The sequence below is a fragment of the Acanthochromis polyacanthus genome, chromosome 2, assembly GCF_021347895.1.
Source record: "Acanthochromis polyacanthus isolate Apoly-LR-REF ecotype Palm Island chromosome 2, KAUST_Apoly_ChrSc, whole genome shotgun sequence".
In the NCBI taxonomy this organism is placed as follows: Eukaryota; Metazoa; Chordata; class Actinopteri; family Pomacentridae; genus Acanthochromis; species Acanthochromis polyacanthus.
The window spans coordinates 11,879,046-12,023,224 of record NC_067114.1 but is presented as its reverse complement, the minus strand read 5'-3'; the positions used below and the strand labels follow the sequence as shown (position 1 = coordinate 12,023,224).

General features: G+C 40.6%; 1 long non-coding RNA gene across 33 annotated transcripts; it reads left to right on the top strand.

Moving 5' to 3' along the window:
• Window positions 1-30,522: 30,522 nt before the first annotated feature.
• Window positions 30,523-142,931, top strand: LOC110957374 (uncharacterized). 33 transcript variants are annotated; one of them, XR_007938107.1, is made up of 16 exons: window positions 31,288-31,580; window positions 82,485-82,597; window positions 83,624-83,703; window positions 84,666-84,807; window positions 87,965-88,131; window positions 88,226-88,294; window positions 92,943-93,004; window positions 110,300-110,393; window positions 115,561-115,645; window positions 124,126-124,182; window positions 124,606-124,800; window positions 125,776-125,926; window positions 126,972-127,057; window positions 133,456-133,564; window positions 135,541-135,647; window positions 141,638-142,931. It is a non-coding gene; the product is annotated as an uncharacterized LOC110957374 (long non-coding RNA). The 33 variants fall into 33 exon arrangements; XR_007938112.1 differs by having other exon boundaries at window positions 124,123-124,182; XR_002596097.2 differs by lacking the exon at window positions 115,561-115,645 and adding an exon at window positions 30,523-30,761 and having other exon boundaries at window positions 31,511-31,580; window positions 124,123-124,800.
• The last annotated feature ends 1,248 nt before the right edge of the window (window positions 142,932-144,179 follow it).

Genomic DNA, 144,179 nt, shown 5'->3' with positions numbered 1-144,179 from the left:
AGATGAAACTTGAACGGCTTGGATGGAAAATGTATTGTTGTTTGATCTGCAAACATAAAAAAAAATAACATTTGTAAAAATGAATAAGTGAAAGAATGGCCAGATGCTATCTACACTGGAAATTCTTGCTAAATATTGTGAATCATAAAGGTGAAGTGATGGACGTATAGACAGCAAAGGAAACTGTGAGTGCTTTTAATTTTGTTGGGGATGCTCTGTTTGTCCACAGGGCTCTTTAAAGTCAGTGTGACACTTTGTTGCAGTTGTTTTTTGCCAGCATAACTGCACTGGCTTTTAATTTTTTTTCCAGGGTTTTGATGCCTACCCACACAAGAGCATGAGTGAAGAGGAAAATGCAGCCTATTAGACATGAAACTTTATTAACTTAGCACACGGTTACTAAAAGGGAGTGTGTCTTGAAAGCATGACAGTTTCATCAGTGTTGTTTTACGAATTAGCATTGCTACATCAAAAAGCTTTTTGCCATTAAGGACAATTCATTAATTATTTTCAACTGTAAGGAAAATGTCCATTTTACCAAGTGCTTATCTGACAGAACTGGAAATATTAAATATTAGTGATGGCCTAAAAAGTATTTTCATTTTCGTGTGTGTGTGTGCTCTTAGTCGCTCTAAGTTTATTACTTATTCATTTTTTTCTCCTCAGCCTTTCACAATATGATGTTTTATCATAATCATCTCCCCTAGAGAATAGCAAAAATTATGTGGATGAGCAGATCTGCAGCCTTTCCAAGTCTGCATATCATATCAGTGCCTTGAGGCTTACGTATTGCATTCACTGTGACCTCATGCACAGTTGCTATAGCCTTCTCCTGATTAGTGCTTTTAAGTAAAGTTGCCACAGAGTTGCTTGGAAAATCCTTTTGTCCTCTTTTTTTTTTTTTTTTTTTGAAGAAATGGACTCGCACTCGGCTTGACCTGCCAAACACATTCATATTTATTCTAAAATCACTTGTCACATATCACACCATTGTACCATTTAACTCACAGTGGTTCTTCTGAAAACAGCTGGTTGCATCAGTGATTAATTGCCATAGTGACGGGATCAACTACATTAATAATTGTTTACTTTGTGTTACAAATCAGCTCAGAAATGTGTTTTCATTTTAAAATTAAGAATATTTCTAATCAATCAACCAAGTGGGCAACTCCTTTAATAGGCTTCACTCATGACAATGCATTCCTGTTAGAACAGATAAATAGGATGTGCTGACATGAACATAACTAATCACTTTATTTGTGTCATGCTGTCTCCTCCAATAATGTTTCACTTTGAATTTGTTTGAAAGCTTTGAAATTTAATGGTGGATCACCACAAGTGCTTTGGGCTGAATCCTAATTCTCGTAAACCTTTGTGCATCAATTGACAGTTTGCCTTTTGTGTTTCAGATCAAAAATGGTTCTGTTTTTTATTTTCTCCGGCTCAGTATCTCAGTGGAATAAAGAACAAAGACAAATGTATGAGTTTGACTGTATCTTTTTCCCTATATCATACATGGTCATCTATACGTTCATCTGCAGTATACAAATATTGAAGCTTGTCCATTTTTTTCTTTTTTTTTGGAGTATTTTCTCAGCATAGTACAAAATTTTGTGCTTGGTTGGCAAAAAAGCAAAACATTGCTTAGGTGTATTAGCCTGTTTGCATTTAGGCTTCAAACAGTCAGTTTATGCAACCGTTAGGTAATTTATTTGTTTAAAGACACATGGAAAAAACACAGAAAAATGTGGAAACGAAATCCACATTCTTGTCAGTGGTTTGAGACAAGTCCACTGGTCTAAAGGTGGCGGCAGTGTGCTAACAAAAACAACAATGCACCAAACAAAAGGCGAGGGAAGAAGACTGCAGCCTCTGTTTTGTTGTATTTCACTGTAAACAATGCGAGATATATGTTGCTTCAGTAATCTGGTATGCAAATGATTAAGGGAATGCATTCAGCATGTTTGTTAGACCTGAATGATGCATACAGTTTGCTTTGGGGGTTATAAATATCTGCTAATTTATACTAAAACAACGAACATCTTTAATTTGGTAGACCTTAGCAATTATTATACGAAGCAATGTAGGCTGCCAGATGAGTTAAGAGGTGTCCTAGACATGTTGTTCTTTATCACCAGTCTCTTACTGACTAAATAGATGAATTAATAGTACCCTTTCTCCTGAAGATACAAATTTTTACGTCATCCTAAATGTAGCTTCTTTAAATGTTTTCAGTCTTCAGGCAGGATGTCAGAAATCTTTGCATCCACAGAAAAGAGCAATGATTAGCTCTTAGATTATCCGTACGGCTTTGTGTGTGAATGTGAGTTTGTATATTTTGAGAACAGCCAGTCAGAGGAGATGGAACGGATGAGGAGGAGATGGCTAAGATGAGAAGCTGTCTGTTTGTGGTCAGAGGATGTGGTAGACTGCTTGTGTTGTGTGATACTTGATCTGATGTTAATGTGCTGCTGTGTGTGTGGGAGGGAGTGAGTTGAAAGAGGCAGAGGGGAAGATGGGCAGATAATCCCGTCTGCCTGATGAGATTGAATGCTGGGATTGATTGATCGCCTAATCATAGGAGGAAATGGGCCTGAAAATGAATGGGACTCTGCCCCTGGCTTGCTGTGGAGCTGGGTAGTTGGGTTGCAGGGGATGTTAGCTGCAGAAAGACATGGCCTTAATGTGCATGAGACCTGATTTCATTTGTGTCTGATATACAGTTATATGATCCTGGCTAAATGATCAAATAAAAAAGGAAGAGAGAGAACAGTGAAGGGGATGTAAATCAAGCTTTATTGCCGGAATATTACTTTTTCATCTCATCTGAAATGGATGCTTTGAGAAAAGAGCAAGAATAAAAATTCATCATGAATGTAGAATTGATGGAAGTATGTGTAGGTAGAGAAGCCCACTGGATCTGGCCCTGGATCTAGTTGACTGGCTAGTAATAGACATTGGTGTGTGATTATTTTATGTAACATTATTGGATATGCAGTATTTTTAGCTTGGCTTAGATATTTTTTGGTCAAATTATTTACAGCCATATTGGAGGTTTTTAAAAGGTCTGACAGATGACATGCTTCTGCTGTCACATTGTCTGTCTCCTCATTGCCACATGCTTGCTCAAATGACGGCAAAGCTGTTTAAAAATGGAACTGGCTGCGTTGTCTCTCCAATATGTACTATCTTATGGACACAAAGAGGACAGCCGCCTCTCTATTAGAAAGGGTAAATTAGCTCTGTATTTGAGGGCCCTTGCATGCTATGTCGGTTCCACAGTTCAGAGTGAATGCTGCCAGAATATATCACCCTGTACAATGATTGATGTGTTGGACTAGGCCTAACATCAAGGCAGAATCAAACCAGCAGGTTTGCCTTGTTGTTTAAGTTAGCTTTGCCAACTGTCACTTTGAGTTTGTCTCTATTTCCATGCCACTAAAAGACGCTTTGAAAAGCAAATACCTCAGTGTTGGAGCGTTTATCACAATTTTCTACCTTATTATTGACAGAGCAGCAATATTTTTATGACACTAAATGAAACTTAATGTAAGTCAGTAGGATGAACATATGCTGCGGTTAAGTCAGTCCTACACAATTAGCCAGCAGTACATTATCAGTATTTTCTGTATTTTTAGCATGAGTGGAATACATGGGTGGAATATGATTACAGTTTTTACATCGGTAGTGCTATAAACAATTATTTTTTGTTTTATTTTTGAGTTACGATAAGTCACTACCAATTTCACATATAGTTCTCTTTTATAGCTTACAGGAGAACAGTATATTACCCTTTATCCGCTGTGTGTATCTGTTGAACTGGAGTTATGCACGGCTGTATACAGTAGCTCTATAGGGATAAATGGAGTTGTATTGAATTAAATAAGAGTTGTCGTACAATACTGTGTATCCATGGCATTTACACACGTGGACAAAATTGTTGGTACCCCTCAGTTAAAGAAGGAAAAACCCACAATTCTCACTGAAATCACTTGAAACTCACAAAAGTAACAATAAATAAAAATTTATTGAAAATTAAATAATCAAAAACAGCCATCACTTTTGAATTGTTGATTAACATAATTATTTAAAAAAACAAACTAATGAAACAGGCCTGGACAAAAATGATGGTACCTCTATAAAAGATTGAAAACTATTTGACCAGAGTGACATGATTAACTCAGGTGTGTCATTTAATTGACATCACAGGTGTTTCCAAACTCATAATCAGTCAGTCTGCCTATTTAAAGGGAGACAAGTAGTCACCCTGCTGTTTGGTGAAAAGGTGTGTACCACACTGAACATGGACAACAGAAAGCGAAGGAGAGAATTGTCCCAGGACATCCGAAAAAAAATTATAGACAAACATCTTAAAGGTAAAGGCTATAAGACCATCTCTAAACAGCTTGAAGTTCCTGTGACAACAGTGGCTCATATTATTCAGAAGTTCAAGACCCACGGGACAGTAGCCAACCTCCCTGGACGTGGCCGCAAGAGGAAAATTGATGACAAATTGAAGAGACGGATCGTTGGAATTGTATCCAAAGAGCCCAGAGCAACCTCCAAAGAAATTAAAGGTGAACTCCAAGGCCAAGGTACATCAGTGTCAGATCGCACCATTCGTCGTTGTTTGAGCCAAAGTGGACTTCATGGGAGACGACCAAGGAGGACACCACTGCTGAAAAAAACTCATAAAAAAGCGAGACTGGAATTTGCAAAAATGCATGTTGACAAGCCACAAAGCTTCTGGGAGAATGTCCTTTGGACAGATGAGACCAAACTGGAGCTTTTTGGTGAGGCACATCAACTCTATGTTCATAGACTCAAAAACCAAGCATACGAAGAAAAGAACACTGTCCCTACGGTGAAACATGGAGGAGGCTCAGTAATGTTTTGGGGCTGCTTTGCTGCATCTGGCACAGGGTGTCTTGAAAGTGTGCAAGGTACGATGAAATCTGAAGACTATCAAGGTATTCTGGAGAGAAATGTGCTGCCTAGTGTCAGAAAGCTTGGTCTCAGTCGCAGGTCATGGGTCTTCCAACAGGACAACGATCCAAAACACACAGCCAAAAACACCCAAGAATGGCTGAGAGAAAAGCCTTGGACTATTCTAAAGTGGCCTTCTATGAGCCCAGATCTGAATCCCATTGAACATATGTGGAAGGAGCTGAAACATGCCATTTGGAGAAGACATCCATCAAACCTGAGACAACTGGAGCTGTTTGCTCATGAGGAGTGGGCCAAAATACCTGTTGACAGCTGCAGAACGCTCATTGACAAATACAGAAATCGTTTAATTGCAGTGATTGCCTCAAAAGGTTGTGCAACAAAATATTAAGTTATGGGTACCATCATTTTTGTCCAGCCCTATTTCATTAGTTTGTTTTTTTAAATAATTATGTTAATCAACAATTCAAAAGTGATGGCTGATTTTGATTATTTAATTTTCAATAAATTTTTATTTATTGTTACTTTTGTGAGTTTCAAGTGATTTCAGTGAGAATTGTGGGTTTTTCCTTCTTTAACTGAGGGGTACCAACAATTTTGTCCACGTGTGTAACTATCAGAATACAACACCAGTGTAAAGGCCTTATCAGCTAATAAGAATTAAATCTTATTGTCAAGACATGAGACACAGTGAGATAGTAATATAGATGATTCTCTATGAAGGAATATATGTACAGTTTTTCATGCCAAACCAGCATGATTGGTTATCCAGACTACTGTATACTTCATGGACCTACTACACTTACCACTAAAGGAACAAGCTGAAAACAAGTTCATATACATGTGACCCTTTTTAGCTCCATTTTGGTCTCCACCAACTCCTGAAAAATATATATTACTCTTTATTTAATGCAAAAATAGCGATTGGTATAGCTTTAAACATCATAAATAAATTTTCTCATTGAAAGAAGTGACAGTGGTGACTATCTGCAAGTGTCAATATAACCACAAATTTAAAAAAGAAAATCAAACTTTTAAACATGCAAGGAATTGATACAGGCAATATACAAGCTGTGTGTACGTACATGTGTATGTATGCGTCTGCAAGTGTGTATTTGCATAATGCTCTTTGGTCATGTATCTTTGTCAGGCTCCATTAATCAGACTTGATGTCAGTTAGGACCGTCCTCTCTGTCTCCCTCTAGTGTGCAGGTTGAATTTGGTGACTGAGTAGAAGGTTGTTTTGATCCACAACTTGAAGCCTGAGAGTGGAATGACAGAGTGGAAAATGAGCAGCCCATACAAAGAAGTGGAGGTAATGTGGGCTAAGTGATCAATGGCATTGATCAACCAGTCAATCCTGGAGTCTATATTCTTCTCTGTTTACACTCTCCCACTGCCGCTGTGTTAAACTGAGCGTGCTCTAAGCAGCCACCTTAGGGACTCTCTAAAAGCTGGCCTCACACCCATCATTGATTGACATGTCGATTATCTAGGGAGCTGTTGACAGCACAGTTGTTAGCCATCTTAAACATTAATGATGATAAGGAGTGGTTACTCTTACTAAGAGAGACAGATGTTCATTTTCATGTGTCATAACCCTTTTAGTGGAATGAAAGATATTAAGCATAACTTTAAACACAAAACAACCAAATAGTTGTATGTGATCGACCAGTACTGCTACCTATAATAGCTAACTTGTGCATGTGCCACCTCTTGTTGCCTTGTGTGTTTTCTTTGATCAAGAACACTCAATCTGAATATACACCACCGTTCAAAAGTTTGGAGTCACTTAGAAATGGTCCTATTTTTGAAAGACAATCTTTTTTTTTTTTAATGAAGCTAACATAAAATTAATCATAAGTCCACTGTAGACGTTGTTAATGTGGTAAATAACTATTCTAGCTAGAAACAGCTGATTATTAATGGAATATCTGCATAGGGATACAGAGGAACATTTCCAACAACCATGACTTCTATGTTCTTATGCTACACTGTGTTAGCTAATCATGTTGAAAGGCTAATTGATGATTAAAAAGCCCTTGTGCACTTTTGCTAGCACATGAATGAAAATGTGAGTTTTCATAGAAAACATGAAATTGCTTGGGTGACTCCAAACTTTTGAACGGTAGTGAATATTCACACTTTTAGCAAAGGACAGATAGCATAAAAACACATTCAAGTCCCTTCAGTATTTTAAGAACTTACTTGCTTGAAACGTTGATAAAAAAGAAACTCCATGACTTTCTATCAATTTTCGTAAGCATTAGGGTTTTACAATTTCTTTGGCTGATGTTGTTGGCACATTTGTCTTTTTCTCTGTCGATTAAATGGAAAATCAAGACCTCAGAGATTTCATTTTCCTTTAAACTTAATCGTGCAGAAATTTTTTATTCAGATTTTATTTTGAAATTCAAAATAACAGACACATGAATTCCACCTCTTTGAGGCACAGCCATACAAATATAATATTGAATAAATGACTGGTTTGAATTTGCTAAATTTTTACATTGTTTGAAGTTCTTATACAGATGATTGCACTTTTTTTCCAAACAGAATAACTCCGATTCTGTTGTGATCTTGCATAGATACCTAGTCATTTCTTTGCTTAGTCTAATAAGTACCAGATCGGATTGTGTGCGTATGTTTGTCTGTGTAAAAACAATTGTATTAATGATGCAGCCTTCGCCACGTGCACTAAGCTCCCAGCATAACCTCAAACCTGTTTCTTCCTTTGTGTGTCATTTACTGCCTATAAAGAGTTTGTGTAAAGCAGTTTATAGATCATTTCTACATTTCCTGGAGCTCTTCTAAATATCTACTTATATGTTTAAGTTATAAAACGATTCACTTTAATAGAGCCCCAGTAACAGGCTGACGTGGACTGGCTGCAGGGACCAGAAAAGCTCTGAAAATGATTACACCACAGTAATACTAATGATCAACCTTCTGCACGATGTTCACAGCACAGAGAAAGTAGTAGCCTCAACATGACATGAAGTCTTTGTCTGGGTCGCTGTTTTCATCACTTGTTCTACCTTAAGCTGCTTCTCACTGCTGCCAGCTTCCCCAGGCCTGTTTTGGTTGGTCAGTGCATTGAAAATTGTTCTGCCTCTTTACAAGATTGTCTTTAATCTTTTGCCTTCCATGTCACCTCGAAACGTGTGAAGGCTGATATGATAATGATGTGGACCTGTCCAGGGTATTAGAGTTAAGCTTCCTGATTAGGCTGCACATCGATTGCTCTATCATTCAGCGCTGGCCATGTGTGGACATCTGGGAGGGAGGAGAGTTGGGTGTTGGTGTTAGAGGATTGACAGCCATCCTACAAAATGACTGCACTTGGAGTGAATCATAAATGCACATGAAACAAAACATTTAAACATTAATAGGAAGTGCACAATAACTTTTTTCTGTCACTGAATGACTCTTTTTATACAAGTTTTGTTTTCGAACTTTCATTTCATTAAAATGTAAATTGTACTACCGTTACATACTCTCTTTAACAACTTGCTATCAAACAATACATTACTTACGTTATATTCAATGTTGAACATGGCTTACACTGGGTTTGTCTTGCAGCTGTATTGAAAGTATATATGACTGTACCTTTATATTTAGTGATGCAGTGATGACTAAGGAGGAGTGATGATGAAAGACAATGTAGAACAGATCTGTGTAGGGGAATAGTATGAGAAAATGACATTTTTACAATAAAATCTATGTACTGTTGCAACTGCCATGCAATAGTAGCAGTGCCAAACGTGTTTGCATTCTAGTTTGCATTGCAGCAAATACATCTGGCACAGTTGATGTGTGAGAAGCCAGAAGTGCGTTTTGTGTCGTAGACAGTCACACACCTTATTTTCAACTGTCAGTGATGAGCTGCATAATGGCCATATTGCTCATTAAGCCTTCCTAAAGGGACAGTTCACTTTCTTTTAAATGGAGTTGTATGAGGTACTTATCCATAGTTGATGTATTACCTACAGTAGATCAGTCGCCATGCACCCCAGTTTGGAAAAGACAAGGGGGACCAGTGGTAAGCATACGATGTACTGCTGGCAGTCACAAGACATGTTTTAGCCACCTAACAAAATGTCCACCTACAAATGCTAGTTAGTTTCAGCTATATATTTTATTTTTGCCAATTTACCTTGCCATCAGATAGCTTTCCATCAGCGAACTGCAGCATTTGTGTCGCTAGTCTGTTTTTTAGCTGGTTCATTGGTAAGGCACATTTCATCTAAGTATAGAGCACACTTAAACCATTATTGTTTTGTTTTGTTTTGTTGTCTTTAAGCTGGACCTATTTCAAACAGCTAAAATAAGTTTTGTTGCTGAACTCGTACACATCAGTTCACTGCTTAGCTTCCGTGCTGGTCCTGTTGACTGCTTTTCCAAACCAGACCATGATCTACTGTAGGTAATACACTGACTCTGGATAAGTACCTCATAAAATCCCACTTCAAAGAAACCAAACTATCTCTTTAAAAGCACAGAATTAGAGTTAGCAGTGACAAGTGCCGTAGTGTGGAGGAATCAGGCATTCCAACTTGAGGTCTATAAATAGAGGAAAATAAAAATAAATAATACAAAAATAATCACAAATGCAATTTAAATACCGGTACTTGACTTTAACTTTAGCTGGATAAATGTCTCAGTAGCTTCCCACAAAAATATGTGATGTCAAGGGTAATTTGGAGGTCAGACGTCCTGTAGTATATTTGTGTAACAGCACATTGATGTAAAAAGGTTGATTAAAAAATGGAAGAGACATGGTTGCAATATAGAAAAATATAGGAGTAAGAGTAATATTGGGAAAGGGAGGGTTGTTGCAGGGTAGACAGTGCAACCAAGGAAAGGTTAGGACCCTTGCCTTGCCTGAACACTCTGAGGCTTTTAATCCCGGAACAAAGTCATTAAGGTTCGCAGCTACAGAAGAGGCCAATTAAAAGCAGAGCGTAGGCATAAGTCTGGAGAAAGGCATCATTTGCTGCAGAAACCCAGGCCTTTTATCCGACCAGTGGGAGCCTTCCCTTATTCACCCAGGGAATCAGAAGGCCTGTCAGACATCTCTTGGAGATGTTTTTACTTCAAATAATTCACTTTCTCTTAGAAATAGGCCAGTGGTAAAGAGCAAGGAGATAGTTTAGATGGTCTAAAGCCCAGTAAAAATCATATAATTTTTTTTCCACCTCTGACAATATTTATGTCTCATATAGTACTTATATATATATATATATATAGTGTATCTTGGAAAAGGTTGTAGTAAAATCAAAAGCATCAACAAAACATTCACCAGAAGAGCATAGTTAGGCTTAACTGAGACATATGTCTTTTTCAGAAATGTTCATGGCTAGTTTTAAACAATATTACATTACTGGTAACCGTTATATTACACTGTAGTTCATGTGTCTTCATGAACAGCCATCTTCCTTCATTAGCTGTTACTCACATATCCTACTCATCTTGTAAATACATGATGTACTTTCCCTTACAGACACAGCTACGCACTGTAAAGAAATCCTCAATTATCCCTCACAAAGCTCCATTTTACTCCAATTAGCTGCTAAATCCATCTGTGTGATGATTTAATGCAGGGATTGAATGGAGGGCGAGAGCTTGATCTACACTTCCTTGTTTACTGAAATAATTGATATTATCAGATTCTTGGTGATTAATGGGCTTACTAACATATACCAGGGCTAAGCAGCTTTGTCTGAATGCAAAGCTTTAGAAGAATATTACCTTTGTCCCTGGAGTCAACTAATTACTGTGTTGAGTTAGGCTTGCTGTGGAGTGGAGACTAAATAGAGATGGGAAAACATAAGTGTTAATCTTCTACAGTAGGAAAGTAGAATGTTGCTTAACTATTGTGGTTCCCTCAGCATGCTGTAGACTTTTATCATTTTGCACAGTCTGCGAATCTGTGATTATAATTCATCAAAGCCACCAAAAGGCTCTGGTTATAGCATGTCATCACTGCGTATGTGCCAAAGTGTCTGCAAATCAGACATTATGACGTAAATAATCATATGAATATATACAAACACATTTCATCTCTTTATTTTTACAATAGCAGAGGTATTGCACATCCAGCAGTGGTTCAGAATGTAATTTATTTATTTATTTTTTTAAACACAATCTGCTTTTATTTCACAGTGCTGGTTCACCCAGTACAGAGGGTTAGATATGTACAACAGCTGACTGATCCTTGATATTCGGTCTATTTCACTGAACTGCATGTATTCTGCTAATGTGCTACCTTTGGCCTCAGTATAACAATATGTACTATAGACACTCGATAGCAATAGGAAAATTATTCGATAGAATGTGTAATAGTTTAACTTAAATGCATGAGATGCAAACAAAAAGTCTGGTTGCATGAGCAAACTTCAGACATTGTCCCTGCCTGGCTTAAAAACAGCCTGTTATACCATGAGATTGGAGCTCCTTCACAATCTGCCGCTCACTTCAAGGCTGCCATGCAAAGGCTGCAGGCTGCAGGGCCGACTTCTCTGAGGGCTGACAGACTTGTAGATGCATATTAAAGACATCAAAACTGTGAGGCAAGATATATGGAATTATGTAGCGAACAAACAATTGTAAAATAACTCTAAATATATTTTAGATTCTTCAAAGTAGCCACCTTTTGATTCCTGCTTTGCACACTCTTGCCATTCTCTCAATGAGCTTCATGAGGTAGTCACCTAAAATGGTTTTCACGTGACAGGTGGGCCTTGTCAAGGTTAAGTTGTGGAAATTCTTGCTTTCTTAATGGGGTTGGGACCATAAGTTGTGTTGTGCAGAAGTCAGGTTGATACACAGTTGACAGCCCTGTTTGACAACTGTTAGAATCCCTATTATGGCAAGAACCAATCAGCTAAGTAAGGAGAAACAACTGTCCATTACTTTAAGAACTGAAGATCAGTCAGTCCAAAACATTGCAAAAAAAGTCGCAAAAACCATCAAGCTCAACAATGAAACTGCCTCACGAGGACCACCCCAGGAAAGGAAGACCAAGAGTCAACTCTGCTGCTGAGGATCAGCTCATACGAGTCTCCAGCCTCAGAAATCGCAAAGTATCAGCACCTCACATTCGAGCCCAGATAAATGCTATACAGAGTTCTAGTAACAGACACATCTCTACATCAACTGTTCAGAGGAGACTGTGTCAATCAGGCCTTAACAGTCAAGTGGCTGCTAAGAAACCACTACAAAGGAAAAGCAACAAGCAGTGATTTGTTTGGGCCAAGAACCACAAGGAATGGAAATTAGACTAGTGAAAATCTGTGCTTTGGTCCAATGAGTACAAATTTGAGATCTTTGGTTCCACCTACCATGTCTTTGTGCAATGCAGAAAAGGTGAACGCATGGTCTCTACATGCATGGTTCCCACCGTGAAGCATGGAGGAGGAGGTGTGATGGTCCAGGGGTGCTTTGCTGGTGACACTGTTGGGGATTTATTCAAATTGAACGCACACTGAACCAGCATCGGTGCCACAGCATCCTGCAGTGACGTGCCATTTTTTTGCCATCCAGTTTACGTTTAGTTTGACCATCATTTATTTTTCAACAGGACAATGACTCCAAACACACCTCCAGGCTGTGTAAGGGCTAGGAAGGAGAATGATGGAGTGCTGCATCAGATTACCTGGCCTCCACAGTCACCTGACCTAAATCCAGTCCAGATGGTGTTTGGATGAGATGGATTGCAGAGTGAAGGCAGAAGGGCCAACAAATGCTCAGCATCTCTAAGAACTCCTTCAAGACTGTTGGAAAACCATTTCAGGTGACTACCTCATGAAGCTCATGTAGAGAATGCTAAGAGTGTTCAAAGCAAAGGGTGCTATTTTGAAAAATCTCAAATCTAAAACCTGTTTTGACATATTTCACACTTTTTTTTGTTTGGTACATCATTCAGTATGTCTTCATTCATAGTTTTGATGCCTTCAGTGAAAATCTACAATGTAAATTGTCATGAAAATAAAGAAAACCATTAAATGAGAAGGTGTCTCCAAACTTTTGACTGGTAGTGTATATAAGTGTATTCATGTTTGTGTTTTTCATTGTTGTCAACATTAGAATTATTATTGTAATTATTTATTTGAAATACACCATTACAAATTTGCAGTAATGATAGGCTATGATAAAAAGTGTGTCATGATAGACTTTCAGCTTTAATGCTCAGCCTTAGTCTAGCTCCCACATGCTCACTGAAGAAGTCTTGGGCAATTTGAAATTGGAATGATCGCACAGACAGCATAAAAAAAATGTACAACACGTCACCACCGTCTGCCGCCATGCAAAAAGGCAAGCCAGAATATTGCAAATATTGGAGATGTTCCCACCACTTGACAGCCATACCGCTGCTAAGAGCTGCTATGAACAGATAAACCAGCTGAAACTAGTCGATACCAAGCTAACTGGTATTTTTACATTCACACTGTTTACATTAACAAAATGGTTTCATTACACTTAGACACTCCGCTAACTGCTGCTAATGTTTAGCATGGCTTTATTTAGGTTTAGCTTTATTTAGCAATTGGATATTGCTTAAACGTTCTTTGTTTCTGTTTGTACAGTCAGTGTACTTTAATAATGTGGTTTGACAGCTTGATTACCCCTAATATTGTTAAACATCCATTTGCATTAAAATGTATTTATATGAGAAAGGTAAAAACTTAATTTTTAAATGCTTTTGAAGGCAGTTATGATTTTCTGCACATTTTTCTATCCACATCCATTATTGAGAAAAAAATTAGTACAGTTCTCAAAAAACAGTATTCAGCACTTAAATGTTTGGCCTTGATTTACCACTTGATTATCAGTAATATGGCTGAGCCATACAAATTTCCCATTAAACTACAGCAATACTGTCAGATTTACTCATGAATGAATACCCTGTCTTTATGAAATGTTTATTATTTAAGCTATATAGAATTTTGAGACTACTTGTATATGTCAATCAGTAGGCACCATGTGTTTGTCCACCTAGAGATCGGGTAATGGCAAGGCAAGGCAAATTTATTTATATAGCACATTTCAACAACGAGGCGATTCAAAGTGCTTTACAAAGACATGGTCACCTTGCTGCTGTGTACACATCATATGTGACGTGTGCACATCAGCATTGGTGCTCTTAGTTGTTTCAGGTCTGCTGTGTCTGCCGTACACCCGTGTAAGACTTCAGTTTTTTAAAATATGATTTGGTGTTCTGATTATTTATTTTATCTTTAATTAGTTTTTTCAAAAATCCTTGCAGTAAAATGTTTTCAATGTGTCACATAGATGTTAAGGATAGGAGTACAGATTTGGATTAACACATTCTGTACAATTATAGGTGTCACTTCACAATACACTTCAGAAAATTAAGGAACATCGATATCCTGAACTTTCAAACACAAAGTGTTATTGCACTAAACATTTGACCATGTGGATTTTTTTCAACCCTATAAGCTTCCATCAATGTTTGCCTGAAATTTCTACTGAAGATGTACGGAAAGTAAATTGAATGCTGTTCTTGAACTGTTTGGAGTACAGGCATGGTTGGGGTCTGACAACCTGAATTTTCACCCAGTGCAGTCAGAATTACTCTAGGTGCTACTGGCACAGAGTATTTTATATTGGAACACACTGAGTTAGGATGACTTTTATTCTCGCCTAAAATTTTTTCCCTAATAAAACACCTGAAAATAAGTGTGGCAGCACTGTGAGAGCTTGAAAACACAAAAAGGCAACAGCCTGGGGTTTTACATAGTTCAGGTCAAAATTTCAGAGCAATACTACAAGAAATGAGTGTTTCACACTTGCATTTGTACTGCTATGGCCCGGCGCTGTCAATTTTGGACACCCTCTGTACACCCTGGGCAAAAATGGTATATGTTCGTTTTACAGCCCGTTTTCACATTATTTTCACTCCAAAAACTCAAAGAACTCAAAAAAGGCGCTTCAGTGTGGATCAGACGCAGAGACTGGGAGGGAGTCAGAAAGGCTCCTGCTGCAGCCGGAGCCAAGGTGTGAAATGTCATACAACCCTGCTGGCAGAGGCTGTATTTATATCGTGCTATTCAGCAGGCTCATTGGCTGTCAGCCCTGTCAGTCAAACGTTTCCTCCGACGTGATTTGCTCTGAATTTACTGACGAAATGAGGTAGGTCCAGATCGGTCAGTCTCGGCTACGGTTGGCCGTTTAGGGCTCGGAGGCAGGCCAGAGTCACTTGATTGGTTGAAACGCGGTGTACACTTAAAGAATAGACTTCAGTCGCCATTTTGAGTCCCGTAAAGACCGCATGGATCTCTGTATGCTGAATAAAAATATGGGCATAAATACAGTGAATATGAAACCCGCAGCGCCGCCATGCGCCGCGTGTGCGCGCATGGAGCAGAGCTATTTGTGGATTATTTACTTATTTCAAGACATGTTTTGGACAAAATATTATACTTGCTAGTATTGTCTGGATGCCGAAGCTTGGATTCTGGCCGTTTTTTGTGGATTATTTTCATCTTTGACCAGTAAAAGAGCGTCCAAAGGTGAGTTGTGCCCTTTAAATTTTTGTTGTTTGTTGGAGAAATGTGTTTATATTACCCGCTGTGGTAGTCACATCTGAAAGTGGTTTATACCGGCGGATTCATGAGAATCTAAGCTTTACATGGGTGTATAGTGTTTGTATAATCGCATTTGCAGCTTCAGACATTTAAGGAAATGCTTATGCAGATCTCAAAGTGTCCCGCGGGCGGGACACTGAAGCGCAACGGGTTTGAATTTAAAGAATTTAAAGAGAGATTGTCACTGTAAAAAAAAAAAAAAACTTTACTATGCTCAGTATCCAAATTTAAAATTTGTATGTTTGAATTTTGAGATTACTGGTGACATAGTTGAAAATAAATAATTTTTACCTGACTGCTTGAATTGAAGTCTCTAGATTCAAGCTAAAGAAAATGTTGATTTCAATTTAGTTGTATTTTGACACTGTACTGTATTCAGTTACTTGACAATTATGTTGCATTATTAACGGGCCATTCATATTGTAATTAATCCCTCCTTTTTCTGTCCAAACATGTTTGGAGTAAAATCAAACATGCTGCTTCTGACAGAGGCTGAAAATGCCACATAGCATCCAATAAAATGCATATGTTGGTTGTTTGATGCTTTGGATATGGTCTGGGCTGCTTAAAATTAAACAAGCATAGACAAGAAGCATATCAAATTACCCTGCTTGTCTAACTTGAGTTACCACATTAAAGAATACCAGCTTACTGAACAAAATGCAAATAGCCTATTTAACACTGCAGCAATGTGGTTTGAATAGATTTGCAATTAACTTTTCTTGTGAAAATAAGCAGAATAAGATGCTGTTTGTCCTGAGCTAAATAATTGAAAATAATGGGCAGAATTCCAAAAATGTGTTTATTTCAAGATATAATTTTTTAATTCTAATCTTATTTCTGTTATTTATTTCATTGTCATTATTTGTTCAGCTCTTTAACACTCTTTGCTCTTGTGCTGACTGCAGCAAAAGATGGTAGATTGCTTTTGAACCACATGTTGACCTTTTTACTGATGATCAGTATAATTTTCCTGACAACGAGGTGAGCAACAAGACAGAGCTGAACTATGACCAGGATTCATACTGTATGTCATAACTGACAAGAATCGTATGTGTTGAACAAAAAGATCAGTTATATTAACGGTATTTATAAAAACTAAAAGGTGTCTAAAGCAGGACCAACAAGCACATGATAAAATCAAACACACATATTCCTGATTGATATTTTGTTTTTGATACAGAGACGTCAGTACATCTTAAAGAGACCTGGCCTATTCTATATGTCTGATAAAGTAAATACACTTGCTTTTACCATGTAAAAAGTTCTGATTCAGCTCTTTGGAAATCTTCTTCGCAATTGGTATTGACAAAAATATTAATGCTAATGTATTTGGAATCCTTGGTCTGTTTAAAAGTGCCTTGGAAACATCTATGAACCTCCGTCTGCATACATGCGTGTATACATTTACTACAATACATACATGAACACCCTTTATGTGGACGAAAGACTATAGCAAGTTATAGGAGTGGAATGAATAGATAAAAACTGTAAGTTGCACCAGGTTCAGACCACCATGGGAGATGCAGTATAAGCGTGGATGAGATGAGCCAACAGTCTTTCTCAACAACTTTTCCTCCTGAGAACTATTAATAGTGAAACAATATGCTAGGTTATTCAGATTCACATATCATGAAAATGTTTTCTTAGTTGGTTTTCCAGATCTTTTATCTGTCAGCTCATTTTACACTTTTGCAGGATTTTGTGAAAGGTACAGTAAGGGGGACGCTTTGCCCTCATGGAGAGCTTTTTAGTTTCTGGTGGAAGCTGGTGTTTGGTGTGTGGAGTGCAGTATGTGTGGGGCTTTAGAGGTGATCTGTTAGAAGTTTTACCACAGCCAGAGTGCCACTCCAGTGCTCAGCTTGCTCACTTGTGGCACAGAGATGGCAGGCTTTTTCCCCCCTTTGTGTAGATGGACTGTTGTAGAATCTTAACATTCACTTTTGGTGTTGGTTTGGTGTGGCACCTGTCTGCCCTTTTTTTGTCACCGTGTCAGAATATCTGAAATTTAATGAGGTAAGATGGAATAAGTAGGGAACCATATTGCAAGTTTGAGAAGAAAGAAATGGCTAAATAATTTATCAGAGGACTGTGGAATGATAGAGGTGAGAATGTTTTTACTTCTTTTCGAAATACAACAGGTACCCCTGTGTCAATATCAAGCTAACCTTCGGAGGAAACTGAACCATCATCCACTGCCTGCCTGCCCGTCTTCCATTATTTGCAATGCTGATTGATAGAGCTTTCTGTAACCCCTCCATCCCACACTGCAACTGTGGTCTGCTGCCTCTTTATTTACGTCTCCTTTCGGTTCCTTTTCCTCTTCTGCTCAGCTTCTATCGCTTTCTTTGTGTCTCTCTGTAGACTGTGAGCTGATATCATCCTTTGAAAAGGTAATGATCCCACTGTGTTGAGATTATGTATGTGTGCTGCACAGTGTAATGGCCTGGCTTTTTATTGCCTGCCGCATACTAATCCCACAACTGAAGGAATGAGATGACACCTGCAGGGAGCTGTGTGTGAGCGGCAGCCTCACATGAAAGAATGGCCATTAAAAATGATCAAAGAAATTACTGCACTCGGCTGCACAACACTGCTCTCACGCCTGGCTAGGTGTACATCCCTCTGCCCCAACACGCACATGCACAGGCATGCACTCACATACATATACATACATGGGCTCGCTCTAATTAGTATCTCCCTCTGATGGATATTTTCCAAGTGATCCTCTGTGGAAATGTCCTGGGCATAGTTGCCTTAGGCTCTCTGCAGTTGATGCATTCACGCTTGTAGATAGGAAATGCAGGACATGCGTGAGCTCAAAATGATAGTCTGTTCTCCGTACCCCTACCACAAATTATTCATGGACACATTACCACAAGTGTTTTCCAACCGGATTTTTATCAGACATTTTCTGATCTTTTCTTGTATTTAGTTTAAAACAGCAAACATGTAAAAAGAAACACAGTGATTAATGATGGAAAAAGGAGGGAGTTTGCTTTTAGGAATGCAATCATTGATTCTTTTTTGAAAGTACATTTTCAAAATTTGCACAGTGGGGAACATTTGCAGTGGAATCATTGTTGACTCAGTTTCCTATTAGCAGGCTTTGTGATGCCCGTTACATTGCAACACTGCATCCAAATATGCTGAACTGACTGACTCTTATACTCGACTTTGCTTCTGTTCACTGTTCATTTGCTCCTAGTTCCTGTTTGTGTGTTATTTCTCTTTATTTTACATCTGTCTACTTCTGCCTTCTTCACTGGATGCAGGACTTCTGCTTGTATGTCCAGTCTGGGATATGACACACTGTGAGCTGGGTGATACTCTTATCAGTTGGCCTTCTTTGCGAGTAGCAGAGGACATTTTTCTGTCAGAAGTGCCCCACCTCTCATGACAGTCTCACTCTTTGCACTGAGACACACTGATAAATGTAATTTATTTCCTGTCGACCCTAAAATAATAACTCTTTTTTTGTTAAATGCCTAGTCTTAAATGGAAACCACTACTTAATGTGCTATTAGAATCAACACCTTCAGAAATGATAGGATGGTGAAGGGAGGACAGGAATTTGGAAATAGCCCCTGGAGACATCCAGAAGGAGCCACATTTCCATCATAATTGTAAATGGTTATTGCACAAGATCTTATTTTTTTCCTGCATTGAACACAGGCTCGCGAGTGCAAAGTGTGGGTATCATAGGGATCCACTTTAGTAGGAGATTCCTTTTCGCAGTACTCCTCCTTTCTCCCTATTAGCCCCTCCCTTTCCCTCCCTCAGCGTTCCATTTTAGAACCATGCAGCTGCATGGTTTGGTGGGTAATTTCACTGCCTTTTCATGTGTCGGAGGGCGAGGATTCCTCCTCCATTAGGTAGTGTCATCTTGTGATGTATGATGTATGCACAGAAAGGCAAGCCAATGTTTATTCATGACTTTCAAGGCAATGCCTCAGCTAAGCCCTCTGATTTCCTTTTAAGGAACAAAACTACGTGAGATTGAGACTTCAGTTTAAAGGCATACAGACCATCCTGCAGCTTCTTCTGTGTTTCCCTCTTCCTCTCTCTCTCCCCCTAACTCACTCATAGTCTCTCTCATCTCTTGCCCATAGCTCTTTTTTTTTTATCTCTTTTAAATTCTCCCTCGATATTTTTCTGTCAGATTTAATTTATTTGACCCTTAGAAAAAAGATCACATGCAGTTATTTCCTTCTGATTTTACCAGGCTGTCTCCCCATCTTGCCTCTGTGCTTAACTAAGGACTTTGATGAAAAGAAGAATTTAGATCATTTTTATAGGAGGCTGGAATGTTAATGAGACTAAAAGGCCTTCTGATCACATGTGACACACACACGATATGCATAAACATATATGTGAAACATCTATGACTTTTGCCCACTTACAAGAAAAGAATGAATTCTGCAGCAAACAGCGAAAGTCACAACTGCAAATCAAAAGCATGTTTGCAACGTTAACTCCAGATTCAGTGTGTTATAAAGTAACAATAATTCAAAAATCTTGTCCCACATTTGTCTTGTAAATTACTTTTTAATGGTAATAAAGCCACATCTATCGATCATAGTAGCACAAGTCTATGCAGGCCTCTGATGGGACTCCTCCTATGAGCAAATGATGTCTATTAATATTCTCAATGACCAACGTTTCAACAACACATGCATCATAATGTATGTGGGTCCTTGTGTTTGAGTGGTATCAGACATGTACATTCATTCACACAGTTTAGTTTTGTGTTTGACTGAAATCCTGTCGAGTTTTGAGAAGTTACTGACAACTGTGAAGTGCAGTATGTCTGCTACTTGCATTATTTTAGTAAGTTGATGACCTGGGTACCTGGATGCTCAGTATCAGGAAGGAGAAGGAAGGAGTGCAATTTGTAAAGCAGGAAATTTGTAGAACTTGGACCTCCTTTATTATTCTTTGTTTGATTTGAAAAGTGAAAATGCAGTATGATCCTATTATATTTTGGGGATGTAGTCAAGCATGAGTGAGGCAAATGACTGCATTTTGTATTTAACATTTATTGTATGGCAGTAATAACCATACACCCTTGCTTTGAGTGATGCATTTTCTAACCTTGTATGATAAATAATGCAAATGTAGCAACCTCTGCAAATGCCAGAGAAAATGAGGTAGAAGGGAGAGAGAGGGCAAGGGAGTGGAGAAGTACAGAGTGGAGAATGAGAGAGCAAGAGCTAGCATAACTAACTGATTGTTGTGCCGTCAAATTGATTTGCATGAAAAAGGCTGGCCTAATTGCAACACTTAGCTGCAACGTACTGATAATACAGAGCAGGATTACAAAAGGACACGGAGGCGCTTTTATTAAGAAGGATTTCCAGGGTGTCTTTGAGAGATGCACCACCACCTTCTGCTTCTGTGGGGGCCATTCAAAGCAGTGTCTCCCTAACCTTGTCCTGTCTGACATGACATATCCATCATGCAGATGCATACATATTGCTGTCTCAGCATCCATTACCATATAAATCATCTCTATTTTTTACTCTAACTTATCATTTGAATCTGATAAGTTTGGACAAAAAAATAAAATGAATTTTCCTTTAAAGACAGTTTTTTTTTCCTGTGCAATATACAATGTCCTTGCAAGGATAAAAATATGCTGGCTTTTGGCATTCTTATACACACTGATGAGGCAAAATAGTATGACCACCTGTCTAATTAGTTGTGCGGCACCAAAACAGCTCCATCCTGACCTCTGAGGATTTGATGTGTAATGTCTGTCACCAAAACATCAGATCCTCTAAGTCAGTTTGATTACCGTGGCTGAGACTAGTTCCAGCACTTCACCCAGCACACGCTGTAACCAATTCATGGTTTGTTTTCCCATGGATTACTGCCAATGGGAAAAACCCCTGCTTACTTCTACCTGTATTTGGCCAGCACAAGGACCGACCGATTCCAGATCTGTACAAGAACTGTTATGAAACAGCTGTCAAATCATTAAACATAATAGTCTGTACGTGGTCATGATGTTTTGGCTAATCTGGTTGTGGACTAAAAGTAAAAAGAGGTTCAATTTTACAAGACAGTTTTATACAGAATATACCCAAAACATGGTAAAGTTGTTATAACTTGTTTAATTCTTTTTGTTATTGTTTTTGTGTGTTTTTCGGTTTCCTTTTCTTTCTGTTTTTCTTTTTCAAAGTTCGATTAGCATTGAAATCATGATGAGCATTTAAAGCCAATAAAATCGCCTGAGATATATTATAAAAGTGAAAAGAACAAAAGATAGCTGACCTGCCATCTTATCGACCTGTTCTGAGAGAGTCTAAAAGGTTACTTGCTGTGAAAGGATGAGGGTATGGAGAAGCAAAAAAAATGTGGGTGGCGTCTTGCACAGGTCTTTCTGATGCTGCCAAAAGCAATGCTTCCCTTTCTTCTTTTGATTCCCTTCTTTAATAATAAATGATGATGGAAATTACAAAACAGTGGTGAGAAATTGTTTGAGTGGTCTTCTAAACACTGCAAGTATGATCAGAACTGAATACAACTGTACATTCTGTTGCTGTTGTACACCATTTTTTGAGTGTTATATGGAATAAAGGCCATGAGAAGTGACATGTTTTTCTGCAAACAAAAAGTTTCACTTTTTGCTAGAATACTATTACTATGGCAGATTTTTTTGAGGACACCACTCCCTTTCATGTCAATTCTTTACATGTGGTCAGTTCTACAAATAATGATAAACCAAGATGTAACTGTGAGGAGGTAAGTGGAGCAACTGGGACGCCTTTGTGTTCTTTGATTATTTTTTTTCTGCTCATTTTTTGTCCACCCTGGTAGCATAAATGAGGTGGGCTAAATATTAGGAACATTTGCAACACAGTCCACTACACTCCCATCACCTACTATAACCTCAGTGAAAAAGTAAAATTATCACCAAAACTTAAGGGCATCATAATGACAAAGTCTGTGGAAAGACTGTTGGATTAGATTGCATTAAATTCCACAGGTATCCCAAATAAAGTGGCAGCTGAGTGTATATATGTCTTAGTTATACATTCAAGCACAAATATGTGTTCCACAATTAAGTAACCACAGTTTTTGGCCTTTACAGATATCAATGTTTCCTATCAATGCTGTACACCTGAAAGCTCTGTCTCCCAACTAGAAGGTGGCTAGTTTACTTCGAGTGTTTAGATTTATCTGTTTACTCTCTCTTATCTCAGTTCCTCGTCTCAGTCTTCCGGATGTTTGTCGTATTACGTTCTCTCATTCTCTCCTCACCACAACTTCAATTACAGTAGATCCTTGTACATATGTCTCTGAAGAGTCCCCATCTACATCACTTTTATGCGACGCTGTTTGTAACGCTTGTCTCTACTGCCCAAAGTCCACCCTCAACACTGTCTCTGCCACACCTCCTTTGTATTCTGCCACTCAGCGTCGTCAGAGTAGAAAAATATATGCCTACATCATACTAATGACACAAATGAAAAATAATGTAAAACATATCCAAAGTGGTGCCCCTGCCAGTTTTTTCTAGTCCCTTGCAGTTTCTTAAATCTCACGATAAAAAGCAAGCATATCCTGATGTAAAGAGTCTGATCAATTGTAAACTTTTTCTTGACACATTTGGTTTGTCCTAATTCTGTCCCCCCTGTTGTTACCCCAGTACTGAAGTCAGGGCCTTTGTCTATGTTGGCAAAATGCTGCTTATGTAATCACTAGTTTTATAGTCTAACCAGTCTTTATGTTTTCCCTGTCTCCTTCTGTATGGCCCCATCTCACTTTCTCCAAACCTTTCAATTTTATTTACTTCTTAACCTTGCCCATCATCTCTGTCCATCTTTTGCCTCGTTCATATTCTTGACTCAGTTCTGTTTGATTCTGCACATCTTCAATGTGACTGCTATAATAAGCGTAGAGCAAAGCAGATATAACAAATAAGCTTTGCCAGAGAGTAAGTCTGTTTTTTGTAGTTCCTGCACAGATTGACTAATATTCCTGTCTACCACATCGAGAAATTTAAGGAGAAATAAGAAATTCGTCTTAATGAACCTTTTTCTCTGAGCCGACACACAAGAAGGCAAACCTATGAAAGTTCTGAGAAGTAAAAGGCATAAAAGGCTGTTAGCTCTAAAAGGTGTATTTCCTCCCTTTGTTCTGGCCCTGATTGAGGCAATTCTGCAGATTTGCAGTGAAAACACTGCTTAATGTCCTTGGCTTGTGGGAATAAGAATGAAAATGGGACCTCAAGGTCCTTATTACAAGCCTCTTGTGTCAGTTATTTTTGAACAAGGCCCTCATCTACAGTTTTTCTGTTCCCTCCATTCGTCTTTGGAACCTTATACAATCTAAGACTGTGTCTTTGTGAGAAGCAGCCATTGTGAAGAAGTCCTCTGACCTATCTATGACTGACATTAACAGTATTTTTTTTTTTGTCTATTCAGTATGCAACAAACAGAAACCTTGCAATGCTTGTGCCAACCTGTTAACAAAATAACTGTACGTATGTTGACCTCATCAATAAATGACTGCACGAGACACTGTAGGAGAGCCATGCAAATATAAGTAAAGATACAGAAGCAGAATGTTTAAATGCACATCTAGTATGACCATAACCACAATTGTGAGAAGTGCGTTTATTCACAGTTTTTGTATTTTGCTTCTCTCTACAAAATTTCTTTGTGTGCATGTCATTTTCCTTTTTTTAATTTAATTTAAATGACATGCTTTGGTTCATTTGTCAGACAGCAGACAACTCCGTTCAGAAATAGTTTGCTTTATTTATACCAGTATGTATCAATAAGTTGATCAATGCCTTCAGTACTTCAACAGCTATAGATGCATGCTGTCTTGCTTCAAAAATCAACTTGTTTTAAGTTGGCTCCTCTTTTTGAGGAGTTTTCATAACCTTGGCAGTAAGATTTGCCAAAAAGTCTTAAAGAAATGTCTTTTTCAGTCCAATTAAGTCTTTCATTGCCCTTTAGTGGTAAAGTGTGGAGGCAGCACATTTTTTTTCCCACAGCCAGCAGAGGTCATGTTCATGTGTGCTTGCCTAGTTCTATTCTTATACATGCTTCTTGCCTTTTTTCTCATCACATTCACAACCTCAGCTGATATTGAGTGGGTGGGACAGGGGAGATTTCAACCAGACAGGTTGTCTCTTGACAGTATAGTAGATTGTGAGTAACATGTAATTTATAGAGGTTCTCAGTGTCACAGGCTTATAGTGTTTCTGCTGGACTTTAGTATTATTAAATGAGTATGGCATATGGGACAGCGAACATCCCGTTCTAGTATAACTGTAACTGTCTATCCAACATGCTGAGCAATGGGAGATCAACTTGGCAGCCATAAGGAATCTGGATGATGCTATTGGAGTATTAGGAATCAGGGGAGGGATTGGGGAGGGATTTTCCTAAATAGATGGGAGGGAAACAACCATTACCCCCCATGTATGCACTTTTTGTGACCAAAGTGCAACATTTGGCTTATTGTACACACATACACATAAAATACACAGGATGGGCAGGCAAACATGTCAAAGTTTTCTGACACATGCTGTCCCATTTGCTGTACCTCCTGTGGCTGCTACATCTGCTAAACCTTCATAAATGTATAAGGATAACTGGACACTTGGTTCATAGATGCAGCTGCAGTTGATTCGATGAGGCACGAATGTCTACCATGTTTAAGAAAACTTTCTTACGCCTCTGTGTTTTTGGGTCCAAAATGTATAATTTATTTAGCCTCTTCCTGTCAAATACTTGTGTATGGAAAAGTCTTTTTTGGCCATATCATGGTGGAAGTTGTAGTCGTGCACTTAGCCAAAATCACCACACAGCTTAGTGTAGTTCCTAATGGCTTGGTATCATTTAAGATACTGTACGTGATTTGATTTTCCTGTTGTATCACATAACTCTCCATCCATCTATCCATTATCTTTTCACTGCTTAATCCTCATTAGGGTCGTGGGGGCGCCTATCCCAGCTGACTTAGGGTGAAGGCAGGGGACACCCTGGAGAGGTTGCTAATCTATCGCAGATGCAAACAAGCACATTCACATTCACACCTACGGACAATTTAGAATTACCAATTAATGTGAGCATGTTTTTGGATTGTGGGAGCAAGCCAGAGCACCCGATGAAAACCCATATGTTGGGAGGGAGAACATGCAAACTCCATGCAGAAAGATCCCAGAGGATGTGAACCAGGGATCTTCTAGCTGTGAGGTGACAGTGCCATCCACTGAACCATTGTGCAGCCCTCTCCTAACTGAACTTTGCAAACTCCTCTACTAGTATGTGGCTTGGTTGTCAATGGCTTTCTTTATGTAGCAGCAGTTTAGCAAATGGACACCCCAAATGTTTTTACTTGAGGTTGTTGTAAAGCTTTCTGTTTTGCTTTATAAACTTCCTTTTTTACTATACAATGTTACTAGTATATCCTGATGTTTTTTGAAGCTGAACACCATTAACTCTATTTATTTTACTTATGTGTTTGCATTCTTTAAAGTGTCATTAATGTGGCAATATGTGCAAATTTTGATCAACAAAATCTGTCTTCGCTAACAAGCTTATTTTCTTTACTCAAATCATTTAACATCCGTAGTGCGAACCATGAGCTGAGCTAACTTAGTTTATCTGTCTGAGGATGCCATCAGCTAACTTTACTTTTCACTTCCAGGCAAAGTCATAGACAGTGGTCTAGGATATAAGTGGTTTGGCAGAGCTCAAATGTAAAGTAACGTGCTTTATAAGTAGCCCGTTAGTGCACAGTATATCAAAGCAGCCACTAAAACTATTAAAGTGTGTGTGGTGGGTGATGATATAGTCTGCATTACAAAGCTGGGGTGTAAGAGTGGTGGTGTTAACTGTCTGCTGGCGTAATGAGAGAGTGAGCTGTCAGAGACACGCATGTAATGGCTCCCTTGCCAGCCGCCCAGTTCAGGCCCTGTGGGACATAGCACAGACAAACCATTTCTTTCACACCGTCTCATCTGCTGCACTGGCTTTCACTCTCCCTCTCTCCCTTGCTCATCCTCTCTTTCTCGCTCTCCCTGTCTTACTCTCGCTGTCTCTGTCTCGTCTTCCTCCTCCCTCACTTCCTTTCTCTTTCTCCTTTGTTAAACTCTGACCTGGACAGGGACCAAGCCAGACCTCTGAATTCTTTTCTCTTTTTATTGCACAGACAGTAAATTGTACACTTGCTAACAATCACATACACACATACAGAATCTCACGGAGCATGCAGGACTCATGAGGGGCATTTAGTGACTATATCCCATAGGATGGTCTACTCTACTCGGTATACAGTGGATTTCTCATGGGCAGTCAAGTCTGCCCTCACTGAAACAGGCAGCTTCTCAGCAGACCAAGCAGAATAGTTACACTCTGATGGTACATCTTTATCTCTCTGACAGCCGTAGTATGCTGTAAGAACTGCTCTGTTAGTGCAGTGAGTTCCCAGTCTACTTCCTGCTGGACATGTCCTTCAAGTACAAGGTCATTTTACTCTTTAGTGTAACTGAAAGAAAGCAGCTTTGACATTAAAATAGGCATTTTGATAAAAACAGAAAGAGGCTACTAGGTATTGTCTAACAAGTTGCATCGTAGCGAGTTGTTGGTGCTGCTAATACGCAGTGTCGCACTTATATCTGCTGTCTCAAACTGAGAATTTCAGACGTTCACTATAGCTGAGCTTCCTTCCTCTCCTCGTTCCCTCCTCTCTCAGCCAATAAGCATTCATCCCTGGAGGCTTGCCGTTATGACAGTTCTTTCATCAGCCATTACTGCTGGTGTTAATGGCATCCTCATGCTGACTTTAAAGACTGATTATCATATTGTGAAGGTTGATTGACAGTTGACCTTCACACCACTTTAGGAAGAGATGGCTAGATACTGAGTCACCTCGATTGACTCCATGACAGCGTATTAATAATAATCTGATAGAATTACCGGGAACCAATTAATCTGCAGACCCCGGAAAAGACAGTGGTTAAAGAGACAGTGCTATTTCTCAGCCTGATCGAGCTATTCATGCACATAGGTGCGTGGAGTTCACTGCAGAAGCTGTTCATTCCTACCTCTGAGGGATATGCCAGAAGGTGACGCATCATAGCTGTGAAAATGCGTAGGTGAGGTTGTACTAAACTCGTGAGGTATGCAGCTGGCTTATTAATGCAGTAAATGTGGTGGGGTAGAAAAACAATTAAGATGATTTATCCTATAGCTTCAATGTACTGTACAATGAGACATCTGCAAGCATTTTCTGAAGGAGAATGTGAATTAATTCTGGGTATCAGAATCATATGGTTTCAATGTCTTTTAGGTAAAATTTAATTAGATTGCCCAATACATTTCTAATAATAATTAAGAACAACTTCCTCTGATGATATTGTACATTGGAGGGAAAGTATTTTGTCCCTGTAAAAGCCATTTTTTTGCTAAATGTATATATTTGTGTTGACTCTTTCAACTACGAAGCTAAAAAGAGAAAATGGAAGTCAAGATTGATCAGTTCCAGCTCGAGACACTCGCATACACATATGTTGTATCTGTAATACTATTTGAGACCCTAAATCTTCAGACTGTTATGCTGAATTTTGAATAAAATTACTATGCATAAAATGATGGAGAAAAATCCTGTCTAGAATATTTATTTTTACTTTGTGAAACTGTGAAGATACAGTACTGTATACTGTTTCTGGTTTGACACACTACTCAACTTTGATTCACTCTTAGAACTAACAGATTCAGCATTAATATATGTGATATTAGTTCAGTTGTATCCAAAAATAGAAAACAAATGCATCTGCCACACCTGCTGTAAAATATCTGGACTGATGATGCTAAAAGTAGTCATGAATTCATTCATTCATTCATTCATAATGCATGTACCCTAACATCTGATGTGTTTACCATAGGCATTTTTTTTTCTTCTGTCAATGGTGGAGCTTGTCACATGAGATTCTGTGTTTCCTTCTGTAAAGTTGACCTCTATGGATACGATCGGTAATTAAACATTTTGATAGGAGGGTGAGTAAATGAGCACTGTGTTTGTTCAGAGAGAGATAACATTCTCACAAAGTAACCAAAGCGTGGCAGAACAGCCCTGCGATATTACCTCATGCTGAGCTGCATAATAAAGAGGGTCTGCATGCATATTAATATCGGCACTCTGCATAATGTCTGCATCTTATGACAGGCTCAGAAATACACTGACATCTCACTGGTATTGCTTAACCTTTCGTGCTTCGTTATTTGCATCCACATTCCCTCATACTGGGAGGGATCTCCCTGAAGTCTGGTCTCGCCCATGTCAGCTCCTCTGGCCCTCGCTGCCAGCCTCTTTCCCACCCACCACCAGTTTTCACTCTTTAGAAACGCACGGTGGAGGTATGCGATGCCAAACGAGTTCCTCGTTACCTCCCTCTCACTCGGTTGGTCAAAGCTTTTGGAAGAACTACAGCGACATCTGCATGTGCCACGGTTACAAAGCGCCAGGCTTATACCCACCCACTTCACTGGGCTTCCCCTGCCAGCCTGCTTCCCGTCTGTGCTGCCCCTCCCCCTTGCCCCTGCGGCACTCATTTCTCAAATTACTAAACATGGCTAATTGTGTAAGGCGTGAGGCGCACCTCATTTGAATATTCTGGCTTCGGGGGGGGGGGGGGGGGGGGGGGTTGATTCACGTTGCGTAGGGCAAGAGCTAAGCAAGGATGTCTGGAAAGGGAGGATCCGCAATTACATCCACGAGTCTCTGAGGAACATTTTTGCCAATCAATTGTTGTTTTCCATGCTGTTAGTATTGTGCGTCACTGGTGTACTGTTTGGTAGTGGAAAAGATTTCATTCAAATGTGAACGAAACTTTAAATTGGGTTACTCATTTTAATTTTTAGCAAACTTTCAGTAAATACATCTTCATTATTTGCTTTTTCCTTTAACACATGTAATTTTTAATCTTGAATTTAGAATGGCGAGTCTTAAAGTGCTGAGTATGTTACTAGTATGTTTCTTGATTAGCTGCATTCTGGTATGCTGTTGTTTTTTTTTCTCGTTTATAAAAATGCAAAAACCTCACTCTGTGTGTGTGTGTGTGTGGGTGTCTGTATATGTGTGTGTGTGTGTGTGTTGGAGGAGGCGGTGGTTCATTAATCACAAATTATTCTAAATATAATAGGCCTGATTTCAAAGTGGGACTTAGGTTCGGGTTTAATTGTGGGTCATATTTTGGGGCGTATTTTAGCAAGGAGTTGATTCAAGTTGTTTTTGTTGTGTTGTGTAAGAAGATCATGGGAAAGGCATGCAACAGATTAGCCTCAATTAATTCCCTTATAATAAGAAGGTGTTTTTAGTTCTCATTCTCCCAGGCGTTTAACCTGCATCCAACTTACACCTGCTTTCAGATGCAGTGCTTTCCTTATTCGTTTAATATCTTAGGACTTTATATGAGCTTTTGCAAAATTAACGGTTAATTGTTCATTCAAACAAGTTTCTTGTATTTAAGGCTTAACTAGTCACAAGTCTGTAATCGCAATAATAATATCATTTCTGTTCCATTCACAAATCCACAAACATCCATTCGTTCTCCATGAACAGACATTCACTGTGTCTGCGATGGCTTCTTACACACAAAATGTAAGGTGCTCAATTAATCCGTATTGGAGAGGCTGCGCACACTGGCTTTTTTTAATTAATGTTGAATTAAACGAATTGGCAGGTTGCCAGAAATCGGGCGCACAGCTTTGAAGATTGTCATCGCATAATGAGTTTCTTTTTTTCTTCTTTATATTTTATGCTTTTCTGTTTCCACTCCCTCGCTCTGCGCTGCCATTTGCCCGTATGCCTTTGCGGTTTAATGATATGCAAATGAAATATGCATAAAACCATTCTGCTGTAGGATGATTAAGCTCTGAAGACATTAGCCAGTGCCCGCCACAGTGTCTGTTGTCTCTTCTGCATTCCGCTTCGGCCAGGCACCAACACCACTCCTACAAAGATTAATGCCGCTAATGCACTAATCATTTAAATAGCACGAATAATATCCAATTTGACAGAAATTAGATTCCAGAAAGGTTTCTTCTCACTCCAGTTTTGTAAGATCCAGCAGCAGGAAAGGCAGATGTCTTCATATGTGAGAGTTCGTGCTCTACAGAGCAGGCAGAGAGCAACGAGACCAGGTTTTCCAAGAAGGAGCACTTGAACATCACTGGCAATGTAGGAGCTTTTCTCTGCTTGTTTGTGAGTACTGTGGCATTATTTGACTACTGGCATATAACGAAGGAAGAAAAATATCTCCGTTCTTGCTTTCCCTCTCTCTCTCTTTCTCACACACACACACACACACACACACACACTCCACCCCCCATTCCATTCTGCTCTCTTGTGCAAGCCCTCTTTTTTTTTTTTTTTGTAATCCATTTGTGTAATGAAGACGCTGCACAATTAACATCCCCCATGGAATTAAATAAAGGGGTGATTATCCAAAGTTCATTAGCTCCGAAAGATTAGAATATCCACGTGTTTCCCCGTGATGAATATGGAAGAAATACGCCACCAATTACAAATTAAATTGTTAATCGTATTTGTTGCGATCACGATTAGCGCATTTGAAATGCCCAAAAAGATGCCATCTTCAAGCGGTCCTTCCTCAGTGGTGGTGCTACCAGATTCAGACATCTTGGTAGTGCCAATGTTGGGTAGCAAGCACAAAGATGTTATAATCCCTCCCTTTGGATGACTTCCTTAATTATTCATATTGCACAACCATGCCTCTTGTCCAAAGAAATCCAGGAGGAAAAGAAAGGAACAATAATTGTTGGATGCCAGTGGATGAATATCCATGCGTTGCTAATTACTGTTTTAATTCCGAATGTGCATATTAACATTGAAAACGAACTTAATGAAATCCTCCGTTGTGTCTTTGCCGCGATGCCCATCCTTGGCTCCGTGCCCGATGCCAGCAGACCTTGCTGGAACCACGGAAACGTTCCTCCCGACCCAGAGAGTACCCCGAACTGTGACTCAAGCCAGTTGGTAAGTCTGTGCTGCATCTGTTTATGATAGTTTAGCGCAGGAGGGAAAATCCTCAAAGGGTGGAGTTTGTTCATTTCTTTTGGGTGGTTGGCAAGAAGGGGGCAAAAAAGTCGTGTAGATGTGGGGTGTGGGTGTGGAGGATGTAATGAGTTCCCACGGCCTCACTACCCCCAGTGTGGTTGCAGGCAGGCCAGCACCTCCCCCTCAGTGTGTCTTGAACTCAGGTTGCCTCCTTGTTCCTGTGCCTTCTGTACCCATTCCACTAAGTTCCACTTGTTTCTGTGCCAGCTCTCTCACTTGGCTCTCATGCTGCTGGATGCTATTTTGAGCCTATAGGAATTGAAGTCCATTGCTGCGAATATGGACGATGGATCACACAAAATGCCTGCATTCCTTTCTGCCATTGATTGACTTGCCACAGATGTACAAATTCCAGACTTTTTCGTTCTCTCTTAGAAGTTGACTCTTGCGCGGTGGAAACAAAAAAAGTGTTTTGAGAAACACTGGATGTGTGATTCATTTTGATCGGCACAAGTTAAATCAAGAAAAAAAAGGATAATTAATTCCTGTCTGTCCGCTGATTATAATTTGTTCTGGCGGTTCATTAGTATGCATCCTCATGTTTGCTTTTTTTGTCTCTCTTTTGTGTCTGTGACATTGTAAACAGCTGCTATTGAGCTTCAGGCACAGTCCCTCAGGTCCATTCTTCCCCCCTCCTCCTCTTGTAGGCAAGCACACAAGCGATTGGCAGATTGGTAGCGTCTGTTGCAGCAGTGGTAGACATTCAATGTGGCTGCCAACCAGTTCAATAGGAAATTGCAGTTTACACTTGGGAAAATGTGGCGTAAAGGGGGAAGGGAGTTGGCACAAAAAGAGGCACTCACTTCACACCCTCTACTGATTGTTGTTCGCTGCTTTTGTCTTGCTTCGTCTTGTTTTGTGTTGTTGTTTGATCTCCATTATGCATTCTTTTGTTGATAATTCAAGTCGTTCCTTTGATTGAGTGTGCCACCCTAATTAACGAAGCAAATTTCACTCTAATTAGTCATATCTGTTGCTTGTTTATTCTTTTGTCTTTTGTTTTTGGTAGCCGATACGTGAAGGGGTATCCGATTGTCTCGATTTGCCTCAATCGTGATATTTCTCCCTCGTCCTTCGCCAGTTTTCGTGCCAGATGCCATCACATTCCCGCTGGCACACCACTTGAGACCCGCAAGTGCCAAATTATTGCTCCTTGGCCATCCTCCAAACCAGTGAGTTTTACCCAAGTCTACAAGTGCCAACTGTGAGATTGGTTTCTCATCTTCCAAGGGTACGTCCTTTACTGCTAACGAATGAGTTGGCATGGCGTCTCCTGCCCAGATGGCTGGCTGGCTGCCTGGCACAGAGAGCTGTGCCTCAGATAGTTGGAGAGAGAGTGAGAAGGAGCGAGTGGGAGGAGCATTTCCTTGTGCCACCGCCACACCCCCAGTTATCAGTAGAACAACAAAACAGCATCAAGTTTCTGTTGTTTGTTTCAGAATTCCCATCTTCTCCGTTAATCCTATGTGACGTCGTCTCCTTTTCCCATTCGTCCCACTCCCATCCATCACTGGAGATGCACTTCCTGTCTTGCATCTTCTGTAATAAACAATATTGCTGTATTTTACATAGCTGGATATCCACTGTTGTACCACCTTTGTGGTGCCACGCAGCAACAGCTAATCCATTTGAATGGCGGCTCCCAAAATTCTTCCAGGTTTAGCGTTTACATCTTCAAGTCTTCATCAGCAGATGTTCACTAGTTCTCCATAGCAGTATGGAAGTGAGAATGAATGTGCATCTGGAGACCTGTGTCTTCTCGTCAACTTGTAGTATTTATAACAAAAAAAAACAAGATTAAATAAATACGTAAAGCCTGTGACGCTACGAAAATGACGGCAGTACCCTTCTGTCTCCCAGGCTACATCTAACTACCTACCCTAGAGAGCGAACAGAAGTCCGCCTTGGTGCTACCACTGAATGGATGGCACTGTGCCAACTTCTCTCTGCCATCAACCGCATTCGCTCCTTGTTTCCCTTATTTGCCCATCCCCTTTCTATCTCAGTCCCTCTCTTACTCACCCTCCTCCTCTCCCTAGCTTTTCTTTCACATGCCCATTACACCCACCTTCCCTCGCCCTCTTTTCTTCTATATGCTTGACATTAATTAACATTTGGGTTAATTGATTTTAAAAGCTGATGATTTCTTGTAACCGTTTCATACGCCGGGTGGCTAGCTGTTTTGTGTCCCGCCGTGTAACCTTGGCGCCTGGCTTCAGTGTGCCTCTTGCTTTGCCTTTTCTCTACATTGGTCCTGAATGTCGAAAAAGAGAGCCTCAACCTACAATCAGCAGCCCTGGTGTAGTGCAGTGAAGCCAGGTTGAGCTGTGCCTGCTTTCTGCCACAGTCCACAGTGCAGAATCTCAAGCTGCATGTATGACTGTAGCTAATTGAAATTGACTTTATGCTGGCTGATCTCACTGCACAATGTTGTCCTGGCATTTTGTAAATAATCAAAGTCCTCCCTCTACCACCTTTTTTTTTCCAGTCTACATTTGTCCAAGTGTAGTTTTCTTGCCTCTCTTCCCGCTGTACACACTTCTCTCTCTCTCTCTCCGTCGCTGTCTTCCTTTGTAATTGTCTTTAATTGTTTCAGAATCACTTATCCTGTTCTTCTAAGCCGCACCTCACCATCTACTTTGTTGTTATTTTTTTGTGGGACGTGGACAAGACGCGGAACGAACAGGTTGTAAACAAATGAGCGTGTATTCTGACATTTTTGATAAGATGTGCTAATGATCTTTTCTCTCTTTTGTCATTAGTGTTTTCATCAGCAGCGCATATTTAATGTAATAATTATCTCGGCCACATTTGCAATCGCTTTCTAGCTTTTTGTTCTGGTCGTTTGGTGCAGAGCTGATGAGGTTCAAAGCGGGAGACAGAAATAGTTTAATTATTTAATAAAATGCCCCCCCGCCCATCCTAAGAGGGTAGCTCGCAGTTCTTAATTAGCAGTGCAGTGGCTTGCTTTAAGAGTCGAGACAAAATATACTAATTAAGAGAGAAGTTTACGGAGGCTGGAAACTACCATGTGACTTCAAGCGAATGCTGTATAAATTCTTACATATTCTCTCTGTCTTACGCTTGTACGAGGAATGTGCACAATTCAATTGTTCGACAGTTGTTTGGCTGTTTAATTAAAGATTATCTGAGCACATAAATGTTCCCCCTTTTCGAAGTCTGGCGTTTCAGAGAAGCAATGGCAAAGGGCTTCATCGGGCTCAAACATGCTTTATTCGTTATTGTTTTATAGTCTTCTTTCATGATTAAATAAAAAGCAGCAACTGGGCAATTGAGGCAACAAGAGGAATTCATTATGCAAATTGCCCAGTATTTGCATAATGTCTTATGCCAAGAATATGCAAATGAACTGTATAATTTATGAGCGCCTGCGTCTGTCTCATAGTGTTCCCATAACTTACAAAGAGTTTTTGTTTTTTCACCTCGTCTCCCCTCCTATCCAAGCTGGCACGACATGCACCACGTTCGCAGACCAGACCCACACTAAACAAGCACACCCACAAAAGGGGTTGCTGGCTGGGTACTGTGACTGGGTGGGAAAAAAACTTGTCTGGCAGACTGATGGGGGATAAGGAGGCAAGGGGAGGGGATGGGTGGTATGGGAGAAATGTGTAGGGGGGCACATAAATCCCTCTACAAAGGCTCAGTAGCAGATGCTAATTCTGTAAAACAACTGCGAAACTAAATAAAATGAGAGACAAAAAACAAAGGCGGAAGATTTCGACTGGGCGGAGCGACAGCGATTTCTGACTTTTCTTTTTGTATTGTTGCGAGAGCGTTTGTTGTGCGCTCTTTCTCTTTTCTTTGATGCCCGCTTTTGAGATTTTTTTTTCCCTGCCATCGGAGCTGGTAGCTTTTTCCTCTCGTGGAGGATTTCCTCATGAGTGTGTTGGATGAAGGCAGCTGAGTGCTGGGTGGGATGGAGAGGAGAGAGAAACACAGAAGGAGAGAGAGGCTGTATCTCAAGGCATGCGTGTGTGGGCTCCAGTCAGTCTCCACTAGTACCCTGGGATGCCACCACTCAGCCCAGCCAAGCCCAGCACAGAGCATCCAGGCTGTATCCAGGGAGACTGGGACCAGACATCCTCATGTGTGATATAAATTGCAGACCAGTTGTTTGGGCTTCTCGTTCCCCAGCCGGATCCGGTTTGCTGCAATTATTGCATTACGACTCGTTTGTAATGATTGGCCTGCTTTGCATATTTGATGTGAGGCTAAAGAGACAATTCTACATTGTTCCGGAGAAAAAAAGCCACAGCGGACAGCGTTGGATAAAAGACTTCCACCACTGCAATCCAATTCACTAAGGACATGAATGTTTCACAAAAATATCTTGTTTTTTTTTTTTTTCTCAATTCTTCCTCAGGGCCTGTAACCACAGATATTCCAGATGTCATGTCGTCATATTTTTGCACCAAGTGCGTCTGTGCTGGAAGTTGGAATCTTTCTACGTTTCCTCACACTTGGACACTGTCAAGCTTGTGATTGTAGAAAGGTGTTTGTGCCAAGACCACCCCATTGCACACTAACACAGTGAGTGTGCCCGCCTCTCCCTGAGCCTGAAGGGGCATCTGTTCCCTCCTTGTTGGACAGTGATTGTATAGCAGCATATGCCTGCACTTGAGTGTGTGAGTGTGTGTGTACATTAATGCATACGACGAGCAGAAAGAGACAAAGGAAACTGCGTTATGTAAGTCAGCATGTATCTCTCATTGGTTGTTCAACACATGCACACTTGCACTTACACATGCTATAAAGGAGTGGACTGTGTCACCATCTGTGCTGCTGATGACGACCTTGGAAGGAAATTAAAGAAAGAAGACCATCCCTTGGAAATACTGTCTCTTCTTCAGCGTTCTATAATTTCACATTTTGACTGTTCCTTTTATTTTACACTCCATTGCATTTCGCGTCGCTAATTCCAGCTCGGACCTGTCTTAATTAGACTGTCAAGATCATTATCCAGTGCTGTTTCATGTTGTCAGGGTTTTCGTCTTGCATTTTTTAAATTCACTTTGTGATATAACGATGCGGTGAAACTGCCAAGATTTATGCATGGTATTCTTGCGAGCAATTATGTTTTGGAATTAGCATTCAACTGGCCTTTTATATTGCACAGGACTTTCATTATCTCTGATGAATGACACATTTGAATGTGGAATGTGTGGACATGCCTGCGGTATTTGAATATGCATCAGATTTTTCACCTTGGTGCTGTAATGATTGTACAAATTGGTTCTTTTAATATGCAGTTTTGTATGTTAACAAAACTCGCTAACTCGCGACAACACAAAATATACTAGTCCTATTATTATGATACAATAATAATAATAATAGCAACAACATGCAATGAAAAATAAGCAACAATTACTGAAACAACAAGCAAATTGGTAATAAATTTGTGTTTTTTCCTATAACATTGTAGGGCTCAGAATGATTCTAACAAGGCCCTATTGGATAAAGCAAAGTCTAAATAAATGACACTGATACTTAAAGAGAACAAGCAGAGTTAAAAATGATAATGTGCTACTATGACTGTCCATAGAATATTAGGTAAAGCAATGTGATTTTATTCCTCAAAATTTTAACTCCTGTTTAATTTTTTTGGAAGTTTTTAGTAAGTTCACTGCTGCAATTGTATCTTCAAAGTCTCTCCAAATCAAAGAGACACAAATTATGTTGGCCTGTAGATGTAAATATTAGGTAAAGTTTATGATGGAGGAATTATTGTATGTGTTGGTTTGTATAAGGTTAGTGTGTGTGCATCTTTGATAAAGATATCAATGAAGAAAGATTTGACAATGAGAATTGTCGTAAGCAGCAGGTTTCCAAAGAGACAGTAGATATAACTAGTTCAAACCATTTTCATGGTCAATATTAATACTAAAATTTATTATCAGAAAGATATATTTTTAGCATTTTCTGGAATAAAATGATTTAATGTTTTTTTTTTTTTAGTTGGATCCAAGTTTCTAAGGACAGGGTGAAGAAAGTTTGTCAGCACAAACTAACAGGCACTTTTTTTTTTTCAAAACACGGCTTTGCTCCCATGAAGGTCCCTGTGACTCTCTTGTATATTGATGTTGTCTAACACTATGGTGCATATGCATTATGTTCACTTTGCAGCAGATGCACAGACTGCCACATAGGTGCCACTGAGATAAGGTATCTTGATTATGTAACCTATAGATCATGAGGTGGTTATATGCAGAACTGACTGGTATCCATGGCGACTGCACCCTTGTTAAAGTAGGAACTTGTTACCTACTTGTAACCTTATATACAATATCTATGATTTACTGTGAATCAGAGTTGACTGTACAGGTCATTAGGCCACACAATAATCATCTTATGTTCATCTGGTGTTTTCTAAGGTTCTTATCCAAACCAGCCTGTTGAAATATTTGTGGTCTGCTTGATTGAACCAAAGAGCAACATACTGACTGTACTACAGCTTCCTGGAGGATACATAGGACCACTGTCCTTCTCCATCATCTGACTGAATGTAGTTTTTCTCTAAAGGTCTTTGTCCATACTACAAGCATTTTATACCTTTTTAAGGCAGCTACAATAGCAGCTTTCAAACTTAAATTTTTTGGATTTTGCATTGTATGAAAGCAATGCCTTCTTAACTGATGTCCTTGGTTGATTTTAATCCAAAGGGCTGTTCCAATGTTTCAGTGTTTTTTGTACAGTCTTTCATCGCTGTCTCTGAAAGTTTTCCTCATTCAATATCTTTACAGCAAAAGCTGTTAAAGAAGGTGCTACCTTTTTGTTCCATCTGAAAAGATCAAGTAAACTGTACACTTCAGAAAAACGAACAAGGACAGAAGAAGACATCCAATTATTTAGCTAGGTATGAGAGACAGAGTTTTCAGCATTCATTTCAAAACCTGAGAACTTTCGTGGTTTAGTATTTTTGGTTTGGTTATTGGAAAACATTTGCCCATCTAATACAATGATTTTTAAGAGAAAATACAGTTTTATCGATAGTTGGAATTAAAACTGAAACTTCTTTGTAAGTGAGCAATTAACTGAACTTTGGGACATCATTACTACAATATCAGCATCAACTTTACTTTTGATGTGATATATTTTCTTATTTTTTTCCTATTTCTAAACCGATGTCTTGTTGCGGTATTATGTATGCCAGATTTTGATCTTGTGATAATAAATCACATGTGGAATTAGATGATTGTGTTGGTTTCTATTATACGGGTTTCATTAGATTATACAAATCATCTTGGCCAGTTATTAGAAACAAAGATAAATTAGCAACCGTCTGTTTTCCTCTTGTAGTCTTTCAAATTGTACATGGTTAAATGGGATCTGCAAACAGTCACAGAAATCTATTTTTAAATTGTATTTATCAGTACTCATAATCCTTCATAATAAGACTGGCATGATTAAATTTGTTGAAAATTTGGCATTGCAAGAAATCAGGAACCTTTGGAGCTGTGTGAATTTTGGAGCATAGTAACAGCAGATGTCTACGATATGATGTCACAAAGTGATTATGTTTTAAAGGAAAAACAGAAATGAAAGAGAAGGCTAGATTACTGCTTGAATTGAAGCTCCTTTCGCATTCATGGCACCTCTTGATCCCTCAGCACACATTAGTTGGAGAGAATTTATTTCAGCACAAGATGCTCCCATAAAAGTGGCAATCTTGTTCCACTAGCATGAAGGTTTTAGCATTCTGGGTAACAGCATCTGAAATCACAGAGACACAAATGGCTCTATCCACAAATACAGCTCAGCCATAAATAATAGAGACAGACAATGTACATGCCCACAATATTTATATATAGAAAAAAAATCTCTGCACTCTGTGTAAGGATTTAATTACCCATATACCATATCAAGTAAACTTTCTATTTGAGTCGAAAGAAGATTTAAGAGTCGAAACTATGGTGTGTTTAATGTTATCTTATGTGAAGGTCAATTTGGTTTGGGCAAGTATGTCGTCACCTGGTAGTTGTTGACTTCATAGCTGAGCGTACGAAAGCTCCAGTGTGTTGAAGCTTTGCTTTCCCAGATTTAATAAAGTCAACAGTGCATATCAGTGATGGATTTGCTTCTTGAAGGCACTCATCGTGTTTCTGAAGTTTGCCTACTGACACAGTATCTGTCTCTTGCACACAGTCTCTCATACCTACGCACCTACACACACACACACACACACACGCTTACCAGTCTGCATTGTTTTAGCACTTTCTGTGGCCAGAATTTTGAATACTCTCCTTTGATTGCTACTCAGTGTTTCATTATGTCTAAGACTGGTAATCTTATGTGAACTCACAGATTTGAATGTTAATCTGGTAAGTTGTCTTCACAACTGACACTAGAAAAGCACTCGGAGAGCGCAGTACTCTGCCAAGGCTGCTCAGTCATATCATGTCTGATGGCTGAAATCTTTTTAAAAATTCGGGGATCCAGACTATAAGCTGCATCACTGCCAAAATCTAGCCAGTTGGTCCTTGTGTGATTTCTGACTTTCAAGTTATGTTGCTAACAGAGTGACAGACAGACATACCAACACCGATTGTTACGCAACTCCGCCGAGGCTCCGCCTTTTTGGTGGAGTAATAAAAATGCTTTTTACAATGAAACTACAGCTTTCGAACGTAATTGAATATTTATGACCGTTTTTTATCACGGTATTGAGCAGATTAGTTGTAATTACCATTGTGACCGTAGTTGTGCACCCTTAGATGACTGTGTTCTTAATACCCAGGTAAGGGACTTGTATATGCCATCAGAATGAAAAACAAGAGACCAGAATGGATCTGCCAGATCATTGTAGAGGCACTTTTTCCTGAGAGAAGAGGCTATTTCAGAGTGAGAGAGTACACTACACTGACTGACCCTCTTTTAATTGAACTCTACAATTCCCTTTACCTTTTTACACTGTCAGCTCTGCTAAAGTATTTAAGACTTCGCCATACTGAAATGTTGAAATAAATTGTAGATTGTTTCCCAGTGTAACTTTAACCCCATGAAATTTAAGTTCAATTCATGATCTGGTTTCATTTTTACAGAACAAATAAGCTTCATGTGTGTGTACCTTGAACATATTTACAGACATAAGGAGATGCCCAAGTAGAAGTTTGACCTGCAATACTGAGAACCAGACCCCAGGACCATAAATATCATAATGAGAATCAAGAAAATGGTAGTAGCTGTAAAACAGTTTGTGTTGAACTAGTGAGGCAATAAAATGAATATTTACACCCAGTATGGCTCATGTTTTAAACAGATTCTCACTTTTTTCTTAGTTATTCTATGTTTTGGTTCTATCTGCAGTGTTTTCCAAATTTTTCATAAACACTCTTACTGGGTAGGAGGACATCACTGTTCTCTCCTGGATTATGGATAGTAACTTTCATAAAGGCCATAGTTTGCCTGCCTTCAGAACGGTGCACCAGGCGTGCTGCATGGTCTGCATGACATGGAGACTATATAGGGGCACTTTCTGTGTTAACTTCTTCTGTTATGAACTCAAATTCAAAATGATCACCTTCCAAAGTTAGTCAGTGTGAGTGTGAAGAAGGCACACACAACTTTTCAAACCATCCAACAACATTTGGGCTTAAGAAGAAGTTTCCTCCTAAAATCAGCAGAACTAAGGACCTCCATTGAGTTGATGTGACATCTATGAGGCAGTGCACAAGAGCAAGAAAAGTAGGCTGGAAAAGCTTGAGTATTTATTTGTTTTTGTCATATTCTTGCAGCCGTGGGCTGTTTTTGTCAGTGGAGTGCTGGTGGAGAGACCAAGACACAGACTACAGGTCAAACAAACGTGGACACTCTAGAGGTAGTAGAAAGGAAGTTGAGGACTAAACTGAATCATATCACATTCCGTCACAGACTGGAGAATCAGTCCACCCAGTAGCTGCAGCTACAAATTTGAAACAAATGTATGGCTACGAAGTGTTTGATGGACAACTTCCATTTTGAATCGCTGCTTCTTAGCATTTTTACTCCAGTGTTTAGCGAGTTGTACACCTCTGTCTACCCGTACCTGAACCAGCAGCTCAGAAAGGCTGCTCTGTCAACATGACGCCCAAGCTCTGTAACTACCATTGTCTCATGTTCATCATTGCATAGCAGATTCACTGCCCTGGCAGCCTAATTATATTTTCATATTCATTGTGGCAGTTATTGCTGTGCAGGTATGTGCATGTGTCCACGTATTTGTGTATCTCTTCTGCCTCACTGCACTGCACTCCCGTCTTACCAGCAGATGCTTCCAAAGCCCCCTGCCCCTTCACGCTCGATGAACCAGAGGCAAGTGCCAGAGGGTAAACATGTCCACTACTGCACGTCTCTTTCCTGAATGGCTGCTTTTAGCATGCACCACATGCCACGTCAGTGAAGCCATACATATCTGTGTACTCACACATGCATACACATCTCTGATGAGTCTAATCCTGAAATACACACCAGTCCAAAGGGGCCCAGGGCTGTGTTAAGCAGTTATGTTAACTATTGCATGCAAAGTCTAAAGTGGTTGTAAGCAGAATCCTGCATAATTCAGAGTGGGTGCAGGGAGTAATTAAGACTCTTGTAGTCACTTCATAATTCATCTGGATTAAAGCCCCAGCAGTTTTGCTGGGATAAACAGAGCTGGCACATGATGGGATGTAAGATGAGACAACATGGCACTTGTGCGTAGAATTGCTGTCTTTTCTTATTTAGCCCACGGCTAGTTGGGGTGGAGGTTGAATCGTAGCTGCGAAGGGTTTAGTTTTTGATGAAATAAAAAGCTATCTTTCTTCACATTTTCCGCCAGTGTAGCCTTAATTTTTATGCTGACAACGGTTGCTGGTTCTGATATATTGTATGAAAAATTCTGCATGTTGCACTCTGAATCCTGTGCATGGATTCAAATGCAAATATCAGCGGCTATGTAAAACTTTCAGCTATTTGCATTAAAAATAGCCAATGTTTTATTGTCTGTGAACTTGGCACACTCTAGATCACGAACAATATTAGCTGTTAATGAGTGCATTAATATGAATGTAGCAGTTTTAACTACACAGTGCAGAACGTGCCTTGCCTAGTGTCTCAGACATTGGTCCAAGGTTATCTGTATTTAATAATTGTTGAATTCCCCTGATTTTCCTGTATTTTCTATGTAAATTTTGATAGTCTCAAAGGTGGTAAGATTATGTTTGTGTTTAGATTTTGACTTACTGAATTGGAATAGTTTACCAGATTGATGAACAATGAAGTACTTTTTGTGATTATTCCAAAAACTATGACTTTGAGTGAGCAGATGGGTGAACAGCAAGTATCAAGAAATACAAGTAATTTCATAGTTAATCTTACTTTTCCTAAGTGTCCTGAGATTCATAATGATCAGTTTAAAATGTGCTAAACTCTGTTAGTGATCTGGATAGACTGTCTGCACATCAGACACAACATTGAACATGCTCGTCTAATATTCCTTCCACTGCAGCTCAATGAGAATCTTACAGGCCCAAAGCTAATTAGTCACTTGTCAATACCTGACAGTAAGATATATTCTGGTTAGATAGGTGGCTGTAGCTCAAATAAGAAAAAACCTGGAGGACAGAAGGCACGTGTATATGTGAACAAATCAGATGATGTAATACTTGGGAGAGACCGCTCATCATTCTGGACATTTTCATACAGCCATAATGTTTTGTCTGTCCTAGTATGTTACATGATCAGTAACAATCATGCTTTTTTTGCAGACAAGGAATTATGTATGTCATGTAAAATAACTGGAAGGATTTAGGAAGAGGTTTTAAAAAGCAGGCTTACAGGTTTAGGTGGTAACTGCATAAATGGCATCACACAATCCAGAAAATTAAGGTATGTGTGACCTTTTCTCGTATAATCTGGCAGTTCTAGCTATAGGAAGAAGACTTCAGTATGTGTACATGTGCTCTTTCAGTTCCTGCTTTGGCATGTCTTAGCTCTCTGAAACACACGAAGGGATCCCAGAGCTTTTTAAAAGGTCAGGACAGCGCTGCTTTTTTCCAGCCGTGACATTTGATTGGCGAAGGTAGAAATGTATGTGCATGTCAGGGATGAGCCAAAGCCTTCTCTACATGCTTCAGAAAAGTAATCGGAATGGCCCTCAGGCATCCACCCACCTTAAATTATGCTTCTTACAGTGCACCATTGGGCCACCTTTTATTGCATATCGGCACAGTTTAGGACACCAGATTGTTAAAAATGTGCGTGACAACTAAGCCGGGTGAAATTTCTGTTCTATTTATGCAGATGTGTGACATACAAATAAGACATCATGAAAATTTCTTGGTATTTGAGATGGAATGCTTTTAGATACTGCTCTTGTGTAAGCTGCATTTGGATCCCACTGAGGACAGTGAGGTGCTTGTGTTGGGTCATCGGCGCCATGCATTCAGATGACCGGTCCCTCCTCCCTTAGCCCACCTCTTCTTCCTGCAGTCTTGTGTGCAGCGTGCTCTGGTGGCTAAAGGCGCTCGTTAAAGTCCATAACTTATCTCACGTTTGAAGCTAATGGGAAGAATACTGGCTGCAGTGAAAAATAAATTACATTTTTCCCCCCTCTCTCCTCCTGCCCTCCTAACCTGTGGCGTAATATAGCAGCGGTGAGAGTATGCATTACAGATCTTAAGCATGAGAATTTATCTGTGCTGCACGACGCTGACTGATGCATTTGGAAATAATGTACTGGAGCTGGGCATTACAGGAACCCTTGTAACTAATGGACAGCTCTCGCCTATGGCTGGCGATGTATATCATTCAGCTGGACTAGCTCATCAACTCCAACAGTTCTTTGCAGGGTTTCCTAGCCAGACCAGTGACTCAGGGTTTGCATTAGAGACTCCTGCAATAAAAGCCCCTCCCTTCCTACTCTTTTCATCTCTCTCACTCCATTCGTTTGTTTTTGTCAGTAAATCCTTCAGTTAGACACTCACTAACTCCTTACACTGTTATTTGAAGGAGTGCAAATGTAAATCAGTGTTGATTAAATTCAAGTGTATGCTGTACTTCACTTTTTTTAATATTGGTTTTCAATAGACTTACTTTTAAAGACCTATTAGTTCATTGTTCTTTTCCAGTTCTCACCAAGGTTTCTATATAAAACTTCAAGGTTTCACTTAAAACGAGGAGGATCTGAATACTAAGTCAAACCAAATGAGTGCCTATTGATGTAATTTACACTCTTTCTTTGCTTGCCAAGTAGTTGAACAAGTCATACCTGAGAGTCTGGAAACAATGGCTGTTAATACAAAGCCAGTGTGATTCTAATGCTTGAGTATGTCTGTTAGATGTGTAAGTAGAGAACATTACTTGTGAAACCAGCCATCCGTCCGTTTTGTATACACCACTTGTCCTTTGTAGTGTTGTGGTGGGCTGGAGCCTATCCCAGCTGACTTGGTATGAATGTAGGATGGTCAAAAAACAGGGAATTTAGATTTAAAAGCTTAAAAAGGTGTTTCTGGCATCCTGGTTTGGTGGTTAGCACTTTCGCCTTGCAGCTACAAGATCCCCAATTCGTGTCTTGGCCTTCCCAGGATCTTTCTGTGTGGGGTTTACATGTTCTCCTTGTGCATGCATGGGTTTTCTCCAGGTAGTCCAGCTTCCTCCCACAGTCCACATATATGCTGAGGTTAATTGGTAACACTAAATTTTCTGTAGGTGTGAATGTAAGAGTGATTATTTGTCTGTCTTTGCAGCCCTGCGATACACTGGCGACCTGTCCGGAGTGTTCCCTGTCTTTGCCCTCAGTTGCCTGGGATGGGCTTCAGCCCCTTTGCGACTCTGAGGATTAAGCGGTGTATAGATAATGGATGGATAGCTGAATGGATCGTTACTGTTGAAGTTACTGAAAACTGCTTTAAAATATCCTCCATAAATGTTCAGTGAGGTTGACGTTAGGTGACTCTAGGGAAAGGTCAGTAACACTCAGCACTCCTTCATCGTATTTCGTTTTGAAGTCATTCTTGCAAAGCTTTGAGAGCTCAGTATCATGCCAAATAATTCTACACAAAGATGTCAGCCAGAGCATGCCTCTGAAGAAGTGTGATTTGGTGCATGCATCCAACTTCAAAGAGGCATAACACCCCCAAATTTGAATACTCCCACAACCATTTCACAAAATAGGACGATTTTCAAGTCGTCCACTGAGAAATGGTGCTATGTCTTAGCCCATCCCAACCTTGTTTGTCCAACTGAGAAGTGCTTTAGAGACACTACTCATCCTCTGAGGCTACTGCTAGATGGGCTTCTTTTGACAATACTTTTGCTGATTGGAATCTACTGTCTCCCTCAAGGTTTTTTAGGACCACTCTAGCTGGCCAACAATAGCAAAATCTTAAACACCAGTCAGCGGTTATTCATTTTTTTTATTCAGAAGTTAGTATAGCACAACCTACACAGTTCAACTGGATATGCACCTATGAGAATAGATCATTGCTTTAACACGCAGTAATCCAATGTTCTTTTTGCCCACTGTTTTAATCAGAACATTATTGTTCCGGTGTGGGTAGGACTTGGCTGTTGGTGTTGATTGCATTGTAATTGAACATTGGTTCAGCTCCCTCATATGGCAACTTGTTCCGTGGTTGCAGTTAAGCAAGAAGCCCTTGAGGTTTTTAACATCTTCAGTATTTGGCATCATTTATTATAAATTATTCCAAGTATTTGTATTCAATATATCAGTGGAAATCATGGCAGCTCTCTTTCTTGACTCATTAGTTCCAAGATTATTCAAACAAAGCATCTTACAGAACGGACCGCAATTCATTTACAATGGACTATAAGCACAGGAGAGAGTCATTTTTTTCTCTCTCTCTGCCTTTCTCTCTTTCCACATGCCTCACTTCTGCACATTTTTATTTAATGGTGTTTATGTTTTAATAGTTGCACCAGACAGTAGCAGCCTGTCTCCAAAGTAATGTAAAGAACAAGGGATAGGCCAGATGAATTCCATCCACACAGAGGTCAGAGATACAGAAAATGAATAGCAATGTGGATCCCCCAGCAGGCAGCAGAGAGACGGACTAATAAGAACATAACAGAAAAGGAGAAGGGGCCCCCTGGGAACCAGCATAAAGGGTTTCAGTACATTTTTAAAGGAAAGTGGTCTGAAAATATAATGATGCCTGCTTTGAAATGCATCAGTAATCAGGGAAGGAATTTGTTCTAGGATATGAAATAGGATTGAAATTCCCCAGTTGTGTTGAAGAATGGGGTTTGTAGGTGGAGGGTTAGGTTAGTAGGGGCAAGAGGGGAGAGTATGGAATGAAAAATGTGAGTGAGCAAGATGGAGGTTTTTTTCTGCTTTTCTTGCAGGTGCATAGTGCAGGGGATAACAGAAGAAGATCTCATAATTCTGGTTTCATTATCTCACACAGATTTACAATTACAGTTTCTTACAAGTGTTTCTCAATACCATGCTACAAAACTCCTCATGGGAGACAAAACTCTGCTAAATGAAATTGTTTGTTTCATGCACAAAATGTAATCAAGCTCACAAATCCAGGTAGACGTGACCCTAATGAAAAATCAGCCAAGAAAACAGGTACTGTCATCTGTTGCTGAACAGAATATTAGGTTAGGTATAACAATCTGGCCCCAAAAAGATGAACAGTTGCTTACAGTGATTCAGCAGGGCTTCATATTTTGTAAATGTTTGCCTGATAGTGTGAAATGTCTTCATATGACTGCTTAGCATATTGTGCAGATTCCCCTTATGTTGCCAAAAGGGCTCTGAGTCACTGGGACCCGAGGCCTCCAGGGTGTCCTGTGGTGTCAGACACTGGGATGTTTGCAGTAGATCCTTTGGGTGCTTTAGGTTTAAAGGGTTTTCCTCTCTAGGTTAGGCTGCTTCTTCTTCCTCCAGCACACCTCATTGGATTGGGATCTGGGGAGTTTGGAGGCCAGGTCCACGCTTTGGGCTCTTGTTTCTGTTCCTCGAGCTATTCCTGAACAGTTTTTGCAGTACAGCGGGAGTACACTGTACCTTTGTGGGTGGGTGCGGCTGTTGATTATGCCATTGCCATGTGTCAGTGGTTTTAGTGTTTTGACTGATTAGTGCAGTTTGGATTTCTTGCAATAACAAATGCACATCTTGGTTTATTGCTAAGAAAAGGGAGAGCCCTTCACATGTGTTTGTCATAGTCTTATAGAATGTACTGTACATGTACAATAAAAAATACAAATAGTAAAATGAAGAAAACAAGTACTTGCAAAATACAATTGACATTAAGTTGACTCAATACTTTTGTGCAAGAGATCTTAATGTATGACTGATATACTGATCACGCTTGTCTAGTATTTATTTTTATGTTATGAAGAACGAACAAATGGGCTTCTGTAGAATTGACCTGAACAAGCTGTAAAGTGAGGACAATTTTATGCCAAAACAAGCACCAAAATTGCCATTTGAAGTGGCAAAATTCATCCATGTTGTTTTAATTTCCATACAGGAAACTGGAACAAATACAAAACATGGACTAACATTTGGAAAAATAGAAATGACAATAGAGTGTCACTGTGTAAACTACATGATTTTCTCATTTCTTCACATACATTGAGTGTTTACACAGTTTTTTTTTTTTTTTGGTGAGGCTTATTTAAATATATTTTACAGTTAGTATCTTCCATGCAGTGCAGCTATTCGTCTGAGCAAATGACATTTTAAAAAGCATCACCCGTTCTAAGAGATGCTCTGAGAGGCATTGTTTCATCAGTGCTTTATAGAAAATCTACTTTAATTAAACTAGTATGCATGTCTTTATTACCCATTACAGGAATTTCGGTGTTCTGCTAAATTTATAGCACACTGCTGTCATATCCATGAGTGGATAAAATATCAGTTATTAAAGTGTAATATAATCCTATCACTCCATAACGGGAAAATGCATCGTTTTGTGTAATGAAAGGAGAGAGAAGGAGCCATGTGGTGGCCAAGTGCAGACTTAAGCAAATTTTCTGCCTCTGTGGATGCAAGAAAATCAGAAGTCAGCATTCCTGCTGCCTAATTGTTTAGTTTACAGTGTGAGCAATACTAGAGGGATCTGACTTATGACTGCCATGGAAAGTATCACTTCTACACCTAATGATCAGCATAATCAAATTCTAATTGAAATATGTCTTCATTTTTCTAGATTTAAGCATATACAGTTATTAGTGTTCATTGATTTTTTTTTTTCCTGTCCTAATCATGCAATTTTGGGTTTTAATCACTAATTATAAAAAATGGCTATGAAATTCCCCATGATCAATCCTACAGTGCATCTTCTTTTCAGTAGTGGGTGTTGTTGAACTGTTAAAAAGCTGTGTTGTGTTTTTTCGTAGTACACACTTGTTTTTACATGGTCTCGGTCCATGCTTGCAGCAAGGTAAGATGAGGGTGAGCTGTAAATGGGCCATGCACTGGACTGTCCTGTGCCTGTGTTTCAGTCAAGGTAGCAACACTGGATAGACAGACAGGCTGCAGGGATGGGGTCAGGTTTGGGCCACTGTCTCCTACTTCTGGGCTGCAGACACTGTAAACTGGATATAGTAATGGGCTCGCCTCTCCATGTAAGCCATGAACCAGCACTGCCATTCTGTAATGTGTGAAAAGGATTTACTGGGAACTCAAACTGGAGACCAACAGACAGATAGCTATTATCTAACAGCCTGCCATTAAAAGGTTGATTGTGCCAGTGCCGGAATAGAAATGCTCCATAGCCAGCCCAATTTCACATAATTGACATTGTCTGATTGTTTACTGAAGTGCACATTTCCAGTGTACGTTCATCATGGTTCCACTAGGCGTTATATTTTATTATTTCTTTTGTGTGATTTTACCGTGTGGCTATCATTTATAATCTACCAAACTACATCATCCTATCTGCACTGGCATTCTTTCAACCGGGCTCATCAACCCCCAAACAGTGCTTTTTCCTTTTGGGAATGGTTACCAATAATACCTTTCAATTTCAGAGCAGTGAATTATCCCAATTGGAGAATGAGAATTTCTGTCTCCCTGTATTTATTTTTGCTGCACATGTTACAGTCCTAGTTCCCTTATGGATGTCCTCACTGGGCCTCTGCTTTGATGTGAATTATCTCTGAGCCTCATCAGTGCCCCCAGTCACCCTGTCAGCACCTTTTGATGTTTCCTGTGTGCACTTCCAGATAGAATTTCTAATAAGGAGTCATTATCATTTTGATTTCTTTCTGAATGACAGTAGTGACCTCTGGCAATTAGCCTCGAGTATCAGGTTGGAAGGAGAACTGTTTAAGGTGGTGGTGGTTAAAGGTTTGGTGAGTTTGTAGGCAAATTTGGCTGACTGGCATGAAGCCAAAAAGGCTTACCTTGTAAGCTGTGGAAAAATTCGGCTGGCTTAAGTGAGAAATAACACCTGCTGTTTTACCACAGTACCGGCTTTAGTCATTTCTAGCTGCTGTTGTCACATTGTTTTGGATTCTCATGAGAGAATGCATAATTTCTTTATTCCTTTGTTATGAAAAATTACTCAGTGATTCCAGCAATCTGTTATTTTCGAAAATATTTTCTAGGCATTATTTTGATGCTTAACCCTCTGAATCCCAAGCAGTTTGTAGCTGTTTCTTTGCTCTTGCCACATTTTACTTATTGTGTGGTCATTTTGTTTGATAATATAACACCTTGCATAACTGTGGAAATAGCTCAACCGCGGCTAGAAGTACAGAGGAAGCAAACATTTCTGACAAAAAAAGGTTATATTGCCATAAATCAGAAAAAAGGAAACAAGAAAAATTCCATTTCATTATTTTAGAAAATTTGCAAAAAACAACAACAACAATAAAAAAACAACGCAATCAGCATGTTTCCAAGTGCCATCACGTGTTCCCAATACTGGAAAATACAGTGACTACGTATTGTAGATATTTACTACTTGCAGTTTTAATTTGATTCTAAACTTGTCGTTTGTCTCTGAATTTCCTTTTGCTTGTCAGCTAAGTTAGTCATGACTTCTCAGTTGCTCTGAGGAGAGCATGATTTGTGTTTTTGTGGAATGTGGCAAGAGAATATTTTTATTTAGGGTGAATTTTTCAAAGACATGTAGAATAATGTAATTTTAATGAAATCTCACAATTTTCAACCTAAATATTGTTCATTTGTCCGATGGCACATCACGTCACACATAATTCATTCAAGGACTATCAGAAAATAGGGGTCCATCAGTTCTTTCTGTTTGTACAGTTCCTCACTCAGATCAGTTGTGTACTTTTGGCAAATAAAACAACAACAAAAAGGCATGCCTTTCAAACCCGCCAGTAGGTTTTGAGGTTCAGATTGTTAATAACTTTTTGGTCGCATTCCAATGAGAGTAAAGTTTATTTTGACTCATCAAAATGTTTTTATCATGTACATTTCATTTCAGCATTGTATTTCTAGCAATTTTTCAAGAAAATGATTATACTCTACCAAATATTACTTGTGTGAGATTTATTTTAGTTTTGCACAATTTGCAATTTACTAAAATAAAAAAACAACTGATTGTCCCTCGTCCCTCATAGGCTGCAATTTTTGTTAGTTGTTGTTTTTTGTATAAAAGTGCAGACTTCCAGGAGAGTTATACACATTTACACACTGATGAAGTGGTACTGACTTTGTGAAGCTTCATTCAGCACAGTCAGACCTGAAAATATCAAGTTCAGCATAAGTCTACGTGAACTTCAATCAGTTAATAATACATTTTCTTTTGTCCATCTATCCCTTTTGTTTTGTTTTTTTTCTCAGTTTTCTGGTTGCACTGATTGAATTTTATGACTCATTATTAATTAAAAAAATATGATGTAATGATACGTCTGAATAATATCATACTCAGACTCTCATACTTCAAATTTTGCTGGTGTGACTTGGGTAAAGTGCATGACTCTGTATTAATAAGGGTCTTCAAGAGTCGTACATTTAACTTGGTAAACCCTGCAGACACCCTGATTTTTGTTGGTTAAAACCAGAAAATCAAAGGTAATATTGTGCTGGTTAAATTCAGCTCCATGTCTGTAATTAAAGGGCTTATTCTAAGTTGCCTGTGATGAATTTTAGCATCATATAACAGTTCTTTGGTCTTGCTTCTCCTGTGTCCAGCGAGCACCTGCACTGCTTCAACATACTTTCTTTTTAAAGGGCTGATTTGGAGGATTATTATAATTTCATTCAAAAAGCTTTTTTTCCTCACATGTAATGCAGAGGTCTTTCAGAACCCTGTGATGACAAAGACTCTCCATGTGCTTCTTTTTTTTTGTAGGTCTGGAAAATCATCTGTGATTAGAATGCTAATGATTTGCATTGAAACCTGTAAAGATCAAGACAATTGAAGTATTTTCTGGGAGCCTGGAGATAACAAATAACCTTTAACAGATGAAATGTTCTACTTCTATTAAGTAAACTCCTAATTTTCAGAGCAATTTGTGAAAAATACAGGCAGTAGGCTTTTCTTTTATGTTTTGGAGTCACACATCTGCCTCCAGCTCATTGTAGTTAATTATACTCAGGACCCTGTGTACTCATCTTTTCCTCTTTTTTTTAAGCGTGTTCCTGGAGGATCTGCATATTTTCCCCCCGCTGTACTTGATGTTGTTGCCCGCTGCTTGAGTTCTGAGTGGTTCATTTAGGAGGCCTGGTGCTGCTGCTTTGTCACAGTGGAGAGAGATCAAAGAGGCTACTTAATGCTGAGGTTTAGGAAGAACTAGAACACCCAGTTCAAGCAGTGTGCTGGGCCTGCTGCGGCTAGCATCAGGTCAGAAATAATGAGCGTAGTATAATAGCCCTTTAGAAACACAACGCTCCTCAAATATGGACATTATACAGTGGAAACACAGCTTTGCCAAGCTCTCCTCAGGGAGGCAGGAGATAAAGAGAAGCACAGGTATACATGTGGCCAGGTCACACTGCTGCACAAGTCAACAATGAACAAATAAAAAGTGTGTGTGTGTGGGGGGGGGGGCTTGGCAGAGGGCAGACACAGAGACTAGCTTCTGAGAGAAAAACAGTGCTATATGTTCAGAGTGAGTCTGTTTTGAAGAGATGGGAGGGCTGCACTTTACTGAGGACATCTGCCCCACAGTTCACAGTGAAAGATGGAACACATGCACAGCATTGGTAGAAGTAGGTCATTAATTGTTACAATCAAAACAGAAGCTCTGTTTTAGTTCTTCTGTTGGATGTTCCTTTGTTTCTTTTCTCGATTCACTCTCTTACCTTTATTCAGTACTTTCTTAAATGCCTCATTGAAACACACAGATAAACACGGCAGACTGTAGTAGGTTGTGACCCACTGTGCTACAAACCTAGCCTCAGTAGTTGTTAGAGGAGGCCGAACGTTCACAGACGATACCCTGCAGTGTGCACACCAGCTCATCTCTCTCCATGCACTGCCCCAGGCCACGGGCTCCAGACAACCCCTGCCTCGTTACACTCCCCTCATCCACCTCACTTTTGCACTCTTGTTTTTTTCTTTGTTTCTCTATATTTCCCTTTTTTCTCCCTCTACGTTGATTTACATCAATTCCATCTTTGAATACTCATTCTGGTTGTTTCCGTTGGTGTAGATAAGACGAGTCCTGCAGTGTGTGATTTAACATATACTGTAACTGACAGTTCTTTATGAATTAATTAAAAATCTGTGTAACCTCCTGAACTAACAGTGTGTGCAGATGTATGTAGCATTGATGGCAATGCAAAATGGAAATCTCTAAACTATTCTATTTGAAGAAATGTGCTCTATTTATTTGTGAAGCTCTGCGTTCCAGAAAAGAGAAATTATGTGCCATGGCATCTCTGAACTCATACAGTATGGGTAAAGTTGTGGAAATGTTCAGGATTTGAACTTTAAATACATTCAGGCAATCCCATATATGTCCTTCAACATGTAATTACTTTCGTACTTGAATATCGTGCGAGCGAGTTTAAAGGTTGTTGTGGAGTTCAGACTGCTTTTTATTCTTACATTCTTTAAGATGCAGAGTTCAATATGGCACTACTCATTTGATAAAGGAGAAGCATACTGTAAGTGAACGTTTTTTCTTAACCTTCTTAAACTGCCAAACTGTTTGTAAAAGAAGACAGTGAAATAGTGGAATAATAATGATCGTAGATTAGCACATACCTCTGCATAGTTGTTGCAGGCTAGGAGCCAAGCAGCCTGTAACCTTGGAACAACCATAAACTACATTTTTTTAATTTGAGTTATTGACTTTACTTTTTACTCTATATGCTTATCATATCTACTAATGCTTTCCGTGTTGCACAAAGGAGCCTTTTTGATAGACAGAATTGGTTTAACCTACAGTAATGCAGGCAAATGTTTAAATTTGCATTGAGAAACCACTAACATCTGTGTGCGCATTGGTGGAAAACACTTATCCTCTTTCATCCAGTGTTAGCGGAAAGCAAGATCATGATCATGTTTTCTGTACTTCAGGTTATCCTTTAAATCTCTCTTCATTTGTCTTTTCATAAAGGTGAAACATACAAAAATGATCTTAGTATACTTTAAATGTTGGCTGCCAATATTTCCTAACATACAATTGATGGATGCTCTGAAAGGTAACATGACCTGAGGCTCATCCGTGTTTTGTTGAACCACCATGTGTTGTTCACAAGTTTTCTAAAAATGTGAGTTTAACTTCCATACTTTTATGTTTAAGTCCAACAGTTATGTTATTACTGGCCAGAGTTGTAGTTGCTGCAAACCAGTACGGGGGCTTTTGAAAAGCTGCCCGTTAAATGAGTTTCTAATGGTGGTGCATGTTAGACTAAATGTGGGAGCCAAGGCCAAGCTGAATAGCAGTCTGTCTCTCTGTAACAACCCCCAGCCCTTAGGCTTCACAGAAGACCCACTATCTCTTGACATCACGACACATCTGGCAGTCAGCCTAAAGACCATGGCATTCAATTAGCTCTAATGAACTGTAATATTGTGCAGTTTGAATCAGCTCCTAATTCTGCATAATTACAGGATAATTTCTGGATGGGTTTGATTACAATTACATCTGTAACTAAAAGAAGGACAAGCATTCAAGCAGAGAGCGATGCGGTTCTGCAACTAGAGTAGCTTTCTTTGCTTCTTTTTGTCTTAATTTGGAAATTACACAAAAAAATGTGCAAAAATGATGAGACGACTTTTCATTCTCTACTTATTAAATTTGCAAGGTCAGACACAATGAACATGGCTGTAATAGCTGCTGAGATAGTAGATTGCCCAATTAGATGAGGTCCTTCCAGTGATAAGCTGCTCTCTCTGTGTACTAAAGCACTGTGACCTTGAAATCATTGTAAAGATTAGTTAGAGCTGTCCTGACTAACAGAACTGGCTTTTGCTAATGCTGGCATTCCTGTGAAGAACAGTCTGAGTAGCATCCTGTTTGGTTGGTAAGGGTTGAGCAACTGCACAAATATGTTCAGATTACAGAAACATGCCTGTCACGTCTGTTTATTTAGGAGTTAAGGAAATTGAATGCTAACTGTGAAGGGATTCTGTCTTTCCCTATGTGGACCTAACCTTCCTCCCACATTCTTCACAGTTTGGCTGTCGTCTTCCCATCCCCTTCTTACTCACTATGGTGGTAATGCATTGAAAAGGAGAACCAAAGTCACACTACATTAGTTTGGTGGTGGCTGTTGCTGCAGAGAGCCATTACTCTTCCCTGACAGTATCAAAGAGAGCAGCAGAGCTGGGCTGCGCCTAGCCCTCTACTCTTTCTCCCTCTCTCTCACCATGCACCACTCGCAGGAAATTGCCTCATACTTCAGCAGGCAGGAGGTGAAACGGCAGCGACATGCATGCATGTGTCACTTTCTGGGCTCAGGGCTTGGGTGGGAGTGGGCTTTGGTGTCACACACAAATGATGCCTGGGGAGCAGTAGAGGAGCTCTGCCCAGGGGAGGAGAGGTTAGACGGTGCTACAGAAACCGAGATCTGGTTGAATACAATGATGCAATTCTTGAGCTTTGAAGGCTGGACTGGCCTGAACATAGTACCGCTGTGGGGCCCATCACTGTCCTGTGGGCTGCAGGAACTGATCCATGCCTGGTTAATAGTTTTTCCTGCTTTCCTATTAATGTGTACGGAATAATTCACAAGTATTTTGCACATGTCTTATTACTCAGTCTGCATAGCCAAAATAGTTTAGCAGTGACATGTGGAAGCAGGTGGGATACCCTGCTCTAAAGACTATTATTTAATTTATAGATAGATAGATAGAGATATTGTATCACATCAAAGGCTTCAGTTATAGCTGTGATGAGATACAGACTGGCAGTATAAAAAAATGACGATCTGAAGTTATTAAAGAAATAAATGGTATGGATAGAGAAAAAATGCAAAGGATGTTGAATTGTTTTTGGGAACCTGTGAGTGGGATGCTTCCTATACCACATTATCCCATATCATAGAGGATATTATTGGACACTCTTCCATAAACTGCTGTCAGGAGGTACTGACAATACATCAGCAGTGCTTGATAAAAGCTTTTGTGCTTTTTGTTCCAATATTTGAAGCCAAATTTGAGCTAATGTTGTCTGTGTGGCATTTTAAAAGTTGGGGAAGGGGAGGTCATGGATTCAACAGAAGCGCCGTCAGCACTTCAGCTCCTCTAAAACAAAGGTTAATTAGACTTTTGCCCATACGGTAATGCTGTTTTTGAGTATCTTTTGAGGAATTTGAGACCTTACATCAAAGCCCTGCAAGCTCAGAGCAAACAAGTGAATGCTTCAGTGCATTGTAGAGTCATGGATTGTTTGTTGTTTACAGAAAATAATAATAATAAAAAAAACGCTGCACACCTTTAGATATAGGAGGAGAACCTTTTTCAGGGTTTGGTGGGGGGTAAAAATGTGTTGATGCCATTCCAGTTTCTCTTGCATCTTGCCACACCGCACCCATCATTCTGTGCAAATGTCTCCAGAGGACAAATGTTTATTGCTATTATAAAGCAGCTTTTGTTGTGATCGCGTGTGCTCTCTGTCCCCTTCTCCTTGTTTCTTCTCTCCTTTCATTTTGTGCTGGGCTGGGGGGGATTGGTGCAGCCCGCCGCCTCTGCGGCTCTGTGATTAGAATGGGAGGGAGGGAGAGTGCTTCTCAGCAGGACTCTCTGTTTTATATTCATCAAAAGAGCTGCCTTTGATTTGCTCCCTCTTTGACGTGTGACAGCATGGACTGCAGCACCACACTGCTGCTAAGGAAATCGTGCACTTACCACCCCTTCTTCCACACCACCCTAACGCCCCCCCCCTCCTCTTTCTCCCTTCTCTCCTTCTTGCCAGCCATGCCCCCCACCCCCCACTCCCATCCTGACTATTAAAGCCCACCGCTGTCCCCCCACCACCTCCCGCAGACTAACCCTCGGGCCAGTGCACCAGCTTATTAATATCTTCATTATTATTGATATTGCCGCTCTCTGCAAATCATCAGACTTTTGCCAAGGTCATCTTTGCAAAGATTGTGCACCCACTTGTTTTGTTTTTTTGTGTGTGTGTTTTTCTTTTTGTTTTTTTTTGTTTTTTTCCATCTCGCATCTTGAGAAACAGACATGCTGAAAAAATGACAAGCTCACAGGCAGACATACTGTAACAAAGAGAATAAAGACAGATAAAATACAGGAAAAGTAAAACCTTGAATAGGGCAGGATGACGGTGATGACAACAATGACGATGATGAAACACTCATTTAATCACCTTGCCATTGCGATTCTAGTTGTTTAGAGTAGTCGTTATACATTGCTATTGATTACACTATCTGTATGCAATATCATTAATGCCCATGCTTCTGAGGATAGTTCAGTATGACCTTCAGCTACCACACTGTTGAGAGAGGTCTGTGGTTTCCTCTGTATTGACACAGAAGCCCACCGCATAACCACCCTCAACTATCACATCAGTCAATTCTGTCTAGTCTGTGATAACTCATACTGCAATCACATACACATTCATCCATACACCTTCACCTCGCTGTTCAAACACTGTTCCATTTTCACTGTGCTGCGCAGACACACACACACACACACACACACACACACACACACACACACACACACACACACACACACACACACACACACACACACACAGACACACAGACACATGTGTGTAGCTCTGTTTGAACAGGACTGCTCTGTGCCATAGAGACCGAGCCGGTTATTAACAGCATAAATTATTTAAGAAATATCCAACTCTGCAAACACTGGTAGGAAGAGACAAGACGCAGGAAAGAGAGAGAGAAGGAGAGTGTGTGTGCAGATGTGTGCGTGTTCAATCCATGAGGCGTCAGCTGAGGCCATTTGCTGCCTGATACTTTATCCCTGCACTGGTGTAGCTAACAAGGTTGAACATGTCCAAGGTTAGCATCCAGAGAAAGAAACATGCTTGTGCAATATTTCTCATCATTCACATTTATTGTAGAAGTTACAAACAAATAGCAGCAAATACATACAGTACAGTACAATATTAAATTACATTAGCGTACGATATACAATCACGATGTCTAAGTTGTGTGCCGCATAGAAATATTTTTATAACCAACTGGTTTTCTGTAGGGCTGCACAGTGGAGTAGTGGTTAGCACTTTCGCCTTGCAGCAAGAAGATCCCTGGTTCAAATCCCGGGGTGGGCCAGGGATCTTTCTGCATGGAGTTTGCATGTTCTCCCTGTGCATGCGTGGGTTTTCTCCGGGTACTCCGGCTTCCTCCCGCAGTCCAAAAATATGCTGAGGTTAATTGATTATTCTAAATTGCCCGTAGGTGTGATTGTTCGTCTGTACATGTAGCCCTGCGACAGACTGGCGACCTGTCCAGGGTGTCTCCTGTCTTCGCCGGAGTCAGCTGGGATAGGCTCCAGCACCCACCGCAACCCTAGTGAGGATAAAGCGATGTATAGAGAATGGATGGTTTTCTGTATTAAGGCAGTTCATGCTGTATTTTCTCGTTATGTAAACATATAGTATATAAAACATACATATTTGTATATGTAGAGGTATATGTGTAAAATGTTATTAGTATATTACATACAGCACCAATAAAGATTTTAAAAAATCATGTTGGAGTGGTTTTCTTCTTAAGTAGGATGAAACAGCTGTAATGTTTACATTATCTCACCTCTACACTCCTACTTTTCTCACACTTTGTCTTTTCCTACAAGTGTCGTCTTTGACAAGGAGTCTTCAGGTCCTCAATGTTACGGTAGCTCTTGAAAGCTTTTTGCTTAGTTGCCCAATCCAGGAATGCCAAATGAAGTGAGAAGGCATCACAGTAATAGCGAGCCACTGTGCATGAATAATAATGGGGTGTGGGGGTCACAGCACCTTTCGGCATGTGTGTAGGCATCGGTTTGATTTTGCTGTCAGCCGTGATGGAGTTTGATTGGAGTTTGATGCTGTGCTCTCACTGTGTGATAGCCCCTCTTCAGCAGATGACACCAGACTGTTCAAGGTGAACATTCTGTAGCCCTGTCTACATGCATGCATCTTATCACTGTCTCCCTAATGGTCCTTCACTTAGCTCTGAGGCATCTTCTCAAGCACTCAAGCCAACGTCACCCTCTGTCATTTCAAATGTTCACTTGCCCCAGTAAGCAGACACAGACATTCGGCTCTTTCTCTTCTGAGCCACTTGACAGAAAGGGACTGCAAAGGAGACAAGAGCAGATGAGAGGAGAAGAAATGAAGAGAAAGAGGAGTGTTAAAGTATGCAGCACTGCACTTTGTGTCAGAAATGGCACATCTAGCCCCCGTGTAATCTCTGAAGCCATGGTGTGGCGTGTCAGTCTTAAGTTGATACCAAACTTCGGGGCTCTGTCTGTGGACTCGTATATCTGAAGCTGCACTGTAGCACCTAAACCCCATAATCCTTCTCAAAAGGACAGCTAAGTGTCTATACGCTAAAGATTCACTGTTCTTTTCTCTGAACAAAGTATTCTTGCTTCTTTTCTCTCTCCTCTTATTCATTCCCTTGTGTTGCCAGTCTGCTCTTTGGCCCCACAGGACCCCCTGAAGCCTATGGGTGATTCCAGCATTTATCCTTTCCTTCACAGTGACTCTCGCAGAGAAGATAGCACAGAGCTCATTCTCTTGGTTTGGCAGACTGCCTGTTCCAGACTCTTTATGTCATAGTGAAGAGCATCTAGTAATGTTGATTAAAAACCTATACTTTTAGTTGACCTTTATGTGCCCGGCAGGCACATTATTAATGAATGGACCAGTGTTCTGTACAGTAGCTCTCACCTTCCTTGTAGTGCCAGAAATTTGGCCGGTGAAACATTTCCAGTGTTATCGTATGTCTCATTGATATGTAATCCATCTGCAGTAGTGCCAACTGCCTAACACTCTACACAAACCTCCCACAAGATGTCTGTGTTTTTGTAACAGGGATGACTTTTCTTCACTATCTGACAGATCGACTTATCAGTATAACTATAGCAAAGTAAATCATGTCGAGAGGAAGTTGCAGAGGGTGCATTTGTTTGCTTTCTTTTTTTTAAGGGCATACTGTATTCTGTTTTATTTATGGCGTTTCTGTATTATAAAGTCAAGTTTGTTGTGCATCACTATCATGTCATTGGTTTATCTTTACTGTGCTTCTCCATTGTCTGCTCTCCTGCCGCTGAAGTCAAGAGTATTTGATAGGGCTCTTGACACAGCTGAGCCTTGGCAACTCACCTCCTTTGTTCTCTCAGGAAAGGATGCCAAATTCAATGGAAGGTAGTAAATAAGAAAAAAAAAAAAGGGCCTCTGAAAATGCCTCAGAAGTCAGTACCTCTTACCCGTTAAGCAACAGAAATATTGTGCACTTGGCACACAGTTGGATTTCTTGGCTCCCAGATAGGATAGAAAAATAAACATTCAATATTCGTGTTAAAGCTGGAGCATTATCACAAATAGTGCATACCATAGCAGATCTAATCTTATCAGTGACATCTACCCAGGGGAATCTCTTAGTTTAGCAGAACTGAGCACATCACAAGGTGGAAAAAAAAAAAGAAATACTCTTTTTACATTCAGACACCTGTTCCCACATTAAAGTGGCTTTGGCAAAGTCAACTCCAAGCAATTACTTGCTGGTGGTCAGCATTGGGCCTATCTCTGTGGATTAACGGTGAGAATGCTGACCTAGGAGCTGGTCAGCCGTGATGCTGTCACACCTGACTGAGTGGACTGTAGGCTTCACTACAGCAGCACATAGGCTTTCTAGAGGCACAGGGAATTAGGAAGGAGGGCTAAACTCAGCCGGAGAAGCGTTTGGGCTGATCCCTATATGCAACCAGAGTTCCTTGTCTTCCATAGCAATAACCTCCAACAGAGTTCAAGCTTTTGAAATGAACCACTGCATAATGGAGATAAACTGAAGTCACAGGTCATAGCGAGAGATAAGAGTCTGTATTTAACTGGGCAGTTTCATACATCATCTCTCCGCCTTGAAGCAGCGGATAGTTTGAAATGGGCCAAAGTGTGATTGCATGGAACAAAATGTGTTTGCCCATGTGTGACTACAAGTTAATGTTTTTCTGCGAGTGTGTGCATGATTATGTGTCCATTTGTTTAACACTGCTTGCGCGAGAAGGGGAGGGAGTGACGAGGAGTTTGCTTGGGTGTGAATGCAAGCGGAGAGACTGAGTGTATGGGTGCGGGCCTGTGTACGTCTGTTCTGGCAGTGAACGTGATTGTGTTTTGATTAGGTCTCAGTGGTGCGCCAAGTTCAGGCCTTGTTGAGATTCTTGCCACTCCCACATCCCCATCGCTTTGCCAATTTGACAGCTGATGGGATCTCAGATGGAATGTGCATGTGTGAATTGCCAGCAATATACATAACAACCTAATTTCTCTTCTCCATCTCTCTCACCCCTTTTCCCTCCCTCGCGACCCCATTCCACTCTTCTACCTCCTCTCCATTTATCTGCAGTCATTGTTCTGTCTCTTTCCTTCTGTCTCTCCCTACACATTTCACACACCTCTCATACAATTGCCAGGGTTCAGATGCAGTACCAAACCCGGGCTTCTGGACTGCAGTTTTTCATTCTGGTGATTCCGTGCTGTCTCTGTGCACAAGCAAGGGTGTTACAGTGAAGGAAATTGTGATAGAGTTACCAAAGTGGCTGTGGCTCAGGTGGTAGAGCAGATTGTCCCCTAACCACAGGGATGGTGGTTCAATCCCCAGCCCCTCAGCCATGCCAAAGTGTCCTTGGGCAAAACGGTAATCCCAAATTGTTCCAAATGTGTGACTGAAATCTTGCAGCTTTAGCACGATAAGAGACTTGAATTTATTTTTGTTTCAGAGAGACTATGCAGTTTAACATAACTCCAGTACAGAACAAAATGATGTGTTGTAAAGAGACTTCATAGCTGTTCAAAGCCACTCTTGTCTGTAGCTGGACTTTCAAATGCAAAGTACAGTTAAACTAAGATAACTGTCTACCAAGCTGTAGTCATTAACTCTTCACTTTATGGCTCAGAAAGCTGGACCACCTCGGAATATCAAACAGCTAGTCCTTTCACCAGTGTTGCTTGCGTCAATTCCTACATGTAGGATAAAAGGAGGCAAAAATCTATAATTGAGGTGTATAGTTTTTGATGTTGATGCTCAAGCCTATAATATGTTTTTGGAATCTTTTTTCCACGTTTGTGAAACTTGAGTTGTGAATTTAAGATTATTCCTAAGTACAAGTCATTTACTTCTGCTGTTACTAGTATTATAATAAGCTCTTATTTATCATCATTGAATACAGAGTTTGATGCATAGGTTATATTAACTGGCAATTCTAAATTTCCTGTATATGTGTATATGATTGTAAATGGTTGTCTGTCTCTGTGCGTCAGGCCTGTGCTTGGTAACTGGCAACATATCCAGGGTTTGTCTTACCTATCGCCCAGTGTAAACTGGGATAGGGTGCAGTTCTCCCAACAACCCTCTAAGGGATAAACAGGTTTAGCTGATGAGTGTGTGTGAAAATAGATATAGTAAAAAGGGTTCAGCACTGAGGCAGCTTAACATATGGGCCCCAAATATTTGTGCTTTACCACCAGTCACAGTGCTTTAATTCAAAGTCAACCAAATCTGACAAAAGTTCCTACCTGACCAGCTCAGAGTCAGTTGATTGTTCATGTACAATAACTTTTACCTTCATACTGTGAATATTTTACAAGTTACAGGCCCTTCAAGTACAAAGTGGCGTTTAAAAATGCTTTTTATTCCACATTGCTGTTTCAAATATTTTTGAATTCTCATCATATAAGTAAAAGTGATAGCCACTTGAAATTTTCAGAGCTGGAAAATGCATTTTACCTGTGTTAAAAATGCAACTAAATCACCAGGTTCGTCTTGTTGGCATGATTCTATCGCAGCAAAACAGTTTTCTTATATAGGCATGTTTTTAACACTTGTACAATGTAAAAAATGAGGTTCTGTTTATTCACTGAATTAAAACCATGATAATGCTGAGTGGTTGACTGTTATACATGTATGCAACACATGTGATAGCACAGTCATGAGCAGCATGCCCGGCTTGATCATCATGATGTCATGAAAATAATGTTTTCATTAAGGGGTCATCATGATAATGTGAAGCTTAGCTGCTGCTATAAAGTCAGTCTGGGAATATGATGAAGAATCCACACCCAATAAGCATTGTGGCAGAACATCACAGAAACGTCTTTTTGAGGGCCAGGTTGACAGTACTAGATGACAAAACAAGAAATTAGTTTAGAAATTTGAAAGATTCAGACGCTGAATGCTTCAAACTTGTTTGATCAATAGGATTTGTCCAAACTATCATATAAAACATGTGAACACCAATGCTTTTCCTCCATTTAATAGTTGTAAGCTACATTTGATGAATGATGTAGCTTATGAGTTTTGATGAAATTAAATTTATATGAAATTATGAAATGTATTTGTTTATGATGGAAAATAAGATAACATAAAATAAAAGTTTTTTAATCCTGAAGGAAATTCTATAGGTCTTATATTGTCCTATCTTACCCAAGTTTACCCCAAATGCTCCCTTTTAAAGATTTTAAAGATTTTGGTGAATTGTCAGAAAACGGACAACATGGTGCCATTGCTTGCTTCTTTTGGTCTATTTAATAAACATCAAACTGGTGCAGTTTTACTACTAGAAATAGGATTTTTCCCATAAGATTGATGCTTAAAGGGAGTTATCAAAAAAATTGTGCTTTACATAATCACACCTTGGAGTATATGTAACTGAATTCATAGCAGTTTTGAAACACAGCTCAGGAATAAAATAATAAGTAATATAATACAGTATAATGTAGCATAGACATGTAATGTATTCATGTCATAAGAGTAATAATAAGACACAAAATTGCTGAACTTAAATTAACGTTTATTTAGTTTCCAGTCTTGTTTGTTTGCTTTAGTAGCTCACCACTCTGTCTGCAATGCACCCATTTTAAATAAAACATTTATCAGCTAAACAAATGTCCACAAGTGCTCAAAAAAACTCAGCTGAAACAAAAACTTCTTGAATAAAAAACACAATTTCAATGCACTTAGCAGCATTTATCAGCAGGTACCAGCTTCTACTACTACTGGTAAACACATTGACATCTGACATATTAAACATATTGTGTCACCAACGTACTTTGCTGCTGCTGTTGGCAGATTTATTTTGGATAAATTTATTTTAGCTCATCTAAAAACTATGCAGCCGCTAATTTCACGTTGTCATGTGCTTGATCTGCTCAAGTACCTGTTTGGCAAAGTTCCTTGCTAATTTTTTGATTAATGTGAACTTAATGTGTCATTCAAAGCCTGCAGCCTCTTATTATCAGTCAAGTTAAAACAGTGGCTCAGTGGATAGGATTTACTAAACTCTTTTGACTGCTCTGGTGCACATTCCAAAAATAGACAATTTGACTGAAATTCGACTCTAAATTGATGGATATAAATGTTCTCAGCTTGTGAGAAGGGGTATTTTGTGATGATATAACTTTCAGAAAGTGTTGTGAGCCAAACTAACTCAGTAAGAGAATACTGAAGGAAAGAAACCCAGTTGAGAGCTTCAGTAACCTGCATGTGTCTCACAAAACCGCCTGATTTTGTATGTTATGCATATCATGCTTCCTGTCACATGGTCTTGTCTGTTTATGACTGTTGACCCATTCTTTGAACATCTGGCATTAGGGCAGCCTGTTTGATGCAAACATGGGTTTGCTTTGATTTGTCTAAGGGTTATTTTGTATTTGTATGCAATGGTCACTGTTGGCTCAGGATGTGTGTTGATTTTCTATCAAACATTTCAGGATTTTCTTCTAACATCTACAGTAATTTCTATTTACATAATGAGACTAGGGGTCGTATTGTTGTCTCAGTGCATGTCTGCACATCTACATACCTGGTCTGTACTTGTAGAGCACCTTTTTATCTAAGCTAGGTTCTACAAAGCACTTTACAATGCATTTCTCATTAATCCATTCACACAGTCACACACCAGTGTGTGCATGTAAAGTGCCTGACTGTCATCGGGTGTAGTCTGGGATTCAGTATCTTGCCCAAAGAGACTTCAGTGCAGAGAGTAGATCGAATCGCCAACTTTCAGATTAGTGGACAGCCCATTCTGCTTAGGTGACAGATTTCCATTGCATATGAGGCCATGTGCATCCATTTATGTGAGGGTCAGGTACACACTAATGCGATTTTTATTTTTTCTGAAATTCATTCAAAGCTTCATTAATGATGATTTTTCAGAAAGAATGGCCTAAAACCCAGCCCAAAGACAACTTCTGTCAAACACGAAGACCAAACTGCAGATGAGAAATAATGATGTCATGGTACATCCTGGAAGCCAAGGGCTTAAGAGAGTGATGATGTAATTGCACTTTCCCAGTTTGTTTGTGAAAAAGTAAATTATGAAGTTAATCATGTCATTGCCAGCTGAGGCCCTGCCTTATCACCCCTTCCATTACAAAGTACATTACGTATTTAAGTTCATATATACTGCAGTGAACCCTTTTCTGTAAGCCAAATGCAACAAAGGCAGTTTGGAGGACTTTTGCAGGTGTTTGTCTATCTCTGGACTGATTTTATTAACACGACAGGATCACAACAGTGACAAATACAGAAACAAAACTTTATAGGTGTCATGAAAATGAAGGTAAAGTTTAAGAATAGGTACTCATGTAATCATGATCATTTATTAAAGACCACGGAGTATTCCTGAGTCAGAGCATCGACATGGTTAACATTTCCTTACTATAAGTGTACTTCATTAAAGAGCTATAGTTACAACACAACCCTCAGAAACACCCTGAAGTGAACGAGTCCACGTAGAACACAAAAATATGTTATTCACCAACAGTGTGCATTTAAGGATTAGTACTAAAGACCTGTGTAGTAACAGTGTCTCAAATTCAAAGGCTTTTCTTGTGTTGAGGTAAATAAAAGCCTGAAAACCAATGGAGAATTTACAGGATATATACACCGATCAGCCACAACATTATGACCACTGACAAATTAAGTGAAAAACATCGATCATCTTGTTATAATGCAGCGTTCTGCTGGGAAACCTTGAGTCCTGACATTCCTGTAGATGTTTGATATGTACCACCCACCTAAACATTACAGGTCAAGCAACTCCCTCAATCCCCCAGCCCCCTATGGTAACAACAGTCCTTGATGCCGGTGGCCACCCTCAGCAGGACAATGCACTACGGCACACCGCAAAAACTGCTCATTAGTGGCCCGGGGAACATGACAGAGCTAACGTGTTCATCTGGGTTCCCCACTCCACAGATCCAAATCTTATTGAGCATCTGTGGGATGTCAGGATCTAGGCATGTCCACCCTGCAACCCACAGGACCCACAGAATTCAGTGCCACCATCCCAGTGCCACAGGACACCCCCAGACTTCCTGTATCCATGCCCCACAGGGGAGAGGAGTTTTGGCAGCGTAAAAGGGACCAACACAACATTAAGCAGGTAGTCATAATGTTCTGCCTGATCAGTGTATTTGTTTGTGCGTGCACATGGACAAGTGCTCCATAGTTTCTCCTGGTGCATGTAGGGATCTTTGTGTTTGCATTACCTGCCTTTTACTTAACAAAATAATAGTGTCGTATTATCCGTCTATAAAATGAAATAAATCCTTGTATAGCAGGTACACATGGACGGATGTGAAATATAGCTCACAGAGCAAAGAGGAATAGTTGATTCAGTTTTCAAAAGGCCTGATACTAGTCAAGTGACATGCAATTAATTTTTAAATGGATAGAAAGTGCTTTGCGTGTTTCTGTATTTGTGCACGATGGTGCGTGGTTGCCCTGCGTATACCAAGAAAGTCTGCGTACACATGATGACATGAGATGATTAGGTGCATCTGACTTGTGTGTTTGTTGATGGTAGTATAAATGTGGTGATGCGTTGGGACAGGGTTGTGGTAATGAGCCTTGGCAGCAGCTTGCTTTAGTATTAAATGCGCATCTCCCTCCCTTTAAAGGCAATAAAGCATGCTGGGATGCAGTGAAATGTTTACAGCACTGTGGTTGGCTCCTGCAGCATGCCTGGCCGTCGAGGATATTATTGCGGCTCACAGCTCTAATCACTCATCCTTGGCAATCAATCAAGGCTCCGCCCCCTCTCTTTCTTGCACCCCCACAGAACTTCAGAAGTCTGCATTACAAGGACACTTTAAATGGCCTCCCAGAATGCTTATAATCATCAACCACAGTTAAATAGTTTTCTCATCATTCTTGTTGTGTGTTACATGGAATTCTATAAACGTGTAGGTTCTCGTGTTTTGTGTCAAGGTTGCAGAGAAGTGTGTAAGGTGTGAACTTTTTACTGAGGGTTCTTGAGAGCCAAGCTCTTGGTGTGAAGTGTGGCAGTGCAGATGATCTCAAAGAAAGGTGGAGGATGACAACAAAATAATGACAGTGTTGAGAACAGTGCTTTTTTTTCTTACACAGTTGAAGGTTAATCACTTAGTGAGTTCTCAACCACAACATTTAAAGCACTTAAGTTTTGCCATCAAAACAACTGACCTGTCAAGACCTTTGAGGGTGCGTTGTTTTGACTGGGGTCAAGGATGGATCTACAGAAATATTAATGGGGTTTCAAAAGGGTGGCATACACCATTTTACGGGGTGCCATACGTTTGTGTGCATTTGTGTGTGTGTGTCTATATACCAGTTTTATATATATAACATAACTGATTTTATCATTAGTCGTATTTTAGCTAAAAAACAACATTGTTGTGGCACAAGTAAGACAAATAAAAAAAAAAATGCCACCACCCAGATTTAACTAATAGGTAAATTCCTTCCATTGGATACTTTTCGACTGTCAGCATCTAATTTAACCGGAGCTGATGCAATGAGGAGCTTCTCATTTCTTAAACAACCATGTCAGAAGACATATCATGTGGTCATGGAAAGGATGTTAATCTGTCTCACAAGGGTCAAATTACTGGTCTGCATCAAGCAAAGAAAACAACTAAGGAGATTTCTGAAACTACCAAAATCAGGCTAAGAACCGTCCAACGCATTATTAAAACCTGATAGATAGTGGAGAACCATCATCTTCGGGGAACAAATGTGGTCGGTCATGTGATCTTATGAGTCCGGATTTACCGTGTTCTAAAGGGATGGGGGCATCAGGGTAAGAAGAGAGGTGGATGAAGTGATACACTCATCATGGCTAGTGCCTACAAGCCTGTAGGGGTTAGGGTTATGATCTGGGGTTGGTCAGGTTCACCAACATTATGTTCCCAGAGAATGAGGTCAGCTGACTACCTGAATACACTGAATGACCAGGTCTTTACATCAATGGAGTTTTTCTTCTTTGATGGCATGGACGTGTTCCAAGATGATGATGCCAGGATTCATGGGGCTCACATTGAGAATGAGTGGATCAGGGAGCATGAGACGTCATTTTCACATGTGGATTGGCCTCCACAGAGTTTAGACCACAGCCCCATTGAGAATCTTTGGGATGCTCTGGAGATGACTTTGCACAGCGTACCGACTCTCCCATCATCAATATAAGATCTTGACAGAAAATTAATGCAAATCTGGACAGAAATAAATGCTGTGAAATTACAGGAGCTTATCAAAACAATGCCACGGCGAATGTGTGCTGTTTTCAAATTCAAAGTGGTCCAACGAAATATTAGAGTGCTACTTTTTTTTTTTGGCCAGGCAGTGTGTCTCCTTGAACTAAGTTCTTCACCAAGATGCTTGTATGTCTGACTGCATTTGTTTAATGTCAGCACTGATGTGAAGTCACAGTAAAGTACTCAACTTTTTAGCTTTAGTCCAACTTTTGTGATGAAGTATTCACCATAATTAATAGTCACTGCTGCAAACTTGTTCCCAATCTGTTGCTGTTGTCACACATCTCCATGTATTGATGAATTATACCAGTAGCATTTTGTAAACACTTTTGACAAACACTTGATATTGCACTGTAGCTTCACTTGTCTTTCCAAGGTATGCAGTGCTGCACATTTATCAAACAATGTCAGTAAAATCAGTGAAATACAGCATATATTAAATTGTACATTATTAACATATGAAATGGTCAAGCGACTTACCTACATAATCTCACAACATGGGCATCCTTTTGAACTAACTGGAAAGAAAACTACAATGTCTACCTTATGAGTAGAGTTTTTCTTTTCTTTTCATTGAGACCTGGTCTTGAAATCTGTCAGATTTAATTTCCTCCTCTCTACAACATTTCTTTTATCACGCCTCGCAAGACAAGATGGAGGAGATGGAACTAACCAAAGAAAGAGTAGTTGTTCCTATCAGCAGCAGCTGTATGTTTTAGTTCATGATGAAAAGATGTCTGGTTTTGTTTATTAGTAAGAAAGAAGTAGGCTGCTATGCTTTTGACTGAGCAAGACTAATTAAAATCCCTGTAGAGCTAGGACTTTTCTATCTGCTGCTAAACTTTTCTGTGCTTTGGAAATGCATTTCTATTTTTAGGTTATCCAATTTGTGTCATGCCTAGCAAAGTGTGTGTGTGTATGTGTGACCATATCTACACAGAAATGTGAACTGGCTGTGCAGTAGATATTCAGAACAACAGTATGACATAAAGCTAGTGAAGAAAAATACGATTAGTTCATCTGAGAACAGCAATTATTTTGTTATTATTTGTTCAAGGGAGAACAGTGATACTTCACATCATTTGTATTGCTTATTATGATAGAGATTATTGCTATATATTATAATATTTCTGATATTTACCTGAGGGGAATTGAAGAGAGAGGGCCATGAATCATGATGTTTGCTGCAGTGCTGTCTCAATGCAGGAAAACAGCCACACACACCACTTACAGTACATGCAGAGATGTGAAAGGGAAGAAATAATTTGTGGTACTGCACAAGACAGGTGTCAGTGTGTCCTCTTTGCTGGTCATAAAAGTTAATTAAAGAAAAGGAATTTTTATTGTGCTCGGTTGCTCAAGCACGGGCACCGGGCTGCTGCTTAATAACAGCCTATCTTGGAGCCCTCAGAGCTGCTTCTCCTGAAGCTGCTGTCAAGAGAGGTGTACAGCTGAATAATGGCTGACTGCAGATGTGTGTATGCCATGTATGCGTGTACTGTATTTGTGCCTGCACAGACGTTCAGTCTTATTCTACATCTGCTGCCATATGTAGTGTTGGTAGTGAAGTTTAGTGTAAGAATGTATCTGGGAACTCTTGAGTGTTATGAGGACCATTTAATCAGAATAAGTGTTGTCAATTTTATTCTCTTTACAACACTTTTGGAGTACACTTAAAGGAGTAGCTAGGGTATGACACACCTCTTTAGAACAATGTCTTTTTTCCTTTAGAATATGTTTATTGAATATTAATATAATAGTTACCTGAGAAGTATGCTTAAATGAACAAATTTAGAAGGTAGTTAAGTCATAGTAGATTACAACTGTGTTCTTCTATTGCTAAATGTAAATGCATGTGCACATGGTTATATTTATGAATGCAAACTTGTCACATTTGTCATTTTAAAATTTTGATGTTTCCTTTATTTCAGCAGCAACATAAATGTTAGATGACACATACAGAAGTATTTTTTTTTATTTTGAAAACACTATGATCATTTGCCATTAGAGAGATTACAACTTCACCACAATTTTGCTCTAACTGATATTCATATTCCTGACATAAAAATAATGTCACGTCACTTAGTGCTACAACAAGCTAATATACACTCAACAAAAATATAAACGCAGCACTTTTGTTTTTGCTCCCATTTTTTATGAGATGAACTCAAAGATCTAAAAGTTTTTCCACATACACAATATCACCATTTCTCTCAAATATTGTTCACAAATCTGTCTAAATCTGTGATAGTGAGCACTTCTCCTTTGCTGAGATAATCCATCCCACCTCACAGGTGTGCCATATCAAGATGCTGATTAGACACCATGATTAGTGCACAGGTGTGCCTTAGACTGCCCACAATAAAAGGCCACTCTGAAAGGTGCACTTTTTTCACACAGCACAATGCCACAGATGTGGCAAGATTTGAGGGAGCGTGCAATTGGCATGCTGACAGCAGGAATGTCAACCAGAGCTGTTGCTCGTGTATTGAATGTTCATTTCTCTATCATAAGCTGGCTCCGAGGGCGTTTCAGAGAATTTGGCAGTACATCCAACCAGCCTCACAACCACAGACCTGCACATACAGCATGTTCACCTCCAAGATCATCTGAGACCAGCCACTCGGACAGCCAATCGGTTTGCATAACCAAGGAATTTCTGCACAAACTGTCAGAAACCGTCTCAGGGAAGCTCATCTGCATGCTCGTCGTCCTCATCGGGGTCTCCACCTGACTCCAGTTCGTCGTCATAACCAACTTGAATGGGTAAATGCTCACATTTGATGGCGTCTGGCACGTTGGAGAGGTGTTCTCTTCACGGATGAATCCCGGTTTACACTGTTCAGGGCAGATGGCAGACAGCGTGTGTGGCGTCGTGTGGGTGAGCGGTTTTCTGATGTCAATGTTGTGGATGGAGTGGCCCGTGGTGGCGGTGGGGTTATGTATGGGCAGGCGTCTGCTATGGACGAAGAACCATTGTCTTTCTGTTTGTCTGTCTGTTTTTCTGAGTGCAACATTACTCAAAAACGAATTCGCAATCCGAATATTAGGATCTCAAAATAAATATTCAGATACTACTGCAACATCACGATCGGATATTCGCGTCCAGCCCGGTGCATTACAACAATGTTATAGGTCGAACTAGAGTTTAGAACTTATATACCAAGAGCAAAAGCACATAAACATAAATAGACCTCTGTCTGTCACTGTTGGGATCACAGAGTGGACCAAATTGAGGATGTGTCAGTTCAAACTCAATGTTTCATACCAAACAGTTTGCGACAAACTTCTGTACAATCCAGCAAAACCGTTTTCTCATATACAGATTTAACTCTAACAGGCACAACTAAAAGGAACATTTTCTTTTCACTTAGCTTTGTACTATGTATGTGTTTGTACTTTATTTATTCGATGCTTCTTTTCATTTATCTTTATATGGCTTTTTCTTCACTAGATGTTTGTCTGATGGCTGTTGTTTAGATGTTGCGTGGTTGTTTGTTATGACTGACATAACTAGTTCTATGCTCTTTGTGTGCTCCAAGACAAACTGCCTTTTGGAAACAAAAGACATTGCCTTAACCTGTTTTTAGCTTTTCCTTGATTTTGTCTTCTAAGTAGAGAATTGCTTAATCTACAAATATAAAACATGAAGCATATCCTTTGACAAAAACCTCAACCAAAGATTTTGAATAAGAAGCCCAACTTTGAAAATTATGTTCAGCTTAAACATACACAATGTTTTAGGACAAACAGAAAAAAGATATGGTGCTTGCCAAATTACTATACTTCAGTACGGTTAGGGATTAGAGGCAATGCCACTAAAATGTTTGACCTCAACCCATCTAAAGCATGTTTTATCTGATGTATGTCACTTTGTCTGTCAATGAGCTAAAACGGTAGCAACATGTGTTTGGCAGTTTTTTCAACCTTTACATTTGTGTAACCTGGCAATAGCCAGATTAATAATTGTGTAGTACTTGATAGTACTCCACAATATCAATCTGGGACCGCTCCATGTAAATCCGTTCGGAGGAAAGAGGCACGGATTGGACAATGCAACATTATGTCCCGCCTCTGACAGGTTTGTTTTTAGCCAATCGCGGGATCTTAACAACGAGCGGAGCCAATTGGTAGATTAAACTCTTACCAAAACCCGTAGGTAAAAAAGCACAAACATCTTTACCAACCAAAGCGCCTCTCGTTGTTCTTCCTCCTTAGGAGATTCAGCTAAAACTGACTTAATAGCAGCATCTACACGATTGTTGTCCTCCGTTGCCATGTTTGTTTTGATCTACTGGATATCCCGCCCCACACACGAATACTGCTGCGTGATTGGCCCGTGCCAACTTGGCTCTGTACGAACAGTGAATGCGGGAGCGGTGCAAGATGGTTTCTTGAGAGATTTGTGAACTCACAGATATCGCGAGAAATCAACTTGCTGGCAAGGTTAACATTTGTGATTTTCTGCCAGCATTAGAACCCAAACTGGAGCTGCATCCAAATAGTATTCTTTGGATTTGTTCAGTAAGTTGGCAGCTAATTTTTGTCTGCTATGTCTTATTAGTTTGCCTACTAACTTTTTGCCTAATGCACAATCCACAAAGCAAGTTGCTCTATGAAGTTTACTTAAGGGTAAAGTTTTTGAACTAAGTTAGCTCATGGAGTAAACTGTTAGTGCTACCTGTTTTTTAAATTGGACTGTTTGGCTTTGAGGCTATGTAAAAGGAGGAAGAAAAGGTTCAAATAATGAATGATCCATAAGACTGAAAAAATATCAAGCTCTACTTAGAACACTGCTGTGAAATGTCACCATGCTGATAAAGAACTACTTTTACTCAATTGTACACTACATTTACTTACAGCTGATGTATTGTCCAGCAATAGGGCAACAAAACTAGATTTGCTTTGTTTTTTGTGTGTTTATTCTTTTCTGTTTCTTCTTTCTTTTACTAAAGGCATCTTCCCAATGTCCTCATTACCTACTGCTAGGCTGCTCACTTTTTTGATTACTGGCAAAGCTGTGAATTACAAATGTTCCAGTGCTCTGAGTGATTTAGCATTTAATTCAAAACTATTTTATTTATACAGCACTAATTTGGAAAATACATTATCTCCATGTGCTTCAGTTAGATCAAGACATTATAAGATTTAAAAGACAAATCCAGCGATTGTCTTTGGGCAAACACTTGCTTTCAACAGACCAAAACCTCTGGCAGAACCAGGCTCAGGGAGGGTGGCCATCTGTCTAGACCAGTTTGGGTAAGGGAGGAGGGAAAAAGATAGCAGTGAGAAACAGACAGACATCTGTTTTACCAGGACTTAAATAGTTTATAAATAAATGAAATCGTCCAGACTTTCTCAGGACCAGGGCAGAGCAAGTTGCTTCACATCATTGTTTTTATTAGTAATTAGATATGATGTATATTTTGCATCGTTGTAAACTCTTACAAAGAGCTTCCTGCTAGTTCAATTTGTTTACCAGAAATGTCATGCTCCTTTGTGCTATTTGAAATAGCGATCTTCTTGTTGCTGCAGCAGCCTGTTTTTGTACACTCCTTGCAGTACAGGAACAGTATACTAGAGCTCACTATCATAGGTGGTAATACATTGCTCTAGCTTCCACAATTTAGATGCAGAATATCTTTAGATCCACATTAGGTACAGCTCATCGATGGTCGAGGTATAGTGCAGGTCTGGTCCTAACAATAAACCTCATTAGAGTTAGCTGCTAGGTGAAACTTAAAGAAAACACTACACTGGGCAGTTATTGGCTGATTGTGCCAATTTGCCACCCTCAAACGAGAGGCCTACATGTAGTTCAACTTTAATTACCAGGAAGGACTTGGTAGTAAATGAAGTGGCAGTGGAGAAGATGAGAAAGGGAGGAGGTGAAGGGAGGAGTGATGAGGTGGGGGGACCCTGAGACGAGCGGAGGGGTGCAGTAGTAAAGGATGCATTAAGCAATTAAAGTTGGGGAGCAGCAGAATGAAGTGATGCAGTGATTTTTCCTGTAATTGTCACAGCTATAGCGGATGATTACATGCGAGCAGAAGAGAGAGGAACTAACGGCAGCACTATGCTATATATCAGCAGGCTGCTTTGACAGTTTTTCATGCATCACAGTCAGCTGAATACACACAAATACTGTCGATATAAAACACATCACACGTTCAGTGCTGCATTATGACAAGATAATTGTATGTATCCCCTAGGTAATTAAGTCTAATACGATCCAGCAGAATCAAATTTGCTTTCATAACGCCAATGCTCCAAAATGCCTCCGCCACAGAAACACATCTGCATATTCGCACAATCTGCACACTTATGCTTAAATAATTATGTATGCATCAATATTTGATGAACAACAAAGACGTTAGCGCCCTGCAGTATTTTTAAGCTTGAGCCATGGGATTATGTTAACAGTGTTCACACAGCCTCATCTATGATTCATTTATTGCCAGAACCCAAGCCACTGCTGTTTTACTCCTCGGAGCGTCGTCGATTCTGTCTGCGGGAGATACCCAGTGGAAAGACAGAGGGTAGGGGACAGAACGGAAGGATGTGTCTGAAAAGAAAGATGGTAGCAAAACAGAGAAATGTAACCTGTGGTGGGTGTTCAGTTTGAAGCTGCAGTGTCCCCCCCCCCGCCCCACCCCCACCCCACCCTCATTCTGTTTTTGCTCCTTTCAGTCCGTCCCTCCCTCCTTTTACTGCGGGTCTTTCCAGCTCTCATTAATGCTAATTTATGCAGCCTGGCTGGCACAAAACTAGCAGGGTGGGTCTTCTCCCTTGATTACCAGCAGTGAGAGCAGGGGGTGAGGAGTGGAGGGTGCGCTGGGGGTGAGGGTGACCTGGACAGACACCTCATTTAATTTAATACATTGGAGCATGCAGCAGCGGGGGAGTTGAGGCGAGGGAGGGAGATAATCAAGAGGCTGGGCCCTTATAAATGTGCTCTGAGATGACATGGAAGAGATTGGATTTGGAAACGAAGAGCAAAGAAGAGCAAAGCCAAGCGGAACACTATTGATTGATTCCATTCAAGTGATCGTACCCACTGATGAGGAATGAGTTTTTCTTTTCTTTTTTTTTTTTCTGAGGGAGGAGGATCTGATGAGCTTTTTTAAAATTCAACATAAGTGTTTTCATTGCCTATCCCTTATTCAGCAAACTCTACCCCCCTACAGTCCCAGTTGCAGAAATAAATAGTCACCATAAATTCCTGTTATGCCGCAAAGTGCTCTACAAACAGCAAACTCACCAGAATTGGAAACATGGTTACCCGGTGGGTACATAATGTAAAATGTATAAAGCCACTAAACTTTAGGCTGCAGTGCAACAGCCATAAGGATGAAATTCAGAATGTGAGATCCTCCTTAATAGAATGAACTGTTATACATAATTAATTTGAGCAATGCACATTTGTCAGTTTAATTAATTCTACTTGATTATGGATGAGCTTAAAAATATATAAATCCATGTACAGTATCATGTAATCCATCAGAAAAGCCAGAGAACTAGACCTTGGGTTCAATTTGTGGCAATAATGGAGGAACAAAATAATGTCATATAGTGTTTACCAGCGCAACACTGTCCATGTCAATAAAACTTAAAACATGTTGAGTAAAAACAAAAATGCCATGTTCTATTGGATAGCATTACTGCATATTGTAAAGTTGTTTCTGTTTCTTTGGTCACTCAGTTGAGCATTTCACTGTCAGACAAAGATGAGAAACTGACATGACAAAATTTAACATTATACAGATGTTCTCCGGTCTCCTGCTGTGCCCTTAAGAAGATTATTCTTTCAGCATCCAGACTCCAGAATTCAGAACTAACAGCCATGTCAGCCGGCAGCCTGGGTTCAGTGCTGCACCGCTTTAAGGTAAAGTGATACCTAAACCTCAGCTGTTTCTCTCGTCTGAAGATGAACAGTCCCATCCTGAGGCTAGTGTACCTCTCAAAAATGTCAGCTGAGGGTTGAAACACCACCCGCCCATCCCTCCATCCATACTGTGACGAATGGCAGGAAATCAGATGGTGGCCATGACAGGCAGATTATGAGATCCCTCTGTCTACACGACTTAGCCCTGTCTGTGCTTCTTAATCGTTAAATGTGATTAAAGCAAACAAACGAAGTATTATTAGATTAGTGAGAAGGACATGGAGTCTTTGTTGCTGATTATCTTTTCCTTTTTAATGAAATGCTGCTTGAAATTAACATGGCTTCCACTAATTTGATTTAGCATTGCCCCGGGAAATACCAGACAACTCTCATATGCCTGCAGACAGTTTGAGATGCTTGTCAGGGGATTGAGATCAAATGTTGGAGCAAGGCAAACATTTCCATTCTTCCGCAAAGTTCACAGGACTCAATTGAGCTCCTGGTGCTGCAAATCAGATGATTTTAGGTGAGACTTGAGAGAGAGGAGTTACAGATGAAGTTGAAAATGCAGAAAACAGATTACTCAATTGAAAGTATGCAAACAGGACATCTAAAAGTCACTATCTGAGTGAAAGTAATACTGTAGCGGTCACTTTAATGGACACTCAGCTATGCTAGTGCTGATACTGTTCATTAGAAAGCTGTTGTGTGCTTGGATTAAAGAGGGTTTGTGTTTGCATGAATAGTGTGTGTGTGTGTGTGTCTGTAAATGGCAGCGGGTGCTGCATTGTTGTTGAAAATAATCCTGTCAGCATAATCCTCCTTTGTGAGGTTCATTAATTGCATTTAAGATAGGATGCAATCTAGCTGATTCAGGCGCTGCTCTTGATCCCTTCTCAGCTTTTGCTGCACAAAGCCCCTGTCACTTCAAAGGCTAAAGGGTCGGCTAAAGGGTTCTTTCAGATTTTCATTTAAATATACACAGCTTTTTCATTCCTTTAACTCATATGCAGTGTGGCTGCGTTGCGTATACAGTGGCAAAATGAATTTAATGTACAGAGGGCAGCTGCTGCTTGCTTTGTATGCTTGGACAACAATGATAGTGAATTCTCATTATGGAAATGCTTATCATGTAGCGTAGGCTCTGAAATAAAACAACTTAAATTCCACATTTTTAAACAGCATATTCTACCCATATGAGGTCATAACATGAGACGTGTATTTTGTTGCTGTTGTTTTCTATTGTTTGTTTCATACATGAACTCCATTCCTAGTACTCCAGGTACCAATGCAGTATTTACAACATACTACACTGGAGTGGAAATGATTTCACTCTTAAATTTTCCTCTTTTCATGTGTAACGGCATCAATCATACCTTTAAATTTAAATTCATATGGTGAAAAGCTTTTACACAGTAACCTCACAGAGAATAACAAATGTGAGAAGTACGATTTAGTTAGCCATTTAGATAGCACTTGGACTGTCATACATACCAACCCTTCTCTGCACACAATAAGCTACTAAAGCTACAGTAAACCCCACAGCTAAACTGTAAAATATTTTCTGAAATTCTTCATTTATTTTGGCGATGGGTTGCTTTTGAACCATGGTTACCAATCAGATCCTCCATAGTGACTTGAGCAGCCCATTGTGCGACTGAAGCACAGCTTGTTCTTGCACAGCGTTGCCTATTAATTACTCTCCATTTTTATTTTTTTTGAATGAAACTTTAGGAAATCCATTTAGGACGGCCTCTGCAGCTTTCCCTGTCAAAGATACAGCCGCTTAAAACCAAAGGTCACCTCCACACTTGTTTAATAGCTACTCAGAGCACCTTGGTGAGTGTGTTTTTGCCCTGACTGGCCATAAATACTCACGGACACGGCTGGGTTTATCTTTCTCACTGTTTTAAAGGGGTAGCTCCTTTTTGAATGAAAACACATTAAAAAGCTCAACCTGTGATGGCTTGTGGCTCTGAGGAGAACAGGTACTGTATAGATAGTTTCAATGTCCATACTAACATCTAAAACCAGTCTCTGTCCTCCTCTATCAATAGATTTCAGACACTCATATTTCTGACAAAATATCGTTACAGACACAGTTTCTTTTTCTGGCTGTGGTTGCAATTGTTTTCACTCGATGGAAACAGTGCAAACTTGGATTATGAGTTGTTAAAGATGGAGTGTCGATTTTTACAAGTATAGAAATATTTGTTACATTCAGGCCAAATTAGTTCACACAGTGCGGTTCAAGCCTATCAGTGTCCGGTAAATCTCTGTGTATGTTACAGTAGACCTGTTGTCTGTGACGGCGTTACCCAACTGGCACACCAGTAGCAATGGGTTTCACTTTAACCAGCAAAGATTGGTATGTCAGAGCTGAGACCGGGAGCAACCAAAGTGGTAGAAACAGAGGAGGCTACAGCAGCTAGGAGTGTGGTGGAGCCAGTGGCTAAAACAAGTGTCCAAAAAAAAAAAAAACGCTTCTGATGCTCCAGATAAAAAAATAAAAGAAACTTGGTGTTTAGAGGAAAAATTACATCCTGACAGAAAGTGATTGGAGATGAGATATACAGCCTAAAAAGGCATCAACAGTGTTTCCAGAAGAATGATCCAGCTCTTCTGCACTACAGGTTTTAAGATGCTGGAATCTCACCTAACCACACTTGATGTCGTCTAGAAAAGTTAAAGAGAACAAGTGTCCAAAGCATTGGAAGGCATTGTTCTATAAACTTTTTTTTTTTTTTTTAAATTCACTCTGCAGGCGACAAAAGCAGGTCCCCAGGTTTTAAAAGGAAAGCTTTACTAACTGATCAATGGAACTGGAAACACTACACCTGCTGCACACAAGCTTCTAATGTATTGTCTGAGGAATTGGTACCTATAGACATGCATACACAAATGCATCTTGCTAGCCTAATGTAGAGTTATCATATTGAAACTAAGCATTTACAATAAACATTTAGGCACTGTTAATATCAGAACCAGAGACAAATAAGGTAAAGAACCTCTCTCTGTTTGTCTCTAGGTATCTGTAGTGGAAGAGAAAGAACTGCTGCAGCTTGTCAAATGTCACAAAAACATGTAAATATATGAGGGTAGAATTGCTTGTTTGAACATTTTGCATAGTTGAAAGCACAATGTTATGTCTTATGCTGTGCTGATATCGTGCTGGGACACTTGTCTTATGATTCTTTTGGTTTGAGTTGGTTTGCTGAAGTATTGACAGATTTTGCCACATAGTTGTCGTTCATGTCAAATATTTTGTTATTTTTATTAAGCTATGCAGCATTTCATTGCCTATATGTTACTAAAAGTGTGTATTTATCCAGATGATGAGCATTTTAATCAAAAAGGCAGTATATCAGGACAAAGTCAAAAATAGCCTGCAATAGCTGCATATGAACAGAATACCTGCTGTTAAATGTTCTTTCCCTGCATTATTGCAGGTCCATGTTTTATGGTTTGTACTATGATTAGTATGTCTCCCTCAGTGATGTGTGATTATGGATATTAACATTTCTGCTTTGTGTTGTTGTGTTTTCTCAGCTTTACTTTTATTTTGTTCTTTCAAGCATATCTATCTCTTTCTTCTGATTTTTTTTCCCTCTCCCCTTTTATTTTGTCTCTGGCTGGTGGCAGGAGGGAACTTGCCATGCATTTCACGTTGAACTCTGAGTATGTTGCTATGGCGGTTGCTAGGGATTTAGCCTAGAGTGACGTGGAAAGTCCAAATATTAAAGGTGTCCTTCTGATGCAGAGGCAATGGAAGCTGTGAGGAATGAGCAATCGCCTCAGAGAGAGTTTTTTTTTCATGTGCCCTTTCATTATCATGCCTCTCTCTTTTGAAATAGCAGAATTGATTTTCAAAACACAAGGAAGGACTGCATATAAAGGCACAAGCCACAGCAAAAGGGGAACACACTGTCTTTGCATACAATGCTTGTTCATTCATTTTTTTCATTTTGCCATCTGTGTCCAAACCTTTTTCAGCATCCTCCTCATAATGAACACTGCAGTCATATTTATCTGCTAAAAACCAAAAGGATAATAGAAAGTAACATTTAATGTGACCGTATTTTGTAACATCAACTCTTTTCTTTTCCTAAAAGACACATTCTTAAAATGCAATGTACTGTGATTTTGATTTGAAATAATGTCCTTGGCAGTGGAAGATGTACAGAGGCCAGAAAAAATAATGAGAACATCTAACAATATAGCAATATAAAATACCTAGAAGGGACATACATGAGCCGCTCTTTTTAAGGGAAATTCTTTATTTCTGCCTTTTTGAAAAAGAAAGCTGGAAGGAGAGGTTAAGTATACTTTTCATTTCACTGTGTCAAAGCTCTGGAAAATGTTAAATGCTTCGTTATTTTCATTAGATAGCCAAACATAGTAATCTCTATTTTGAACAGCTTGGAAGCCTTTATTCCTATACATGTTGCGCAAAAGAAAGTCTCTTTAGATGAATATGATAACTGCTGTCCTTGTTAAGTGCATTCTTGTGTCCTATACGTTGGGCTTCTTTTCAAAGTAAAATGTGGCATTGAATGCATTTGTACTGTACTGCTGCTGGAATTCATAGTAAAAACACGCACAAAGCAGGTAAACTGTCAAATCAGCATGCTTATGGTTGGCTTTTATGTACTCTGTTAAATGCTTTTTATGTTAGATTATACAGCTGTAGGGAAAGACTTATTAAAGAATATTTAAGAAGAATAAAAAAATTTGCAGTTATTTATTATTTTTTTTCTATGAGCCGGCTAAGCTAGCCATTGTAAGCAAAGCTGAACTTGACTGATAAATTCCAGCAAGCTTAATTTCCAGTACAAGAAGTTGAATAAAATAAAAACCAGTTGGCTCAGTTATTTGTTAGTGGTAAATTATGGATGTGTTGATTGCGTTTCTTAAGGTACAAATGTGTTCCTGTGATATTAGCACTGTTCAATGACTGCGCCTCAGCCAAATACAAAGACGGGGAAATTATGCTTGTTCTCCGTCTTCATGTTCAATTCAGATGTGAATGAATTAGTATCTTTTCTTGTCCTTTTTCCTTCATATTCTGCTCAGCACATACGTGGGAATGGCATTGATAAAACCTCAAAAAGTAAGCCCTGTAGCAACTATTATTTCCATTTTTTGTTGATTTAGAGGAGCTCAACAAGGCACATAACTTTAAGTGTTTAAAAATGGGAAAAGCATTTACTTGTAGAAACAGAGCTTTAATTTAAAGTTGTTGGCTCTTTAGGTATAGGATATCTTCAATTTCTGAAGTTGTTTCCAGACATTAATTTCTCTCATTATCCTGCAAATTGGTGGCAGAACACTCATAGTCTTACTAAAGTACCAATGATAGCTGTTTGCTATCCATAATATCTTTGATTGGATGTTTGAATTCTTCTAAGTGCTTTGCTCTGTGTATGTGACTGCTCGATGTGAAGCCTTATTAAGCCTGTGACAATCAATAGCAGCCTAAATGACGATGTCTACTGCCTAACTCTAAGGCTCAAGGCCTGGGGAGGGAAAGACCTGCAGTGCCCTTCCTCCCACCTTCCTCTCGTGCTGCCTTTCCCTGTGTAGCAGTCCACAGCTGTAGCAGCCATCACACAACCTCAGGCAGGCTAGTTAGCCCAGAGAAAAGAGCCTGAACCCCCGATCAATAACTTTAGTCTTGTCTGCCTAATTGCTCATTGGTCAACATTGGCGCCAGACTATATGTAAGTGATGTTCCCTCGAGTGATCGACTTCGGCTCCATTTCCACCACTTCCCGCCTTGTGTTGAGCTTACGGTCTGCCCCTCTCTTTTCTTGTGTTCTCGCCTCTGTTCACCCATGTTCGGAATGGAGAAATCCTGATCTGATCTACTTCTCCTCAGTCCTCTCAACGGGATGAGACCGTCCAGAGACTAGAACAAGACGTGCCACTCTCTCACCAGGCCCGTGACTCCGAGGCTGCTCAGGTAAATATCCGGGTTTAATGACGAACAGGAAGATTAGCCAGTTACTCCCGCTCACGGTTTCAATGAGCGCCAGGAAATTAGCCGGTCTCGTTTGGGGTTTTCTGAACGGCTTATTATATGATCTAATGCAGACGCACTTTATGAGCGTGGTGCAGAGTATGGAGAGGGCAGTATTGATTGTACTCATTGTGAATTATGTGAATAGATAAAAGTGTGAGTGTGCATATATATTAGGCAATTATGCGCTCAGGTGCTAATGTAAAAATTCTGCTGAATAAATATGAAATATGCCTCTATCAGCATCCAACTTGTGTCCCTCGACACTAGTCATTTGAGATGATAATTGGGATGGTATGTTTGCCTTTTTCTGATGAGACGAGATATTGTGATAGCTTTCCTCAGCCTCAATTTAAATGTGTATTGATCAGTGTGGGGCTCAGGAGCTCAAATCAGAACAGCAGTACAGCCGCGCACGCTTGCATATACTCTTTGTTTTTCACAGTATATTTTCAAAAATTCTTAAAATCTTCAGACATAAAACATTCGTCACTATGTCACTTAACATAAGAAGCTCATTTGTGCTTGTTCTCGCCCTCTTTTTCCAGTAGTAGTGTGCTAATGTCATGATTTAAATGAAGTATTGATCAGTTTAGGAGGGGAGAATAGAGAGAGAGGGAGCGATTGTGAGGGAAAGAAAGCAAGACCAGGGTTATCGGTGTGGATCGCACACAGAAAGAGAGTGCTAACGGATGAGACACGTTTTAAGCGATTCCGTGAAATGGATTTCTGCATAATCTGTATTTTTAATTCAGGAATAACCGCCGGGCTCTTTTGTTTGACTTATTCCGAGAAGCAAAAATGGACTCTGAGATGACAAAACTGCATGGAGCAGAAAAGGAATGGAAAGAATTTTTTTTTATTGTATTTTTTTTATTGTTTTCTTGGAGTATTTGCCAGCTCAATTGCAGATGGTTAAATAACGATTTGTCTTGGTTTCCTGTCTGGGTCTCCATCTTGTCTGGTTAGGATTCCTTATGCATCAGCGACACCGCAGCGACATCACACATACTGGACTAAAGCCTCTGTCCAAGTGAACCAGGAGCTAGGTCTGTTTGTCTTCCGCTTGCTATCCTCCCTTCCTTTCACCCAAGCTCCCTCCTCTTCCTCTCTCTCTCTCACTGTCTTTGACTTACTCTCTCCCCCTCCATCCCTTCCTCTCTTGTGATTTAGCACAGGAAGGTTGTATTAATTAGTGGCCTGTTTAATAGCGTTGGCACTCTTACTGGGCAGGCGACTGTTTCCATTTTGTCCATGTACCGTTTATCTCAACATTTGCTAGACATCATAGCTACATAGCTGTGTGTTCTATAGTAGCATTACTTTGGGATTCCCAGCATTTTTCTGTAAATCATTAAAATTTAACTTTGACTGTATTAACTATCATACAGACTGTTACACTCAGACTGTGTTGTCTTTCATGAGTAATTGTGTTGAGATAAGTTTTAGCTCATCAGGTTTAGTGTAAATTTTCTATACATTGAGAATGTGTTCTGATGGTATCACTAAGATTTTACCTGCTATTTATTTGTAATTATTTTATCTAACATGAACTGTAAAATTGTTGCCTGTAAATCTTCCTGACTTTTTTAAGCAATTACTTTTAGTTTGCTCTATTTTTAATGTTTAAGTCGACGGTAACTAATCAGCTGCTCCTTTCTTAGAATAAAGAATCAATGCTAGCCATCAATGTGTATTGTTTGTTATTTCAAGGTGTATTTTGAAACATTTGTTTTGAAAGGTATTGAATTTGGTTTGGAGAAAATTCAGCTTCTTCTGCTGCTGTCCTGATGAGAGAGAATTAGCAGATAAAGGCAGATATTAGGCCTGTGATGGACAGGACTCTGCCTGCCTTTATTTCAGAGTATCTGCTTAGGACGATGGGGAACCATGGTGCATTTTAGCCTCAGCTACAGCGTGAGCAGGTTGGCTGCGCAGAGAGGGTAGTCTCTGTGTACTGGATTGATTTTTCTCCTCTTCTCGGCGCCCTGCCTCCTTTGTGGTTCAGTAGCTGGACATCCTGAAGCAAGGATCTCTCAGTCACTGGCTGACCTGCAGAGGGCTGATTGGATCTCAAGAGGAACAGTCGTATGCAGGAAAATCAGAAGCAGCTTCAGAGCCTGACTCCACAGGCCCAGGAGCTCCAGAGCCAGGTATAGTGCTGCTGCTAATCCCAGGTTTTTCCAGCAGGCCTCAGACTTAAACCAATCATGCTTCATGCAGCCATCCCCATCAGTGCATTTTGAACAGAACAGCATTTTGTGGAGCACATTTGAAATGTCTCCATCCCAGTGTTTCTTCATATTGATTGAATGCATTTTTGTTAGTGCGATCTAATGCCATTTGAGAGGTGATAAGTAAAATGCAAGCAAAGTGTGTATTCTCTGCTAACTCTGTATTGTGAGCTTTTGTTTCCCCGTAGCCTGTATGACTCAGAATTGCTCAATTAGCCTATTATCCTGAACGTCGGGTTTGTTTTTTTCTTGAGCGTCAGCAACTTTTCTTGGATGCTTCATAAATTTTTCACCATACATGGTGTGATCAAAAAGTCATATGACCGTTTGTGGTGCACATGCACAGAGTGTATCACACGTGCGAGCACTAACTTTCAAAAGTCAAGTGACTCTGTACTATCAACAGCAGGGCACAGGTTATCCAACATTTGTCTGACATGTATCAGGTGCGCGCTTGCGATTTTTCCATGGGATGCAAAATGGAGCTGAGAAGAACCTTCACATCATCTAAGATGATCCAATCCTCTTTTTGAGGATCATCACTGGTGATGAGAAGTGGATCTGTGGCTACCACCGAGAGATTAAACAGCAGGTTTCACAATGAGCCCTCAAACTCGTGTATCTTAAACCTGTACAAGACCGCACAATGTATGTCAAATGCAGACTTGTTGTTTTCTTCAACCTTCATTTTGTTGTACAACGTGAATTAGTCCCAAAAAGTCATCATGTCATTTCTTCTGTAACATCTCCCAAGGGAGAAAATGAAATCAGTATCTGAGCTTTTTGATCACACCTGTGCTCCGTGTTGCTTTAGACTGTTCTGTCTTGGTCACTGTAGTTGCTTGCCTCTTCAGGTCAGACAAACCAGTCATTGCTCACTGATGTAAAGTGCAGCAACACAGGAACGTCATCACAGGCACCAGATTTAACACTATGGGATATTTTGAAATGCAGAGAAAATGATCTGATGACAAGTTTAATTAGCACAGGGTGAACTAGGACTAGAAGGACTTGAATATAACAATATTTATGTAAAGGTCCCACACTCCAGCTTTCAGGAATGACTCATTAGTAATCCAAAATGTATACACAGCATTACTGATCTGTGATGCATTTAAGTACACAAATGTTCTGCAGAAGTGTAACACTGTACATCACAGACATGGAGGCGGAGATGTAACAGTGGAGTAAACAGACCAACATGTTCAATATGGCAAACAGGCGCTTCGACAAATTGAAAGACAAAAAACACCCAGGATTCTAATGATCGATGACTGTGGCTTTTGACGTGTTTAGAGGAAAAAAAACTGCTGCTTGACACTTTCCCTGGAGAAAAGCACAGACCAATCTGAATCACTGACTGTGTTGATTGCTGGTGACTGTGTCACCTGTTGCTAAGCCTCTGGGCAGATTCTGTTTGTGGTGTTGAGTCACAGCCTGAGGTGTCATCTTAGTCACACATTGTTGACTGGAACATTGACAGTGCTGTCTTCCCCACTCTCTGCTTAGTTCCTCTGTCACCCTAATACTTTGAGACATCGTTGGTTGACTATAATGATCCCTCACCATTTTCACTCACTTTTACCAAACTGCCTCTCATTAAAACACTCTGGGAGTAGTAGACTGTAAATCGTTTCTGGACTTAATTCCTGTCCATTAAAGATTGAAGATGTGCTGTGGTATTTTTGGCCATGAGTGGCACGTAAGGACAATGTTTTCTTGTGGTTCCTGTAATTTTTTTTAACTTTTGTTTAATAATTATGCAAATACATAGACCATACATAAGATGCACATAATTTAAAGTGTGGATGTAGGTTGGAAATGCACATATTTTTTATGGCTCAACAATATGTGCAGTGTTGTTCTGCTCTGTGGAACCTTGTCTTGTGTTTCAGTAGATCACCCAGCCGTGGATTATGTGTACTTCAGTGTCATTGACCAATACTAAGGCGACCTGTACTAGACTAAAGGTGCATCACTGGACAGTTCAGTTTCTTTTCACAGGACTGACAGATTATCATAATTGTGAAGGAATTTGAAGATTTCAGCTCTAATACGTTCACATCCATTTTCTCTAATAACCTGTTTAAAAAAAGGTTCTTTATAATTTTGTTAGTTTATAAGATGCTTGTATTTATCTAAAGTATGTTTTCTGATCAACAGTTAAAGGGGAACTTTGGTTTTTTTCAACCTGGGGTCTGTTTTCATATGTCATTTCATACTTGTGAGTGATGGAGAAATTAATTTTCAACATAGCTCCAGTATTTAGCCAGGCAGGCAGCTTAGCAGCTCAGCTAGCAGCTCAGCTAGCGAAAAGTATGGGACAAGAGGCCCCCCCGCGTCAAAGTCCGCCCTAATGTGCTTTTCTTCCCACACTGACCGGCTCGGATAGTCTCAACGAGTGTCCCACAACATACTAGAGATGAGAAGTGAACGAAAACCTCCACATTACCTGGCGATCGCTCTTTGTTGTGGTCTGTATCCAAAGCTCAGGATGCTAGAAAGCAAATCTCGTTCCGAAATCGCGCGATAGCTGGCGCCAAAACCGGTTGGGCCTCTTGCCCCATACTTTTCGCTAGCTGAGCTGCTAGCTGAGCTGCTAGCTGAGCTGCTAAGCTGCCTACCTGGCTAAATACTGGAGCTATGTTGAAAATTCATTTCTCCATCACTCACATGTATGAAATGACATATGAAAACAGACCCCGGGTTGAAAAAAAACGAAGTTCCCCTTTAAGATCTCCTGAAAGCTTCCAACACACCCAACCTCATACTTGTTTAAGCTGAGCATGTTATCTATTACAGTGTTACTGCCAGGCTAAAATTCCTTCTTGACCAATCAAACCAACTTAAGTGTTTTTATTGTCCAGAGTTGCAGGAAAGTAGGGTAATCCATCCATCCGATATCTATCATGGAGGGGCTGGAGCCTATCCCAGCAGACTTAGGGTGAAGGAAAGAGACACCCTGGGCAGGCCACCAGTCTATCACAGGGCTACACATAGAGACAAACAATCACACTTGCATTCACAGCTACGGACAATTTAGAGCTACCTATTAACCTCAGCATGTTTTGGACAGTGGGAGGAAGCCGGACTACCTGGAGAAAACCCACGCTACACAGAGAGAACATGCAAACTCCAGGCAAAGGAAGCAAAAGGAAGGCTGGGATGCGAACTGGGGATCTTCTCGCTGCAAGGCGAAACCACCAATCCACTGTGCAACCTCACGGAGGAGGCATGTCAAATGTCAGACTTGTACTCAGGTTTTATGCACATTATTTGGATTTTAACAGGCTGTGGTACAGTGTAATCTTTTATTTCTCTGTTATGTCTTCCTCAGCTAAAGTAATTGGGTCATCAGGCAACGATGGGAGCATTGATGGAAAGTGAGCAGGAGTGAAGAGCTCAAGTGAGTTCAGTACTTTATACATTCTGACCAACACACTTCCATATTTACATTCGCATACGCACAGCTTCACAGACTGTACACATACCTGCATACTAAAAGAGCAGTCACTCAGAAAAAGGTGTCTGAACCAAGATTATGCAGCCACTCTTATATATTCAGTCCTTTAAGCCTATTAATCTATACATTTTGTAAATCTCTCTCTCATTGCATGCTGTAGCTGCTTCATTGCTGTGTAGTTTTTCTTACATGCTATAATCAAGGTTCTAATGATCATGAATTCTGGCTTTACATAATGTAAGTATTTGCCTTGCCCCAGTGTGGGCTTCTTATGTATTACCATACATTTGAGTCACAGAGGTAATCATTAGTTTGTGCAAAAAATTATCACCCCAGGATGTTTGAAAAACCCTGAAGATCTTTTAAAAATGCATACTGCTGCTCTAACAGTATTTTCAGGATCCTCAGACACTTTGGATGAGAAATATTTTTTCTGTCCAATAATAGAAAAGGCATGTTCCTCAATTGTGATTCTTTTTTCAAATCACTCAGTTAAGCTTGTTTAAATTCAGGATACATCATTAGGTTTGAGAACAAACCACAGATGCACAAGATCGGAATCGTAATATTCATTATTCATGCAAAACATTACTCACATAGCCACACTTTTTAAAATAGCCGTTGATTATTAGAAAGAGGGACTGAGGAATAGTCAAACAGATGAATGAGTGCATCCAGCTTCAAGCTGTGTTGCAGCTCATGACAGTAGTAAGGTGCATTGTACTGGAACCAGATCAGTTGGTAGGAAGAACTTTTGAACGCAGTCTTCCTTATGATCTGATGTCATGGTTGTTAGCAAAGAACTTGCATGAAGATGTTAAACATCTCAGCAGCTTAGATTTCAAGTCATTATAAATGAAGACACAGTTTTGCTGATGTCTTCTAGATCCAGTATTTTCATATGACTTAGCAACTACTGAAAATCTATGTTGTGTAAGAGTTGAGGCAGCAGCATGATCATACAGCACCTCTGTAATCACATCTAGGTACTGTGGTGGATTGTATACTGTCTGTTGTGGTGTCCAACTTGAGTTGATGTTCAGTATGCCTTCTGCAGTGCAATCTGTTGTCTAAGAAAAGCACAAGGATTAATAATGCTGTGCCTGGTGTAAACTGGTGGTTAAATCTGTAACCCTCATGTATGCTAATACATTAGAAGCTCAAACTTGAGCTATTGTCTGCATATAATGTAACTGAATATTGACCGTGTGGTGAAAACATCATTTTTGAGGAACATTTAACACTATAGTTACTATGTTTTCCACTGGTCATTACTGAAGGCCATATCTGATCTAGGATTCTTGTCTATAAGGCAAGGAAAGCACACATACAGAAATTTATGTTCATATTTCTCTATTAAATAAAGGGAAACAGACTTTATACATCAAAGACATTAGACAGGTCTTGGAAAGTACTGCTGCGTCTTTGACAAGCTTCGTGTGTAGCCTTTCTCTGTGAAATATCTGATTACCTAAAAGCATTGGTTGTGGCTGAACAGAAACATTTAAAAGTATTTCTTTTTAAAGAAATCTGAAGGTGTGGAGTGACTGTAGACTGCTCCTCATCTCTGCATGAGGCTAACACAGCAACATCTCTGACTGAAGTCCGTCGGTCGAAATACATTGTGTAATATAGGTCAGGTTTTGCGATGGAGAATGCCTGGAATAAAGCAGAAACACTGTTGGGTTTTGATTTAGAATTTTCTTTAACTGAGCTAAACGGGGCTTTTTAAATGAAGTCTCCACATGAAGTGGAGTTAGTATACTTGGCCAGCACCACAGAGACATGATTTCAGTTTTTAGCAGAAGTCCTTGGCCAGTCCTTTCACTGATAGTTTTTCAGGAGCTAGCAAAGAATAGTGTTGTTATTGTTGGGGGGTGGGGGAATGACAAGAACAAACTAAAATCACTGTCTAAAGTGGATTTTAGATAACCAAAATAGAAAGGAGAATGTGAGCCACAAATCTAACATGAAATTAAATTAGAGGGTAAATGGCTTAGTTTTGGTTTGGCCTGACATTCTTTTTTCCTAAAACATAAATATTAAAGCTAAAAATGATGAACTTCACACATAATGGACGCTAAGAACACAAGCTCAGCAACAAGACCTACTCAGTCTATGAAAGCTATCACAAAGTGATTCTAGGTCAGCTGTACAAATCTGCCTCGGCCCAACCTTTGCCTTGTAGAAGTTCCTGCAATCAAGGTGGCAGTCGAGTCAAAATGAAGGAGGAAAGAGCAGAGGACAGAAGTTTGATTTTCTCTGTAGGTGGACTGCTAATTACAAAGTTTCAACCAACTGTGGGCTCTGTGCCTGAATACTTGAAAGTGTTGGAAGGAAGAATTGTAGTCTGTAAGTTTGTAGTCTGCTGATTGTTAAGATTTTTTTCTCCTATTAGTGGTTTAGCTCTAAATGTCACAGTAATCCATTTATTCACACATTCAAAATACAATAAATCTAGTAGGAAACTGTAGTTGACACACATGTTTCAAGTTTTTCACACTTGTTGCTGCCAAATGGAAAAGCAATTTACAGCACTTTCCCAAATATGTGCAAAATACACCATATATGTACTTGGAGGGCACCACCTTCTTATTAGTGGGTCCAGATACTTCAGCCATTGTAATATTGTAGGTGTGGAAGCATGCAGCCAGCAATCTCTGCTATTAACAGAATAACAATAACATCAGCAACAATAAGGGCTTTTTGTTATTTGAATGTGGATTTTTTTAAAATAGAAAACCACCTTTCGAATAAGTCAGTTTGTCAAGTGCCTGCCTTTGGTGTCAGCTGAATGTTCTGCTGTAAAGGAAAAGATGAGAGCAATTCCATTTTAATGCTTTTGGTTTTGAATGAGATGTTTGACAGTCACATTGAAGTGTAATGCTTGGAGCACATACTTTCCAATATAGTGTACACATTTGGCTTTATGCATGCGTATGTATGTCTACTAGTTGTCCATCCTCTTTTGGCAACTTCTCCATTGACCTGGATGAGCACGTATTGCCATTTAGGAAGCCTGGCCTCTCAGAACTACTACTAACAGGGAAAATTTGGCATAGACTTTGACTTGAATGAGAATCTGCTGTGTTAGAATGCACAATGACCAAATTTCCATTGATTTCCAGACATAGGGATGAACCCTGGTCCCACTCTTCATGCATACACCCATCTGTCTGTTATGGTTGTCATGGGTGAAGCAGTAATGGCATAGACATACTCTTCACAGAGGGCAGCAGCAGGCAAAACAGCTGGATGGAACACAGATGTAAGGATCTGGTGGACCAACTGCTGTAAAGACAGAGCAACATCAGGATAGGACAGCAACTTACACAGAGACTGATATCCTTCTAGAATAATACTTAAGAAGTAATGTAAGGATATGTAATTAAAGCAAGTCAAAAATCTCATTCTGGCATTCAAATGTTTTTAAAACAGTTTGCTGCGTCCTAATCACAAATGCAATTTTCTATGCCATGACTTTGTATTATCTGTGTTGTATGGTCTGAGCATAAATCAGGTACTGAAGCGAAATATTTATAAATGTATATTTGTTAGCATATAATTGCTATTTATCAGCCAGTTTGTAGGTTTCTAGACTAATGTTATGGTTGTTGTGGTTAATAATTAAAAACAACAATGAATTAATCGCTAAATTACATAAGGAAAGAAAGGTGCATTGGCAGCATTGTGGACAAGCAACAGCACCAACTTGGCTTCACAAGCAGTCAGAGTTATTACCAGTGCTATCTGTCTACAGTGTATATACGTTTCTTCGCATTAGTGCCTTAGGTTTAATGCATTGCCTCTCTCTCAGACATCCATTACAGCAACGCTACATTATTCTTATTCACTGGAGGTTTAGGAAATTGTATGTGAGAGAAAAGACGGTTTTATGTGTGTTTGTGTGTGCCGGCGCAGGCAGACGTGTGTGCTGTTCAGGCATACAGCGGAGGTTCTGTTTTTATTTTATTCATGCACATGTGAATTTATTGGTGTTTGTGTGTTTGAGGGCGCATGTGGGTTTCTGGTATTCGTCTCCTCTGTTCCGTGTCACCTTTGTTGACTTTGTCTCATCCTGGCAACACTGTGTCCTCCGCTTTAATGACGCATATATCCTATCTCCAGTCGCTGCCTAATCCCAGCAGCGCTAGCTCAGGAACAGATTACTGCTTCCAGACACCAGAGGAGAGAAGAGCAGAGGAGGGTGGGGGTTGGAGGGCAGAAAGAGATGCCTCAGTGATACAATATACAGAGATCGAGGAGGTCAGCCGGTGCAATGCATTTGCACACATATCCTTGTTAGTCAGCATATTTACAGTAGATGCATCCACTAAGGTGTTTCTCATTAGTAAATACAATCACTGCCTTTGCCTTTGTGTGTTCATACCACATTTGCCCATTAACTAAAATGACCACTGACTTCTTCGGTTAAAATTGATTTGTCTCGTACACAGCCAGTACGCTGCAAATGGCAGTAAAAAACGAATGCCTTGTGTAAGTAAATAAAATCTGAAAAATGAAGGGATGTTGGGAAAGCAAGACACTGGAAATATTACTGATTGTTCTGCTTTTTTTCTTCTTACTCCAGAGTGAAGCTAAGAACCTGCCACTACATCCAGAGGTGTCCAACATGGCCGCTTAAATGAGCAGGTACAATCCTGCCAAGTGCTTAGATAGATATCACTCACCCAAAATCAGAAAGTGCTTTTTTGGGGGTTAGAGCATACTCCGTGACATATCAGTTTACTCTGAAAATTCATAATTCCCATTCTAGGATCACACTTTTCTATGTTTACCCCGTGGCCTGCCTGACTTTTGCCCAAACTACAGGATGTCCCTAATGTCTGGATGCATAGGAAATCTCATTAACTATATTTTTTAGCCTTTGTAGATTAAATATGGCTTTGTCGAAAGATTAAATTCATCTGCTATCTTTTGATATGTCCGTCTTTCATGTCCACTGAGAGGTACCAGTTCAACTCTTTCTCTTTCGACAAAGCCAAATTTAATCTGTGGTTCCATGTGTCCAGACTTTAGGGACACCCTGTAGGAAACACATTCAGTGTGGTTAGCTGCGACTTGTTCTCAGTTCTTCTTCCTATATACACCAATTTTGCTGGCTTATTCAAAAATACAGTAAATATGAAATCATGGATGTGGTGGAGTGAAACCCTTCTAGCGTATGGCTATTTTGGTGGTTAATTGGAGTTTGCTCGGCTGACTTCTCGCGCAGGTGTAAAATAAAATTGGGGAATGATTTGTGGCTGAAGTGGTGTTGTCTGTCCGGCAGCTGCTGTCATCATGCAGCTTGCCTCCTAAGAACATGACTTTTAGGACCAATGAATTGGCTAAATAAAACATTTGATTGAGAGAAGAAGAGAGTGAGAACCATAAACGGAGCAGAATGTCTGCCCTTATAATTTACCCATCTCTCGCGGAGAATTGGTTTGGGCTGTGCTGTAGAGTAGGTCCCACACACAAGCAGTTTAGTTGTCTGCCGGCAATGGGACTGAAATTTAATTAGCCTGTGTGTTGTCAGTGTGTGTGTGTGTGTGTGTGTGTGTGTGTGTGTGTGTGTGTGTGTGTGTGTGTGTGTGTGTGTGTGTGTGTGTGTGTGTGTGTGTGTGTGTGTGTGTGTGTGTGTGTGTGTGTGTGGTGTGTGTGCTTTTGTGATACATCTGACTGTTCTGTGTCTGTGTGTCTGACCGTATGAGTCTGGAGTTTGGAGTGCCTCTGTGTGAAAAAAAATTAGCTTTGCATGAATACATAAGATCTTGTGCTGTAGCATTAGTGTGTGTTTGCTGTATTTGTGCTTTTTTTATTCTCTAGTGACTTAAACATTTGACACTGCCAGGTTATACTGAGGCGTTTATTTGCTCTGTACACTGCTCTGTTTTTTTCTAGATTTGAATTCATTCTTGTGTTGTTGTTGTTTTGTTTTTTTTCCAATTGATGTGTTATCACTGTTTAACCTGTAAACCTGCAAATGCCTCCAGTACTGTTGGCATCATCAGTTTGTTGTAGAAAACTTTTTGGCAGTAATTTTTCTGTTGAGTGTATGCTGATCGTATGCTTAGAAATACAGCAGCTGAATTGTTTAACAGCGGTTGTGTTGGTTTTTCGCTGTGGCTAGTTTGTAACGGTGCTTCGTGTGTACGTGCGTGTCTGTTTATGTGTTTAGGCGCAGGTTCCTGATGAAAGCCTAGAGCAGAGGCATATATCAGAGCTCCAGCACTAATAAAAGGCCAGCAAGCTGTGCTCCTCTCCTTCTGGGAACAGCACTGCTTTTTACTGCCTCTCTGACAGCAAGATAAAGTGCCCTTCCAATTAGAAAAATATTTGGCCACATACCTACCAACAGCGATCCCAGGTTTTTATTTTTCATGCCATTTGATCAGGAATCCTTGATATTTTAGTGTGCTTTCTTATCATCATGTCCTGGGTATGCACATGTTAATGCGTACCCCCAGCTGCACCATTATGCTGTATAATGAAATAATGGTGGCTTTTTTTTTCTGGTGTCTCTTTTTATTATTATTTTGGTCTTTGTTTCATAAGGGTGGGGCTGCGTACAGCTATGTTTTGGTATGGGTGTGAGAATAAGACTCTATGTGTTTTAGCATATTGCATGAGAAGGTTCATGCTGCTGTGTGTGTTTGGGTTGATGTCATTCTTGTTGCCCCTGTCATCCATCTCTGCCTCATACAGAGATGTGTGCATATATACTTAACTGCTGACGCTAGTCCCCATCTCTGTTTAAGAATACTGTAGATGTTTTTTTTTCTCCCCTTCTTTCCAGAGAGTGCATTAAAATTAAATTCTCTCTTGTTGTTGTGAAAAGAGGCACACGTAAAAAATAATTGGCTGTAGGAGAGAACAAAGGGCTGGCCCCTCTCTCCTCCCTGCACACCACAGCCAGGCATTAATACCAAGCCTGCTGCATTGTTCTGCTGTCTGCAGCCATCCCCCTAGCCAGACACTCAGCTCTGGAGAAGTCACTTTTAATGTCTGATAATCAAGGTGAATTTTCAAAAAGCTGCCATTTTCAAATGATGGTGTATATATTATGTGTAGATGGGAGTTCAGGAGTATAGGAGCCCCGCTCAGTGAGAGAGGCAGCATCAGTGATGCGAAGTGAAAGAGAGACACCTAAAGGCCACAGAGGGAACTGCTGGTTGATCTGAGCTCTAATCAGAACTGTGTGAAGGACGGAAGCCAGCTGGAATATCACTGTTACTGCTGAAATCGGCCTGATAATTTGCTTAGATTTTACTGAGCATGTTTTTTTGTGTTTTTTTGTAATTAGCACCTCAGTGCTTGCTACAGTATAAAACTCATAGTCCAGTATTGCAGCATTTGTATGTGTCTCCTGTGGCTGTGAAGCGTCAGTTTAATATATTTCTAGAGCACAGACACTGCCTACTGTTGCCCTTGCTGAAGGGAGCCCTTGTGCAGTGTTATTGGGGAATCAGGCATCCAGCAGCAGAGCAGTGGAGCTCCATTTCCCTGCTACAGGGCACAGACTCATCTTCCTTTTGCTCCTCCCATCCCCCCCTTTCTCCCACCACTAGGTATGATTATTTCTCCTCCGCTCCACCGCACCATTATATTCCAGGTCTGCAGTTACCCCTCCCTGCTGTCATTTTCATGGCATGTTTTTGCTCATGTGCAGTGCTGCACATTTGCACTGTGCCTGTGCAATATGTTAAGGAGGTGAATATATGCAGTGTGCAGAATGTAATAAGTATATATTTATTTTCTTTGCTGGTGATTTACTGGTTTTTCCGGTGCTTGAGAAGAAAGGCTGGCTCCAGCCATGTATCTTAACAAACATGACTGCTGCGTATGCACTCGCCTCCAAGGCTTTTTACTCACCGGGGAAACCAAATTATACATCTGAGGCAGACTGGTTGTTTTTCGTGCTATGACTGTTAAAAACCTCCTTAGTATTTTGGGGTCTAAGCTTTGTTAGCACCAGCTGGGTAAAGTTTTGGTTCTGTATGTGGCATTTGCAGCAACACTGACAGCCAATCAGGTGATCGGACCGGGTTTATGCATTGTTTGTACTTAAAACACCCTCACATAAGTGACAGCAAGCCAGCTAGCCAGCCACCGTCAGCACAGTTTGATCTCGACCTTCTGTCTCCCCCTCCACTCTGCCTCCCAGTAGTCCTGCTCAAAAAAAAAAAGAAACAGGCATTATATGAGTCTCCAAAATCAAAACGCAAATACACAACACACACACACACGGCTGAAACTGACATTATGCTCAGAGGGGAAGTAGATCTAACCCTGTGAAACAGTATGATTTAAATGGATTCTGTGCTGGGAGCAGCACGGTGCACAAGTCTCCCTCTGTGAGGCTGTCACAGTGGGAAACTTGCAGATTTGCAGAACAGACAATGAAAAAACCCAACTCTTAAAGATACACTACCTAATTTTGTTATTGTGCCCGATACCACTCATAAATCCAAGAATTTCCTCTCAGCTCGCTGGTGATGAGTTTAAAAACATCAACAGTGAGCAGGAAAAAGGAAACAGGAATAGGAAATCTGGAGGCGATATGGGAATCTACAATAACTGTAACAAAATCAGGGAGCCAGCTGCAGATGTGACATAAAAATATCAGTGACATTGTTAATCTGAAGCGGTCTCCCTAGAAAGGACTGTTTAAAATCACTAGTTTAGTAGTATGTGAAATGAAACAACACTTGCTAATTTACATGTGATTGTGTGTATGTGTATTCTTTAGATGAGCATTCGTGTTTGTTTTTTCTTCTATGTTGAATATATATAGTGTGTCCCAGCAGTGCACATGATATCATACCATATCTTCTGTCAAAAACAGCTGTTATATTGTCATATCTAGCAGCAAACAGACAAGCCAAACAAGGAGGCTCAGATTTCATTTTTGAGCTGATTCATAAAAATCTACAAAAATGAATACATCTCAGGGCTTACGGTGCCAGTTGATATTGCCACACTATGTACCTGATGCAGTGCCTTGATGTAACATTTTATTTTTATTTTTTTAGATAACTTGGTTTTGCCTTCAGAGTGATTGCATAATAGCCAAGCATTCAAATGTGTGAGTGCTTTATTTGTTCCCCGGCAGTACTAGTGGTAGCATTATTTTTCTCTGGCTGGTTGGAGGGCATACTTTCAAAGTGTTGATCTCAGCTGTGGTGCAGAATAAAGACGGAGAAAGGAGGAGGAGAGGGCCGCAGGCATTCTGATGAAAGGATGTGTGGGGAATCTGGAGTGTGGAGAGAGAGAGAGAGAGGGAGCATTTTGCCAGTCCAGTGTGGCAGAGCAGGTCTGGATCTGTGCCAGTCTGGGCACTGTGCCCACGAGGAGGCAGTGTGTTAACGCTCGCTGTAGCAACGAGAGACGCGCAGATAGCAACAGAGCGACTGAGAGACACAAGTGTGTCCGTGGGGGGTGTCTGAGGCTGACTGGCAGCAGAGGCTTAGTCTGCATTTGCATGTGAAGTGGCCAGGTTGTGATGCAGCAGGAGAGTGGGAAACAGCAGGAAAAAGAATGAGGAGGAAGTTCCTGGGCAGTGTTATGTCACCGGCTCTGTTGCTGATCACAGGCCTGGAGTTTACAAGCAGCGCTGCTTAAACCTGCAGTCGAATTCGTATCCTGTTCTAACCGGCGAGTAGTCGATGGAACAATTGGCACAGTTCATTTAATCAGGCATTTGTTGTTTCTTTTAATCATGCACTTGATTGTTGCTGTTAATTGCTTAGTCTACTGTTTCTTTATGCACTGCCTGAGTAAATACTTTCTCTATGGGACGCAAATGTTATCTTTCTGCTTTGTTTGCATTAACATATTGTTTGCCTTTCTACATATTATCTCTCTCTCTCTCCTCCCTTCCCCTCTCTCTCTCTGTTCTCCTCTTTGTATCCTTAAAATATTCTGCACACCCCTCAGCAGTTCCGCATGGCAGACAGCCCTAATATAATCTGTGCGTCTGAATTCTAATTTATACCGTCAGGATAAAATAAATAGTCTGCAGTTAATTATGGAGAGCCAGCTCCTAGCTTTGCCCCGGTGATTTATGAAGTGCACGTAGGCATTCTGCAACGCATTTTTCTTAATTTATTTTAATCTGTCTTTCAATTAATTTTACTGCAAACGTCTTAATGATGGCAGAGGGCTGCGTTAATGAGGCCTGTGAGGTGAAATGAACAGGCACTCGCTGTCGTGGGGTGGAATTTTAGAGGTTTTGAGGACAGGGTCATGGAAAGGGTCTTGTACCAACAAAGAAGTTTAGCCCATCGGGTCTTCCCCTGCCTTGTTTTTACCCTAAACCCACATGCTTTGAGTGTCTCGCACATGGCCAAGTGAGGAAAATTATCATTTTCTGGCTCCTTTGAAACTGTTTATTTCATGATGTGCAGCAGAGTTTTTTTGTGCCTCATTGGACTTCCTCCTGTGAATACAATACAATACAATGTCAGTTGTTCTCAGTGATTGGCATCTTCACACCCACCATCACTGCTGTTTAAGCTTGTTCATTCAACTGTTGTAAAGGAAGTGTCACTCTATTCTTGAACTACGCCCATTTTTCTGGTGATTTTGACACTGCGTGATTGTCCAATTCGCACATCTTGTAGACTACTCACAAATACAGGCCATGAATAAAAGTCGTATTCACAGTGGAATTGAGTGAGCCGCTTTTGTTCTTTTTCTTTCTTTCTTTTTTTTAGTGACTAATGACTTCACAGTAAAGTAGAGATGTGATGCAGCTTCCCTATGCTGACTGGTTGCTGACTGACCAGTTTCAGGAAGTGAATTTCACATGTTGCTGCTTAGTTTTTCTTTTGTTGCTTTTATTTGCTTGTTCATATAGCCTTTGTCCGTGTGTGTTTTGGCTCTTGGCTCTGTAGAAAAGGGAGAGAAAACCACAGCCTCTGTCTCATAGACAAGAAAATGCCTCATATGATTAGAGGCATTTTATCCATCATTTCACCCTTTCTAGAATTAGACCAGTGCCTCTTCTGTACTTGTTATGCACCATCGTTTTCTTCCAATTAGCATGGAGCGTGGTTATCTCTGTGCTGGGAGGGCCTGGTGTGGGTTAGGCAGGAAGGCGGTGTAACCGTGGTGGTCAGTTCCCAGACAGCTCACATCAGCCTACCCCATTAGGGACATCCACACACAGCTCTCTGCATCAGGATGCTCTCATTTACTGCCTCCACATCCAGCCATTTATCTCTCTTTCCTCCACTTTCCCTCTCACTCTCTTCTCCCTCTCTTTTTAATTTTCCTCTCAAAAACAGATCCCACATTAAGCAGCCAAGCATGGCTGGGTGCAGTGCCTCTCCTGAAAGAGCAAAGGAATGATTTAATTTCTCCTCCTCTTCGTCTCTGTGGCCTCCTCTCCCTGCTCATACACAGATCATTACACACAAAGGCCTCATTTTCATCTCCCTGTGAGGGCACATGCAGGGCTTTAACTAGTCAGCCACGCCACTGCCATTGCTGACGATCAATACCTGTGGTCAGGACAGAGCACACAGTGCTTCCTAAATAGGTCCTGCAGGTCCAACCATAAAACACCTCTGAGGCCGAACATGCCACCCCATAAATCGCCTTTTTTTCTTTTTGGCTTTCATTCCTATGGAGGAGTGAGGAGAGCCAAGTCTATGTTGGATAGGATACGCATTGAGCTGGATAATGATGATTACGAGGTCATGACACTGACCAGAAAATACTGCAAAGCTACAAGTTCAGGCTAAGAGTTGACTTAAGATGAGTGCATTTGGCAAAAGAACTGCAGAGAGGCGACTTCTGAGGCTGTATTTCTCTGATACAGTCTCAAGCAAAGGTTTGGGCACCCATTGACAAACTGCATATTGATTTTTTAAGTAGCACTGAGTAAATAAACCCCCTGCAGAAAAACCACATTTATGAAAAAAATAACTTTCTTCAAATTTTAACGTGCTGTTGTTTTTAATTGATTTAAGTCTCAGGTGAAAAGTAGGAACTCACTAGCACCAGTCTGCTGATGATGATTCTAGAGCTGATAGCTTCTTTTCAAACCTTTTGGTAATACTTAACAACCACAGACTCCTCTAAGCAACTAACTGAGGAAGCGAAAATCAGAGGAAATTATCAACATGCTTCCAAACTGAAGTTTCTACTCTTTGAATGGTCAATAAAGACAAGGTCTGAAAGATGAAGAAAACTTTGAGATAACACTGCATGTCTGCTGGGCAGAATGGCAAAGAAAAACCACCATATAACTTAAAAGTAGCTGCTGGAAGGTTTAACTGAGACACAAACAGGATCTACAGTCATTCGAGGGAAACCTGACCTGCCACCTCATCACAGAAGTCATCACCTGAAGCATGCAGTGGACAAATGAAGTTAAAATTGAGCACTTTTGTCCACATTCACAGTTAGTATATTTGGAGAAAAAAAATAATTTTATGAAAATGACACCATCCGACTGTTAAGCTGCTTTGAGGCTGTTTGGCAACCAGTTGCACAGGAAATGCTGCACCAAAGGAAGAATGGATTCTACTAAATATCAACTAATTCTGGATGCAAATGTCAAACAATCAGGGAACATACCTCAAAATACAAATAATATGAATTTCTTCAAGTAACACAGCCACAATCTTGTAGAGTAGTCTTTACAGGCTATTGACTAAAGCATCACTTAAAATCTGTGGGTCGTATCTCAGAACTTGAAGTCATTTGCAAGGATGAATTTACTTTTATGTGCTTAGTCAGTAAAGCTGATTCATAGTGAAATAGATTAACCCGTTGCGCTTCAGTGTCCCGCCCGCGGTACACTTTGAGATCTGCATAAGCAATTTGCTAAATGTCTGAAACTGCAAACGTGATTATACAAACACTATACGCCGATGGAAAGCTTAGATTCTCATGAATCCGCCGGTATAAACCACTTTCAGATGTGATTACCACAGCGGGTAATATAAACACATTTGTCCGACAAACAACGAATATCCATCCATCCGTTCTCTATACACGGCTTTAACGTACACAGCGCGACTCACATTTCCGGGTTCATTATTACACACAGATGAAAATATTCCACAAAAAACGGCCATAATCCAACGTTGGACATCCAGACGACACAAACCAGTAACATATTTTGTCCAAAACGTGTCTTGAAGTCGGTATATAATCCACGAATAGGTCATTTTCAAGGAAATGCACCTCGCGATGCGCGTCCAATATTCCCTGTATTTCTCGTCATATTTTTATTTACAAATAGAATATTAGCGATTTTTTTGTACTGAAAATGACTGGAATTGACTGCAGCTTAAAGGGTTAAATGCTCACTAGAATCACATTTAAGCCACACTTGTTTTTCTTAACTGAAAACAAAGAAAACTTAATGTCAGAATGACATTGGTAGTATGAAGTACGTTGAAAAAATAGTTGCAAAATAGTACATTCAAACTATTTCCTACGTAATCTGCAAAGACATCAGGACCTGCAGAGATGGTTTGATTTGAACAGTAAGCTACTCGCAAATGAGAACCGCTAATGAGATTTTACTCAGTTGGAACCTTAATGAAACTGAGATAAACTCAGAGGAATACTCAGTTCAAGTTTTTCTATATGGACAGCTCCCTATTTAGTTTGTGGATTGCGAGACTGGAATAGATGATATATGGACCAGATGAGAGTAAGCCTGGGGGCTGGTAGACTGAAACAGAAAAATAGATGTGTTTCTCATCTTGCTTTTGCCTCCAAGGCTCTCAACCGGCCTGATCCCTACATTAACCAAACAGATAGCCAACAACTTTAATTACCTTTGCATCCAGTCGCTCTCCCCATCCACCACTCCCCACTTCGCCTGTGCAAATGAAAGAAAGAGAGGGATAGAAGGAAGAGAAGCATAATTACTTATTTTACTGGAGTGCCGCAGAATGCCTTTTGCCAAATGACTCTAATTCCAAATGGTTAACAAGATTTTTCTTTTTAATAGAGCCGAATCCATGTGACAGCAAATTGCTTTCCTATTTGGGGCCTTAATGGCTTTCATAGTTTGCACTTCCAATAAGCAGTAAACTCGGAAATTAATATTGCACACTGTGTTATGATGCAAATGGGAGCGAGATAGGAGAGCTGTACCTTCATGCAGAAACCTCTGATTAGATCCATAATTGCTCTGGCGGGATGATTTTTCCCGTTTGTTTGAGCTTATTCATTTATTTGTATAATTTTTGTCCACACGCTTCAATCCGCCATCGTTATCAGCGGCACATCTGCATTTCTGTATGTCGCCTTTCACTTTTGAATGACTTTTAATCAGTTGTAAAAGGCGACAAACATATTCACAAGCTGCAAAATGTGATAATAAAGTTCTGTGTAAAGTCCTGCCATGTTGCTGCTGAGCTTCACATTTCACACTAGGCTTCATATTAAATGATTCACAATGGAAAAATAACATTAAGTATATCCTGAAGTAGGCTGCTTTTTGATTGAGGCAAATGCAAAGAGCGAAAGACCACCTTGGTGCTCTTCTCTGTTTTCAGAGCAGATTTGTATTAGTCTGCCATTGACTGGCTCAGTTAGACTGGTTGGAGCCCTGCTTGCTTGCAGTACGAGCAGGCACAATCTAAAAAGATATATTTGTGCAAGGTGTTTCTTAATTAACTTTTGATCCAAGTCATTTCATTTCCAATTCCATTTTACACATTCTCAAATATTAATCCTTGTCTGTGCATAAGGTATTGTATTCTTAATAAGGGGATCACAGAGTGGGACACAGTTCACGCAGCACATATAGGTTCTTAGTTACCAGCGCACAGATCAGAACATGTGCATATTTTTATAGCTGCCACTGAAAAAATCCTGAGCCTTTCTTTTGTGTCACCCTACTGTACCTCCATCTTAATGAACAAAACTTCTGCTTCTCTGCTGTCTAACTTTTAACTGTCTAACATTTTCATGTTTCTTGCTCTGAATTGTCCCGCTCTGTGGATATTGTAACACTGTCACACGCTTTCTTTCAAAGCTGATTTTGTAAACACTCATCTGGGCCTCCCTCAGCTCTGTGTATGTTTTTGCTAAGACAGGGTTTGACAACATGGAGTCTGACTGTGGTTACACCAGCAGACATGAAGCCAGTGTAACCTGCAGACAGAAATCACCAATAAATTCGGGTGGATCGGCCAGTGATTGCTCCCAGCGATTGAGGTTAAGTGTCCTTAGGTGTACAGGGCCTAAGTGCTGCAGCTCTTCAGCCAGATATTGGTCACATGACCACACATATACAGTCTGATTCTTTGCTGTATCACCATGGCAACCCTTCATTTCTTCTCAGCACGCTCCCATTTCACCTGTCATTCTGGTAATTGGCTCTGAATTTTTATATATTTTTTATTTTTTTGCATATCTGGAGAAAAAAGTCATGATAATCATAATAAGACAATATTTATGAACTGAGCGCTGACAGGCAAGTGTAGAAATGGGGGGAAAAAAACTAAGCTTTCATTAGACTAGAATATTAATGTAGCAACAGGGCTTTTTAGGGACTAATAAAGCTTGTTCTCCTTGTTTTCACAGGTTCCCACTCTGTGTATGAGCCACACTGTAGAGTGAATCTGAGTTTCGATTTGGTTTTAATTGGGTCACCCTCTCCTTCCCTTCTCTGCTCTCCTGCTGCCTTTCTGTTGAACTCAGCTTAATTAGACCTACAAGATTGTGACACTACCAGAAACATATTATATCTGCTCTGAGTCTATTTCCATTGATGTTCTGTTTTTAGAAGTATTGATGAGACAAGCTATGTAATGGCATTTACTATACTGCTGTAGTCATTAATGGCCCTGGGCCAGTGTTAGACTGTATGGCAACACAGACAGAAATGGATAAAAGGTTTTATGGAAATAAAAGATAGTTCCTGAAGGTGGAGATAGCTGGGTCTAATGACTGTTGCACCAGCTGCTCCTCATTACCAAGGTCGCTGGCATCGGGACCAGCTGAGATCTGCTAAATGGTCTATTGCCTTTAAAATGGCCATGAGCCCTTTCCATCAGTATTGCACTCAGTGACACCAAAAAGTCTGTGTAAATGCATAGCAAACTTATATTTCCTTTCATTATCTTCATTTTAAAATGGTCTTCTGGCGGGCCACTGTCAGACAGTGTGTGCAGTCATGCTGTATTTACACGACAACCGCATGTTTATATCACAGTATGCCAGAGAATGCATTTTCTTGCGTGGTCATGGTTGTCTGAATGATAATTATAGCGAGAGACATGTCAAACTTCTCCTATTAATTTCATGAAAAATATTTCTTTTCCTATGGAGCAGCAGCACGAGGCATATGCAACTTTATTTTTCTAATTTATGAGCTCCCTCCAGACCTCATTAGATTTTCAACTAACAAAAGTTATGTTACAGCACTCCGTAACAATAACAAATCTTCCCTACACTGTATAGTTTTGGTTTAGATTAGGACATAGAAATTAAACTATCCGGCCTTGGTTTTAAGAGCAAAAACGAGAAAAGCAAGCGCAATGTTGGAATTATATATGTGCTGCTGGGGCAGGATGGGATATCAGTGGAATTAACTGATTTTCCCGTATTCATCAGGAGAGAGTAAGCACCTAATCCCAGCTTGCATTATTAAAGATAATACCACAGTGGTTTCTGCGAGACCACCAAACTGAATCAAAGTCTGACATGGACTGATGATGTATGGATATATTATTCAGAACATCGCACGGGCCTCAGAACAGTGCTGCTCCCTTATCTGCCCTCCCAGCTTACTGCCTCCTCATACATAGACACACAGGCACACAACAACCACTCATCAACCCCTGGAGGGCACCTGTGTTTTCAAAGTAAAGACCACTTAGAGAATAGCCCCAGGCGTCTGAATACTGAAGTGCCCTGTGTTACACATTAGAAGCCTCTGTACAAGCCAGGAACATAAACACTCTCAATAGCGCTTGTCTCCTCCCAAGAATACCCCAAATACCTCAAAACAGGGGGAAAACCGCTTACGCAGGCCAGAATATGGAACAGATAGTCTGCTGGGACGTGACCGCATTAAAGACCACTCACTGAGATGTGCACCTCTTTGGACATTAACCTGACCAAGACTGGCGTGTACAAAGAAAGGCTGAAAATCCAATTAGACTTTTTAACATTTAATCATGTTGATGAACGTCGATAGCTTTCAAGGACACCATGTGTATGCGTCTTGTATGTTTACAGGCTAGTGAATGCCTCAGTGTGTAAATCTGTGAGTTTCTGATGGGTACCTCATGTTCACAACATCGAAAACAGCACCTTTAAACTGAGGTATACAAAAAAATTGAATGTGTAGGAGGCAAACATGCACTCCTCCTCCAGAAGGTAGACACAGGGTTAATGATCAGACATTTCATTCAATCCCCCAGTCGAGTAGGTTTGATCAGATGCCAGGAACAGGAGGAACAAGCAGCCTTCAGAGTCAGCCTCAGAATCTGTCATAATGAACACTTTAATATTAAAACAATCCCATTAACAAGCAGAGAAAGACAAGAGTTTTCGGGGAAAGCAAAGGAAGCTGTAATCTAAATTTTTAATGGCCGCTTCCTGCATGATGACTTTGTCTGTGTATTTTGTCTGTTTGGAAAGGGAAACGAGTCAACGCTGTCACAGTTAATTCGGGCTACCCTTTTGTGCTTGAGCAGTGGGTAAATAGCTGGGGGAGACATTTGAATGTCTTAATAGACGCTGTAACTGCTCCATCTCTAAATGTGTTGAAATGGAGGCGTGAGGAATGGCATCATTAAGGTAATGTGTTCAGGAAGCCAATGAGTTGTGCTCTAACCTCTGCTGCTCAGCCTGAGATTCGGTAAATGCACAATCTAAGGTCACCTTAATCAGAGAAAGGCAGCAGTTACAAACACACGCATAAGCACACAAAGCTTCAATTACATTCTGCAATTGCTCTCAAATGAGTCGTACAGCATGTCTAGCTGCTCTGTTTATGTATTCCTCTGCAGGTTTTGTGTCTATTGTGTGACAGCAGTCGTACAGTGTGTTGGTGATATCTGTTTGTGCAGTTCTTGCAGTAATGTAAAACTATCAAACAGTGACACTGGTGTAATGCAAAGAGAAGAGACTCATAGATCATTTCCAGGCATCAGCAGATAGTGCTGTGGGTTTAATTAGACCAAAGAGCTTCGTAGTTCTTCTATAAGTTTCGACTGTAACTCCTCCAGTGCAGGACTTTGAGGAAGGAGATTTCAGTTACATGCATATTTCTTCTAAGCCCAGGACGGTGTTCCCATATACAGCCCAGCAAAGATTTCTCTCTTTCTTTCTCTCTCTCTCTCTCTCTCTCTCTCTCTCTCTCTCTCTCTCTCTCTCTCTCTCTCTCTCTCTCTCTCTCTCTCTCTCTGTCTCTCTCGTTTTTTCATGTCCACCCTGCAGCCACAGTTAACAGCCATCCTTTTCCACACACATACGTCCACTAAAGCTTCTTCTCCCTGAGTTCAGAGGCAATCAGCACCGTAATGACCGGAGGTCCTTGTGTCGTTTTTTTTTTTTTTTTTTGCTCCAGCATGTGTTTTGTTTGGGCTGAAGAGTTTTTCGTGATGAATTTCACCCATCACTTTCTTCGCTGTGGTTGAACAATGAATTTTGTGAAAGCATGGCCTGTGGTGTTTTTCTTTAATAAGTCCAGAGGTAAAGCAAAGCAAGCAGGCTATCAGTCACCCTGTCAGCATGTTACCCTCTGATTAGCTCAGTATATTGGTGGCCATATTTAACCTGCTATAGTTACCTACGTCACCAACCAGTCTTGTCCTTCATGCAGTCCATCGATCATTCTTTGTAATTAGATAGTTTTGTAGCAAAAATAATATCTTTCATGTGACAATTTTACTTTTGTATTTAATAGAAACTGCATAAAATTGAAAAAAATCATTAAGAGACTTCTGAACAACCAAACAGCACACTGTTTCAGCTGATTTATTTACAGTTAGTAGATGAAAAATGCATGTGTATAAATCTACTTATGTTGAGGAGGAAAATAAACATTAGTCGGATTGCAAATTGGTACAAGGGAAGGCTGATCTTCTTCATGATAAACTATGTCCTAGAATAATCAAAATGTATGTTAAGAGCTGTAGACGAACTCGTAAGCAAGTGGATGTAAGTCAAACCAAATATCTAAAAATGCTTGATAAATGTTGAGATTCATGTTGATACCACATGGAGTGCCTGAAAATGGATGTTTCAAACGTAACCATACCTGTTTTCATATAATTACCAGCTCAGAGTTTCAGTAACAACCAATTTAAAATGTATGCCAATGAATGTATCTCTAAGATGACTGTTCTCATGTCTATAATAATGAGAGGATATTTGATGAGGCCGTAGGGTTATCAGACTAAACTACTACTATAAACTGTTACCTCTGTCCCTCCTCTGTTCCTCATCCTTGCTCGGCCTCAGATCAGGACATTTGTGTGGTCCAGCACAACCCATACAGGCCCAACCTGAACAGTGGCACTTTCGCCTTTGGGCCTCAGTTACACACCTCAGAATGGATCTTTATTTACAACACAGAACTCGGAAACAGCTGGTCAATCCATTTAGCCTAAGGCCACTGATTTGTTCGTATTTACTACAACAGCCAGAGAAAAGCCAGGGTATTTTTTCCTCTCTCCTTCCTATTGATCCGGCGCTTAGAAAATCTGCCCCGCTGTCTAAACACTATTGATCCCTCCCTCTCAACGACAGGCTCTCGCACCAGTGTATAAAGGGACTGGATGAATTGAAATTTCATTTCCGACAACTTGTTCCTGTTATTTTTACCCTTTTTTTCAATAGTTGGGAACATGCGCTGGCGGGCCGCTACTCGCAGAGTCGATAAGTGTTTGCCTCAGAGGGGAGATGAGGGATTGAGGTGAGACTGTTTAGATTATCCTAAGCAGATCTCCACACCACTCTGCCAGAGAGAGGTCTTACTCTATTACTTAGATCCCAGTTATTCTTAATGTTTGTTGAGCGTGATAATGGAACGTTGGATGTTTGTAGTTTGGGACTGAGCATGGGCAGTCATGTTAGGGCTTATCTTTCTCCCATCCACATCAAAGATCAGCTTGTCTGGAGTCAGGGAGCAGACCGTTGTTTCAACAGATGTGTCGAATATGCAAGTGGTTTTGCATCTTGAGTATATATGACTTAATGGGATACTTAACCTCACTGCTGTCCAACTTTCTTTCGTCCATTACAGTGCAGTGAGCATTTCATTACAGTTCTCTTGGGACAACTTTACATCAGGGTTAGAAAGAAGCTGCAAAGCGCAAGTGTTGAAGTGTCATATGTACACTTTCATCATTTACTGTACATCATTATCAACTGAACAAACCTGCAAAGCAACTGAAAGCAAGTGTGAAAATTATGCAAAGGATCTTTTTTTTATTACTTTGTTGACTTTGAAAAGTTACTAGGTAACAATCTAATCACAGTGCTGTTGATATGGTCCTTTAAGTGACTGATACCAAGACTCTTTTTTTAAGTTATTTTCTTGGTCATGTTTGACAGGCAGTCAGGAAAGTAGGGGAGAAGACCTGCAGCAAAGGGGTGTGAGCTGGAATCAAACCCAGGCCACTGCGTTGGGAAATCTAGTCCCTGTTTATGAGTCGCCCACTCATCCAGTAGAGCTATCTGGGTGCTCATACTAATGATTTTTTGTAGCAAAAAATCATGAGAAAAGTTAAGTATTTCTTGTTGTTGCTGTTGGTTCTTTCCCAGCCTTTAATCCAAATCTGCAGTTGTTAGCTAGGTTTTGTTTCTGCTGCCACTTATAACATGAACATCTGGATTAACACGCAGATTTAGGAGGATCTTTTAAACAAAAGTCCTGTTTGCCAGCTCTTTTTTTGATTGAAAAAGCAATCCCCATCCAAGAGGAGTTCCAACATGCCCCTTCAGGGCAAACCAATCAGTAATGACTTCTGCTCCATCTGGCTCACCACCATGTACAACTCTTACCATTACAACAAGATAGAGTGTTACATAAAAAGAGGGGTTCTGTTTTAATTAACATCAATATTCATGTAATGGTCATAAAGCCAGCCCACATTCCATTTCAAGCTCTTAACGTTAATGCATATTTTAATACATTATCATTGCCACCATCATAATTCTTATTATGATAACTGTAATTATTAGATTTATGACAGAATTATGGTTTTGTTCCCTGAAGGCACATATTTTGCAGCAAACCCAATTTTTCCCTGGTGTATAACGCTCCCAGTGTTCCCCTCCAAAATACTGAGCAGACACTGATAAAGATAAACACACAAACACCCTAGTGTGTCTGCTGCTGTGCCTGTAAAACACTCAATCTGAATTGCATATCCGCCTTGCCACCGAGCTTGTCATAAGCTGTATTAAGAAAAATGGTCACACGGTTTGACATAAATTGGAAAATGACATTTGGAAAATGGGCGCTGCTGTGGAAATTAGAGATATTAAAATTATAAATCAGTGTCTGGAAGTGCAGAGGGGTGTGGTGGCTTGCCTTTTTCTCTGTCTTCATCGCTCGTTCTATTTCCCTCCTTTTTCTTTCTCTCGCACACTTTGTCTTTTGTGCTTTCTCTGGAGGCAATGTAGGGTCAGAGCCCACAAGTCAGTCCAGTAAAAGTGGTTTTAAATGCAGCCACACACAAGGCCGCCCCACAGGGACGATCCCACCCTCTCATCTGGCTCTAAAAGTGGAGGATATTGTGTGTGTGTACGTGTATTTGTGTGTCTGCCGGAGCTGCATCTCGTCAGCTTATTGCTCGGCTCGCTTGCTGTAACCTGCTAATGGATCATCTCTGAGGTGTGATATGTATTATGCAAAAGTTAGGTGTGCTGACACCTTTAAAAACAGACAGCTTCAATCCTCTGTATGCCTCACCTCCGCTCCCTCTTTCCTGTCTGTGCGTTGAGCAGGAGGAGGTGAAGAGGCAGAATGAAGAACAGATTTCTGAGCTACAGGTGGAAACGAATGCTACTGGAGGATGGAAGGCAAGAGCTGCAAAGAAAGGTCAGTGGCCCTCCTATTGACCGGAGGCGCACACACACACATGAATACACATAAGCCCATGTGACTGTTTTCCTCAGCAGAGACTGAAGAGTTTGCCACTACATATAAGTGCTCACGTGTACCTTTGACTTCAGTTCATTTCTTTTGATTGAGCTCGAAGCAGAAAGCTAGAAAAGGCTGGGAGTGTTGTGAGCCTTCATGCCTTGACCCACTAACCTCTGCCTTTTGAGAAACAAAAAAAAAACATCTCTGCCTTAAGAGGAACTGCAGCTGTGCCACATACGCTGCCTATAAGACGTGGGTCAGGAGCTCTTTTCATCGGTGCTACAGGAAGAAAACATTCAATCTTTGCGCCCTTGAAGGATGAATGTTGCATTCACACATACCTCTGCGGTGTTTAGACACACGTCCAAAGTAATGTCCTCGTTCTCGGAAAGACAGGAGGTCACCCATTTATGAGCAATCACTTCCTCAGATCTGCGTTACTGTGCCTCCACAACACATCTGCCCACACGCCGACTCTTCCCAGCTTGGAAGTTGACTTTAATTGAAATGACACGTCAGTATTATATGGTGTGTATTATTAAAGCTACACAGTGGGCCCTAAATGTCTGGAAAAACCTAGTGTATCTAACGTTCATTAGGTTCATGACTGCTATATAATACAGGTAAAGAATACATCTTGACACTCCATCTCAAACAACTGGTTGTACTCCACTCCACCATCAACCAGCCAAGCACTGCCTTCAGAACTTTATTTGCTTGTACTTGAACTCCCACTTCCACTCTGTCTGTACTCTTATTGAAATATTAAAGGAGGGATTCTTGAGGAGGCCAAATAACAGGAAGAGGAACTTTGTTTTGTTCAAAATTAAGGTGTAGTGGCGGAGAGGGAGGACATAGAAGGGGCTGCTGTGACACTCAGACATTCATGAAAAACTTGATGCAGTGGCAAGAAATTAATTGCCAAAAATGCATACAGTGCATCGCAGTTCTGAACCACATTCTCCAACCCTGCCTCAGACTGTGATATGAATATTAATGTGAAGTTTGTGCGTCTTTCTTTCTTTGTGCACACAGAGTAATGAAGATGTTCAAAAGGTGCCAGCTGAATGCCAAGCTCTGGCCCTTCCATTTTGTCCACAAGCTTCCCCTACACGCGTCTGCACCGGCACGCTGCTACACTCACTTCTTGCACCCTGATTCGCTCATAGAAGTCTGTTATAAAGGAATCTTTTTAATAAGGCCTCAGTCTTTTAGCGTAGGATGGGTGACTGACCTTGCCGTAATAGCTTCTTGAAGCAGCTGTGTTGAATTGAACTCGGTAGCTTTTAACACCCATAGAGTGATTTTTCAGTAATCTCCAACTTTTGATATTGACCTGCTTTTGCAGTTGTTTTCACATTTACTTTTGTGTGAGAATCTAAGCACAACAAAGCTGTGGAATGAGGAAGTGAGATGATTCTCTTGTTATGAACTGGAATTACAAAGAGAGAGGCTGAGGAGGACTGCCGGTTTGCATGCACAAAGCCAATTAAAGGACTTGAATGCAGGTCTGTGCTGTTTGCTGTTGGCCAGCAGCGCTTAAGGAGGTTTTCGGGCCCGCGCTCCATCGCCATGTGTGAGGTGTGTAACCGGAGGCAAGTGTTGAGCACTGAGATGATGTGTTTTTACAGCGCAGTCTTGCTGTGCTTTGGGATGGCAATAAACCACGGCCTTCAAAGCACAGCCAAGCGCCACTTACTGCTGAGTGCTTCTCTGGTGGTTGGACGAGATTACTCTCAAAACAAAGTGCAGACAGGTTGATTAATAGAAGGGTCTGCAGAGGTGCGTGCCGCAGTATATTTTCACACCCAGCAAACACTCGTTCATTTCATTCGCATGGACTTTTATGGGCTGATCCTGTCACTGTGTGAGTTTGTCACTTCATAAAAATGGTCCCCCTCTTTGAATGTCTTTTAGTGAAAACTTATCAGAGCTGTTACAGACGTGTTGTTTTAATGCCATGGGAGCACACTGTGACTGGAGGCCAACGCGGTTCACACACCATATTGGTAGGTGGCAGAATTTTGGCTGAAGATGCATCTAAAAAGTTGCACCACATACATCTTTGTCCAAACTGATATAATGTGAATGAACTGCAAAAATAATACTGCTATTTATTTTACCCCTTGGCTGGGTTTATTGATTAATGCTGCACTCTGAATGACTGTCATTGAGGATTGCTGTGTTATGGTAGCTCCCATGTGGATCCTGGTCTTCTGCATGGCATCAGAGAAAGATGGATCTGGAATGTCAATGGAACAGGGAGCAGCAGGAGTTAAAAACACACTTTCCATACTGCGATTAATACTTGACCTGAAGCCAAGAAGCTGTCTGACCTTTTGAATGGTGTGTCTGCAGGAGCCTCAGCCTGGTGGACCAGAACTGCTGGACATGTTAGGAGACAGAGATGAAGACAGTGTGAGGGAAAGACGAAGCAGAGATAGCAGCATGAAGGAACCTTCAGTGTGGATGTGGTGGCCTAGTCTGCACTAATGCAGTAATGATGAGCAGACTCAGGGTGATTGCAGTCCTGGACCGAGGGGAGGGGAGGTGGTGGCAGCGTGCCGTGTGGTCACCCCCTCCTCACATCAGATCACAGGGTTCTAATTAACTTCAGCACTGCTTAAGACTGCAATCAGCAGAACCACAGAGAAAATTAGTTTTTTTTTCATGGCCTTCAAAAGTATGGTGTTAAAATGCATATTAGCCTTGTGTTTCTAATTAACAGTTTGTGCTTAGGAAGCATGTTAACAGTATCCCTTAATGAGCTTTGTAGAAACAAGCCACACAGAGGACAAAGGGCAACTTCCCACCATGTTTGCTGATGTGCTGTTCTTTATTCTAATACAAGGAGATTAGTAATCATTGTTTAATTCCTCTTTCAATATTGCTTCCACGTAATCCCCACTTTTACCACTGTTTCTGCAGAATAGGACGTCAGCTGTGGCAGAATGAGGCAAGAATGGAGATCTGCAGATTTAGTTTATTGTGTGCGTTAGTTGTTACACTTCTAATCCATTCACCTCGATAATATTATTGCCACATAACTCTTTTTTTTAATATCATTACACATGAAGTGAAACTACTTTTGCAACTTTAACAAACTATGAAGAGTTGTTAGAAGCCCTCCTTCGCTTCTTATCAAAATACATCATACCAACATCCACTTACTTGTTTACCCTGATCTTGAAAGCCACAGAAAGAGCGCCCACAAGCAATACACCTACGATATTTCTTGTCAGTGATGTTTCCCAAGGTCACTATCTTATTCGAGTTTTGCATGATCAGAATCACCTCACTGTTGTGCGTTTCTTTTCATCATCGCTTTCAAACAAGTGATCCATCACCTCGATGGAAACAATAAAGCAGTGGCTTTAAAAACAAACATTTTGATTCATAATGCCACCATTTCTGTTCTGCTCAGACTTCTCTGCAACCTGCGTCACGTTGCTACTACCGTCTGTTTTGACTGATTTCTCATTCTGTGACCCTTGCCTTGAACTCTTCCTATTACCATACCTACCGTCTGTGGCCTGTGCATTTTGTGCTTCCTGTATCTCAGCTCATGTTTGTTCAGCACACAGGGATTTGTCATCTTCTACAATGAGTCATTTGTTTCTGTTTGGATTCAGTGCTGAATACATTCACAATCAAGGCCTTTTCTAACCAAATATAGAACCATTTATGCTCAACACCATCCTCTGACATGCCTCTAACTGAACTGTCAGTCTCCTCGTTGAAATACATTATCGACGTCGAGCCATCCCAGAGAAAACTTTGCCAGTAACTGAAAATGACTTTTGTGTTTCCAATAAGTGCTCAGGACCAGAATTCACCTTGTCACCATGCCTCGTGCAGGACTCAGAAAATATCTTTTTTTTCTTTGTACTTAGAAGTATTTTTTCTTTTAACAACTTGCTGAAATTTTGGAGATCCTGTCAATGGCTGCCAGCTCCTTCCATTTTTATTTATTCCCCCTCGCATCTGACTGGTCAGTTATTTGTTTTCCACAGTGTCCTTGTGTGTTATAAATGGGACAGGCCTGTCACTTCAATGCTGAGAGGATGTTTTGAGTTCCTTGAGAGATTTTTATTTATTTAATTTCGGTTAAAGCAGAGCGCTGAATAATGCATCTCAACCTGCTACATGTACTGTTTTTATCATTAGCATGCAGCCCAAGTTATCTGCAGAATACTTATGAGTACTGGCGAAATGTTTGTGATGTTATTTATTTATGTTGCTCCTTTCAATTATTCATTTGTTTATTTATTCATGGAAGAACTAACTGAAATTGGAAAATTCATTTTTGCTGAAGGGCACTTGGCCCCACTCTATCCCCACCCTACACAAAGGGAAAGGAGGGGGTTGCACATCAGGCTTGTTAGTAATTGCTTTATGTGGTGTTCCCTTGGACTCACCAGAGGAAGTCATTTTCGTGCAAGCAGACAGGTCAACAGATAGAAGGAGACAGACGGGAAGAAAGACAAGTGAGCGGAGGCTGAAAGTTGGAAAGAGCATGAGAAACACGAGAGGATGAGACTAATTCTGTTTTTTTTCTTTGTTGTTATTGCTCAGACAGCTTGAGTTGAGGTAACATACAGTGATAGGTGAGGAAATCAAATTTTATGAACACTCAGACAGACTCCACAGGTTGGACTGGAAACAGAGGTTCAGATAGAGAAAGAACATAATAGGCTTTGGCTGCCTTCAGTTGTATCCGTGCCTTCACGCTCTCCTGGCCTCTCCGTATTATTGTATGCTCACTGTGTTTTCTTTAATTATATGGAGTGGGATTTTGTTCAATTTCACACTTGCACAAACATGCAGCAATTATTCCTGATAAGTGATAACGAATCACTGAACATTAAATAAGTGTATTTGTGTGTGTGTGTGTGGGCAGGCAGACACGCATGTTTGTGTCTCTGTGGCACGGATTTGAGCCTCGTGTCACAAACTGCTCATGGACATAGAATTCCAATTAGCATTAAAGGTAAAAAAGACAAACAGATTTGTGTGTATGTGTGTGTCGGTGTTCATCCATAATCACGTTCACTGATCATTCATTTTGACACCATTGTGTTCTGTTTGTGTGCCTGTCTTTTGCATGTTGTGTGGCTGGCAGTGCAGGAGTTTGCCTTGAAGCTGGAGGTGCTAATCCTGCAAATGGAGGTCAAGAATCCCCAGAATGGTCAGAAACTGGAGGAAAGGTGCAGTAATCTTTTACAGGTCTCATGCATACACATGTTTGAGCATCTTCAGCACACATGTACAAACTATTCCCAGAGTCTCTGGCTTCTCAGTGAGACACATCCCCTACAAACTAAAATCTCCATTACACTGTATTTTTTAATTTTTGCTGTTATGATGGATACTATCTGCTTATTTAATGCTCAGTACGAAAAGGGTGTACTTGGAAAGATGAATAGACGTTTATCAAAAATGCTTGTCAGTTTTTGTCAATTCATTTCTGTGACCTGTGATTTCAAAATGCACCTCAAGCCATTTTCTAAAGTAGGTGCTTCATTGACGAAATGAAAACAGCTGAAAAAACTGAAGGCTGGTGGTTAATAAATAGTAATTGTTTGACTTTAGGAGAATGCATTTTGTGATTCTCACTGCAGATCATTGTCTGTGCATCCTTGAGATCCTACAAATTTTTTGAATGCATCTACTTCCTTTTTAAAACATTCATCAGTGTAATTTCTAAATAATTTTAAATCCCACATTGTGAAGATCCACTTATACAAGCAGCACTTATCATTTTTTAGATCAATAAGGTGAACCTGTGAGCAAACAGTTGCTTTTTTACGTGTCCATTGTAGTGTAGCGTACAACGGCAATATTTATTCTCTTTCTGTTTGGTTTTGCTGTCTCTTGTGCAGGAAATGTGTTGCTCTTTAGCTGCTAAATGCTGCACCATATTCCCCAGTTAATCGCTAACTTAGCCCGCCGTGTGGTGCTGAGGAGATTGGTGTACAGTGTGCTTTTCGAAGGAAAATAGCTGCTTCCAAAAAACAATGCTAATGAGAACAACAAAAGTGAACAAGAGTACATTTGTGATATGGACTGAAAGCAGTGAATTAAAAGCCAATGAGATGCTGCACAGAGCTAAGGGAAGCTATGGATTCAGGGGCTAATTCTCTGGTCTGTCGCACCAATGGACACTTCTCGCATTCAAGCAGTCATGTGCTCCATTGTTAATATAGAAATATTAATTATAGCCACTTTAAAAACTGAACTCACTAACTTCAAATGACTGAGCTGGGAATAAATACGTGATCTGGCCAGAACATTTGCCATTTGCCCTCAGTCTAATGAATTCTGTTAGAGATGCGGTGCAGGAGTGGGCCCCATGAGGCCGGTCAGGCGTGTCACGCTCTTTTCTTCAAGGTGTCAGCAAATAGAGCACAGCCATGGAATGACAATTTGTATCATTTAATTAGAGCACGCTTCTCTTTGCACAGTTCATTTATTTTAATCTTGTTTATGCACCTTGATTGTTTCACAATATAGTTTTTTTAATTAGCTCAGATTGATTAAATTGCATTGATTCTGTATCCTTATTAAAATAAGCCCTCCACCACTCTCCTTCCTTATTTTTCATAATTAATGGTACAGTGTGCAGCTTTGGAGGAGGCACCATTGACAGTGCTGCACATTTTTGTAATCAAGAATTATTTATTGTGGTGGCTGTCAAAGAGGAGCACATTGACAGGCGTTTTATGAGTTTGTGGTGGTGGCGGCCTGTGTGATGATAGAAAAACAAATACATAACAGTGACATAAAGCACCGGATGGTGAAACATTAAGCTGAGCTCACATGTTGTTTTTTTTCCTTTTGTCCCAGTTCATATCAAACCTACTCACACCCCCCACACACACACATCTATCCATCCAGCACTGACCTTGGCTGTGAGGAGCCCTGCATGTTAACATATATGCAGGCCTGCACACATGCCTGCGTCCGTGTGGCTGCTCGTGCAGAATCTCATTCCAAGCCCAGTGCTCCTTTTTTTAATTTTGATTGATGACTCCGTTTATCTTTGGAATAACAGTCTTGTGATAGTCCCCAGCACCTCGTCAGCAGCCTGGCTCTGTCCACACTGCAGACCCCCGATTCCTCACCCCCACCCCCCAATATGAAAATGATATTAGAGACAAAATGAGATTTGAAATTTTGTGTTTGACAAGCGACTTGATGAAAGGGTTTCATAGCTGGGTTTAATCCATGGAAATTTTATGCTAATAATACTGCTGGCCAAGCAATCTAGTTGAAAATTAATCAGGGGGGCGAGAGGAGAGGAGAGGAGAGGTTGCTCCATAAAGACTCTCCCTCTCCCTTCCTTCCTCTTCACTCCCATTCCCTTCTCTCCCACTCTGAATCTCATCTGAAATAGCCATGGGGTGTTGTCTTTGTGATGGGGTAGGGAGAGAAATTGGGAGTCCGAAAATTACACTGCAGCTTAGCACTGATTGATGCAGTAATGTATGCAGCCATGCAGCAAGCTGCCATATTATGGATTAGACCTCTCCCCTTCTCCAGCAGTCCCCTCCTGCATTACAGAGGACACACACGCAACTTTCGAAATAGATTCATGTGCGCATACACCTCTTTAGCCATGTCTGCTCTGCTGTTGCTGTTCTGTTTATCCCCTCCAGCCCCTGGTGGTGTCTTTCCTGCCCGTGTTTGCGTCATTTTCTTTATCATTGCATGCATCATTCTTGTGCGTTTCTAAATGGTGATTCAGCTTCAGTGCAATTGTTCTTTGCTCTGTCTCGTCACACTTTCTCCCTCACACGCCTGCACTCCTCATCTCCCCGTATTTATTCCTCTTCCTCCCTAAACCCTGGGAGTCATCATTACAGTGAGTCACTAATGAAGTCATTATCAGATTTCGCTCGTTTAAAACAACACAATTAGTACCGGTGCTTTAATGATGTTTGCAAGTTAAATGCAAACTAATCACTCCCCCCCACCCCCATTTTTCTGTTTCATTTCCTCTCTCCCTGGCTTGCCGCTCTGTTGGAATAAAGAGAGTAAATGAATCACTGAAGTGTTTCATGGACGTGGGTGTGTTTGTGGGCGCATTTTTCTCAACCGTGTTACCAGTCTGCGTGATTTATTATTTTTACCCCAAGAGACATCTGTTACACCATTCCTTATTTTTGTAATGCATCATCAGCCACAGGAAAAACAATATTATCCAGTCTGGGATATTGTACTCTGGAGTCTAATAATCTAATGTACACTAGAGCTGGTGTCATTAAAGTGCCAGTGGAGCTGTAGGAAGATGGTAGGTACACATCTGTCTCTCTCTGAATCCCCACCGGTGCTCACGTTTTATCCCACCACCTGCCCCAATGGAAACACACACGTACTGGAGTGCTACTGGAGTGCAAGGCAAAGTCACACACTCGCCCCCATTGCTAGCTCTGTTGCTGTTGTGGTCATCTTACCAGCAGGAGGCGGAAAGGAGAAAATTAACAGAGCGCTGCAACAATAGGAAGTCTGTGATAGCACTGTTGTGTTTTGACATAAAAGGCATACAGAGATGATAAAATACCTGCTGATGTCAACATGACAGATACAGAACAACATATAAACATCACGTGCAAAACTGCTGAGTAATATCTACAAAAGTCTCCATTCTGCAATGATATGCCCGTGTCTTTATTTCAGCATGCCAGCTAAGTCAAGTAGACCTCTGCTTGCTTCTCACTTTGATAAGAAAAACCATATGGAGGCTCTGGAGACAGACAGGCGACGCTAAACAGCAACCTCTCTCTGTGGAGTTCTACAAATGCCTGGTTTGCATGTATCCAAGTATGCGTTAGTTCTCAACGTGCTAAAGACCAAAGAGCCAGCGATGCACCTAAATACCAGGTGGCATGTGCAAGGTGAAGGACAAACAACGCCAGTGTAAGAGAGTCCATTACTCATCCGTCTCATGAGACGCAAAGCTTCTGTTTCTACAGATATGTTTTTCTAAAGCAACCCAGAAATGCATGATGCTCTCCATTTTTTAAGTAAATCGTGTTCTCCTACTGTCTATGAGCTGTGAAATGTGTCGTGATCAGTCACTGCCTCCAGTTTTGCTATTAGCTTTCCGGTTTCATTATGGTCGTACTGAGTGGGCAAGAAGACCATGTTCTTCCTGTATATGATGACAAAATGTTTACTGTTAAACATTTCTGCCCAGTAAACTAAATCTTTCCTTTAGTCTCGTGATGAATGGACAAGTGCTGCTTTGAATGTGACCAGAAAATAACGGTTAATCATCTGGGCGGATGAGAGCGAGCACCAGGTGTTGAAAGCATCAAGTTTAGTGAAATACAGATGGTTGAAAAGCAGCTCTGTGCTAAGACAAGAGTGTGAGGTGGTCTTTGGCATCTTTCAGGAGACAGATAAATACTCTGGCATGTGATCTCCCTCTTTTACAGACTGAAGTGTTTCTGCCGATTTTCATTGATCGCAGTCACGGCTACCATACGGTGGAGAATGTAGCGAGTAAATGCTCGACAATAAAAAGAGCATAGGCCATCATACCCAGCAACAGAGAAGCCTTCAGAGGACGGGAGATAAATTCAGGACAGAGATGTGGTGTTATAGAAAGGCCTTGGACTACACGGTTCAGTCAGTGAAAGGGATGAATTAATGTTTTCATAAGTGGCAAGTTGAATTGATGTATGTGCTTGTGTGGTTTAAACGTGTACAAGAGTGAGCGAGGCTGTTTTGTGTGAGCGCACACTCTAACATGCACCTGCAGGATTTCCTGTGCTTACATATGCATGCACCAGTGGATTTATCTACTGTTGGAGTGTGTGCACATACACAAGCCTGTGGCGAGACAAAGTGGGGGGATCATCTCGGAGCCCTGATGGACTAAAGTGGAAAGTCATGCTGAGGAAAGAGGTGTGTGTGATAAATAATGGGTGTTGGCGCCCGGTGGAGACCAGTAGTACAGGAGTGGAGGTGGCTTGAGGTCTGATGGGGAGCTCACCTCTTCTGTGATTGAAGTGTGGAGGTGCTGCTCCCCACACACTTATTTTCACACTCATTTTCTACTCGGCCATAAGCCCAGTAAACAGACACAACAAACCCCAAGTCCTCAGCCCTGGTGTTCCAGTTCTCCCCGTAAGAATCCAACATATAGGAATGTCTTTATGTCGAAGCTCGATTAGCAATACAAAACCTTCAATCATTCAAGCATCCTTCAGTCCTCCAGTTTGTTTAACACAACATATGCAGTTAATCAGTTGAGTCTCATGCGAGTTACAATCTGTGGGCTGTATGATTTTAATATGTTCTTTTCTCCTTTGACATGTTGTGTTCACCTGCATTAATACACTGTTTATTAGTATCACAAGCAGAGCAAAGGTCCAGCATTTGTCCTACTGATATCTGAACTTCGACGCTGTATAAAGGAACCTGTGTGTTGACGGTATCAGGATCTTGTTCCTTAATATGAAAACTCCAATAACTTTCCGGCTGTTTATGCTCCTGTCATATTTTTCCTGCCCCTATATGGAAACGGCACAACCATAGCTAGAAGTAGAGAGCTTCAAAATATATTTAGATGTTATATTTCTATGAATCGTAAAAAAGGGCTTCAAAAAGAAGAATGTACAACATTTTTCGAAGTGCACACAGGTGTTACCAGTACTAGAAAAACAATATGGCTGTAATTATGATCGAGGTTTTACTGCTTACACTTGTTTCCTATCTGCTCTGTCTAAACGCAGCCTGCAGTGCAGCCAGAATGTCCCTGAATTTTTGCCATATGACTGTTGGTTGCAGCTAAATCACGAATAGCTTCACAGTCGCAGTGAGGAGCACAGAATTATTTTTTTTTTTTTTTGGCAGAATCTGATCAGAGGAGGCTGCTTCTTATTGGCAGATTTTTATATTAGATGCGTAGAATTCGGTGATTTTGATGATTTGAAGCTTTGAGATTTAAAATTGGATTAAATTTCTCAACAAAATCATGCCATATATGAGTAAATACAGGATCATTAGAAAATTGAGAATTCCAACCATATGTTCTGTTTGTACAGTTTCTGGCTCTGATAATTGTCAGTTTGGTGTTTTTTTTTAAAGGTAACATGCCTTCAAAGCCACCTGTAGGTTAAAGGATTCAGAGGGTGAATATAATTATTGTCCCCTTATATTTGACTATAGAGCTGAATGTACTAATACTAAATATATAAGATATGATAGTACCTTTTTTAGAAAGCTAGGGGAAAGATTTATGCTTTTTATTTCTGGTCTAGAACCAGAAAGTTGTTTTCTTTCATCATATATAATCAGCCTCTGTACTATGTTAGGTACTGATGAAAAATAAGTAGTAAGAAGATTAAAGACTACTCAAAACATGGTTAAATGTGCTAATTAACTTGAAGAAAGCAATTCAATACTTCAGTTAATAAGGTGAAAAGCTATTATCTCTAAGCAAAGGTTGAACCACAGTTTTCATAGCATGTGTTTGTAATGACAATCAGTGATATTTTCTGAAGATTTACATGTTACTACCAGCAAGAGGAGCAGAGGGAGAGTACAGTGAAGTGTCATGAAGATCTGTGGGGATTTTTGTGAAGCTGTCTCTGTCCATACCACCATGCAACATCTTCTACTACCTGATCCATGGAATTTAATTTGTAATGAGAGAATAGAAAAGCTTCCATGATGAGCAGTAAGGTTAGAAAGGATAGAACTAAAAAAAAACATCCAACCAAAAACATGACAGCAGACAGAGTTCTGGGTCAATATAATGTGTCGTCAGTCAGCTGCTTTGATGAAGATCTTTGCTATTGTGGATATTTACAGAGGCAGGACTGGGTTGTGACATGTTTGTAGAGCATGGTTTATAAGCTGGCCCTCTGTGGACTTTTCAGCTAAGCAGAGTTTTTGTTTACATGAGTGTTACTGACCACAACACACTGAATGAGTCTTTAAAGCCTAACAGAGGTGTTGAATACATTTTCTTCATATAAAAAACTTTTACCAAAGTGGGTTTTTGATAACTCGGGGGTCAGCAGGAATATGTATTGCATCATATACATGTTCAGAAGTGCACGTAAAACTGCGACTCGCTCACAGAAATGTTGCTCCAGAGCTCTGCTAGTGGTCAGACATTGCACAGGGAACATTTAATTGTTTTATTGAATCTGTATTACGCGAGTCATGTTGTTCATAATGATGTGGTCGGATGATAACGACCCCCAGGGAAAGCTCATGTATTTAGTTGTAGAATTATTCATCGTAGTGCTGTTCCAAATCTTAGTGTTTGTGCTGAAAAAAATCCAGAATTCCTGAGAGCTCTGTGATGATCATAAATGATACAGCCGATGAATGATCCAGCTGTTGCAACATTATGAAGTATTTTAATATTACAATTGAACTTAATGCTCCTGAGTGCCAAACTAAAGGGGTGAGTGCCCATCACCGAGCCAGACCCTCGGCATGTAAAGTCCATACCCACAGCAGTGACTAATTGTTTGTTATGTCAGTGCTCGTCGTGCCCGTTTGCCTTTAATGGAGTGTGGTGTGGTGATCCATCAGGCTGTCGAGCAAGCCCCATGTCAGCTGAAGTGGCTGTGTGTCAGTGGGGCGAGCGTGCCGTGCAGATGTGATTTACTGCCCTGCTTGTTGCGCCGCCTTGTGCCTTTCCTCTTAGCCACGCAATGCAGCCCACTCCTCTCCTCTCCTCTTCCTCCCTTTCCTCTCCTCTCCCCCCAGATTGATTACCAGCGCAACTGGCTCATGACACTCACCATCTTCTGGCAACCTTTTAGTGCCGTTTTATAGATGGTTAGCGCACCTCATTTGGCTATTTATACATCTGTAAGTGGCCATGAAATATAGATTTGTCTTGATGGGTGTCAACATTGGAGCTATGGAAGCAGGGCCCAGTGACACCTCGTTATTTTAATGGTGTGAGATGAAGAGGCCGCGTGTCAGGAGTAATTTTCAAACATGGCTAAATGATACTGTTTTTATTTTCATTTAATGTTTGCACTCATAATTTACACAAAGCCATAAGACTGATTTCTTGCAGTGTTTTCAGTTGGGGCTGAGAGGAGGAAGGAGGATGAGGCGACTAAGGATGGCAGGAAACACAATGACTCTCTTTCTTTCTTACACACACACACACACACAAAGTCACATATTCTATGCGAATGTCAAGGTGGTTCAGAGTGAGAAGAACCCTTAACAGTAACATGATGTGTGACCTGTCATCCGCACACATGCACGCACATATTTCACTCCATTCACAGGCAAGGTCTCATAGGTAATTAGGTGCTGGCACCCACTCAGTGCAATGTGCTGGTTAATTGAATAGTTAACACATCAGAGGCAGGCTGGGGCAGATTCGAGGTGACACCTGTCAGGAAGCTGTTCTCTCCCGACCCAGGACATTTCCTGCTCTGCCTGATACATATGTCATCTTTGTGGAAATACCAAATTAGGGGCAAGCAGCTGAGTGAGTGCAGTGCAGCGGGTGTGGAGATAGCTTGGGGGTGGAAGAAGGCAGGCGCCTTTTCTGCTCTGTCCTTCAAGAGAATTTGTAAAGCTTGGGGCACCTATCCTTACTTCACCTCAGGCCATTTCCAGGGTTGTGTGACAGGAAAGTGACAGTGCTTTGTGTTTGTGTGTCTGTCTGTGCATATGTATGTCCACACTCCAGCAGGCTCTGCCCCAGCAGTGTGCCCAAGGCGTCCAGGAGTGGAGTCTGTGTCTAGCAGAGGTGTGCCACAGCTGAGTGGAGGTGTCCACATTCACCCAGCTCAAAGACAGCTGTCTGGGAAGTAGACTGACATTTGCAAAAAAAAAAAGAACTGTTTACTAAATTTACTTTCTATCGCTAGTTATTACAAAATTGTTTGAGGCTACGTGTGTTTCCTGACTGAGTGCTTGCATCAGTTTGTAGAGATGTTGCACCTGTGGGAGGCAGAGGTCCTGTCAGAGGCCGATGTAGTCAGCAGGAGATAACAGCTCTGGAGCAGAGGGTTACCACAATGGAGCAAGACCTAGAGGCTCCTCACAGCCGAACCACTGAAAGAGAGCATGCACCAGCTGGGACCGTCCCCTCCAAATGAATGAAGCAATTAACTGGCACACATACGCTCTGACATACTACACTCATTATGTCCTCTCACTTCCTCCACAGCATCAAGCAGAGATGCATCTGTTGAAGGCACAGGAGTCTAGAGAGGTACAGTGGAGGCACAAGAGCAAGCAGCTGGAGGCTGATGGTAGTACTCCATCGACACAACACACAGTGACCCAGCATGGCTTCCTCTCAGCCCGGCTGCTGAGGCAGACGCAGGAGTGAACCTAGGCCACGACCACCGCAAAGACTCAGGTAACGGTGCAGCTGGTCTCTCCACATGATGTGACTGAAAAAGTGTTGTTCCTGTTGGTTCGTGTGGAAATTGGAAGGAGTCATGACAGTAGATCCAGTCTGTGACACGCTTTTTCCTACGTATGCTGTCATTCTCAGCTGTCGGATGGGACAGCGATGTCCTGAATCCCTTGAAACTCTTAGTTAGTTGTCAGACACACTTTCTTTTGTTTCTTTCATATGGTCAGCTTTTAATCAGGCTCTTTGTGTCCGATATGTCTTTCAGAAGGGGCTGTAAAATTCAAATATCAAGAAATGAAAAAACATTATAACCCAGAGAGAATGATTGAAATGATGTAAGTCTGGTTGAGAGGGATGAAGGGAGCGAGTGACAGTGACGGGATTTTGTGACGGGTCAGCCAGCCTCCAGTGTTGGCTTTAATATATTGTGTGACAGTCACCAGAGTGTGTGATGTGGCAGCTGCCTCAGCCACTCACCTGCAAGGAAATCTCCCCTCAATTTCAGCCCCTCTGCCTTTTGTGTAATACTGATTTTTTGATGTCTGTTTTTGTGCATACATCCACCCAGGGACTGGTTTGGCAGGTGGAGAGGACTTTGTTGTCAGCAGGTGGGCATCAGCAGCAGCTGGCAGAGGTTAAGAGAATTGAGTAGTTACAGAGCATTAACTGCAAAGCTACTAGTATACTGTATTCCCTGCAGTGTTTAGAGCCTAAGCCTGCAATGTTTCAGATTTTTAAGAGCTGCTATGTTATGAATTATCATGAGATTACATTTAATTTATATCTCATATCCTCCCTAGTCAGTATGAAAAACACCAGGAAGTGATCTTACTGTAAATAATTTAAAAACCCTGCTGTGCCTCTCAGAGATGCAACCTGTGGCATACAGATGTTTTAGTACTGGGATTCCTAGACTCCTGTATCCTCTGCTCCTTCCTTCTCATTGAATTACTCCCCTTCCACCCGTCCATGCAGGTGTGTGGGCCAGTCGCTCGATAGACAGATCATTTCAGGTGGAAGACCTCACGTGAAATCAGATGTTTAACTGGCCGGCTGAAGTGGGACAGGAGCATCTTAACCAGCACCTTGCCAAAGGTCTCGTGTTCGCTCAGCCACCGGGGCCGCTGTGAGTACGCCCGCCACCTGCCAATAGGCATTAGGGGGATTTAGTAATTAAGTGATAGGCTGAGGACTAAATTGGGTGTTTGTGGGCTGGCGAGCCACCCCAAGGTCCCTACAGCCATGCAGATAGGGGATTCTAATTGCCAGGAATATTGATCAGCCTGGCGAGGGGGGTGCACAGGGAATTCACTAGCCATCGATTAGCTGTTACTGCACCTCGCTTGTCAATGGAAGAGGGAGGTGAGCATTGGAAAGGCTCCGGGCTTTTCCCACACTATCCTTCACCACCAGCAGCAACTCCTGACACATGCATACGCAGTCAGAGTCAGTGACACAGCATGTTGTAATGCCAGTGCTCTTTAAAATCCTCCATATCTGTAACTTTATTCTCTCACAGACAAACCATAAGTGAAGCTAGGAAAAGGTTCTTTCCAGATGGCTCACTAGCACATGAATGAAGTGCCACCCTCCACTCTGAGCCATCTTTCTGACTCCTCTCAGCTTTTACTTTTTCTTCATTCTTGCCTCTATGAGTTTCAGAGTTCTCTGACCCGTGGCTGTGGTCCTAGTTATTGTTGGAGGGAGAGGGGACACTGAGCTTGCACACCCTCTGATATTTAATTAGCTGCTTCACCTGGCAGTAAATAGGCCCTGGTCAAAGCTCTCACACACACACTTCTTTGATTTGAGTTCTATCACTTATGCTCCAGCGACGCATCACCATTAGACAACAATGTGCATGCAGCGCAAAACAGCAGCACAATCAGAATTATTAAACAACCTCTCATTAAATGTTAAAGCTTGCCTGGTCAGATTGAATCTGTCACACATGCACACATTGCTGTGTATTGATTTAGTTTCATGCATGACATACTTACAGCCCTTTAATTTCCTATGACTGGGCTGAGCAGAGAGGAAATCAGGGATCTGTGAAAGGAGTTTAGTTCAGGTTCTTGGTTTGAATGTCGACATGGAGGTTGAGGTTGCTATTTAGAATTTTAGAAACAAGAATTATCGTGTCGTTAACTTGTATTTTATGTCTTCGTGAGAGAAATGACGGGAAAGAGGAGGAGAAAGAGATGGACAATGATAATCAACAAAAGGCCCAGCCAGATTCAAAATGGGAACTTTGCAGGTAAAAACTGATGCCTTAACCCTAAAGATGTGGTCACTTACATTTCCATACTACAACTTTTTGTTCCATTTCCCATTTACTTCTATTGAAACTCAAAGAACAGACAAGTTCATGCATGCATTTGCAGTTTTGGTGTGATATCTATCGGATTCTGGCATATTAGCAGGTCAGAGTTCACTTTTATTCAAGTTTGACTTAGCATTTGTGCTCAGTAAGTCAAAATATTGATCCACTGTGTATAGATATAAAGAGGTTTTTATTCTAGTGGTTGCCTCTCACATGTTTAATACATTATCACACAACAAAACTGCAAATTGTACTCTTGCTCTTTATAGTTTGTGATCAGTCTGATCAGTGTTTATTATTTCCTAGACTGTTTTTTTTTTTTTTAAGAAAATAAGGCTGTTATTGTACCTTTAGGCCACAAGGGCTTCCTCAAGTTTGTCACAGAAAGAATTGAACTTGAGAGATCAATATACTAAACATAAGTTCAGTGATTGAATCTTCAGTGATATCTGAATATGTAATCAGAATATTTAAACAATCAAAAACTTTATGATATATTTTAATTCATTTTCCAACACCAATCACCAGTTCATGTCACTAACAGGAGTCACAGGCTATGACAAGCTGTTTCGTTATGCTTTCTTTTTGCAGCATTTTTTCTAAAGCCCATTCTGATGAATTGGTAAGGAAGGTTTGTTTATTAATTTTGTCTTTCATTATTCTTTTATATGTGTTTGGTTCTTTTGAAATGTGTTTCTCTTTCAGGGCCATCATTCTTTTTGTTTGCTGCCATGTGATTCAGGAGCGATGTTGTATTTCTGAGGGAAGAGGTTGATGAGATCACTTCTAACAATTTCTAGCAATATTTTAAATCTTTAGTTATTTTGTATAACTTTGTAGAAATCTGTTTTCACTTTGACGTGAAAGTGTCTTTTTGTGAAATTTTTATATCAAAAAATCCAAATAACATTGACCATGATTCAATGTTGAAAAGCAATTAGGGGGGAAATGTCCAAGGAGGACAAACCAGCCAACAAAACATCTCATCCTCCACACAGAACAAATAAGTATTTCCACTATCATCAGTGTTCTAGAGGACCAAGGACAGTGTCAAGTGGCACTTGTCAAACCCACATAAGATTTGTTATGGGGCTGTCTCTGACAAGGTTACTCTTCATGTTTGTCATTAGAATCAACAAAGCATTTTGCAGTTGGCTATTTGACACCGTTTAGTTTTTCAAAGCCATCTTAGGTAGTGTTTTATATTCATGCTGAAATGAACTGCAGAAACAGAAGTAGTGAGGAGGTTTGCTGCCCAGCAGTCTCTAGCCTGAGTCATTTAGAGCCTATTACAAAACATCAATATATTGATTGAAGTAAGTGTCTCAGTGTACTGCTCTGTAAACACACAGTTGGTTTGGTTGTGCATGTTTTATCTGCTTGAATCTTATCAGGATTTCAATCTTTTCATCTGCAGTTCCATTACTCGTGGCAGTGTTGGCGTTTGAGGCAAAGATTTGAATCACTTTTGAAAGATTTGTGGTTAATTCTCAATTTAAAAACAAACTTAATGTCAAAAATTTACTTTTCATTACACTGTATGAGAGGGTTTTTTGTTTTATTTCAGTACAGTTCTTTGTGAAATTGCCAGATACAGTACATGATTACTAATGAGGCCCACACATTCTAAAAATGCAAATGTTATTATAAAACTGAAGCATTCCTCATGCAGCAAAAACAGCAGGAGCAACAGGTCATGATGATCTGTAAAAAGGGACAGAGAGAAAAAAAATCAGCCAGAAGAGGAGAGGGAGCAACTTCAGACAAGTCTTGACTCAGCTCACAGCCAGGTCAAAAGTCGCCTCTGAAACGCTTGAATATATTAAACTTTTCAAACAATCTTCAATAAGTTTACTGCTTCACTTGAGTTATCAAACTGTTTTTGTTTGCTGAGATGTACTAATGCAGAGTAAGTAATATTGAAATGTGTTAAATTAAGCAGTGTTTCTTCAGCTGCTTGCATGGTTCCTTTTAAATCTGATGTATTAACCTGCTGAAAGTTTTTACCAAATTTGATTTCTATTCAAATTGAATTTCACTTTTAACATATTGCACAGTATAAACACTAGATGCTATCTATACAGATATCTCCAATAAGACATTTAAATTAGCAGAATTATTTTATCTTTGTATAGGTAATGAAAGACAGTCATATACACATCCAGACACATACAAGATTAATAAATGAGGCTAGAGAGATGTTCCTGTCTTGCTCATTTAACCAGTTTGCAAAAGGAAAACAGTCGTGTCAATGTTTTTCTGTCAGTATTTGACATTTTACAGCAGCAGACTGTATGGTGAGTGTCTTCGTTTCAAATTCATGATCCCGTCTGAGTGTCTGAACTGTGTGATTTCCAAGGTCATTTTGTGATCTGTGAAGGGGGATTGTTCCCCCACGCTTGTCTTCTGATTGAAGCCTCACTACAACCATTTATACACCACTCAGAGTCACCCTCCAGCCATGCTCATAAATTGAATTAGTTTCAGTCTGAATTTGTGTTTCAAAACTAGTAATTATTTTTTTAACCCCAGAGGAAGCAAAGAGAAATGAGTCAGATCTTCACAAGTCATGAAATTTGACGATATATGATTTAACACCAACCAAAGGGACACAAGCCTGAAGCACAGCAATTTACCAACCATTCATCTGTTAGCAAATTAAATCACACCACATTTGACATCTTTTAGAAAGTTAGATAAATCTGATGAAAAAGTTTTTCTCTCAATTACCATCTGAAATTAATCTCCTTAATCCCAATTTGATCTCTTTCATGCATATAAGGGGTATCTTTCATCTGCCCACCTATGTGCTTTAAATCTCCACCGCTGAGTTACGACGGAACGTGACTGTAAAACTTAGTCTGACGTGAAACTCCGACACCCTTCCAGCTCTGTGAGATGAGAGAGCTGATTGGGGGATATGAGGACAAAGGTGCTTAACTGACAGCCATCGATTATCTTTGCGTAGCCGGTGGAGGACTGTAAGAAGTCTCCAGGAGTGTTTGACAGAGCTGCAGAGCGACATCCTGAGGTGTTCAGCTGCAGCTATGCAAAGCAGAGCAACAAAGCAGATTCTGAAATATTTACTGAAGTTAAATTGATCCTTTTTCTTTTTGATCTTTTATATCAAACAAAAAATTTTGGAAAAGGAAATTCATGCTTTAGAAACTACTCCATGCTGCATTAAAAAATAAATGTGATGATGTGGAGACAAGCATTCGGTTTATTTTAAGGGTTCACGAGCCACTGTTGCATAAATTGTCACACATTTCAGATTTTGTGTGCTGCCAATATGCAGCTTAGCTAGTGCTCTGTGCGTGATGATATGTAAGTGCAAAGGCTCAGATGTACAGCATCCTGTTGGAGAAATTACTGAAAGAGCTGAGTTAAGTCTCAGCTAGTATAGATGAATTAATGTTCAAGCAGGTTGAGCTCCTTCGTGTACGGTTTTCAGGAGCTACATGCTGGTGTTTATTGAAAGGAGAAACACAAATCACGTGTAGCAGCTTCTACAATCAACAGATTTCAGCCATTCAGGCCACCTATGATGGCTTATAGTCAGTTAAGGTGAACATTATAGGAGGAAGTCTAGATGCACTGAAGCAGTTTTCTGTTGCTTTTTCTTTCTCATGGCCACTGACCCCCTCAGTAGAGCATGAACAGGAGATTGGGCAGTAAACAAGCAATCAATTCAGCTTAAATCTGTATAAGCTGATGTAGACTAAAATGAAATACTCCCTAAATGTAAAGATGAACAGAGCGATGTGTCCATTTAGCCGTTTTACCATATGTGTTCGATTGTCCGTGTGTGTTGCAGCAGGGAAGAATCGTGGGGTGGCAAGTCTTCTCTGTGGTATGTCTCATTTCCAGCTGACATGCAGAGGCCAGTAGGAGAGGACGAAGTTTGGAACAAAAGAAATGATCAAACTCCAGACGCTAACATGGTGATTTAGAACATTCACACTCGCCCAGAACTGCTCCCAGCATCCGAGCAGCCCGGACCACAGTTGACGCTGATCAGGCCTAGTTACATAGCAGCTCTCCCCTCTTTAAGCAGCACTTTAAACAGCCGGTGCCCTATAAGCCCCAAGCACGGCTATGATACGAGTGCTTTATTACGGCAAAGAAAACGAGTCTCATCTCCTTTCTCAATAGTGGTATTAGTTTAAGATAGCCAGAGCTGACAGAGGGGCACAATGCTAGCCTCCTTCACAGAGCATTTTGGTCATTAGCGTGAACCACACAGCCTGTCTCAAGTAGAGTGGTAACCTCCAGAGGTCACTCTGTTCACTAATTGTACACTACAGGCAAGATCAGATTCTGTTGTCAAGAAAAGGGGAGACTCATAGCTTTGCCCTTTCTGTGTATTCCTAAAGCTGATTAGATAATGAGGTCTTTTTCCGGACTCAAGGCCTGAGTGAGCAGTGGTATTTAATGCTGTCTGATTTTACCAGCCAGATAGTGAATGCTTTTTTGTGTGTCTGTGTTTTTTTGTTTATTTTTTTCTTTATGGTCACTTTCAGATCTCAGTGCTGAGGATCTAATGTATTAGTGTTTTATTAGTTATATATTTGTCTTGGTCTGAAGTTGCTGTTGTACACATTGTAACTTGCTCTGTGCTCTACAGTGCCATTCCTTTTATTGATGTGTGTGACTGTGCATGCATGCTTGCATACACATGTACTACTCTGTCCGTGTGTGTGTGTGTGTGTGTGTGTGTGTGTGTGTGTGTGTGCTGACTCCTGAGCCAAGAGCACATCTCTGGCTTATCTGTAAGGCCTGGCGTCAGCCTCCTTAAGTGCTGTCAATGTCACATGGTAACAGCAGCGCTGCAGCCTCTTAATTGGTTTAGGAATAGCATCCTTGTCATTTTGCGGTCAGTAAACTCCGCTAGAGAAAATGAAGTCCAAGCTTCTGCCACCTCCTCAACCCCCACACAGCCAGTCTAACAAAAAAATAATGATTATGTGCCGTGTATATTTGTGTGTTCGCTGTTTTCACGTTTTGCTTTTAGAAATAATTGCTGTTGGTTGTGTGGCAGCATCAGAGGAAGGACATTAATGATTCTCACTGGCCGCGAGGAAACACTGCTCTGCAGAGGGCGGGAGAGGGAGCAACTCATTTTCTACTGTAGAACTAAATGTGTGTGTTGGTGCATGAATGTGTTTGTGTTTGGTAATATATTTTTAGTAGTTTCCTCACTTTCTTGTATGCAGCCTATAATAATTACTTTAGCAGCGTATGCAGATATGTGTGTATATCTGATTACTTCAATATATATATGGTTTTGTGTGTGTGTGTGTGCACGGCTGTCCTTTTTCACGGATTAGCTGGTGAATGCTGCAAGAGGATGATCAGACTGGGAGCACACCAGGGTTGCTCTGCGATCACACAGGGATTATGGGGGATATGGAGCTGTAGTGCATTCCAGGGCCGCCTCCAGTTAGGCTCATCTCCGCCACGCTCCCCTCACACACACCACTTTAATTGCCTTTGCTTCTTTCATTACTTTTATTGCCTCTCCTCTGCATTGCGTGCTCCCTGGGCTTGTGGAAAGGTCATTGTGATGGTGGTGGTGTGCTCACAGCCACCGTCTCTCCCTGACTAGCAGGAAATGGCTGTGGGGCTGAAGCTGGGGAAATGAGTGACACAACAGAGTAGCAGCAAGTAACCGGCTGGGCATAGATTTTCATTGCAAAGTCTGTAATTCATAATTTCAAAACAACCCTGTGAAGTGAAGTCAGACATATATGTTTAAATGCCACCAGTGTGTGTCATTCACAAAAAAATATTGTTTTGAATGGTACATTTTGGGATTTCACTGGATGACGGCTTCAGTAGAGCCGTACTCTGAGTAGATTTATGTAAACTACGCTATTGAGTAGAGTGATGAGGAGGTCAAATCATTAAAACCTCACAAACAGAGGGGCTGTACAGGAGTTTTAATGGTAATGTCTTGATGCAGAAGCATTGAAGAGGAGGCAGCAATGAGTTGAGAGACAAGTTTGGGCTTTATTGCATCCCCTGTGAGCAAACTAAGGTAAACCGAGGTCTTCGAGGTGGTGGGATCATCAGGTGACTTGCACTGAATTGTGATACAATAAGCTTCTCTTGTCCAGTGCAATTGCATTTTTTCTGCTCCTGATGTTTAAGTGTGTGTACTATACTTTGATGTTCCATTTTTAATAGTATTTGTGCTATTTCATCCTATTCTAACAGTATGAGGATTGCACTCAGTTAAAGTGCTGTTATTGTCCTCATGTAATGACATTTTATCTGTTTTTCTTTTGCCTTGCTTATGCCATTTGTGGTTATGTTTTATCTCCCTGCAGGCCTGTTTGAGTGAGGACATTCTGGCAGATCTGAGTGTCCAACTCCCAGTGAGGCCAACACTAGTGGATGCTTTGCTGGCAGCGTGGGAGGTGTGTCATTTTAATAAAGGTAATGATAGTATCTCTCAGGGACAGCCGTGCCTTTAAGGTCGCTCTTATCACACACAGAGACCTCCTTAGTCCACATCATAACCAGTCCTCTAAAAGTCTCCTTGCTTTTTAGTGCCCCTATGTGTCACATTTTTTGGCTCTTTACACTCCTCAGAGGAGCAACAGCTGAGGTTCTTGAACAATTTGCTGTAGATATTCTTTATGTATTCATACATACACTCACCGACCATTTTTTAGGTACACCTGTTCAATTGCTTGTCAACAGAAATAGCTAATCAGCCAATCACATGGCCACAACTCAGTGCATTTAGGCATGTGGACACGGTCAAAGCAACATTGCTGAAATTCAAACCGAGCATCAGAATGAGGAAGAAAGGGGATTTAAGTGATTCTGAATGTGACATATTTGTTGGTGCCAGGCGGGCTGGTCTGAGTAGTTCAGAAACTACTGATCTACTGGGATTTACACACACAACCATCTCCAGGGTTTACAGAGAATGGTCCGAAAAAGAGAAAATATCCAATGAGCGTCTGTTCACACAAATGCCTTGTTGATGTGAGAGGTCAGAGGAGAATGGGGAAAATGGTTGGAGATGATAGAAAGGCAACAGTAACTCAAATGACCACTCGTTACAACTAAGGAATGTAAAATACCATCTCTGAACACACAACGCATCCAACATTCAAGAAGATGGGCTACAGCATCAGAAGACAACAACGGGTGCCACTCCTGTCAGCTAAGAACAGGAAACTGAGACTACAATTCACACAGGCTCACCAAAATTGAACAATAGAAAATTGGAAAAAAGTTGCCTGGTCTGATAAGTCTCATTTTCTGCTGCGACATGCAGATGGTCAGAATTTGGTGTAGACAATTTGAAAGCCTGGCTCTATCCTGCTTTGCATCAGTGGTTCAGGCTGGTGGGGGTGTAATGGTGTGGGGGATATTTTCTTGGCACACTTCAGGCCCCTTAGTACCAATTGAGCATTGTTTAAATAGCACAGCCTGCCTGAGTATTGTTGCTAACCATGTCCATCCGTTATTGACCACAGTGTACCCATCTTCTGATGGCTACTTCCAGCAGGACAGTGCAGCAGGTCACAAGGCTCAAATCATGTCAAACTGGTTTCTTGAACATGACAGTGAGTTCACTGTACTCCAACGGCCTCCACTGTCACCAGATCTCAATCCAAAAGAGCAGCTTTGGGATGTGGTGGAACAGGAGATTCACATCATGGATGTGTAGCCGACAAATCTGCAGCAACCGTGTGATCCTGTCATGTCAATGTTTTACCAAAATCTCAGAGGAATGTCTCAAACACCATGTTGAAAGTATGCCATGAAAAAATAAGGTAGTTCTGATGGCAAAAGGGGGTCCAACCTTTTAATAGCAAGATGTACCCAATAAAGTGTTCAGTGAGTGTATATGTGTGTATACATATTCCTTCTGTCTGACATCCTGTGTCCTTTACTGCCGTTACTCTCTTCCCTCTTCTCTGTCCCGGTGGAGGTTTTGTGTTCTGCCAGATTCTTCTCCTGTCCACAAGATGCTCTCCAGTTGGTCCTGGAATGTAATTAAGGCTTTGATACACACTACACTACTACTGAGATCTCTCTGCACTTGCACAATAATTGGTTTTTATCCCAGCAATAGCTAATGCACATTTTATCATATCCCAACATTGCTGCAGGCAAGCAAATGAAAAACTGGCACTGAAAATAAAAGAGCAAAGCACAAAGATCATCCATCTCCGCCAAGAAAGAGAAAGTGGACAGAGGAGAGTTATATTTATGTACTTTACTCTCGAATGTAACAAAAATGCAGTGTACTTTGTGTGTGTGTGTGTGTGTGTGTGTGTGTGTGTGTGTGTGTGTGTGTGTGTGTGTGTGTGTGTGTGTGTGTGTGTGTGTGTGTGTGTGTGTGTGTGTGTGTGTGTGTGTGTGTGTGTGTGTCTTTTTGTATGTATTTACAGGCCCGCATGAATCCACCTGCTGGAGGGAGTGAAGGCTCAGCAAATTGAGGGCAGGAGATTCAAAGCTGAGCTTGATGGGGAGACTGAAGAAAAGAAGACATAATAAGGTATATACCAAGAAAATATACTCAAACCTACAAATACTGTGGTGCAGGTCAAATTTCCACATTCCGTTTCAGGTTTATTTATATATGTTAGGTCGTCACAGCTTAACACAGCTTAATGAAACTTGAATATGTTTATTGCTCTTAAACAGCTTAAATGTAAATACTGTAGCATGATTAGCGCATTTTAACTCCTTTTGACCCTGATTCTGAATCGAATCATAATCATTTAGTCAATATGTCTAAAAATGCAGTCTTTGGCCGAAATAATATTTTTCTGTCCTGGAAAATAATCAAGTTTTCCCAGAAATAAATTCCCGATAATACAACTCCTCGTCTCTACGTATGTGATGTTATGGATCTAATCAAATACCCACAGTAGTTTCCTCGGTTTTAAAGAAATACATTGTTGTGTTAATACACTACAATATACAGTATTACTGAGTCTAAACCTTACCTCTCCGGCGTTGCAAATCTGCAGCACAAGTGGTGACTTTGAGACCTCAAAAGCTGTTTTGCATCGCGAACTTCAAGCACACAGAGTAAACACCTAAACTGACGGCCTTACAGGTGAAGTATGAAATTCTAATCCAATACACTTTTTGTCAAAATCAGCGAATGTGTCCTCATGGTCCGCTAGCTGTCCGCTCTGCGTGCACGCTTAAAAAAAACATCCACTGTTCACACACAGTCTCTCTAAAAGGGAAACAAACCAAGAGTCTCGAATGGATCCACACAACAATATTCCAGTCAGTCCACCACACATTCATACTTGTGCTCAGGCACGGGGGGAGGCTGGATGTGGGTGATTGGGGGCAGTGGGAAGACGGAAGTTAAATCTGGCATTTGCTATCTAAATATGCTAACTATCAGCAATCATTCTCCAGAATCACACACTCCACCTTCAAGCAACAAATTAACACAAGAGAAAGCCTGTGCAACTCCAGCGGTTGAGTTTGTCACCTTGCTGCAATGTCACAGGAATGTGCATCACTTGACCTCAGCCAGCAGTGTGATCAGTGGTGCAATGGACCTGAAACTTTGAATCAGAAGAGGTTATAAGCTGCACTTTAAAGCGCAGTAGCTGCTGCATGTGGTGTGTGTGTGTTGCAGAGAGCAGAGGGTGATGTGTGACAATAGCACCATGACATGAGGTGTTGCTCACTTGGCTTCATTATAAAACAAGACATTTTCATTTGCGTTAAAAAAAAAGTCTTTTTTTTTCTTTTTCAAAATAAAAGTTGCTAGAGCTGTTGCCTGGGCAGCATCTTTGCACAAGTTAGTACAACTGATACCGCAAACACAGTCTAAGAATGTTTAATGGGCACAGTGTGGTTCCTTTCCCCGTCCTCTGATTAAGTTGACAACCCAGACTGACAAGTGAGACATTGCAGACTTAATACAGTCCATGATTTGGTGGCTATCATAGTCCTGGCAAAGATTCCTGTTTTCATCTGAAAAGGGGGCAGCAAATCTATACAAGCCCCTCTCTGTGAGTACATGCTCTCTGCTTTTGGTCTGGTCGACTCCAGAGACAGTGTCGGTGACAAAGAAGCGAGCTTTCAGACAGAGCATGAGTGTTTCTGGAGTGGCTCATCTGAAACACGGGTCAATAGAAACACTCACCAGCACATCACAGACACTGAAAAACAAAGATGCTGCATAACTCCCAGGATTTTATTGGCTGTCATGTTGATTCTTCTTGTCCTGGGATTAGCATAGGCCTCAGTGTGTTTGTGTGACTAATGGTCTGTGTTTTCTGGCTGTGAAATCAGCAGCCTGAGAGCCCTGAACAGCCTGCACATCAGTGTTTGAAGTCCACCACCCCCCCTGGGTTGTGCCTCTGGGTCCTGCCGCTAATGCAGCCCAGCACATTTCTGTCTCCATCTCAGAGCAGAGGCTCTCCTTTACATACAACCATGTTTAGCCCTTTTCTCCTCCTGCACCCACAATGACCCCCACTGTAATCTGCTCGACTCCAGCCGGCTTGTGTCGCCTTCACCTGTGTGGCCGGGCTTCGACTGATGGCTAAAGCTTGTTAACACTGAAGACACATTTGTGCAGTTAACTGGGAAATGTTGGGGATGGCAATGGGAGTCGGTGATCAAAGGACACGTAAAGGCACCAGAGGAAGAGGTCTCACCTCCCAGGCACAGTTAGAGCCTCCAGAGTTGGCAAAGTTTTAACCCGACTGACCCAAGGACACTCTCTCCTCCGATAAGTGTCGGTCGCTGTTAGTGTTCTCAAAGACCACATAGGACTCTTAAAGTACACATGTCACTCACCTATCACCATGGAAACGTCGAATGTTTTCTAAATAAAATATGAATTTTATGTGTTGCCCGAGAAAGGGTTATTTGGTGGTGGAATGGTATCCCACGGCTGGAGCCATCTCATTTTTCTCAGCCAATATCACTCTGCCTCAAAGTAAGCCGGGTTTGTGTTACCTGGCATTTGCCTGCAACACATTCTTATCTGACATCCTCTCAAATTGAAAGCAGGAAAAGTGAGGCTGATTGAAGGGATAAAGTTTTTGGCGATGGAAGGACAGAGGCAAGGGGAGAAAAATGTGAACCCAATCTGCCGTGTGTTGACTGTACTGATTAGGGGCTTGTGCTAAGAAGAGCCTCTCGATCCCCTCATTCCTTCTGTTTACTTTGAACCACAGCACCGTTCTCATCACAGGCATCTCTGCAACGAGAGTGCCTTCTCACCTTCTCTCAGTTTCAGCCAAATCGCCTACATCACAAACACGCCTTTGTACACCACATAGTCCAATTAAAAAGACGACTGCTTAACTAGGGCTCGTAGGGGTTTGGTCAAGTTGGTTAATCCATTAGGGAAAGTGGAGTAAGCAGTGTGATTAGAAACATGAGGACATCTGTGACGTGTCGGGGTATTTGCTCAGTTTACAACGCTCTGACAGATCTTTATTTGTGTATATTTGTGAAGACCAGGAGAGAGCAGATGCACACTCAGCCCATTAAGAGCTGCAGGGTTACTGGAGCAAAGTCCAGCTAATGTTTTGGGGCATTCAGAAAGCCTGCAGGGAGCCAGGATTACAGAGCTGGGCTTAAAAGCAAACCCGAAATACAGGGAATAATAATACATAGGTAAATACGGGTTGGAATAGCAAGGGAGAAGCTAGGAAAATAGCGCATCTATTCTCACGCAGCACGTTTGTTTATTTATGGTGTCTGAAGGCCTGGTCTGGATGCAGGGTTGGAGGGGAGATGGGGAAATGCATGCGCAGGCTTTCCCTCCCATAGTCCGGCTCCATAGCTTTCATTAAGTGTCATTACCAGTACTTTCAGAAAGCCGGCCAGGCTGAGACCCGACATCCCCTCTACAGATAGTTGGCTATGCATATGGATGTATTTCTGATCCCTCTTATCCACCACTGAGGAGGGGGAATTAGGCCAGCGAGAAGGAGAGGAGGGGGCTTAAAGGCTGCGTCCATCTATGACTTTAATGGCAAAGATGGAGCTATTTCTTCAGTTGAAGGACAGCATGCTTGGTTTGTTGTTTTGTATATGTCACTCAGGTTATCAACATTGCAAGCATTTCACTTAAGATTCTCCTGTTTTTGATATAACCGTATGGGTCATGTACACCCATTTCTGCATTTTCCGCTCTTGTGAAGAATTGTATTTCCATTTCAACCAGGACAATATACTCACAATGCTATTTTAAAATGTGCATTTCTAGCAGCATGGTATTCATTAGCAATTTGTTATTCCAGTTCACTTACTTTGAGAATGTCCCCTGATTGATGGGGAGGGGGGCTTGTTCTGTTTATTTGTATATCTGGGAATGAAAAATTCATATTGTACGCTTTTTCGAGCAGAAGTTATCTAGATTCAGTGTAAATGGTACTTGGGATTAGATTTTCACAGCAGATTGCTGTTATTAAGGAGAAAAAGCCAACTCCTTTGAGCAGTCATCTTCCTGGGAGGCAATCTATTTCTCTTTCACGCAGCCCGAGTGCTGGACCAGGCTCTTAATGCACTGAAGCAAAAGTGCTTCGGTCCGCAACCTTTCACGCCTTCAGCTCTCCTTTATGTGATTGAATAGTTAATAACTATGAGTCGCCTTTGAAAGCTCTGTGCCTTGGTCCTTCTGAGGCACTTCTCTTCTTTTTGTCTGTTTGGCTGCTGTACCTGCCCATTGCTCTGTCTGCCTGCATGTCTACTTGCCCCAGATGCCAAGTCGACTGATAGCCCACCTCTTCTCCACCAGCCCCTCTCACTTTTATCTTTGTCTCTCGCCTGACTTGCCGCTTGTGTGTCTGGCTGTCTGGCTGTCTTAGTCTGTACATCAGAATTTTGAGGGCTAGGGATCAGCTTTTTCATCTCTCACTTCCTCTTCCTATACACAATTCACACAAACACACTCACACACTCACACACACACACACACATGCTGCCTCACACAGCTCATTAGCCCATCCCACGCTCACAGCTCTGACAGAATGTGACCCTGCCTAATTGTGTACCATGCTCATTTGTTCTCCCTGCATGATGTGACGATTGCTTATTTATTCTCCTCGGGGCTCCCATCTCACATTAAAATGATTGACTCATTTCATTCACTGCACATTTTCAAGCTTTATTTGATAAGCTCATTTCCCCTGGCATTCAAATCCCTCCTTTTCCCATGCTTAAAAGTTGTAATGTTACCGAGGCACATTATTATTCATAGTTGGGATTGTTTCTTCGGCTAATTATCGGTGTTAGAAAATAATTTTGCACGTGTGATTCTGTTTATTCCGGTGGAATTGAGCAGCACAAAAGGGCAGACATTAACGATGCAGCTGGAATAGCTGAGGAGCCGATTGTGTACACAAAGCTGGCAGACGCGGTCAACAAGAAGCTTAAGAGGGATTGGGACGCTGTCGAAACTCGGCCGGAATAGGCAGAGCAAATTTGCATTCTGTTAAAATTTACATCTGGTTAGAGACCTGTTTTACAAATGAACAAGCTATCAACCTTTTTTTGTCCAATCTTGTAATAAGGGAGTGTTTTGACACAAAAAGAAGCATAACAAGCAATTGCTGATTGGGGATTTAGGCAGCATTGTTACAGCAGGATTTTAGCTCTTGTGATTCCACCAGCTGACAGTTGATGTTTTGTGCCTCCAGCTACTGTATATCGACCAGGCCTCAGTGACACAGCAGCTGCTGGAGACTCGCTCAGAGCGCCGGTAGGTCAGTGCAGAGTAAGACTGGTGATGGTGACAAGCATAAAAAGCTGTACCTGGCAGACATTAATGACTTCACACATATATGGCATCATTAGGGCTGAGTATTGAAACTCAAATATTCAATACACATCAAAAACTGACAAGTACAGCAAGTTGATGAAGATAATTCTGCTTATGGGTTATTACTGTTAGCAACATTTTCTAAATTTGAAGATGATTTTATTCAGTCAAAGTTCTTGTTATGTTGCTTGTTAGCAGCAATTTACAGTTCACAACTTTGGGGTTTTGTTTCCTTTTTGATCAAGGCGTACTCCCAACAATTCAGTGTTGCACTTTGATAGGGTTGGATGACTCACAACTCAAGCAGCAGAGTTCAAGTCATCCTAACTTTTTTTTAAACAAGTATACTTCAAGCTTAAAAAAACACTGGATCCTGTTTTTCCCATATTATTGTTCATTAGTGGCTTGAATTTAGTGACCTGATTACATTATCTGCTGCTTTTTGTCAAACTTTGGGAAGTTTCTTTCAGCACATCTCTCGATAAGTAAACTGAACCTCGTCCGTAGAACTGGTGCCCTTTAAATGAAAGGAAAATAAGATACCAGAAAAAGTGTTATGTTAGTATCAGATTTCTCATCTACCATAATGACAGTAGCATCAGAAAGTCAAACAAAATCTAGCCACAGCTCATAAACCCCAAATAAAGATTGTACCATCTAATGTTTCTAACAGCCTTAATGGTCTCTGATCATCCATTTATCGTCATAATGTCTCTTGTGCTTTTTTGCAGTGAGTTAACTACATGAGGAGCTCTGATTAGCAGAGGAGAAGAGTCACTGCCAGCCTCCCCCAGCAGCCACAAATGTCGCAGAGTTGGAGGAGTTTCTGCTGAAGATCTTCTCCTTCAAGGGACCTTGTCCTCGAGTGGAGAGGAAACACCAGTGCCTCCTCTCAGATTTGGACTTAACTTTGATTGAGCAGGTCTCACCTTTCTAATCCAAGGGACATTCAACTTGTAATGACAAGCACCTAAAACACAGGAAAGGAGGATTTGTTTAACCTCACCAAGATTTCATAAAGGATTTGAGAGTCTTGATTAAGTGTCCCAAGAGGAAAAAAAGGAAAAAAAATGTCCCAAAGTACAGAGTTTAGTTTGCAGTCTCGTTTGAGTTTTTACCTGATGTTCTGTTGTTGTTTCGATTTCAAATGAGCAGATGAAGCTGTTATTATAATTACAGTATGTAATTTAAAAATATATATATAAAATATTATCATGAAAAAATGTTTGATTAGATTGACTTATATAAATTTTATCGATTTAGGTGAAATGTTCATTTTATACCCAACTATTTTTTATCATAACCTCTTGATTCACATCACTGTTTTAGTTTCAGTCACTTTTTAGTGCAAGTTAGTTGAACAAATGACTAACTAAAAGGAATATGTATCTATATTTCATTATTAGGTGTCAGTGCATTGATTTCTACAAAAGAAAAGTAGAGCACTTGTGTTTTAAGTCACATATAGCAACTACTCCTACAGCAATAGACCCACAGGCCAATGTAGCCAAAATCTTAATGAATATGACCAGATAGACAAGAAATTGCAGCCAAATAAAAGAATAATAAAGGCATCTAAACCCTAACAAGTCTGCCTTTGTTCTTCCACTCCACCCACCACAAGCAGGCATTGTTGCAGCTTTGAGGGCAGCTCTGAGAGTTCCATGCCCATCGGCCTTCAATCACATGGGATGTCTGAGTTTGACAGTATAAAGTCTTTCTTCTAGAACAAAATAAGACCCCTAAGCAATAGTGGATGAGCTGTTAGTAACCGTACAGTCCACAGGGAGGTAGACCAAGCATAGTAGTACAGTATACACAAAGTGCTGGTTAGGGATAAGACAATGGACCAGTAAAAGCATTACTGGATGCTGCAACACTCTTAAATTTCTTACTGTTTGCCTCAACCTTTCTGTTTTCTTTGGTCCATCTGGCTTCACAAACCAAAGTCAATGTAAACGGAACTTAATCTGGTTAAAATCCATTTAATTGCTGACTTCAATAAACAGTATTAAAAGTAATAAACCATTCTCTTTGATATTCTCTCTGTTCTCCCACAGAAGTTGCGTCTGTTGTCTTTTTCCCGCAGCGTCCTGTGACTCCGTACATTTAGCCGTGTCCGTCTCGTCTTTTGATTTTTCGGAAGGCACCGGCGAGGGCGTAGTGTGAGCTCACTCTGCAGCGATGCAGCAGGTAAGTTATTCACTCGCAGGCCGCATGGAAGGATTAATTCCAGCCTTACACCAAGAGGACACCATCAGTTCCTGCCTTGGCCAAATCAATAGGCAACATTCTTTCCAGCATAGCAGTCAATACGCAACACTTAAGGTGTCTGAGGAAACTACAGAACACCAATAATTGTTATTAATGCCTTGGATATCCCCAAGCATTGTATTTAGAGGCAGTCCCCATCTAAAAGACATTCAGCCATAACATGCTGTACATATCCCACGGAGGTCTTGTTGCTCTGTCTGTCAATAATCTGTACAGGAATGTTAACACAGCAAATGGACCAATATAACAGTGCTTTTTTTCCCCCCTCAAATGCCTGTTAGGCCTGCAGTGTTTCTAGTGCCAGTCTGTCTCGGTTCAACACATTGGTCCAGCGTGACAGGTTGTGGCTGGGTTGAAATGGAATTCTGTGCATTTGTGGTCGCCAGAGGATGAATTGTGATAGGTTTGGTGATGTATGGACTTTGTTTGTCCAGTGATTTGGTTAATGATCAAATAAATTCAAAACTAATCACATCTAAATCAGCTGTACTTAGAAAATGTCAGCATCATCCATGTCAACAGCCAAAACAAAGATGTAAACATGTTAGCATATTAGCATGTTTGCATTTAGCCTTTTAGTATCACTGTACCAGAATGCAGTCATTGCACAGCAGCTTTTTTTAACATTCATATTGGTCTTTTAACCGTTATTCCAGAGTCAGTTGAGTTGGTTGTGATATTATTGGCATTAAACATGATTTAAAGTTGATTTTCAACTGTCATTTTTACAAATTAAACAATTGTTTATTCCTTTTTCACTTAAAACCAAGTGATATTTAGTATTTTAAAACATTTTAACAATTCAGTTAGCTGCTGATTACAAAAAAACTATTATTTTTGAGACATAGAATACATGTATTCCATGACTTACTTAGCATAATCTTCTGCCTTGCCATGAAAAGCTTTTTCAAATCACTTCCCATCAGTGTTAATTCAGTTCAGAAATATCACAGTTCAGTGATTTTAAATGATCTTTTTTTCCTTTTCTTTTCTGCCCGT